Source organism: Pseudopodoces humilis, chromosome 4 (genome assembly GCF_049639895.1).
Source record: "Pseudopodoces humilis isolate 2021_Gansu_Grassland_sample_001 chromosome 4, ASM4963989v1, whole genome shotgun sequence".
Taxonomy (NCBI): Eukaryota; Metazoa; Chordata; class Aves; order Passeriformes; family Paridae; genus Pseudopodoces; species Pseudopodoces humilis.
This window is the reverse complement of record NC_142203.1, coordinates 51,527,513-51,658,676: the sequence shown is the minus strand read 5'-3', so window position 1 is coordinate 51,658,676 and position 131,164 is coordinate 51,527,513. Positions and strand designations below refer to the sequence as shown.

The 131,164-nt window shown below is 40.5% G+C and overlaps 2 protein-coding genes across 2 annotated transcripts; one reads left to right on the top strand and one right to left on the bottom strand.

Annotated features, from left to right (window-relative positions):
* The first annotated feature begins 50,578 nt into the window (after nt 1-50,578).
* TMEM252 (transmembrane protein 252) lies at nt 50,579-53,172 on the top strand. The gene is given in 3 exon segments (XM_005522709.3): nt 50,579-50,925; nt 52,751-53,138; nt 53,140-53,172. Coding segments are annotated over 3 exon segments (768 nt in total).
* Nucleotides 53,173-59,363: 6,191 nt separating this feature from the next.
* PGM5 (phosphoglucomutase 5) lies at nt 59,364-130,823 on the bottom strand. Its single transcript, XM_005522708.3, has 11 exons — nt 130,485-130,823; nt 123,791-123,953; nt 121,087-121,233; nt 116,766-116,891; nt 114,421-114,611; nt 113,372-113,526; nt 84,703-84,818; nt 75,812-75,947; nt 74,688-74,871; nt 71,122-71,256; nt 59,364-60,912 (listed from the first exon to the last, which is right to left on the bottom strand). The coding sequence occupies exons 1-11, from the start codon at nt 130,743-130,745 to the stop codon at nt 60,823-60,825; spliced, it is 1,704 nt and encodes a 567-aa protein (XP_005522765.1). The 5' UTR covers nt 130,746-130,823; the 3' UTR covers nt 59,364-60,822.
* Nucleotides 130,824-131,164: the final 341 nt, after the last annotated feature.

Genomic DNA, 131,164 nt, shown 5'->3' with positions numbered 1-131,164 from the left:
ACCCTGCATTTGCCTTTGCTGAATATCAGATGGTTCTTCTCTGCCCATCTCTCCACCCTGCTGAGGTCCTTCTGAAGGGCTGCACAGCACTCCGGGGTGTTGGCCATTCCTCCCAGCTCCGTGTTCTCAGTCAATCTGCTGAGAAGGCACATTCCCCGTTTTACAAGTCAAGTTAAACAATACTGGGCCCAGTAGTGAACCTTAGGGGACACCACCAGTGACAGGCCTCCAATCATGCCACTGATTTTTAACCCTCCAGGATTTGTTGTTCAGCCAGTTCTCAATCCACCTCTCTGTCCACTATTCCTGAGTTTGTCTTTGAGGATATTATGGGAAACATTAAAAGACTTTTCAAAGTCCAGGACATCCACCCACTACTCTGCCTTCATCCATTCATGTACCCGTTTCATCATAGGAGGCAATCAAGTTGGTTAAGCATGATTTCCTTTTGATGAACCCATGCTGACTGCTCTTCGTCACCTTCTTGTTGTCATGTTCAGTGATGGTCTCCATTCCTCCACCTTTTTAGAGATTAAGGTGAGGCTGCCTGACCAGTAATTCCCTGGGTCCTCCTTCTTCCCATTTTTGAAGACTGAGGTGCTATTTGCATTCTTTGAGTCCTCAGGCACCGCTTCTGATCTTTATGACGTTTCAATGATAACAGCTAGTGAAATAACAATGATGCCTCAGTTCTCTCAGTACTTGTGGATGCATCCCATCAGAGCAGCAAGTCCAAAATTGTGGATGTCAAATTTGACCTAACGGTCTATAATCCAATTCTTCCAGAGGAGAGGTCACCTTTCTCCAGGTCTTCTCCCTGGTCTCCTAGGTCAGGGTTTCTGCAAGGGATGGGCTTGGCAGTAAAGAATGAAGCAAAGAAGCATTTGGTATCAAAACCTTCTCTACAACCTTGATTGTGAGTGTCCCTGTTCCATTTAGTAGCAGACCCACAATTTCCCTAGCATTTCTTTTGTTACTGATATATTTGAAGCTCTTTTTCCTGTCTTTAGTCAAATTTAATTCCAGCTGTGCCTTGGCCTTCCTCACTGCAATTCTGCATACACTGACTATATACATGTATTCATCTTAGGGGTTCTGTCCCTGCTTCCACCCCATGTCTGGGTTTCCCCTGTTCCTTGTTCATCCATGCAGGTCTCCTGTCTCTTTTTCTCACTTGCTGACCCATGGGGATGGATACACTTTCCTTGAACCTGAAGGAAGGAGTCTTCAAATACTGATCAGCTTGTTGGACTCACTTTCCTGCAGGGCCATTCCCACGGCATTCTTCCATGAAGTTCCCTGAAGAGGTCAAAATTAGTTCTCCTGAAGTCTAGGGCTGCAGGATACTGAAGTCCATAATCCATGGTCCTTGCAGCCAAGGCTGCCTCCAGACTTTCTTGTTAATTAGTATAAGGTCCAACAGTACACCTTTCCATGTTGGATCCTTCACAGCCTCTACCTGGAAGGAACCTCAGGTACTGTTACCACAGTCTTGCTGTGCTCCTTCAACACATCAGAGTGGTTGAAGTTCCCCACAAGAACCAGGACTCATGACTGTGAGGCTTCTTCCAGATGTCTGCAAAAGGGCTCATCCACTTCCTCCTCCTCATCAGAGGGTCTGTAGCAAACACTCACTGCAGTGTCACCTCTGTTAGTCTGCCCTTTAATCCTAATACATAAAATGCTACCTTGCTCCTCCCCAAGGCAGAGCTCCAGCTGCTTCCCTGCAGTTCTGTTCATCAGGCTCTGGGCTAAGCCTGTGGGGAGCTGAGGTCCCCATCCCTCATCCACAGTAACTCCAATGTAGCATTCAGTGTATTATCTTGGTAAAGGTATCAGCACAGCTCCTTGTGTGTCTCACCAGTATGGATCATAAACATAGACCCAATTGTCTGTGTGCTGCTTTTCTGTAAGAATAAGTGAATATTTTCATAGGAGGGGATTTGCTGTTAGCATTTGTGGTTGGAAAAGAGGAAATGGATGAGGCTAATGCCCAAGCATGCCTAAGCACAGATTTCTCTATTCAATGCAAAACTCAAGCACACAGAAGATTTCTGAGCACATTTAATTTCTTTATGCCCTCCAGAAAATCCATGTGCCACCTGGGAGCTGGGGAGTGACCTTTCAGATCTTTGTGGATGTACACAACTCTCCCACTCTCAATACAAGCAAAATCCTAGACTGGATGCCCTTTCTCAAGCAAATGCCTTAGAAAAACGGTATTATGGTAATCGCTCCGCATTAAATGATTTTTGTGATATCCAATCTAAACCTCCTTTCAGTTTGAAACCATTCTGACTTGTTCTTTCACTACCTGCCCTTGAAAACAGACTCTCCTCAGCTTCCTTACAGGCTGTTTTCAGGCACTAGAAGGCCATAGTTAGGTCATCCTGAAGCCTTCTCTTTTCCAGGCTGGAAAAGCCTTTCTCTCAGCCTTTCCTAACAGGACAGGTGCTCCATTCCCTTAATCAACTTGATGGTCCTCCTCTGGACTTGCTCCAACAGGTCCATGTCCTCCCTGTGTGGGGGATAACCACACACATGTTCTCTTCCCTGCTTAAGACGCATGCACTGTCACCATAGCGTCTGGTGACACTTGGAATAGTGTGTCATCGCTTAATCCTCTTCTACAATCACAGAAACTGAGACATAAAAGACCCTCAGTTACAAGGGCGTATCACAGACCAAGCTTCAACTTCATACAGCATATTTAAATCCAGAGATACATTAGGTCCTTAGGTCTCTGTCTCATTGGAAGCCAGCTCTTTGGGAAATGGAAATGCCGGTACTCTTTAAAATGTCATTAGTGCCTTGCTTGCAGAGATGTAGGAAATTGGTCATGAAGCAGCTGCTTTAATCTGTAGGTCTCTAAAGGTGCAGGACACCCCTCTACTCCTGATGTCCCCTTCCTTTCTTTTCAAAATGCCTGTTTTCCAGCTGATAGCATTTGTTTAAGTCTCAGCTTCTGACTAAGGGGTTTAATGGCTGAAAAATTGCCTAAGGGTCAGAATACTCCAGCTCGGTTCATCCTTGGGTCACTGCATTGAACCAAGACTGCAGACAGGAGCCTGACCTCTCCAAAATATTTTATGCTTTATAGTGAAATGCAAGTATTGTACTTGATGTATTGTTTAGAAATGTAATTGATTTTAAAGAACTCAGAGTCTCTCGGACAAAGCCACTAATGGCACGCAAAGCTGTTATTGCAGTTCTAAAATTTGCTGAAATAAAATTAATGCTATAAAGAGCAAGACCCTACCTAGCAGTCTAACTAGGGTTTCTTTTTTGTACATCCTGTTCAGAAAACCTACATTAAAAAGTATGAAATTTATGCCCTGCTCTGATGAATCAGGTAATGTGTTGAGGATACTCTGGCAGTTAAAGGGCACATTTCCCTATTTTTCATGTCCACACAGAAGAGTGTATGTGTGTCTGAGTGGTTGTTACCGCTTACCTAAACACACTAAAGAGCACATGGGTGAAAAAAGGTAAATGCATGTATAATGCAGGTTGGAGACCAAACTTTCCATGTGCGCGTATGCAAAAGAAATCCTATTTTTCTTTATCAGTTTCAGAAGCTTTGCTCCATATATTCTTCTGCAGGAACAGCTGAAAAATATCTTATGTATAACTACGTAAGATACATGTCTACATGGGATACATGTACATGTCTGCTACAATACACAGACATATAAGAGGGAAATGGCATTAAAGAATCCCAAGCAATTGGGTTAGTAAAGCATGCTGTAGTATCCCTGGCAGTCTTTCAGAGAGCTACAGAGCTGGCTTAACTGGTCTGCCATCTGTACAAAACTTTAAAACATTTTAAAAATATTTTTTGCTATAAACCATATAATCTGTAGAGCAGTTCCTTTCTGATAGAGCACAAGCTGTGACAGTCCCATATTTTATGCATAGCAAATCTCCTGTGTTCCTGTAGATCAATCCATCTGGTATAAATTAGAGTCTCTGTGAAGAGAAGTATTGGCTCTTGGGTTTTTTTATTCATCACAAAGGAAAATGTAAATATACTCTTTCTCTTTGAAAACTGAACATGGAAAAAAAATATGGCAATGCAGCAAAGGAAAAGAAAAAGCACAGCATTAAAAACAAGCTTGAACGTATTTTTTTTATTTTGTCTCACACAACATACAACCAGAGGGCATTTAATATATTTATTTTCTCTCAACAGCACAACTATATTCTGCATATAAAACCCTGGGGAGAAATTACTATAGAGGAACTCCACAGAGTCCTACAGAGGCCTACCACATGGCTTTTTGATCCGCTAGAGGGGCTTTTCCCAACATCACACAGCACAAGCCATCAGGTGCAGATTTAATGGCCCAAGCCCCAGCTGCTGCTACTCGTGAGAACAGGATTTGGTCTCTGCACATGTTAATGTACAGGCTGAAGTGCCCAGGCAAAACATCACTCCCCTACAGCTGAGCTATACAAAGGAGACTCATATCTTGTGCCACTTAGAAGAAAAATAAGCTTTTGCTGACAAATGCAGCCATGGTTATTTTTTATTGCATAACAGAGACTAGCTTAGCTGCTTAAAGCATGGTGCTAATAGCACCAAGATTGCAGGTTCAATATGGGTCATGCCCTTAAGAGTTGTGGGTCCCTTACAAATAAGAAAATTCTGTGATCCGTGATGTGTATCAGTGAATTTCTAAATAATGTCTTAAAAACAAAGTTAAAGGATAGTTTTAAACCAACTCTTTATCCTACAGGTTTTCTAGGCCTAGAAATAGAAAAAAACTACCTGCAGTTTTATTTTACTCATAGCTTATTTTCTCAGTCCAGCAGTTCCTGAGAAACACAGTGTTGATACTGCTGGGTAAGCTGGAGCACTTGACATTCCCAGACATTTCACTGATAAACACAAACAAGAATCCCCCAATAATACTGATTTTTAATGCCAGCAACAACATCCCTATTACTAATACATGTGCCAGCATCTAAAAGATGATGATCATCTCTGACATAATTAATGCTGACAACAAATTGGTAGGATTGCCACAGATTGCTAAAAGATATAACTCAGGATCCTGGAACTGACACAAAAGGCAGAGGCATTGCTCCCCCAGAGTGGCTGCACCAAGAGCTGCCAACACTGCCACAGCATTTCACTGAGGGATTAATGTCTTTTTCCCTTACAGGAAATGTAATTGCCTGCTCTCAGAGTCTGTCACCCAAACAGAGAGAGTGAATACTACACTTTGCAGAGCAGCCCTCAGAAGGGCTGGCATGGGATCCCTGTGATCCCTGGGGAGCAAGGCTGGCTGAGAACACTGTGAAGCTGGAGTAAAGCAAGGGATTGGGCTCAAGCATTTACCATGCATCCCTTCATGAAACACATGTGGAGAAAAAGCCCTCTCCTGAACATGCAGGTTTCTCAAATTGTGAAAGATTGTCTATGCTAGAAAGCCAAATTTATCCTCAGCTGCATCCAGAGCAGCGTGGGCAGCAGGGCCAGGGAGGGGATTCTGCTCTGCTCTGGTGAGACTCCACCTGCAGTGCTGCATCAGCTCTGGGGTCCCCAGCACAAAAAGTTATGGACCTATTGGAGCAAGTCCAGAGAGGTCCATGAAGATGATCAGAGGGATGGAGCACCTCTCCTAGGAGGACAGACTGAGAGACAAGGGTTGTTCAGCCTTGAGGAGAACAGGTTCTGAGCAGACCTAACAGCCTTCCAGTACCTAAAGAGGGTTAAAAGAGAGCTGGAGAGGGACTTTTTACAGGGGCAGATAGTGAAAGAACAAAGCAGAATGGTTTCAAACTGAAAGAAGAGGAGGTTTAGATTGGACATCATGGAAAAAATTCTTTATTGTGAGAGTGGTGAGACACTGGAACAAGTCACCCAGAAAAGTTGTGGATGCTCCGTCCTTTGAAGTGTTCAAGACCAAGTTGAACGGAGGTTTGAGCAACCTGGTCTAGTGGAAGCTGTCCCTGCCCATGGTGAGGGATTGGAACAAGGTGATCTTTAAAGTCCCTGCCAATTCAAGCCCTTCTATGATTTTATGCAATTATTTTTCTGAAGATTATAAAATCAGATAGGGTCAGTGAGTACAACCAAAGTAAAAATGTACATTGAAGAATGTAATTTTATGTATGAAAAGATATATTTCTGCCTGGATATATCTCATATGATTTCCTCCCTGCTGCTTGTGGTAATTACATACACACAGCAAGTTGCAGAGCTCAAGGAAAGCTGCACTTCTTCACACTACTGTCTGTTGACTATGATTTTGCAGGGTTTTTGTGTCAGTGTCTAACAGCGTTGCAATTGCCAAGGATTCTGGTGAGAGCAGCAGAATACTTCTGCAATGTCACTCAGTGTGGCCAGGAATGGTTTTAATCTTATGGATGAGCATTTAACTTATGCAGTGCCCTTTAAATCAATGTACTAGGGACACACATTAATAATTAATATTGAAATGCAATATAAAAGTGTGACAAAGCTGCACATTTAATCCAATATAGTTACACCAAAGCTGAGTTGGCCCACTGTATTGACTGTTGAAGATAAAAACAGAGGCACAAATAATGCAGAAGCTGAGAGGGAAAAAAAAAGAACCAAGTATGTTGCTCTGGGGAAAATATACCAAAAAACAGAAAAAATAAGTGCATGAAAGAAAAGATTAAAACCTGAAATACAAAACATTTATTTCTGTGTAAACATGGCATTTGGAAAGTGCTTGTGCAATGCTATGGTAGTATTTCACTTACAGACATACATGTGTTGAAGAAGAAGAAAGGTAAAAACCAACTTGTGGTAAGGTGGGGTGAAATCTCAGCAATAACCAGGTTCACTGCACAGAAGTACATCCAGCAGTTTGGGGTGTTTTGATTTAATAAGCCCTCTGAAGCTGGAATTTTCACAAGTGCTTTTAAATTAGCTCTGCACCTTCTTTGTTGTATGAGGACAGCCTGTGTGTGCATCTATTACCCACACGATGAATGTCAAAAAAGGCAGAATGCAAATTCAAGCTGCAGCCAATTAAAACTGGACTGGAAGACGTGTCAGGGGACTGTGGAGCAGCCTCAGCTCCCTGCTAGTTACTGGCGAACCCGTGGTCTGTGTTTCAGCTGAGACACGCACACATCCCCCACCCCCAACAAGTCCCAAAGCAAACACACCAGGCATTGAGAGTTTGCCCCACCAGGCTCCACCAGGGAGCCAAGTGCTGCGCTTGGAGAGAGTGCAGACCTCAGCACAGCTCAAATGTGAGATCATTTCTGGACAAGACGGTCCCAAACAATGAGTGCTCCCCACTTGCTTGAATGCATAGGTCTAGGAGAAAAATCAAACCAGCTTGTACCCAGACAAAACAAAATCAAGCAGCTCAAACCAAAACACCTTAGAGTCAATGCGTTGTCTCTGTCTTTTTGAACCCTATAATCCTGCCATCAACTCCTTGCATCACCACGAACCTTCATTTTCATGCTTAGTACTTGCAAGCAGGATCTGTTTTGACACAGTGAATTACTGGGAGACAGAAAGCTTTGCCCCAGTCAAGAAAGTGAACAGTCATATCCCTTAGCTATAATACAATTTACTTCCCACAAAGTTAATAATACTTCTGTGTAAAATTACACATACAAGCTTCCCATATTGTCTTTCCTTACCCTGTCCCCAGGCATCACATAATATTTGCAACTCCAAAGAGATAAAACGTTCCAGCTGCTCTAAAATATTCAGAAGTGAGCTCACAAGAATCACTGTAATCATGTGAATTTTCTTCACAGGGGCTGGTATGAGGCTGTGTTTTGGTCTTGTGTTGAAAACAGGTTGATGACATAGAAATGTTTTTGTTGTTGCTGAGCAGTACTCAGCCTGCTCAACAGGCTTTTCTGCTTTTTCTACTGCCATTTTGGAAAAGAAGCTGGGAGTGCTTGGGACACTTGGAAGTGACCCCCATGGGACCAAAGGGAGATTCCAGATCATGTGGCACCAAGCTCAGTGCATAAAGTGGGGAGAAGAAGAAGAAAGGAGGGGACATTTGGAGTGAGTTTTGTCTTCCCAAGTAACCATTATGTGTGAGGGGGCCCTGCTCTCCTGGAGATGGTTGAACAACTGCCTGCTTGTAGGAAGCACTGAATTAATTCCTTGTTTTGTCTGCTTGCATATGCAGCTTTTGTTTTCCCTATTAAATCATTTTTATCTCAACCCATGAGTTTTCCAGCTTTTACCTTTCTGATCCTCTCCCCAGTCCTGCTGGTGGAGGAGTGCGCAGCTCCAGGGGCTTGGCTGCTGATATTGGGCCAACTTGAAGGCCAGATACCCACCCTCTTCCATGGACCTCCTCTGATGCCATACCCTGGACCATCAGCCCCTCATCCATTTCACTGCATTTTGGACAAGCTTCCCACTGCAGGCAGACACAGGGGTCTTCACTGATGAGTTCGTTGTATTTGGTTATTGTTTCCATTGATGCTTTCACAGATCCTAAGTTAATGTATTTTCCTCCTGTCAAGTGCAATGACCTGTATTAAGCTTTTTCATGCAAATCAATCATCTACTTACTTGCCTCTGCATGTGCTGCCTTCAACAACAGATTGATAATGAGAACACATAGGCAGAAACTATATGATTAGGCCTTCCTCTCAGAGGACATTGCGGTATCTGTCCTGATTTTCCTCCCTTTATCTTTGTCCTTAAGCAAGAATATCTCCTTTCTCAAGGATACAGAAAAAGGAACGGAGAAGCAGGGGAAAAGGCTGGCTTCCTGAAATTTGGTCCATGGTGGGGGTTTTATGCTTAAGCTCCACTATAAAAAAAATTTCTGCTACTCACATACAAGGCTACAGTCACACATAATTGCTTGTCTTGGCTACTACACCTTAACAACCTCCCAGACTGTCCTAACATGGGGCCATGGTGCCTGGCATCTCTTGGCTGGACATGTCTGAGCACTCACACTTTGGGAGCATCATGTTTTAAATATGTCCTTGTCTCCATAACAGGGAAAAAATAGTTTACTGACATGACAGTGAAGCCTTAGAAGGAAATTCTTTGAAGGAAGAAGTGGCAGAGGGAAGGTTAATGAAATGTATGAGGCAACAGAAAGAATTTTCTATTTGTCTCCAAGGCTAGTTGGGTATTTCCATTGAAGTGAATAAAGAAAATTAAAAATTAATAAAGAATTTGATACCAGACATTGAATCATAATTATGGTGCTGCAGCAATGTTGCCTGGAGAATGAAACATTACACAAGCTAAACATCTGATCACTTTTGGGGTAGAACGTGGATTTCACAGAAGATTTCTCTCTGCAGCACTGCTCCTTTTGTTCCCAGTTTGCCTTATTCAGCACTTTTATTTGTGGGAAAACAATCTCATACTCCCATTGTTGCTATTTTAGCGCACAAACTTGCACTCCTCTGACAAAGGTGTAGGGTGGTAAAGAACGCACACCTATCGCTGCATAATCAGGCATGGTGACTTCAACAGGAGTGACGCGTGGCCAAGTAACCCCTGCTGCTCATGGTTCATGTCTCCAGTAGCATCGTGGGCAGGTGCTGGACAAGGAATCACACCTGCCCTAAATGTTCAGGGATTGGCCAGTCTGTGCCAGGGTATAGGAGCTGCTGCCTCCCCTCTGTGAGTAATGCAAGACACCTCTCTCCTGCTGCTCATCACTAGAGTCCTGCCATGGACCTGTGCAAGTATAGCAGCGCCTGCAGATCAGAAACTTATTCAAAAATGTAAGGTAAGAATTTATATTTTCTGGTACTTCTGTGTTCTCTGAGGGCAAGGAAGATACTTAAAAATAAATACATAGCTCAGTAAGACAGAAGAACTGAGAAATACAAAGCCATGTTTGATGGGAATGTATAATTGTTTGGCGCCTGATACTAAAGTTTTATCCTATCAGGAGAAAAAGGAGGAAGAAGAACATGGCAGGGAACACCTTCAGTCTGGAAACACATAAATCATACAGCTGAGTGGCTCACAAATACCACCTGTCTTTAATGCTGTTGACAAGAAATCCAGGAGTCATCTAAAATACATGTTATTCAGAAATAATTCACAAACAGTTTGTAACAACTGTTGTTCAAAATTGTTTTGCTGTGTTTCACCCAGATAATGAGCCCAAATCACTGCTTTGGTCATGGCAAGGGTTAGACTCAGATTGCTGTAGCTAATTCATCCATTTAATAATGTCAAAAGCAGTTTCCTAACACTGTTGCAAATTACTGACATAATCCCTGCACATCTTCAGCATGTAGCATAACTTCCATTTTCAGAGCCAAGCAGTGCTACTCAGAACCAGAACCAAAAGCCACAGCAGCTCATCTCAAACCCCACAGCCTGGCTCTCACTGCCCCCCACCTTGGGGACCTCCACTGGATGAACCAGTGGGACAGCTGGAGCTGGACAGCAGAAAGATGGTGTTTCCAGTGCAACCTTGTGTATTGTCCAGTTGATTTCCTGGGCAGGCACCACAAAGCTTATCAGATGGTCACAGAAAGGAGGGATAAAACATACCTCTGTTCCTCATTGCCAAACAACAGGAAAGCCCAAAGTGCAGATGCTCAGCTCAGGGGACACTTGACAGATCTACAGATTGGAGCTGCAGGGAGTCTTGGAGTCCCAAAACTGAGAAACAGTGAAATACTGCTAATGTTCACCTGAGCTCAGATTACCAGAGGGCCAAATATAGAGTGGGATCATTCACAAGAGAGACCCAAATCTGCTGATAATACATGGACTCCAATACTTCTGGCAGTAATTTCATTCTCTGTGTTTTGTATAAGATCCCAATGGAAATCTTATGAAAAATAACTGAAAACAAGTGAGGGATGATAAAGAAAGAACCAAATGAAGGCTAAAGAGAAAGCAGGATGGATTTTCTGCTTCTTCCTTCCTTTGCATATATAAAGAATGGAATTCTTTAAATTGTGAAAGCATTTCTTAAGCAGTTTATCTCATAAAACTCCTTCTGCAGCTTAAGTTTAAAAAAGAGAATATTTTAATTATAGTGACCTCTTTAGAAGTTCTTTGAAAATTACTGGAAAAAGGCATTATCCAGGAGCTACATGTTCCTCCACCCCAAAGGGAAAGAGCTTCACAGGATCCAAAACAATAACTGAACTACATTGTGAAAGATGAAAACTATCCTTACGGTAAAACATTTAATTAAAAAAGCCATGGGTTTTGGCAATGTTATGAGTTTTCATCATTCAGGGCACACACCAGCTTCCCACCAAATAGGATTATAAAAAACCTTCTTTTCTGGAAAGGTTAATTTATGATTGCCCATATCAGAACCTTCTCATGTGTGTTCTCAAAGCTGCTTCATACATTGCAGAATACTGGTTTAGATCAGAAATTAATCCACTATCATAATTTTCAAGCTCCTATTCCAAACTAGTATAATAAAAAGGAATGTGAAACCATCTTAGATTCTGCTTAAAGATATATATATATATAAAGATATATATAGATTCTGATTTTTTGATATATTTAACATGCTCCAAATATACTCAGCCAATAAATTCTCCTTCTTTCTCCTGAAACTTTGCCCATCCCAGCATGGAGATCTTCAACAAGGACATTATTTTCAAGGTATTGGTCAACACTGAAGTTACTTCAGGATCTTGATGAGGTAATCAAGTGGCAACCCCTGTTACTGGCAATGTAGTTGTTACAAGCCTTGGCCTTGAGGCTGACAGGGAAGGTGTGAAGTTATTTGTTGTACATCCATCTTCAGCTTTTCAGGAATTGAAAAATGTGCATTAACAAAATCACACTTTCTTCAATACTTGAGAATTTAACACTAACAACCCTACTGGCAAAAATGGCTAATTATCAGGTTGGTTTAAAAAAACAGAATGTCATTATTAATGCATCTGATCACACAGAAATGCTCGAAGTGAATATGTGGTTCTCTCTACAAAACCTCTGTATAAAGTCTTTGTTCATATACATTTCTCAGTGCTTTATTCAATATTTCTGCCATACAAAGGATTAATTCGTATTCTCACAGTTGTAAAATATTTAGAATACTTTTTAACTTCTGCAGGATGTTATTTTTGTACAGGCATAATTATCATTAAATATTTTTGCTTACTTATTTTACTACATGCTAAACATAGCTGGTTTTGAATTTCAAAAAGTAAACCATCCCAAAAGTCCATTTGAAGACATTAGTGCTACAACCAAAATATAAAACTTCTCTCAGTTCACATTTTTCTTGGCCTCAAGTATTTAGAGCTGAGCTTCAATTGGCAAATGAGTCACCCCTTGTCTTGGATCACTGTCTCCTAATTCTTTGATTTATTTCTTAGAATGGAAAGTCTTCACTGACAAGAAACTGAGTTTTAGAGCAGAGCTAAATAACACATCTGAAATGAAAACTGTTTGAGATTTTGACTATTGAGGCATTGTACCCCTGCTTTTTCACCTGCAGTGCTCATAATGGAAAGGTGTGCAGTGGGCAAGACTTACGGGGTGGGTGCCAGGGTCCTGTGGATATGGGCTCAACTCAGTTGAAATGGCTCAGAGAGAAGGCTGGCAGGCAGGGGTAGGCAGGAGTGTCACCATTGATGCAGCCAGCTGCCTCCAGCAGGCTCACAAGCTTCCAAAGAGACTTTGCCAGAGGTTGGTGCAGCAGCCAGAGAGCAAGAGACAGCTGGAGCCACAGAGGCTCACTGCACTACATCACTGTCCTGTTACACTGCTGTCGTACTGCTGGGCTGTAAAGGCAAATTTAGAGCAGAGGGGATGGATTTGTAGATTGTGTGAAGGTCTCTGGTGACGTTTAGTAGCTGAGGACATACTTTTGTCCTTTTGACCTTTTTCTCTTTTGTATGGAAATAGCTTCAACCCCCAAAAAACCCAAAAAATAAAATAAAAAAAAACAAACCAAAACAAAAAACCAAACAAACAAACAAAACAAAACAAAACAACCTCCAAAACCCAAAACACCACCAAAAACAAACTATCCAAACCAAAAACTAAAAATATAGCACTATCTGAAAAATATTTTCCGAATACTTCCTGCCTGCCTAAAATAAATCTCTGAGAACTAACATGTATAATTCCACCTTCTGGCATCTCAGGCTTGTTATATCCCATACATTTATCCTGATTTACTTATTGCTTGCATCAAGCCAGTATTAGTCAAGTATGCTTAATGTAGAGAACAGAGAGTGAGAATGACCTAATGCTAAACAAAAGTTCTATTTATGTATTTTCAAGCGATCAAGTTAATCTGCAGGTACATCTTGAGTGTGACAGCCACTAATCTGCCACAGCAGTTCAAACCAGCCCCTTTAAAGAAGACATTCCGCATCTAGAAGGTGTAGAGAAGCGATTCTGCACAGATCCGTGAAGATAACAATAACTGCCATAAGGCTTTACAGAAATTTCTCAACCATAAGGGACCATGAAAATGGAGCAGATGATAAAAGATATGCCAGCCTAGCTTCTAGCAAAGCTTGGGTTCTTGCTAAGAAATGTGAAAATGCAGATGATGATGGCAAAACTCAAGCAGAAAGTCTGGATTATAATGCTAGTCATATTCATACCTTTGGTGATAAATTAAGTAAGTTTTATTTAAGTAAGTTTTATTTAAGATTTTCACATAGTATTTCACTGTACTATACATTTAGATCATAAAAAAAAATCACATATTGCCTCAATATAGTACTCCCTCTTTAAGCAGAGGATAAAACTGGAGACTTGTTTCAGGTGTACATAGTTACCTATATGGGCACAGTTTGTCTGAAACTCTGAAAATAACCAAATTTTTCCCAATATGGTTTTTATTGCAGAATTAAAAAGATATAGTCCCAGGATTTTGTAGGATTTTTGATAACTGCTTTGGGGGTTTTTTGAGACAGGAGAGCTCTATTATGAACTTTTTAATATGTGAAGATACAGCCAAACAGCTTGAATCTTGACAACAGATTATATTTTGCAGATAATTTTGGAACACATCATGAGAAACACTATTTAGAAATTAATAGAAAAGTAGGGTGAAATTTACTTTGAGATAATTGTTCCATTTGGATGATAAACTATGCAGAAAAATACATAGATAGTCATAATTTAATCCTAAAGATTATAACATTTTCTGAATTAAATTTATTCATCTGCCAAAAGAGTTTCATAATGATAAAAATTTCATTTTGTCAAATGTGAACATGCCTGAACACCAAAGCATTCGCTCACAAGACTGTTATGGCTTCATCCTGCTACTGAAAGCCTAAGCATATCTATCAGCTATTATCATTACTTCTGAATACCAGGTCAATTAGAAAAATCTGACTTTACATACATTAATATAAACAAACAATGCATTCCTTGAAGAAGGAATTGGGGTCCAAAGGTTGCTTCAGTACACTGATTTGTTCCAGAGTTAAGAAAGTATTAGTCTGCGAACATCTTCTCATCAAGTGGGGAATGAGAAAGTGATTTCACTCCATCATATATCCAATATCAGGCCTGACTGCATTTTATGAACAGTTAGCAATTGAAACAGGTTAATCTTGCTTTATCCTATTTTTTATTTTGTAGAAAAATATGCTGGCCTTTAGCATCTCAAGTTTGCCACGAGGCTTGATAGCACTTGCTTATATCCAATATATTGTGGACTGAGAAACACAGTAGTGTTTGTGTATGCATCTTTTAAGACTTTTATACCATTTGTATCCATTGAAATACCATTTTAAATAGTAATATGAAAATTACAATGACTGAACTTTCATTTTTGAAGATCAGAAATTATACTTTGGTAAAGATGTATTTTAGAACAGGCAGCAAGAAAGAATTAAGAATTCACATTAGAACCAGTGACATATAGAATATGTACACTCAACATGACAGACTGTCCTCTTCCCTATCCCTGTATCAACTTCTGTACTCAACATCCAGGACAGATGTAGTCTGAATTCAATCAGTTCGCAGGAGGAAAGTGAAATTCCCTCTCCATTGTAAAGGGATCAGGCTGTGATCACCTTCCTTCCCCCATAAGCATCAGGCACCCCTGTTCCATGGCAGGGGTACATGGCCTTTCCTCTACACAGCAGACTGCACAGCACAGGCTCCACTAACAGCAGATTCCCTCAGCTGTGGATGCTTTCCATTTCTCCTCTCCTAGTACACCCTGCTGCAAGGCCTGGAATTGCTGAGAGGTCTGCAAACTCTTGTCTTGGAATATTTAATTGTCTGTACGGATCTTCTCCACATTAGACAGCATGTTCCCACTTTCCTCCTAAACCCCGTGGAATAACATCTTGCTTTGAAATGGGAAATGCTTCACTGATTGTACAGACACTGCACTGGGCAATGCCAGGTTTCCAGTAACTGGTGAAAAATATTGCCCTGTGTTCACCTGAAAGAGAGCTCAACAGACTTTTAACTACAGTTGTGGATCTGGTTTGTGTTTTGGGGTGCTCAGCTGGCACCTATGTTTTTCTCCCACATGAAGAATCTGTAAAATTGTACCCTCTACAAACTTTACTCCTTGATTATTGCCACAATTTTTCCTTTAACTGTGATATTTCCAAAGGCAAAACTGTGCATTTGTCAGAAGCTTGCAAGAAGTGAACACTGCTTTACACATCTTCTGGACATAACACAAGAGAGGACACTGCTTGTTGCTACCAGACATAATTCATTAATTTGTGAATTTTAGAGACAAAGGGACATTTTCCTATGCAAATCTTATTATGACAGGCTCTTTCCTCCCATCCTTTAGGAGATTGCTTCCAATGGGCCAGCAGTGATTCTCACTGCCACAACAATCACAGCCACAGTCAGTCATATATTTTCACAGACTGAATTTTAAGAACATGTCCCTGAAGGGGATGTCTTTGAACAGCTTAGTCAGAATTGTATTTAGCAATTCTCTTTTGACCCTGGAACACGGAGGGATTGAGTCAGCAAGTCTGCAATGACTGTGTTTCTACGGACTTGTTCACTCCAAAAAAAGTCATGGATGGTGTGATGTTTGAGAGAGGTATTTAATTATGGCATTCAAACATCTCGCTTCATTTATCTCCCTTAGCAAAGACCACAGCTGATGTAGCAGTTGCCTTATTTGCTTTCTCTAAAGTTAAAGCAGAAATTTAGGCCTTCCTTTCCTGCTTTAGATATAGTAGCATTTTGGAAAAGCTGTTCTCTTCCTGGCAGAAGTACACAGTATATCAATAAATTCTTTTCTTCAGAAGTGTCTGTTACACCTAATTGATGATTGAATTTCACAGATAAAATATACTTCTGAAACAAGAGGTGGAGGGCCTTTGATGCTGGGGACTTTTCTCTGTTATTTTTCCCTACAATCCAGGAACAAGATCACTGTAACTAAATCCAACTACAGCCAAGAACAAGCTGTTCTTTTTTTATTATTATTATTTTTGGTGGTGTCTCTTGTATTTTGAGTTACATTACTGCTCAGCACTGCAGTGCATATTCCCACACAACAGCTACCAGCTCTTGCGTTCCTTGGAAATTGAAAACCAAGCTGTGACTCAGCAAAATGCCAATCAAACTGGAAAATAATATAATATGCAACACAGAGTAAACCACAAGTAACTCAAAACCCAAAGGACAATAAATGCTGAAGAAAATCACTACTTTTCTATGGAAGAACATTCTTCATTAGAATGGCATCATCCATCACCAGCTGTTAAAGTAAATACAGCTACGAACACATCAATATCTCAAATGCTACTGTATCATTCTTTCTTCCTATATGCACAACAAGCTTAAAATAGATAACTCTATTAGTGCTTGGTTTTTTACAGTACCTTGTTCCTGCCAGCCCAAGATTTCACTCTCTAAAAGCTTTTTAAAAGGCAGGCTTCATTTGAGCCTGGCTTTGGTCAACCTGACAGCTATCCTGTGAAATTCCCAAACTGGTGACTTCAGTCCTTTCCTGATTTCAGACAGTTTCTAGGTAATGAGAGAGTTTTAACCTTCTTACCTGGCCATGTTAGTGAAGCAGGAGGGACTACCAACAGAGAGGACTCGTGCAGAGTGCATGGTTTACCTTTCCTCTTACAGTATAGTTAAGAAAACTCTGAGCCTATAGTGAGCCTTGAAGGGAGCAGAGAGGAAATATTTTGATTGCACTGATTAATTTCTGAGGACCCTGGGGAAGCCAAAAGGGTTTCTGCACAAATTGGGAGGGATAGACCAGCCAGCTATTCCCAGCCATAAGCTTATTCCACAGATTTCTTTTATGAAAAACAGCACAGACCTCATCCCATGCAGCAAAACATGTGAACCTTATTCCTATGCAGTATCTCAGTGGAGAGTGAGTCACAAAATGTCAGCTCCTGCAAGTCATGCTGACCTATATCAACTGAGAATCTGACTTCTAAAGGCTCTCAAGAGGACATTAAATGGATTCCCATGTGACGTTCTCCATCATAGTTCCCTATTGAAGGAGAGCTCCAGTGTAAAGGGTGAATGGGGAAATGAGTGCAAGGCTGCAAACACTAAGTGCTTCAGTGTCTAAACATTATCTTTCAGGATATTTCTATTTCAGCAGTACCAAAGTCAGAACTGGGAGCAGGCTGTGAGACACAGTTATTTTTCACCCACATAGACAGCCATCTGCAACACTGCATACAACCCCTGCTTTTGTTCACTTGCTTTTTAGTTATTATTTTTTCCTTTGAGTTTTGGGTTATGAACTCAAAGATATGAGAAACATCCTACTCTATCCAGAAAGAGCAAAATAAAATCAAGAGCATGGGGAAAGTATTTACAAGACTCTTCCATTATTTTTTGTTATAATACTATCATAATGTTTCAGAATGAGTCTCATCTCACACCTTCTCCATGACACACTGGGCTGACACATAGCTTCCACCAGTTTCTATTTTGTACTACCAGTGGCCATAGCCAAATATCCAAGTGAACAGAAATTGCTGAAAGCCACAGCTGAGCTCCATACTACCCAGCTGAGTCTCTTTGGATAACAGCTCTTCAGAGTTTGCCAGACTGTCAGCCTTTACCACTGCCCACATGCAGAACAGACATATTCTTTTGAATCATGGTCAGAAGCTCTGAAAAAGGACTCTGCTGCTTTGATTTCCTTATAAAGCATACACTTTGTCAGGAGCTGGTAAAGGCAATGTTACATTTGCTGCAACATTTCTCACAATTCCTTAATTCCAGACAAATATCACCCAGAGTTTCTCTCTAGCTTCTCCAAAGCACAGGTAGCAGGACTGAGCTACACCTGCATCTCTCATCCACCCTGAATAATGGGATGGGGAAAAGGAAAAGAAGACCTCCCCTTCCTTCCCACCTCTGTCCTGGGTCCCTACCTGCCCCAATAACAGCCAAAAGACACTCAGCTGCTTCTTGGTGTGCCCACAGCAAAACTGCTGTTTTATATTGATGGGAGATGGAACTAAATCAAAGAGCCCAAACTGAGATCTGAATCCCTCAGGATCATGGTGTGACCTGGGGTCTGGGCCTTTCTTCCATGTGCCACCAAGGCTGAAGACACAGCTGCAAGCTAAGGCTAAAAAGATTGGTATTCTGCTTCTGAAATCAGCTAATTTCTCCTCCTTGACTAGAGAAATGAAGGAGATTACACAGTTTTTAGAAAGAGAGAGCAAAAAGGAACTTCAATGCCCCAGGCAGCAATGCTAAAGCAGATGGTAAGATGTGCTGCAGGGAGAGATAACCACAAGGACTATAACAGCAAACCATGAGACCTGACTATTATCAAATAACTACTGAAGTAGAAGGATCTGTCTGAAATCCAGTGACATACTGACTAAGGCTGAAATTTATAAAAGCAATGCTTTGTCAATGCTTCCACAAGGAACACAGACATAGCAACCACCAGAAAAAAACAAGACTTGGCTGGGTAGATTCAATAGGCTATATTTAAAAGGATTTTTGGTGTCAGGTTCCAATAGCCAGTTTAAAAACTGGAGACCTATTACCTCAACAGCTTGTGGGAAATTAGCCTGGATAATGGCCACTTATGCTAATACTTGCACAATGCCCTTGTGAAATGCAGAATGCCCACCCAAAACCACCTGGACACCCGCGTGGGGAAGCAGCAGAAGCAGATGCTTTTTTCTTTAAGACTCAAAGGCTCAGAGCATTAGCAGCTAAGCTTTGCCTGGCTTCATTTAAATAAAGAGTGAGGGTGATTTTTATGGGAATCATGCCCTCTGTTGATGCAGGTGAAACACTTTACTGAGATGGTGTTGCTGGCTGAGGTATGGCTGCCTCAATCAGACATGTTCATAGCTAGTAAATGGTTGTTTGTATAGATTTTTAATGATATTTTTCAAATAACCTCATAACAGACATCATCTGAAAACGTCTACATAAAAATGCATTAACCTGGAAAAGGTTTTCACTACTTATGAATTTTCCTCCCTGGATGAGAGTGGGAAGAGTAGGCCCATGTGACCATGTCCCTCTGGTGACTATACACCTGAGATAAGAATAACAGCATCTTGAGCAAACAGGAGCAGACAAGGCCATGCTCTGCCATGTGCTCAAGTTGTACCATTTGCAGGATTTCAGTGCCTGAGTTAAAAAACAGAGCAAGAAGGAGAAGACTAGTAACAAATTAAACTTGTATCATCAGTTAAGACTTCACAAAGTATCTGCACTTCCTTTCTTCCTTCAGTTATTCATCATCTTCAAATCATACATAACAAATACTGCCTTCCCCAAAAAGTCAGAGAAGGCAACACTGTTCAAATGTACTATGTCTTATTCAGCATACAGAATATGCTAATATAGCAATACAGAATACACATGAATTTTCCTTTAAGGGTGTTCTGTAGCAAAGCTCTCTAAGCAAGTATTTTATCTCCCTTGTGGGTAAGGCTGCATTACATTGGCTCCAGTTATATGTACAATTAAACCATTGGGGCAGCCACTCCAAGCACCCTTTTTGGCCTTTTACCCTGTAGGCTTTTCTAACAAGACCCGGGTGTTGTGTTCATTAGGGAGATTTCTAATGGCATTCACCCCAAGCCTTTTTAAGGTCTCATGCCCTGTTCTGGTTTCAGATCTCTTTATTCTACATACCTCTATATCCTTTTTTATGTTTGTCATGCTTGCTGGATCTGAAAGCCACCCTTCCCAGAAACCAGTCATATATGCATTATTTAATATCCTATGTATATTTTATATTTTCATTTTTTTAAAAAAATCATTGCAAGCAGTGATTTCAAACCTTGGTGCAATTCTTGGATGCCAGTTTCAAACAGATTGGCTGCAGGGTATGTGCATAGACACACACTTGGATAGAAGAAAATCTGAGGAGCTCTGTAAAGACTTTCTATTTCCATCTGAGAAGTGAATATGTTATCAGAGATCAAGACATAAAGCTTGGGAAACCAGCTAGTGGAGTTCAGACTTACCAACTTAAAGCCAAGAAATCTGGCATTTTCCCAACAACAATACTGGCTGATTCTCAACAGAAAGGGAAAAGTCTCATAAGGATCAAGGAAACTTTGGAAATGTTAATTAAATGTTGAAGATAAGATTTTAAGTCAATGCACTTAGCCTGACCCTCTGTTTGCATTGCTGCCTCTGCTGAGCAAGAGATGGCCATCTGTCATCCAGCTGCACTGGCTTTCCCAGGCCTCACCACTTCTCCACAGGGAGATAATATTCATCACACAGTGCCCGCATGAAGTGTTCCTGAAAGGGACAGGGGAGACAAACACCTTTCCCTCCTTCTTTACTTACCCACCTTGTCCTGGGGCGGCTGGGACAGCTGTCCCACAACCTGAGAACAAGTCCTGCTCACCCTGCTCAGGCAAGAAACATTAACATGGAGAGAGTTGCCAGGGTCAGGTCATATTACTGCAGATTTGCTATAGACCAAAGAGAAAAGGAATACCAATTCCCAACTCTTAGAGACTCCAATACATACATATGGGGAGACTTTATAGCATTTCAATACTTAAAGAGGAACTGTAAGAAAGATGAACTCAAACATTTTTGGGTCTGTTGTGACAGGACAAGGGATTGTGATTTTAAAATGAAGGAGGTTCAATTTAGATGAAATATAATAAATTTTTACAATGAAGGTGGTAAAACACTGAAACAGGTTGCCGAGATAGGTGTCCTTGGCCATGGAAGGGGGTTGGACTAGAGGATTTTTAAAAACCCATTCTGTTAGGAAAATTAACGCACAAATATCGGAGGTTTATGCCCAAAAAAGAAGACAGAGGAGTCATTTTACTTTATTTGAATAAAGGGAGAGGCCATGGGGCCTCTCAAATTCTTGGAGGAAACAGCCTCCTTTTTATTCTAATTTCCTGGCCACATGTCCCTCTCTCTGAGGGGGACTTGAGGTACTTGAGAGATACAGACTTCCCAGATTGCCTGATACCTTAGATTCCCCTCTAATGTATAACCCTTCCTCTTAATTTTTAATTCTTATGGAATTTATGTTTTTTCCCCATTGTTTCTTTCATCTTTCAATATCCAATTTAATTTATCAGCAAACCTACAGTTTTTTGTAAAGGTAAATATATTTTTTCCATTCATCAATCACTGGAAACTTTCCCATTGTTTCTTTTATCTCTTAGCACTAGTTTTATCTACAAGCAGACCCACAGCTTGTTTGTAAAGACAAATCCATCATTCCTCTCAATTCCGACCCTAATACTTCTCTGATTCTGCGATTACTAACAGATATGTACCCTGTGATTACAGCTTTGCTAGGCATAAATAATGAAATCCAAATGGAAAAGGATCCTAAAGGTTCATCATTGCAATGAGACGCTGCAGTGCCACTGAAAGCCCCATTGCAAAAGGATTATCTTGCTCAAACGTCACAGGTGTTTTTGGAGGTGGCACAGGAGCACATTAGCAAGGAGTTTGCTCATAGATGACAATAACAGATGTATAATTTCTTGCTTTTTTGCTCAGCTTTTCAAGGTTGTGTACTTTATCTAAAAATGGATATAATCAAACAGTATATTCACCACCAATTGTTATTACAGAGCCCACTTACATTTGTTTAGGATAGATAATTGTAATATACCATACTACACTGGGCTCCATTAAATATATCCAGTCATTGTCATTACCTTGCAAATACACGTACTGCTTTATTTACAAGAGTTTGACATAACAGCAATGCATAAGGGGAGACTGTACTAGAGACAAAACAGGCTTCTCTGTTAAGCCTTTGCCTGAGAGGAGTCTGATCAAACATGCTTTCCCATGTTCTGTATTACAGATTTCTTTTAACCTTGAATAGTAAGATAGTCTCTTGGAACCTAAAAATCTCATAGAATAATTTGTCACAACTTATCAATTTACCTTATCAATATATTCGTTAGTTTCATAGATTGGAAGAAAAATCTGGAGATTTCTAACCCAAATCCCTGCTTGAAACAGAATTGATACCAAAAGTACATGAGATTTTTCATGGCCCCACCCAAAAAGTTTTGTGTATCTCCAAGGACACAGACTCCAAAGCATCCCTCAACATCCTGTTTCAATGTAAAGACTGTCAAAATGAGGACCCCTTTCCTAGTACATGATCAGAATTTCCCTTGGTGCGAATTTTGTCCTTTTATCCTTGTATCTTGGAAAAGACTCTGTCTCCATGTCCTCTATAACTCTCATTAGGTACCTGGAAACAGCAGCTAGATCCCCACCACTAGATCCCCTCTTAGGCTTTTTACTCCCAGGTGAACTTGGTTCACCTCTCAAGAAAGCCAAATTCAGATGTGTTATCCCACTCCTGGCCACTTGCAGAGTGTTTACTGAGGTGAGAGGAAACACATTTTCATTCACCTATAGCATCATTTTCAAGGCAACTCCTAATTACAGCTGACTATCAGGATGATTGATTTTAAACATCAACTATTTCCCTCAAAGATCATGATTCCTATTCTGATCCCACATTAGGAGTAGCAAAACAAGCAGAGCACAAACCACAGTAATTTTTGCTGCATCCAGCTCAGCCAAGCCCAGGAAACAGTTTCTCTAGGGACAGGACCACCCTGTGAGACTGCCAGGCCAAGGAGTTGTGGCTGCAGATGGAAAAACAGGAGTCTTCCATGGTATGGGGTTTTCAGAACAGCTTGTGCTTTTTTTACATCAGTACTGATCTAGTCCTCCTTTTGTTTGCCTCATATTAGGAAGACATTGAGAAAAAAAACCATGGCACTTGATTTATAAGCTTTTTGGAGAAAGGACTGTCTTTCTTATGCTTCCAGTATACCAAGCAAGCTTACTAGATCTTAAACAGGGGATTCATAAATAGGTAGCTGTGTTACCAGGCACATAAGAAATCACTACATATATAAAAAATCATCAAACTTGTCTTGCATTCAGAGCCATCAGTGGTTCAGCACTCCTCTCAAAAGAAATTGTGTTAATTTTAACATTGGGTTATGAATATGGGCCTCTTCCCCATTTAACTTAGGACAGATGAGACATCTCTGCATCAGCTGTTCACACTGCTGCCTGTGTTATAAACGCCAGGGTGATCAGATTTCTCCTGCTTTTTTAGATATTTCCACTGTAATTTCCTAAAATAATAAAAACATTTAAAAATTACCCGTTAGTATTACGAGTGGTCATCCTTTTTAAAAGGAGCTAAAAAAGCCAACTAAACTGCTTTTGGGACAGCTCTGATCCAAGCCCTTCTGTTTGCATTGTCTGTACCATTTGCTGACCACGCAAGTGGGTGAGTGCATTGAGAATCACTGGGTGCAGGGAGCCCTGTTCTGCCTCCTGCTTGCATGGGGCTAGGCTGCATTCCTGTGCCTACGCACTCCTGGGAGGCATGAGGAATAGCCATATGCCCCTGTTGCACTTACATCAGGGGCTTCCCACCCTTACACTCCTGAATAATTAGTCATATTACTCTTTGCAAAGGAAATAATTCCTTGGAATAACAATAACATACATCTATGCCTTACTTGGCACATGACAGGAAAAATTAGGCTACAGCAGACTTTTCAAAATGGGGATTATTTCATCTCCTATCCTCTGTAGCTCTTTTACTTGAGCACAAATGAGTGTTAATGGTGCCCACCACACAACGGTACAGCACAGACAACATCGTAGGTAACCACAGAGTGTACTCATGGCCAAGAAGGCAATGGTGTCCTGGGGACATTAGGAGGAGCATTGCCAGAAGGTATGCTTGAGAGAGGTGATCCTGCCCCCCTCTTGAGCCCTGGTGAGGCCATACCTGGAGCGCTGTGTCTAGTTCTGGGCTCCTCAGGGCAATAGAGACACGGAGCTCCTGGAGCAAATCCAGTTAAGTACTACAAAGATGATTAAAGAATGGGAGCATCTGTCTTGGGAGAAAAAACTGAGGGAACTCGGCCTGTTCAGCCTCAAGAAGAGATGTTTCTGAGGGGACATCATCAAGGTCTATAAGTACCTGAAGTGCAGGAGGCAAGAGGATAGAGCCAGTCTCTTCTGAGTGGTGCTGAGCAATAGGCCAAGAGGCAACGGGCAGAAACTGATAGACAGGAAGTTCCATCTGAACATGAGAAAGAACTTCATTGTGCAAGTGACCAAACATTGGAACTGATTGCCCAGAGAGGCTGTGGAGTCTCCATCACTGAGGATACTCCAAAACTGTCTGGACACAATCCTGTGTCATGCACCCTGGGAGGCCCTTCTTGAGCAGGGAGATTGGACCAGATGACTACTGTGGCCCGTTCTGACCTGCCCTGTTCCTGGGATTCTATGATTCTATAACCGTTCAATAATGTTTGTTTTCCAACATCACCACCTACTCATGTTTTGTGGTGTAAGCACCCACTTACATAACAAATAGACATGCTCGTGTGTTAATATTTTTTCTTAAGCCATGCAGAGATCTTGAGAAAAATCAGAACAAGAACTAGACCAATTTCTAATTTCTGGTCTCTAAGTCCAGTCAGAATTTGATTTCAGTTTGCACTAGAGACTGGTCTGTATCCTAAGATCTGTAGCAACATTTCTGCTGAAATTTCTGCTTTTCCTCTAAGTGGCCCTTATTATAGCACTTTGGTCAACGCAGGGGCAGGTTACTTGATGAGGCTGTGAAATACCCATGTCCATTTGTGGAAAGGTCTGGAGAAACCCATGGATGGTCTTAAGCAAGGATTTGACCATGGAATCCTGGTGTTCTCCAATCTGAAGTCTGCTGTGGCTCCCAACACCTCCTTCTGATTCCCCCAGTTCCAGCTTGATTCCCAAGGCATCTTCTGTAGTTTCCTCTGACATGAACTGAAATGAGCATCACTTGTGCTTTGGTGTGATGTCCCATCACCATGTACCCAAACTCTGTGGCGAAGACGTATCAGCAACTTTCTGGAGATGGCAGGGCTCAGTACCTTTGTTGTCAGCTTTTTGGTCAACACAGATGGTGGTCAGCGGTAAGACAACAAGCACAACTGTTTGCTTTTGGGGTTTTTTTAAAGTGTGGGAGGAACTTTTATTTTAAAATATAATGGTGTCTTGATGACTGCATTAGACTAGATTTCAAGGAAGAAAAACACCATCTTCAAGCTACAACCCAGCACCTAAGCTTGCTCCTTGTTTTCACTGTGGTCAGAGCTCAACTTGGGGCTGAGGGCAGAGACTTCCCCTGTCTTCATGCTCTCTGGCTTTGCTTCTCCTTTTTCCCCCTTTATTCAGCTTCAGAGACTCACATACACATTACTGAAACTGTTATGGTTGCCATAATACCCCTTTCCTGCTCAACTATCTCTGCCTTTTGTCCTTTCAAGACCCCCATTAATAACCCTCTCTGTCATGACCCTACTGTAGCTTCCCTCATCAGAGGTACTGCTATAGGCTGTGTCTTACTTTGCAGAAATGAAGGAGCTCTTCTCAGGCCCACACACCACTATCTCTGGTTATTCCTGTTGGTCTTAATTTTCCACGGCCTCCACTTCCTCTACAAATTTGCCATGACAAGAAGCACAGACAACGTTTGATCTGAACCTGTGCCACTCAGTCCTGTAATGGAACTAGGGAACTTCTCAACAGTGATATTCAGGGGAAAAAACACCCCCTTATCATTTCCCCTGGACAGCTAGAACCTGTACAGCAGATGTTTCAGTGAGCTACACACGAAGATACTTAGGTCAGAAAACAGTAATTATGGTCTAGCTGTATGAAATAAACATAGTAATTCACTATGACAGCTCTTTATGGACTGAAGTAACTGGGACATATTATGGTGCTTTTTATTTGTTTTCCTAATCATCAGTCAAGTCCTGCATAAGGTGAAAAACCAGCTTTCTGTTAAACTATTCAGTTCATTTTCTATGCAGGATTTATTGAGCAACCAGCATTAAAATAGCCTTCCTTAACTATGCTTTAGATAAGATCACAAAACAAAACAAAAAATTACCCAAAACATTACATTTTGGAAAATAACTTTATTAGTTCCAAAAACACATGTTTTTACTTAATTTAGTATTTATTAGTATTTATTTAGTTTAGTATTTGTATTTTTTTAGTATTTTAGTTTAGTATTATTTATTAGTATTTATTTAGTTTAGTTTAATTTAGTTATTTGAGTAGCAGCAGAATTACCTGCAGCTCCTTATTTTCTTAATGTGTATCAACCACACATCAGCAACACTTCTATGCATTACATGCTTCTAGCAATTATTCAGTTTACAGTTACAATTCAAAAAATTGAGGTAGCCATTTATGTAGCCATACTAACAAGTAGACATTCAAACGTGGCTTAAAAGGGCATATTATTAGATATATTTCAAAATGAAGAATTAGTGTCCATGGGCCTACATGCTGCTGGTAGCCATCACTTCAGCAACAACCACCTCTAACATGCAAGCCAGCTACTTCTAAAACGGCAGCACTGCTTCCTTGGGAGTCTTCCAGCATGATGAGCTGCAGCTCCAGTGTGATTCCATACAAGCTAAGCTTAAGGTTCCCTTTGTCAGCTTCAGAGTTTGTCAGATGCAGAATTAATTCCATATTGTTTTTTACTTTAAGTCCAAGTAAGGCTTTGGAGATGCTGAATGGGACAGAACAGAATCATAGAATCATTTATGTTGGAAAAAACCTTTCAGATCAGCAAGTCCAACCATTATGTCAGCACTGCTAGGTCCACCACTGAATCATTTCCCTAAGTGCCACATCAACATGTCTTTTCAATAGCTGCAGGCATAGTGACCACTTCCCAGGCACCCTGTTCCAATGCTTAACAGCCCATTCTGTGTTGAAAATTTTCCTAATATCCAGTCTAAACCTTCCCTGGCAGATAAAGGCCATTTCTTCTAGTCCTGTCACTTGTCATTTTCCTGGGAAAAGACACCAACCCCTGCATCATACAGCCTCCTTTCAGACAGCTGTAGAGAGTGATAAGGTTCCCCTGAGCTTCCTTTTCTCTAGGTTGAACACTCCCTGAGCCTTCCTCACAGGACTGACGTTCCAGACCCTTCCCCAGCTCCATTGCCCTTCTCTGGTCTTGTTCCAGCACCTCGATGTTTTGCTTGGAGAGAAAGGCCTAGAACTGAACACAGGATTCGAGGTGCAGCCTCACCAGCTCTGAGTACAGGGGGACAACCCCTGCCCTGGTCCTGCTGGCCACACTATTGCTGGCACAGGCCAGGATGCCACTGGTGTCCTTCAGCTAGCACTGTGCTTTACAGAGAACAACAGAGACTTAAAGAGGAAGAATTCTTTGGTGCAATGAAGTAGTGTTTAACTTTTGGTGTTCTGATAGCAATCTGAGCAGAGCTATTTCAGTGATAAGCCACCTCCTCTAACGGTATTATTTAAGCTAAATGAGAAATTGGAACAGTCCAACAGTGCCAAGAGGGCACTAGTGATAACAATGGGGTACTTAGAAATTATTTAGCATAACCATACCAAGTTAGGTAGGGCTTTCTGCCACCTGGTTCAGTGGAAGGTGTCGCTACCTATGCCAGGGTATTGGAAACAGATCATCTTTAAAATTGCTTATAGCCCAAGCCATTCTATGGTTCTTTGATAACCAGAGGTGGTGAACTCTGGGTCCTCATTTTGACTCCCATAAATAAGTGCTGGAAAGACAGAGATATTTTTCTGCGCTGAGCACAAATGACCACAAAAGCACAAGTAAAGTATCAATTTATCAACCCTGTGTGCATACAGATCACAAAAAGGACTGAGGAATGCCTTTTTGTTAAGCTATAAACCACAGACCCCTAAGTCTACTGACATCCTTTTGAAACCTTAATTAAGGAATATTACCACTGCAGCTGCTGCCTCTCCAAGTATTACTCCAAAGAGAAGTCTTTGGCAAGAAACGTGTGGAGTGTGTACTAGACCACACCCTTGTACAAAGATATCATATATAATATATGATGATAATATAAGATATGATGATAACCACAAATATGAAGAAGATTAATTCTGGTCACCATAGCACAGATTGGTAAAGACACAAGTAATAGCCCTTATTTATGGAGAAAGATGTCACTTTCTGATCTAACTGTGCCTTCTCCAGGCTCATGGCATACATCTGTTGTTCCTATCATATTGAATATACAGGGTGCATACTATCATTATAGTAATAGGTTACTTCAACCTAACCACAGAACTGTAAAGACAACATTTATAAAGTTCTGGGGAAGTGTCCAGATTAGCTCAGAGCAGTGGAACATTTAAATGGTGTTACTGTGCACACTTAATTTAATGCCTGATATTTTAGTTGTTCCAGAATTATATGCACAGCCTGCTACTGCCATTCAGTGGGAGTTACTGATATAACACAGGAACAGCATTCAAAGAAGGATGCCAACACTGCCAAATAGAAAGAGCTCCTATTAGGGACTAAGAGGTCCATATCTATTTCAAGGTCTTGGAAAAAGTTTAAAATATATCAAAAAGCCACCATAGTATGTGACAAGGTGTATTGCAAACAAAGAGTATCCTATCACCAAGAGGTTTTGACTCTCCCAAGCTTTCCTTGCCAGAGTGCTGCTCACAGACCCTCACTTCTTGAAAGCCATCTTTCTGTTGGTATGGTAGCAAAGCCCTCCCCATTAACCACACGTTTTTTGTTTAAACTTTATTGATCTCAAGAAGATCCTACGGCAATGCAAAAAAACTGTGGTTTTCTTTTTATCTTACCCCCAGTAATGCTGTAGATCAGACATTGCTTACTTCCAAAACACCACAAACGTCATGGAGAAAATTATTTTTAAAAGTTGGGTTTTCCAGCATGTAGCAGAAGCCCCACAATATATCACAGTTCTTTCAAGACCCATTTGCAATGACGGGTTTCCAAATCTAAGATCCTGCAAAGCACACAGATCTGTGCAAGAAGGTTGGGGAAAAGGGTACTTCTGCATTTGGGTAAGGTACCCATGCAGCGTTGGGGGTTAGGCTTCTTCTGTTCCTTTTTACTTATAGACTTTTTCACATGGGTTGCTAGGAAACACTAACTACTGGGTTCTTAAGAAAACAAAGAGATGGCCAAGCTCAGGGGGGAGGGCATCTGGTCGCATTTTTCTTGTCTGGGTGTTTCTCTCTGAGGGGAGAGACACCGTGAGAAGTGAGCAGGTAAAGGGGCTGGGGCAGCTGCTGGCTCTCTCTCCCCTTGGAAGCCGGACGGTCGGAGCTGCTGCCTGGGAAAGGGAATTCACTGCTGCTGCCGGAGTCCAGCCCAGAGCTGCTGCTCCTGCCGTGGGGTGAGCCTCGGCTCGTGAGAGCAGCTACTCCACTTGTTAACGCCCACCTCACTAAAAAGAGAGACTTTTCACCATCTCCTCGGGTGTCCGGGATCCTGAGCCTTTGTCTCCCTGCCCTGCTGGGAGCCGGGCCGCCGCTGCCCCGTCCCCAGCGCTGCTCCGAGCTTTGGCTGCATTGGAGCCCCGCACCCCCTGCCTGCCCAGACACAGCTCCGGAGCTTCTGATACATCTTGCAACCACCCCGGGGTTTTTGTTCATTCCTGCCATCCCAGCCTGGTGCTCCTCAGAGTCCTGCAGGGGCACCGGGCTTGGCTGTTCCAGGGGTTTGTGAAGCAAAGCCTCTGTCCCGTCCCTTCCCGCCTGGGCCGAGCCGCCATCACCGCGTGTGGCCCCGGCCCGCGCCACAGCGCCCCCTGCCGGCCTGGCGGAATCCCCGCCCCGCCCCGCCCCTTCCGGCGGGAGCAGCAGCGCCCCCTGTCGGCCGTGCCCGGAGCTGCAGTGAGGGGAGAGCGCCCGCGGCCGGGAGTGGTGCCAGGCCCTGCTCTGCGCGGGGCTAATGCCACAGCTGCTGCTTGTCTGCTTTGTTTTACATACTAGTAAATAACTGCTATTCCTACTCACATATCTTTGCCTGAGAGCCCCTTAATTTCAGAATTATAATAATTCAGAGGGAGGGGGTTTGCATTTTCCATTCCATGGGAGACTCCTGCTGTCCTTAGCAGACATCTGTCTTTCAAACCAGGACATGCAGTTAATCCATATGACCACAAATGATTGTCACAAGATTGCCACACTCTTCCTAGGTTTGGCTTCAGCTGGAGCTGATGTCAGTGCACAGCTTTGTGTCAGGGACAAAAATTATCTTGCAAGAGGTGTTTTATCAAGACAGTCAAGACAATCACAGAGGAAAAAGGTGAGGAAATAAGAAATGTTTCCTAATGAGCATGTGCTTATATATATATTGCCCTGGTGATGAATGCCCCCACTCACTTACTCATTTGACTCCAGCAAGGCACTGGCCTCATTGGTGGGAGTGCCAGGGTGGTGAGAGATTGTCCTTGCCTCGTCTTGCCCTGTCTTGCCTTGCCCTTCTCTCTTTCTTAAAGGTTCTATTATACTGCCTGTAAATAAATTCCTACTAAACTCTCCAAGCACATGGCACTGGCTTTATCAAAAATATGTATTTTAGGCATTGAGATCATCCTAGTTTGAGGTCAATTTATCCTAGCTTTATCTATAGGTTTTTCATAAAAGCAGCAGCTTGCCTTCAGCAAGCCAGTAACTTTCTTAGAAATCTTGTATGTCAGCCTAAGGATTTCCACACCTCTAAGTACCAGCAAAACAAATATTTAAAAGTTTACCCTGCACATAAAGGTACATGATTAAAATCGTGCTTCAGCCCATGCTAAATGTGAGCCTCTGTTAACCTGAGGAAGTCTAGGATAGGGTGTTAGCAGTGTCTTTGCTATTTCAGCAGCACTTTTACATGGAGTAGCAATGCAGAGTATGAAACAGGTACTGTTCCCTCTCCCCATCCCACCGTTCTCTGCATCAGACAAAACCATCAGCAGGCCAAAACCAGCTTCTAGGTGGGCAGCAATGCTTCATGCTTGTCTGTTTCAACTACAAGGCATTCTGCTTTGCTCTGGTCTTGATCTTGTAAAACACATGGCTAGGTGTGTAGCTAACACATGGTTAGCTTTTGCAAAAGAAGGCAAAATCCGTAAATCACTTCGCATGGATAATTCTCCCCCAGGAGAGAGAGAAAGACTGACAAACCTTGATCTCACAAGTTAGTATGTATATCACTGCAGCAGTATCATGAACATTTTTACTGTCTCCTCAGGCAAAAGACTGAGGGAAGATACTCTTTTCTAGGAAGTTTGGCAGCTGAAACTCCTGTCCTTCAGTGTATAAAAGCCTGTGTGCAATTCTTCCTTATATCCACAGGTGTCAGTGAAAGACCGACACTTCTGACATTTATGTGGCAAAAAAGTGCTGAATTGGCTTGAAATACAGAAGTTTAACATAGCTTAACTCCATAACTGTAGGCTTGTCACCGGGAAAACAAGTTTTAAAAAGACTTAAAGAGAACATCTCCTGGTAAGTTCAGAAAAAAAACATACCTAGAATGAGGCAGGCTGAGCAATTCAGCAGAGCAGTTCTTTTCCATACTGATCTAATCCTTTCCTTTGTAGCATAAAACCCTATCTCTTTTCATTTAATTCTATAAGCCAGACTCCTCCCATTTCCCTATCCCATATCTCCACTGTGTACTAAATTCCTAGTGTGTTTTCCCTTCATTTCCCTGGACTAGGCAGGTCTGGGCTCACGTTCTCTGTCAGCACTGGATAGCTCTGCCTCATTTGTACTCTTCCACACCAACCACTTAGTGCCTCCTGCAGCCCCTCAAATTTAGGCTTCCCAAACTGTTGTTGCTACTCTGAGTGCTACTGGAGGAGTGAAGGAGAGGAGAAGCACCTTAGATGTGGCTGTTTTGCTGTCCCCACCCCCAGCTCAGGCTCATGGCATACATCTGGCTCTTGCAGTCATGAAGGCAAGATGCATCTTAAGGAGAACTGTTGTGGCAAAGAAAGGGGACTGGTCCTGGAAGCTGACTTCAGGGACATGTGATCAGCTAAACAGCTGCACTCTTCATGGGCTGTGTGCAAAATGCTGTGCTGTTTGCACCTTTGTGATCTCCATTCAGGGAGCACTCCTTCAGGAGATGCAGGATATGACATCCCCTTGCAGGAACCACCTGGCACCATTTGGGGATGCACACCACCTGCACAGGACTTAAAGATGTAAAGCACCTCTTAGCTGTGAGGGAGAAAAAGGTGCATGGTCCTTCCCCAGCAGACCACTGTTCTGTATCATCCTAGCTGTGTGAGCAAGTATTTCTGACAGGAGCACACTATGGTGTAAAATCACTCTCCTTTGTCAAAACAGAGCTACAGATCAAGCTGGAAGACAGCTACATGGCTTCTGTGGCCATTTTGTGATGCAGCTGAGAGTGACTTTGGCTTCAGATGAGAGCAGTGCTGGCACAGTCCCAGCCAAGCCAGGGCAGGAGGGAGCTCCTTGGACCAGCACATTCAGCTGCAGGATGAGGCTGAGCTGCTTTGCCTCTGACAGACAAGTCTGGAAGGGACAATTGGGTGCAGCTCTTTCTAGCCAGGAGCTAGGATTGCAGTGCTTGCCATCTGTTGCCCTTCAGAGGTTTTAGCACTGCAGTTCTAGAAAAACTAATAAAAGGCATGTAAGCATCATCACCCATTCTGTGGAAACTCTCAGTTCTTTGAGATCTTAATTTCCTTGATTTTACTTTTTTAATTTAACCTCTACAAAGAATGTAGAGAATTTGAGAATTAGGAGAGAACTGAGATGGGTGTTAACCAGTGAAACTCATGAAATAATGATTGTTGCAATTGTGATTTAGAATGTTAATTGAGAAGAATAATCACGCATGATTATTTCTGAAGTGTGAAACAGAGCTTGCAGGAGGAAGGGGTAAGGTGCAATGCTTCAATCATGTAGGTTGCATAAAGAGATGAGAAGGTCCTATGGAAAAACATGTGAAATTCTTCCCTGAATGAAGGAAGTAGTATATTAGGAAAATGTCCTGTTGTTCAATGAAAGTTAACATAAATTCTTGCTTTAAAAAAAAAACAAAACAATATAATATATGAATGTATATTATAGACATATACTGATAAAAATATTATGCCACTGAGAAAAAATAATATTTAAATCTGAAGTGTGGCAAAAGTTTCCCAATAAAAATGATTGTTCATTTTATGTCAAGTGTAAGCAGATGTAGAACTACGTTATGCTAACTACTGTATCTTTTGAAAACTCCACTTAACTTCCAACTGTTCAAAAATCCTTCGGACGTAACTGGAAGAGCAACAAAACCAACACAACAGTCTGCACAGACTTATATAAATCTGCACTATTTACTGTCAGTGAAGTAATTTCATTCCTAATGATATGCAAACAGTTCTGATTACTGAAAATCTCTCCAGCTGCCATTCTTCATCATAATCTCTGGAGCATGCACAGAGAATTCAAGGGAAAATTCATCATTATTTTATTGTATTGTCCTATTGAGCTAATTTGAGGTTTGGTGATTTTTTTCATTTGGAGGAAAATATTCCATTAGAAATAGCTTCAACTCTGTTCATCTTGCAGACTACTCCAATCATGTGTTAAAAAAGAGGAACAAATTCCTTATAACTTCTCTCTGAGATTGTTTCTGAGCCCTGCTGCTCTGGTCCTTCATAATGTTCAAGCTTGCACCTCTAAACAGGCCACCTGTGTGCAGGTGTTGAGCTGAGCATTGGAGCAAATGTCTGAATCCCTAAGATGTGCACAGCCCTGTCTCACCACTTGGCTGAGATCTTCTAGGGTTTCTACGGTTCTTTGCACTCTTTTTAAATATGCAAAGAATAAAACTGAACATTCTAATTGAAGTCATACATCACCACTGCGGTTATCTGGCAATTTGTATGATGCATATCTCTATAGTCAATCAGATGTAAGGAAACATTTCCCTTTTTAAGCTTCTCATAAATACCAAAATACAGCTCACACACCACTGCTTGGGCTGGATAGTCAACTTGGTTTGATGTTAGCTGCGCCCCAAGCTTGTTAAACACAGACAGCATTGCAGAGGAACAATGCTGTGCACCAGAATGGAGGTACCTGTCAGAGCCGCTGCTTGAACAGCCAGAATGGCAAGTCCTGCCTGACCAATCTAATAGCTTTCTATGATGGGGTGGTGGCATCAGTGGACAAGGGAAGGGCTACAGATGTCATTTATCTGGACTTCCGTAAGGAAGTCTTTTCCTCAGTCCCTTTAGTGGCTGAGAAAAATGGCGAAAGGAATAGGAAAACTCACATCATGAACAAATGGCTCAAGAGTTGGTGTAATTGGCAAAATTTTGGATTCTTTGATCATGGGGCAACTTTTACTGCACCTCCCCTGCTAGAACTGGATGGGCTCCATCTCTCTGTTAAGGGCAGAAGGTTTTAGCTCATGAACTTTCAGACCTCATTGAGAGGGCTTTAAACTAGGTTTGAAGGGGGAAGGGGATGCACCTGGATTGTCTGGAAGCAGGCCCAAGGGTGGAAAGCCTGAGATAGGGATCAAATCAGTAGCCCAGTTGAGGTGAATGTACGCCAGTGTACGCAGCATGGGTAACAAACAAGAGGAGCTGGAGGCCGTGGGACAACACCAAAGCTGTGATGTAGTTGCTGTCACAGAAACATGGTGGGATGACTCACAGAATTGGAGCACTGAACTGAATAGCTACAAGCTCTTCAGAAGAGATAGGAAAGGGAGAAGAGGTGGAGGGGTAGCCTAATATAAAGGCTGGCCCTTTATATTAGGGAGGCTTTTGATGCCATAGGTATTGAAACTAGTGACGACAAAGTTGAATGCCTATGGGTAAGTTTTAAGGGGAAGGCCAACAAGGCTGACGTCCTTATCATCCACCCAACCAGGAAGAAGAGGTGGACAGCTAATTCTGTAAGCAGCTGGAGAATGTCTCAGGATCACCAGCCCTTGTTCTTGTAGGTGACTTCAACCTGCCAGACATCTGCTGGAAACTTACAGCAGAAAAGAGGCAGTCCAGGAAATTCTTAGAATGGAGGACAATTTTTTGTTTCAGCTGATGGGCGAGCCCACCAGGGGAGGGATTATGTTAGACTTGTTGTTTGCAAATAGAGATGGACTGGTGGGCGACATGGTGGTTGGAGGCTGCTTGGGGCACAGTGATCATGAAATTATAGAATTCTCGATACTTAGTGAAATCAGGAGGATTAAATTAGACTTTTACATTGGACTTCTGGTGGGCAGGCTTTGGTCTATTTAGGAGACTTATTCAGAGTGTTCCTTGGGAAGCAGCCCTTAAAAACAAAAGAGTCCAGGAAAGGTGGATGTGCTTCAAAACAGAGATTTTGAGGGCACAGGAACAGACTATCCCTGTGTGCCGAAAGACAAGTCGACAAGGCAAATGTCCAGCCTAGATGGGCAAGGAGGTTTTGGAGGAATTTAGGAACAAAAAAAGATGTATCATCTTTGGAAGGAGGGTCAGGTCTCTCAGGAAGTATTTAAGGGGATTGGTAGGGCATGTAGGAAAAAAATTAGAGACCAAAGCTCAGTTTGAACTTAAAATGGCGACTTCCATAAAAGACAATAAAAATGTTTTTACAAATATATTAATGGTAAAAGGAAGGGTAAGACCAACTTTGTTCTTTATTGGATAAGGGAGGGAACTTAGTAACTGCAGATGAGGAGAAGGCAGAAGTGCTTAGTGCCTTCTTTGTGGGAAGGAAGTCTTTAGTGGGAAAGCAACTTGTCTTCAGGATAATTGTCCTCCTGGGTTGGTAGGTGGTGGCAGGGAGCAGAATGGTCCCCCTGTTATCCAGGAGGAGGCAGTCAGAGACCTGCTGAGCTGCTTGGATGTTCATAAATCTATGGGAACAGATGGGATCCATCCCAGGGTGATGAAGAGTGGCAGATGAGCTTGTGAAACCACTCTCCATCATTTACCAACAGTCCTGGCTCACCAGAGAGGTTCCAGATGACTGGAAGCTGGCCAGTGTGACTCCCATTCACAAAAATGGTGGGAAGGAGGATTCTGGAAATTATAGGCCAGTGAGCCTGACCTCAGTACCAGGTAAGGTAATGGAGCAGTTTATCCTGAGTGTCATCACACAGCACCTAGAGGATGGCCAGGGTATCAGACCCAGCCAGAATGGGTTCAGGAGGGGTAGGTCATGTTAGACCAACCTGATCTCCTTCTATGACCAGGTGACCCACGTGGTGGATGCAGGAAAGGCTGTGGATGTGTCTATTTGGACTTCAGCAAGGCCTTTGACGCTGTCTCCCACAGCACACTCCTGGAACAGCTGGCAGCCCATGGCTTGGACAGGAGCACTCTGTGCTGGGTTAGGAACTGTCTGGATGGCCCAGAGAGTGGTGGTGAACAGTGCTGCACCCAGCTGGCAGCCAGTCACCAGTGGTGTCCCTCAGGGGTCTGTGCTGGGGCCAGTCCTGTTCAATATTTTTATTGGTGACATGGATGAGAGTACTGAGTCCTTCATTAGTAAATTTGCAGGTGACACTAAGCTGGGAGTGTGTGTCGGTCTGTTGGAAGGGAGGAGGGCTCTGCAGAGAGACCTGGAATGGTTGGATGGATGGGCAGAGTTCAATGGGATGAAGTTAAATAAGTCCAAGTGCCGAGTCCTGCATTTTGGCCACAATAACCCCCTGCAGCACTACAGGCTGGGGATGGTGTGGCTGGACAGTGCCCAGGCAGAAAGGGAGCTGGGGATGCTGGTGACAGCCGGCTGGACATGAGCCAGCAGTGTGCCCTGGTGGCCAAGAAGGCCAATGGCTCCTGGCCTGTGTCAGGAATAGTGTGGCCAGCAGGAGCAGGGAGGTCATTCTCCCCCTGTACTGGGCACTGGTGAGGCCACACCTGGAGTGCTGTGTCCAGTTCTGGGCCCTCGGTTCAGGAAGGACATTGAGACACTTGAGCACATCCAGAGGAGGCAACAAGGCTGGTGAGGGGCTGGGAACACAAACCCTGTGAGGAATGGCTGAGGGAGCTGGGGCTGTTTAGCCTGGAGAAAAGGAGACTCAGGGGTGACCTTACCACTCTCTACAACTCCCTGAAAGGTGTTTGTAGGCAGGTGGGGGTTGGTCTCTTTCTCCAGGAAGCAGCTGACAGAATGAGAGGACACAGTTTCAAGCTGCACCAAGGGAAATACAGGTTGGATATTAGGAAAAAGTTTTTTACAGAAAGAGTGATAAAGTATTGGAATGATCTGCCCAGGGAGGTGGTGGAGTCACAATCCCTGTGTTTAAAAAAAGATTGGATGTGGCACTCAGTGTCATGGTTTAGTTGAGGTATTAGGGCATCGTTTGGACTTGATGGTCTTGAAGGTCTCTTCCAAGAGACCTAGTCATTCTGTGATTCTATCTTCAACACAGTCCCTTACAACATCCTTCTCTCTTAAACTGGAAGGAATTTGTGATCATGTTATTCTTACTTATATTCTGTATTTGGTGTGACATCTCTTCTGCAGAAAGGGTTTTGTTTTCAATTCATGTTCTGGCAGTGACTCATAATATTCTCATGAGGCCAAATTATCAGGTGAGAAACAGCATCAGATAGTAAGGTGCCAGCAATGTATGGAACTGTGAGTTGAGAAAGGAGGATTTCAGGCTAGTGGAGAAGACAAAGAGATTGATATTTATCTATAAGTTTTACTTTTCTGAAGAATATTACCATTCTTTCAGATTGTTTATTAAAAGGTGATGACTAGCAAAGTCATGCAGAACCTTAAAATAGACATTTACTTCCATGAAAAGGATGGAACTACTTAGTTATCCACTTACTTCACTCAGTGCAGAAGATAAAATACTCCCATGATCAAGTTTTTCCAGTGCCAGGGCTGAAGGCAGTGTCCTGTTGCATTCCACAGCTGCAGGATCATGTCCAGAGAAGCTACAGTTACCAGGAACCAGCATAGGGCACCAACAAGATGGGCTTCTGCTCAGGAACAAACTCAGATCTAGAGACGGAGAGCCCTGAACAGAGGCAGGGAAATGGGTTTTGAGGGTCAGAACCAGGGTGGAGTTCAGGGTCAGGGACCACTAGGAACACAGCAAGGAGGAAACCCCAGGGACTCAAACCCAATCAGAGCCCCTGGGCTGACACCCCCCGAGGGTCTGGGGTGGGGCAACTTTTCCAGGGCTCACAGGGCCCAGCCCCCGAGGCAGAAATTGAGTATTCATACTAGCCAGGCTTTACAGCCAGACCTCTCACTTTAACAATGCTTGTCTAAAATTAAATTTTTGCTTCCCTGGGTGGGGGGCACCTCACAGTGTCCTTATTTTACCTTGACCTGGAGCATCAGTTTGAATGTCCATCTTGTTATGAACAAAATCTTAATTCAAATGAGAAGTCTGGGGGGCCAGGGAGTAGGGGTGGTGTTACAAAACCATATTTTACAAAGAGAGTAGTAATTAGACTGCAGTGGGTATGGTGGTTCTCGTTTACCACTGGATGACTCCCATCCATCAGGTAAGTTTGCAAACAGAGCACAACAGAGACTTAACATTAAATTTGTCACTAGGAGTTCCAGACGTTTTGAATTACATCAAAGGAAATAGCTCCCGATGTGAGATCATAAGTTGCATGGTCCAAAGCTGTCTTTGTTATTGCACAGCTGAGGGAGAGATCATTGGAGCTACATTACAAGAAAGTAACAATGCAAAATTTAATTATTTATCTTCACTCTTCTGTAGGTATGCTTAAGACAGTAAAGATGGATGCAGATCTAGTCTTCTGCAGGGAACAGAAGCACTGACCAATGGCAGAATTTAAATCGCATAAGGACTGAAATATTATTTAAAAGCCTAAATTTTAATATACATTTTAATAATGCCCTTTCCTCCCTTTTCCTCCTAAAATCTATATAGATCTATATAGAGAAGACTCTAGTTTATGTGCAGACATTCTATGTTCAAGGATAACAAGAAATTTCAAAGAGATCTCTTTTTCCTCTTAAAAAACACATATGTTTATTTACATTTGCCGAGTATCATGAGTCTGAAGAATAGCAGCAGAGTTAAAATGCTGCTTATCAGAACTCTATTGAGGTGTTTTGTACCTGAGAATTCAAAGAGAAAAATTTCCAACAGCCAGACCTCATAAAGTTCACAGGTGTACTTTCTTGTGAGACCTTGTTCTCTGTCACGCTTCACGTAGATTGTCTTTGCTGGTCTCAGCATTTCCAGTGAAAATTATCCAGGAGTAAATCAGACACTGACATTAAATGAAGCTGAAAGCAAAGCAAATTGCAAATTAACAAGGTACTGAGGAAAAGTAGAGACTTCATCAACTTTGCACAGTTAAGGGTTAGGGATAAGGGGGAGAGGTATTCTTTTTCAGTATCCATGAACAGGACCTGTGGAGTTCAGGAGAGTGGATTGCAAGCAAATAGGATGGAGTCAGTTAGAAAAATGGAAAACTGTGAGAAGTGTTGAAACCCAACAAGTACTGGATACTTTTTGTCTCTAATATGTATCTGTCTTCATTAAGCAAATAACACGCTGTAAAGGAGGGTTAGTCTGCAAGGTTTCTGAAGTGAGTTGTCCTATAATAAACTCTCTTTCTTTTCAGTAATGTCCCTCCAGGAGATGGTAGGCTGATTTGGTTTCCTCACCTCCTCCTGCTCTCACTGGGCTGAACAGGAACTCTCTACCTAACTTTTGCTTATATTTCCTGTGGTCCAGCTACTGCTGTTTGGGTAATCCTTACCAAGAGTCATTAAACTATATTGATATCTCTTTTATAATCAGGAGTTAAAATTGGACAGTTCTGTGCTGCTCAACTTGAAATGCTGCATGTTTTAAAGAATGCAGCATCTTTGAGGAAAGAAGATGGCTTTGCAAAAAGGATTGGGTAAGGGGCAGGAAGAAACTAGGAGAAAATGGTGAAAATTAAGAGCTGGAAAGAAGAAAAAGAATGAGAAGCAGAGAGGAGAACTTCAGCCTGAGAAATAAAAAGCAGAACTCAGAGTACTGGTAGGATCTGTTTCTCCAGTGGGGGTATAATCAACAAGTACACAATTATCAAAAGGTGAAGTTGTGCCCTTTTATCTGACCCAGCTGTCCAATTCTAGCTGTTCCTTCACTTGAGTGGAGGAGCTGACCAGCTGCAAGTTGAACTGCATGAGTGAAAAAAGGAGGAAAAAAAGTTTATTTTCCCTGATTCGGACTGTGGCCATTTGAATGTAAGTGCTGGAAGGGTAGGAACGGGAAGGGTACAAAAGAGGGGCTGGGAAGGACAAAAGGCAGTGACTGTGAGCTAGGAGATAGGCACATAATCCCTTGGACAGTGGTTTATGCTGACTGAAGGGCTGCAGCATCATTCCGTAAGTTAAATTACATGTGCAACATATTCAATAGGACATGTTCCTAAATGCACAGGACTGCAATTCTGCTCGTCCTTGGTTAGATTTTTGAAGGCTTTGAAAGATACACAGCCTCAGAAAATCCAGGAGGCAAGTCTGGATAACAAATCTGTTCTGGCAATATTAGAAAATACAGACTCTGCTCAGCAGCTACATTTTTAAAGAAGAAATCTCTGAAACTGTACTTCTAATAGCTTTTGGCATGCTTCAGAGAAGCATTCTATGGGTTCAGTGTTTGGAATATGATGGTAAAGACAACAGATATGAGGAGCATGGGACATCATACTTATGAGACCTAGCGTGGTTCAGGTGGACATAAACATTGATCAGTGATGGTCATCTGGGAAGAGGAAGCTGGGAAGGCAACTCCAAGTAACTTACCTGGGGAAATGAAGCGTTAGCCATAAAGCTAGGATGAGGTTCCTGCATGTGTGTGGTTAAAGGTTCACATCTTTTCTTTCTCCAGAGAACAATCAATCAGGAATCATAAGTGAGTTAAATTGCTGACACACTGAATTGGAGACCATGTTCATCTTAGACTTTGCAGGTAAAATACCTCCAAAAAGCCTTTTATGCCTTCTTGCTCTGGAAGTAACATACAGGAAGGAAAGTTTGCCATGATTTCTCTCAAAGACTACTCTATAGTATGTTGTATGAGTTCACAAAACAGTAAAGTGATTAATCTGCTGAAATGAACTTCATAGCCCTTACAGGGGTCTACATCCTCCCTCCATCGTAGTCTATTTATGCAAGGTGTCTTGGGAGTACAGGGGAGGGAAACTTGTCACTGTGGATATGCATTCACTGGTATTTGTCTTTTTCTACTAAGTTAGTTTCATAGTTGTTACATGTTTTCAATCTTTGATTCTGAAAAGAATCAGGAATTTCCCTCTTCTAAGTCCACTCATTTTCAGGCTAAGTTTCTCCTGGCTATTTTGAATCCTTTTTTTTCTCATGCTTCCATAGTTAATAAATTTAATAGTTCTTTTCTTTCTGCCCTTGGTGTTCCCCTGTTGATGTGTTTGTGAACAATAACCATATTGCCTCTCAGCGTCCATTTTGCCCAGTAGAGCATGTCCAGCACCTTCAGTTGCTTCCTGTACAATAGGCTGTTTTTACTTAAAGCACTTGTGCTTGTGTGTCTGCTACAGGTTCAAAGGAACCTTGAGCAGGATATCATAAGTCATATATGGAATCAATGTCTTTGCATATGAACATTAACACTTCTTCATCCCTGCCGAAAAGATCTTTTTTGAGGCCTCCTGTAGTCATATCTGTCTATTATAGTTGTGTCACTGAAACTTGTCATCAGCAGTTCTGTAGATTTCTTGCCTCCCCTCTTGTGAAGCTAGAAATATTATCTGTGAAGTGTTATCTTTCTATGTGTAGTCCTGTTAGTTCCAAGGTACTTGGGAACTTGAGTCAGTCCAGTTTGACCTACATTCCCTGCTTCTTCTGCTCCTCAATAAAAATACATTTGATATAGCTTGGATTTACTCAACAGTTCCTCTTAAGTCTTAAATTCAAGGCAGAGTTGCTGTCTTACTTATCCTGTCTTTGGCTGACCCATGATCAAAAGGAAAAGTTACATTTTTTTCCAGTTTTCTGTTAGCTTGATGTTTTTTCTCCTATGCCTTTCCTTCCTTGTGTTTTCAATCATAGAATCACAGAATCATAAAATTATTTGGGTTGGAAGGCAATTTCAAAGGTCATCCAGTCCCATCCCCCTGCAGAGAGCATAGAGCTTCCTCTATATTGTCCTGATTCAAACTGACCTTGAAAGTTTCCAGGGATGGAGCATCTACCATCTCTCTGGGTAACCTATTTCAATGTTTCACCACCCTCATTGTAAAATACTTCTTTCTTATCTCTAATCTAAATTGACCCTCCTTTAGTTTAAAACCATTAACCCTTGTCCCATAATCAAACAATCAAAAATCCATCAATCAAAAGCAGTGACTTTCTTAGATTATTTTTGAATCATATTAGCCACCAGATCATTAATGATTTGTCAAGAACAAAAGTCTGTGTTACACCCCATGATCCCCCTAACACTGATTCTGCCTCCTGCATCACCACCAGCTGTGATTCTACTTGGTGTTTCTACTAAGAGCCCCATCAGCCACACTGTTTAAAACATCCCTAAATTTTACACCCCAAAGAATAATGAGGGTCTTTGCTACCTTTTTTTATCTATGAATGTAGAACTCATCAAGGGCTAACCAGTGGGGTACTGGAGCATAAGCTCTATGAACTAAACAAGACCAAACTGACAGCAACTGCAGTTCATAGAGGAGAATATCTTGTGGAGGAAAGGACCCAGAAGTATTGTCAAAGTCCAAATCCTGGCCCTGCACAGGACACCCCAAGAATCACACCATGTGCCTGAGAGTGTTGTCCAAATGCCCCTTGAACTCTGTCAGGCCTGGTGCTGTGACCCCTTCCCTGGGGAGCCTGTTCCAGTGCCCAGCCACCCTCTGGGTGAAGAACCTTTTCTCAATATCCAACCTAAACCTCCCCTGACACAACTTCATGCAATTGCCTTAGGTCCTGTCCTTGGTGACCAGAAGGAAGAGATCAGTGTCTGTCCCTCCTCTTCCTCCTGTGAGGAAGCTGTAGCCCGTGATGAGGCCTCCCTATTGATTCATTTGGACCTCCGTGATGTTGCAGACCAGGCTGTATTTTAAGTATGCATATATCAGTCTGTACCATTCCTTTTACCAGAAATAGGGTCTGCTCTGTCACTCCACTCCCATGGAAAAGGTCTTCAGTAGAGACCTCTATTTCCTGCAGAACCTTTGTGGCCACCCTAACAGATGCCTCTTCTGAGGTGCAAGGTGCCCTTTAGTCTTCTCTAAGACGAAGTCTGGTGGTCTACAAAGGAGATAGTTTCCACATGCATTGTGAGGGGCTGAAGATGTTCCTGTATCATGTATAGCAGGGCATCTCCAAATTGTGAGAAGCAATGCCAGTACAGTGTTCTGTAGCAGCCTGCAGAGAGAACAGGCCGTGACTGCCAGCCTCTGCATGCACCTATGGGTCATGCATTTCACATCCTGTAGTGGCTGGAGACATTTCTCCGTGAATCATCAGGAAGATATCAGTCTCCTGCAATCCATTTTCCTGTAAAGCTGCAACCTAAATGTGGGTCTCCTTGCTCCATGCATTAATGAGCAGTGTGGCATAGGTGTTCCCTGCCACTATCAGCAGTCTGGTTTATGAACTGAAAATTAAAGAGCCCTGGGGTTCTGCTGGTGTTTCTGGGTCCACTTATCAAAATGTAGACCTTCATCTCAAACACCCACCTCCTAAGACAGTTCTTATTCCTTTGGCCTCTTGGCCTCTTTTTTTTTTTTTTTTTGGCTGACCAGTTCTCTGTCAGTCAGATCTGTTCATTTGCACAGAAGTCTGAAAGCTTGCACAGTACAAGCTTCATACATGCCACAGGCTGTAGTTCTTGTCCATGTGCTTTCCCAGTCAATCAAATTTGTTAACTGCTCCATAGACCAATGTGCTTAACCCTCTCTTTTTTCATTATTTTGTATTCTCTTGTGATATCCATTTTTTTGGTAAATCAGGTATGCTGTGAGTGCTGAAAACCTGCTTCTTTACAAACCTGCCTGCTTGAAAAGTAGACTGTTTAGGTTTGCTTGAGCATTGATTAACTCGTTTGGTTCAAATCAGAAATGAGTAGACCTCTGCAAGTAAATTAACATATCAAAGCATGCACTGCAGTTACGGAAACAAATACAAATAACTGTAATTTATAACACCAGATTCACTCTGAAAATAATTTTGAAAAATATTTTAAGATCTCACTACATGAGACCATTTGTCAATTTTGTGTAAAATTCACAGGATATTCCTCTAACTGAGAGCAGGACTTGTGCATCTATTCCTCTTAAAATTCTTAAAAGTTATACCTATGATGATTAAACTCTACTAGTGTACAGTTTACTCTACACTATTCTAGTAGTGTAGAGTCAATATTTGATTGTAGTGTTCAGCCAGCCTACTGGAATGACGTCAAATAAGACGACTTTCAGGAGGTTCAATCTAATTGTGTTACAATATTTAACTGTATTTGAAAGCCAATAGGAATTCTTGTTTTAATATTAAACCTTTCAGCACAGCCAAAATAAAGCTCTAAGATTTTTGTGCTTTGTTAGAAAAAGAGCTACCAGAAGCTCCTTCAAAGTTCACTTTTGATCTGCTTTTGCTAAAACTGCTGAAATCTTCAAGCCAAGACAGAATACCTGACTTTGCTCCTGCTGCCACAGGCAAATAGGCATCAGTGCCAACAGAACTGTGCTTCAGTGCCTCCCATATCATAAAACTAAAGACAGATTTCTGTGCTCAGGCCAGTCCTCACCTTTCCTAGAGGAGGACAGCACTGTTTGTATGGGCACTGTTTGTATGGTCTCACGCTTTTCTGAGCCCTATTTGGAATCTATACAGGCTATGTGTCTCACTTTGACTCCTTATACAAAAACATATTTTACTCCTAGACCTCAATTTAAAAATCTTTAGGACAACCATCTTCTGGAGAAAAGAAGTATGTAGGAGTGAAAGTCAGAAAGAAAAGAGGCACTTAAATTTTGAATGGAAAGTATTGTTTGTTCACATTCTCCCTAGGTAAAATTTTTTGCCAGACATTTTACGCAGTCTTTAAACAATATAATCAGTTCATAACCCATGATAACACAATTATTTAACTGGTAATTTTTTACTAATTTTTGATTGGAGTGCTGGCAAAATTCTCACATGTGAAAAGGTGGAATACAAATCTTTATGTAAAATAAACATTTCAGCTGGCATATCATCTACAGTACTGATCCATGAACAAAAGGGAACTTGTCTCATATACAGAGGATCCTCATTGTTTGGGGGTCAAAGTTGTCCACATTTGCTAAGGAGTGCTGTAAAATTGTTTCCTGCTCAGAAGTTGTGCAGATACAACTGTGCTGGAGACACTGCAAACAGTTGGAACAGAGCAGAATGGAGAGGATGGCCTTGCACACCCTCTAATCCACACTGCTCAGCCAGGCTGTCACTCTGTTTACCTACAGCTCTCATTCTTGTGCTTAAGTAAACATACATCATTCTGTTTGGTGGACTTGGTTTTTTCTTGTTTGGTTTGGGTTCTTTGTTGGTTTTATTTCATTTTAAAAGCATTCTATTTCACTGTACACATAATATTTTTTTTTTTTAACTCTTAATTCCACAGAAAGAACCATAATGCCTGGTTCAATAGATGTTCATATGCAATGCATAACTTTCTCAGGCTCCTGGATATCATGCAGGATGTGGTATTTTTAAAGATGTGAACATGAGACAAATACAGCATGCCTGTATTTTCATTGCCAGAGCTTTCCACTCTATCTTCTTGCTAAGAGAAAAAGAAGAGCAGTGTCTACTGTATTTTTTTTTTTTCCTGACACAGATAGAATTCTGGTTTTGGCATATATAAATTAAAAGGGAAGGCCTCTGATGTCCTGATAGTTTATCATGTTCATTTCAAAGTTTTACAAAAATATACAATTCTGATAGATATATCAATAAATAGCCTGATAGACCAAAGATAATTCCATGTTCATTAGGGAACTAATGAATTTATAATTTATGTGTAATTTTTTCTGACTAGCCATTTTATATAACTTTAAACTATTTAAACTCTTAAAATTTTAATCTATTAAAGTCTGAACTATAGTTAGCTATCACAATTGTTACCACTTACTGTATGCCATTCTTTTAGTAAATAACTAAAACAATAAAATTTGGAAAGAATATCTGGGAAAAAAAGAATATCTGATTCGCCAAAAATAAAGTTTAAATATTTGTTAAAATATCATCTGTTAAACCTCAAAATTTTGTAGTGATTTTAAAACTTAGTATCTTAATTCTCTTTAAGTACTTGTTGCTTTTTTCTGTTACCCATATCTGGAGTAAACTATTCTCAACTGTTTGGAGAAATTTCTCAATAAAAATTCTGCAGTGTATTATTTTCAATTGCATTAGTTAATTTCTGCTCTTTTCAAGTATTTGTGGAATGAATTATACCCAGTTTCCTTTATGAAAGTCAATCATTCTTTCTCAAATAGGAGCCACACCTCCTAAAATCACAATACCTTCAAACACAAAGAGTAGCCCTGTCTGTGTTCATGCATCTTGTTTTGTGTAGGCAGCATCACATTCTCAGGCTGGAAACTGGTCTGTGAAATATGATTTTGATGTTCACATTGCATTGACTCTCAGCCATTCTTAAACTTTTCAGTTCTCTCAAAACTGTTACAAAATCAGGTATGATATGGAGAAGAGAGCACACCTGCAGAGCTTAAAATAATTTCCCATTACCTCAATTACATATGAATAAGGAATATTGGTATTGCTAAAGGAGCACATTGGCAAATCTGCTCAGAATTTTTGACAACATAAAAAACCCTTTGAGTGAGTTATTACAATAAATCACATCAGCTAAGGGTACTAGAAAGTTACAGAAGAAAAAAAAACTTCTGAAAATTCTGAGTTTTAATTTTATTAAAAGCAATTTATTTGTTTCAGACTAGATCAAAACATATAAACTTCAAATTTCTGGTAAAGTATCATTTTTTGGCAGCAAATGTGACCTCTAATAAGACATGATCTTGTATCATGCATGCATGGTGATATGATATGCAGCTGTCACTAACACACCCCAAAATATTTGCATTAAAAGGTTTTTTTTTTTAAATTTTCTGATTATCAAATTTTCCATTTTATTAGTAGTTAAAAAATAAGTTTGTGTTTCATAACTTTCATAAAAATATCACAAATTTCTTTCTGACTAGCATAATTTTAGAAACTGGTTTGTTGAAGCCTTACATGTTCCAACAGGATAAGCAGTGACCTTTCAAAGTGAAATGCAAATTGCCAAAAAATTGTAATCATCAAATCATCCAGTGGAACATCCATTAAGTTCATCTTCAATCAGACTTCCTAAAAAATGCCTTTTCTGCCTCTGGACTGCTACCTTTTGACCTTGGTCTGGAGCCAGTTCTGCTCAGTAACCTTTACACTATGTTAGCTATTCCCTTTTCCCACCTGATCTCATTAGCAGCAACTTTCTTCCTGTTTTGTCAGAGAAATAGGAAATCTGCTCATCCAGTCTGATGCAGTCCAAGACACTCACTGCCAATAAAACAATCAAGCTGCAAAATTGGAAAGGGAAATTGGAAAAGGCCAAGAACAACATTACAGAAAATCTGAAGTGATGGAAAATAAGAAAAATAATGGAACCCTGATAATTAAACAGCATTATGAAGCTATTGTCATAGCTTGGTTTTTTTCTTTTCCTTTATATACCCCCTGGGTGAGATACATTAATTTAGAATCAAATGCTGTTTTCAAAGATAATACACCCATAGTCTGTTGCCATAGATGAAACTGACCTCTTGGAGAAATCATCAAACTTCTGCAGGCTTCAAAAAAACCCTGCAAATCTCCAAATGCAAAGCAAGAGGCAGATATAGATCTTCCCCATGAAGGGGCTCCTATATATGTCTTCTCTCCCACAGCCCCACAAGGACTAACCCCTTGTCGTCTGTGACCCCCCAAGCTCAGCTCCTGGGCAGTGCTGAGCTAGCTGTTCCCTGGTCAGAGCACCTTGCAGCCTCTCCACAGGCCCACTCCCTCCCACGGGTGGGGTCTGCCTTTGCCATCCTCTGCAGCCAGCAGCTGCCACTGACAGGTCTTGCTTCTCTTTCACATTGTAGGGTTGTCAGGGAACTGGCTGGCATAGAAAATTAGTTTGTCCTTGGCTAAAGAATATCCTGCAATCCAGTTCTTCCCTCTGTGTGAGGTGTAGCCCAGTCACTGGCTTTTGATTCTTCTGAGAGTTATAACATTTATTTAATATTTTTAACTTCCTTATTAAGGAATTTTTCAGACTATCCCTTTTTATCTCTTTTCCTAATGTGGAAAAGGAGGGTTTTTGAACTGTTAGATTTTTTTTTTCACATAAAGAGAATACAATTTCCTGTCCAGATTTTCCCGTAACGTTTAACTAATCTTTTATCACCACAGATATGATGCTATAATGTTCCAATGTCAATGGAACATAACATAACATAAATTTCAATGACCAAACAGGTCAGTGAGTACAGATCTATACAGAAAACAAGAAGTAAAAATTATTTATATCATCATTCTTTTCTATATACCATCCTGTAGCACAAGGACAGAAGAAGTAACTTATAGAAGATGTGAGTTACATTAATTAACTGAACTTCAGTCATGAATAACTCGGTAATACTATTTAGGTGAGTTAAGATCTGAAACACCAAAATACCCAGAAGCAATAAAAAATATTTTGTAAAGTAAAGTATGTTCAACAGATACGCAGAAAGTAGAAATTATACAGAAAAAATGTTATTGTAAATTCAGATGGATCTGTTAACCTATGCGAAAACAAATTGAAGGAAGAGCATTCATTAATATTGGAAACAACAGAGCATGAAGCAAAGGTGTCCTGGAAAACAGTCTTGCAGCAGAAGGAAGAATAACTAGTGGACTTCATATTAGGCAAGACAGATATAAATTGCTTGCCTTTTGAATCAATTTATTTTAATGTGTTTCTGTCACAGTACACTTTTGCAGTTACATTTCTGGAAGAGCAGCTGTTGCTGTTGAGTGAGCATCCAGCTGCACTGACTCTTCCATTTCACTGTGCTCCACCTGCCTCTCGTGTTCTCAGCCTCCACTCACCCCTTTCCTGCACGAACTCCTACCTCCAACACATGGCTTTACCCTCCTGGTTACTGATTTCCTCTGTCACAATTGGGCCACCTCTTTTAAAGACCTGAATTTGGTGAAGCCAGTGCCTAAAATAACAGTTTTCCTTGACCTACCCCTCCCCATCCCTGAGCAACATGCACCTGCACACATGCTAAGAGGCAACTTACATTGGTGGGAAGCTGCTCCACTTTATGTCTTTTCCACTGGAGCAGTTCTTTTAAGGGAAGTAATCTGTTCGTTGTGTCACCACTTGCTTTTGCAGTTGAATTTTTTGCTGTTTTTACAACTAGAACCTTATGAAGCAGTATAGGGAGGTGTGAGCTGGCTGTTGCAGTACCCATCCAATAATAACCACACAAGTTAGGCAGCTGGAGAGAAAGCTGTGAGTGCTAGTCAGAGCCCAGCATATCTTTGGAGTAACTCCACATCTCGGAAACCTGCTCACCAAGAGATGTATTGTCTCCTACTGCTGGTTCTGGGTGCTCACAGACACCCCTCAAGCCTGCCCTGTGTCCCAGTCTGAGATGCTGGGCTCCTTTATGGGCCACATAGGTTATGCAAGTGCTTCGTGTCAGCTTCCTAGGCTCTCAGGACCACAGTACTGGATGGCAACAGCTAGTGCTTAGAAAAGTAAATCCTTTGTTGAACCTAGATTGATACCTGACAGAGACTAATATTCTTTAGTGCTACCTTATCTTGGCAAGTCAGAGAGAAAAGGTGAGATGACATACCCCCCCTCAGACAACAGCAGTTTTTGCCTGTGCCCATTCCCCTCCTATGTCAATGTTCGCATTTATATGAAGCATATTTTCCCTTCAAACTTTTAATGGGAATTTATGAACAGTATCTTTGTTGGTTGTTGGCTGTTCTTCTTTTAAAGTCAAGTCAAATTTAACAAATACAGGTCTCATTCATAAGCAGTGAAGTGTATAAACCACTGCAAATCATGCAATGAAAGTAGCAGTCCAAGTTTACACTCTAGAGATTGCAGCAGCAAAGGGATGGTTCAGGAAGTTTCTGCTTCCGTCCTGAAAGTAGGTAGAAGGTTACAAATTAATCTCAGAAGAGTTTATAAGTCTCTCAAAGAGTTAATGAGTAGGTTAAAACTGTGTGCTTCTCTTAGTTATCTAAAGGCAGTTGGTCCTGTAGCATATAAAGTAACCATACATAAAGATGAGAAGTACAGCAGAGAGAGCCAGCAAACAAACAGCAGACAGGAACAAAGTGCTGTGTCTTCTGCCAAAGATGCCAAAAGGTCTTTTTACTTTCTTTCGTCTTTTTATGCTCTTACTCAGTTTCTCCACTATTTGCCTGGGAGTACTTTGCATGTCCACGAATTCCTCCATGTGCAGATGTGGGAACAACAAGCTAGTGTTTTATTGCCTGTTAGCTTTGGGGCTCTGTCTCCTTGTTACTGGCATTTTCTGGAGCACTTTCCATGAAATCCTGAAGTACAGGGCCCTTGGCATCTTCATTCAAAATCCCAGCCACAGAGAACCACATGTCTGCACCATAGACAGGTATGTGTTGTAGATGAACTGGGAGGGAGGGATGCTATTCTTTAAACATACTGTGAGGAGAAAGAAGCAATACAAGGTTTTTACAGAATGCAAATCCTGCAGCCATTTTATTATTTTTCTGTGGAGGGAACTGTAGTCTGAAATTTTATTTGCTAAAGCAAGCAGCAATGTGCAAACAGCCATATGTGAAAACAATACCTAAGGTAAGGTATACTACATGAAACAGAGAAAGTTTCGGATTTTCCAAAGCTCCCAAAGTCATGCATGGAGGCAGCAGGTGCAGCTATTCCAACATCATGCACAAACATCCTGAGTTCCATCTCAGCAGACAATTTAAGATGCTGCTGTGGGGTAGGTGCTCATGCATTATCAGAGTTGAGGTATGTGCTCAGCTCATTCATTATATGGCTCCTGCTTAATTTTTCTTGTCTGATTGTCCCAGTTTAAAAACCTCATGAAATTCAACCAGGCCAAGTGCAAGGTCTTGCACCTGGGTTGGTGCAAATCAAAGCACAAACAGGCTGGGCAGACAATGGATTGAGAGCAGTCCTGGGGAGAAGAACTTGGGGGAGGTTGTTGATGAGTAGGTCAACGTGACCCAACATTGTACAATGTACACCTGCAGCCAGAAAGCTAAATGAGTCCTGGGCTGCATCCAAAGAAGTGTGACCAACAGGATGAGGGAGGGGATTCTTTGTGAGTCCCCACCACTCTTTGTGAGTGCCCACTACTCTTGCATCCAGATCTGGCGTCCTCGGCACAGAAAGGGCGTGGACCTGTGACTGAGTCCAGAAGGGGGCCATGAAGATGATCAGGGGAGTGAAAGTCCTCTCCTGTGATGACAGGCTGAGAGAGCTGGAGTTGTTCAGCCCAGAGAAGTGAGACTATAGCACCCTATATACATGAAGGGAACTTAGAGGAAAGATGGAGCGGCACTTTAAAAAAGAACACGTAGGGACAGGATAAGGGGGAATGCTTTCAGATGGAGATAGGTTATGTTTAGATTAGATATTGGGGAAAAAATGCTCTGCTGTGAAGGTGATGAGGCACTGGAGCAGGTTGCCCAGAGGAGTTGGGCTGCCCCTCCCTGGAAGTGTTCAAGGTGAGGTTGGATGGACAGTCTCGTCTAGTGGAAGGTGGCCCTTCCCATGGCAGGAACTGAATGATCATTAAGGTCCCTTCACAAAACATTCTGTGACCTTATGATTTTATTCTTGACAAAGTCTGTTGCTTTGAGAGAGAGAATTTCTTAAACTGATTGGCAGTAGGCCTGGCAAAACTCTTTAACATGGTCACTGGATACAAATTACTTTTCCTAGACTGTTGTGGAAACCGTACTAGAAACACTTGACAATGGGTGCTCTAAAGGCAATATAAAAGCAACATTCAGTAAATTTTGGCTAGATAAGCAGAGACATACCAAATTTATTTTAAAACTGTGGAAAACAATGGTTATTGTATTAATAAATAACTCAGAACACTGATCTCATTTTTCTTCCAAATTAAATCTTTCGCAGGCACTTGTTAAAATACAAGCATTAAAATGAGTGTTTGTATGTCATGGTTGGGAATTTTCATGGGGAAGACTTTATTAAAACATTTAAAAATGTTTTAATAAAACATTTTGTACAAAGACAAGGCAAATGATACCAGTTATGCCTACTTTTTATACTAATGTATTTCATGCTTTAAACACACTTAGGTGTGTGTTTACAGTAAGTCTCATCTCAATTTTGGAAACATAACAGACAAAGCATCTAACGAAGCAGTATGAGATAAATCACACTTCATCATGATGGGCTTCTTTTTGGTTTGCTTATTTTAGGCCTGACTTCTACCCTCCCTCTTATGAAGACAGAATAGATCCTGAAAAACTGGTCTTCCTACTGCCAGTTGCCTCCACACTGAAACAGCAAGAATTCATCAATATTCCTCCACCTCCATACAGTGAAAGTAGTGCAGAGTTTGTCAGTGAAACAAATGAGCAGGAACAGCCACCACCATATACTTTATCTGTGGAGCAGCAGCAAACAGCTGACCAAGACCCAAACCTCAGAGGGGGGTTAAATTCTCATATATCCATGCAAGAAATCAGTTGCCAACAGGATACAGACTTCCAGAGGACCTCAGGAAGAGCAACACCTGTCAAAACAAGAGAGACAGGCAGCCAGTAAAATCCTTCATCTGTGAAACAGGGCAAACTGGAAGAAGACTGTGTCAGTGATCCCTAATAGTAACACTACTTAGGGTGAAATTGCATAGGAAAAACATTAATCATTTGTGACTTTTTGTGGAGTTGGAGGGGATATGCAAAAGTGCTCAGTATTTCAAATTAGAATAAATCTCCATAGAGACAGAAATTCTCAGGCTGTGTCTAGTAGAAGTCACCATCTCTGGTAACAGGAGTTTCTTAAGCTACCAGATAAATGAAGCATCATGGTGTTATCAGTCTTGACTAGTGCTTCATAAGGAGTTTCAGATGAAAACTGTAATTTTTTTGTTTTGGGACATTAACTGACTTGGGAAGCGTATTAACTTCTGTTTGAAATTTGCAGATTATTTGATGCAACTGATTATTTTTGTATTGTATGTCTTTCAAGTTGTTTTATGTGGGGGTAAAAATAACTGCTATTTTCTGATGAATTCATGAATACATTTTGTATTTAAAACAAATGCCTTGTATTTGCTTATATGATATGAGGCGCCCATGATTCAGGAAAAGGGCACAATAAAATACACTACCTAGCTGCCAAACAGAGAGCTCTGGTTATGCTTTCATCTCCTCAGAGGGAACTATCAATTGCAGGAGGAAAAAATCATCTCTGACTCCTCTGAGCCAATTCTAAGAGCAGCTGCTTCTGTCACAGCTTACTCAAGATTGTGGGAACTGAAAAAGGGAGCCTGTACCCTGTTTCTGACACAAGTGGCTTCATAATTACACAACAAATATACCAGAAAAATTACAGGCTTGGTCTCATCCTTCTTCTGTTACATGTATCCTTCCTCTCATAAAATTACTGAGGCAAATTTGCATCCAGGCCACTGTCATCTATAATTCCAGATGACAAGAAAAATTTCACAAAGATTCACTCAGATTTGAACTTGTAACATTTACTTTAGATGGAATTTTTCTTTTTGGGTTGGAAGGTTTAGATTGGAAAAGATCATTTAGTCCAAGCCCCTGCAACGAGCAGGTACATCTTCATCTTGGTCAGAGCACTGTCCAACCTGACCTTGAAGTTTTCCAGGAATGGGGCATGTATCACCTCTCTGGGCAACCTGTTCCTGGTTTTGCTACAGACCAGTGAGATAGAAAAGCTATCACCCTTTCCAGATGTTCACGTACTGTAAAACTACAAGTTAAGCATGATGGCTATACATGCAAGTCATGGTGGTAGCCATGGCTAAGGCCAGGGAACTGACAGTTGCACCAATTTTGTCTTTCAAAGAATTTATGGGAAGAACATACAGTTCTTCAGTCACTGTAAGTTGAAAGGAAAGAATAAAATGGGGTGGAGAAGCTACAGAGGAAGAGAAATGTAGTAAAGTACCCAGAGGGAGAAACAAGAGTCCCTGAAAAAGACAGAAGATATAAATATTCTTCAAAGTGACTGAGAAGTAGCAGAGCACAGAGAACAATAAAACTCAGAGGAACACAGCACATTATTTCCAAACAGCTGAAGAGAGGATCTGCTTGAGTGACCTCATTCTGGCCTTACCTCCTAGCATTACTGTATCTATTCCCCAAAATCTCTTGCTTCTTTACTCCAGAATCCCAGATTCTGAAGGCAGCTGGCACTGCAAAAGTATTAGTGCAGGCATCAATCACAGCAGGTAAGACTGATTAATCAGGAGATATCCCACAGCAAAATGCTTGTCCTGATGCATATTTAGCTTAATTTTCTTTCTTTCTTTTTTTTTTTTTTTTTGCTTGTGGAAATCTAACTTTTCCGCTAGGTGATATTAAAAGAAGACCAAAAGAGTGGGAAATGGCTGGGACTACAGTTCTGGGTCATAGTAAGAACAAGTATTGCAGGAGTACCTGAAGTTTGCCCTTGGAGTGGCTTGCTATAGGAAATGCATTCAGAGCATTTCCACATATATTTATGAACAACCAGGAAATTCTTCCTTTCTCCCAATTCCACAAAAGGCCTGCAGTGCCCTTTTTTAGAACCAGCCCTTTGCAGATGTTGTGAGGTCATAATGAATCCAGAAATGTGAAACTGAAGATAAATGCATCTTCAACCTGCAGTATGCAATACAGAATTTGATACAAAAAAAGTTACTGAGATAGGGAGAACACTGAAGTTAATACCTAATATTTTGATAGAATCTGGTTTTAAGTTTCTCTTTTCAGCTAATGAGCTGTTTATGTTTGATTAATGCAAAATGGCATGGGCAACAAGCTCAAAAATGTAAACAATCTTAGGGCAGCAAAAGGTTATAAACATTTTGCTTTTGATCATACTTAACAGCATGAATTCATCTCTGCCAAGAGTAGCAGCTGGAAATTTTACATTAAAATAAATTTTCTTTGGGCTGAAGGATATGAACCGGTCAAACTAAAGCTTCAGAACAGAACATTGACAAACAACCTCCTGACACTGGTGATCGAGAAGCCAGTCTTGGCACTCACAGCACCAGAAGAAATGCATGAGCATGTGAAGGTTTTTGATGCAGGGATAATGAGATGGTGAATTCAGAAATTTGAGAGGAGGGAGAATAGCAAAGAATGGAACTGAAGTTTGCAGAGCAGACTTTAACATCTTTAGAGCTGGTTGGAAGAGTCACATGGGTTCTAGCCCTGGGGAAAAGATGAGTCCAGTAGAGCTGTTTAATTTTCAAAGATCACCTCCTTTAAGCTTAGGAATTGTTCAACCTGATATACAGAGTTCAAACAAAGGCAGCAAATGGCCTACATGGATGTCCAGAGAGCTCCTGACTGAACTCAGATATAAACAGGAAATGTATGATAAGAGGAAGTGGGGACAGCTGAATTAGGATGAATGCAGAGCACTGCATTACACAGGGATGAGATGAGGAAAGCCAAAGCCCACATGGAGTTGAATGAGGTGATGCTGTGGTTTAAGACCGGGTGGAAATTAAGCTCCAAACAGCCACTTCCTTTCCCCCCACCCCCTCCAGGGAGAAAGTGACTAAAAGGTAGAGATCATGGGTTGAGACAACAATTTACTGAAAAAATAGTAATAAGAAAATCTAACAGTAACAGAAACAATACTAACAATGTCTAATAAAGGGTGATAACATGCCAAAAATGCTTATGGAAATCCAACTGTCCTGTTGTTACTATGGCCATGACGTACCAGTGACAAAGGAGAAAAATGGTGGGTGTTACCACACCCCTGGTGGCCATGTGGCTTTTCCAGAGACAAAGGAGAAAAGGGTGGATATTCCCACAGCCAGTGTGGGGTTTTTTGTCCCATGCCTGAGACAATGGAAAACAATGATGGAAAAATGCCCCAAGCCAGTCTACACTGCTCCGCCCAGACCACTCCGACTGCACCATTCTGTTCGGCATTTTGCTTCCACAGGTAAGGAGGGAACAAAAATGGCAATCCTTCCACTCAGCCTTTTCTTTTACCCAAAGCCATGCCCTACTGCGATGACATGACTGGTACAGAATACATCACCTGTACACATCCACATGGCTCTAGCCTCTTTGCCCTTCCCATACCCCCATTCCAGCAAATGCAAAAGTAACACATGAAACTGGCTGAAACTAGGACAGATGAGAAATGTAAAGGGTAATGGGGAAAGTTTCTACAGCTACATGAGTTGAAAGAGGACACAGAAAAGGCTGAGGTGCTCAATGCCATCTTTGCCTTCATCTTTAGTGGCAAAAGCAGCCTTCAGGAACTGTAGGCCTTTGAGACTGAAGGAAAAATACAGAGTGAATAAGACTTATCTTGGACAGAGCAAGAAAAGGCCAGGGAATACTTGAAGAAACGGGACTTATACACACCAATGGAATCACTTAGAATGGCATGCACAGACCTGAAGAAGCTGAGTCATGCTATTGCGAGCTACCCTCTATTTGCCTTTGAAACGTTATGGGTGATCCCTGAGGTAGGAGAGCAAATATCACTCCTGTCCTTAAGGGAAGGAGTTACAGGTGGGTCAGCCTCACTTTAGTTCCTGTAGAGGTGATGAAGTAGCCAGTCCTGGAAACTCTTGCCAAAGCCAAGGACAAGAAGGTCATAGGATGAGGAAGGACTTATGAAAGGTAAATTGTGCTTAACTGACTTGATGACCTTCTGCAACATTGAAGTTCAACAAAGGGAAGTCCTGTCCTTTTGGATAAATAAACCCAGACACCAATACATGCTGGGGCCAGTGGGCTGGAAAACAGCCACACAGAGAAGGATCTGGGCGTCCCGTACTTAACAAAAAGTCTTCAGCTCACCAGCAACTCACCTGCACAGCAAAGACAGCAACTGACATCCTGGGCTGCATCAAGAAAAACAGCAGCAGCAGCTGGAGGAAGGTGATCCTTTCCCTCTGCTCAGCACTGGTAAAGATACATCTGGAGGGCTGGGTCCAGGTCTGAGCTTCCCAAGCACAAAACAGACATGGGCACTCCAGAGTACCTCCAGCAAAGGGCTACAAAGAAAAAGGTACTGGAAGATTTGTCATATGATGAGACACAGAGAGAGTTCTGAGTCTTCAGTCTGGAGAAGAGAAAGCCCTTGAAGGATCTTATTGATTTCTAGAAATACTTGGTGGGAAATAAATAAATATATGGACCTAGGATCTTCTCAGTGATGGGACAAGAGGCCTTGGGCACAAACTGAATCACATGAAATTCCATCTGAATACTCTGGGAGGTTTCACTGTTGCACTTTTGGTTTTTGGTTTGTTTGGTATCTTTACACAATGGGAACAATCAATCACTTGTACAGTTTGTCCAGAGAAGTTCTGGCATCTCAGCCCTTGAAAATAATCAAAACCAACGACACATGGTCTTGGGCAGCCTCCTCTACCTGACTCTGCTGTGAGCTGGGACACAGACTAGGTGATTTTAGTCCTGATGAACTAGATGGCCCTTCCAGCCTTGAGGATTCTGTGATCCTGTGGTTCAGGTGACTAGTATATTGCCTTCCAAACTGTCTCTGAACACAGAGAAAATATGAGGGTTTAGGAAACAGTTTAGATTTAGGAATCCAAGTAAATGTTAGTGCAATCACAGCTGAATAGTACAGGAATCTTGCCACTTCCTGACTTGAGGAAGTTGCTAATCAAACAATAGCACAAAAAGGTGTGGGTCTCTGTCATAGTGCCTGGACACTGTGGTAAGATGAACAGTATTAACAATAGTTCTCCCTCTGCTAAATGTACGGTCTTGTTTTAGGAGCTTTGCATCTTTTTGTAAGTTCACATAACTTGCTTTTTTCCATGCATTCATCTCTCATGTTAATAAGACCTCAGGAAATGCAGTGCACTCCATGAGACTGGCTAGTCCTCTTCCACACACATCAGATATACAGAGCTGTACTTGAGCTTTACAGAGTTTTGTTCATCTTCTTGCAGAGAAAAACAATTAACTGGTGCAAAACATCAGTTGCATTTTTATCATTTCACCCATCACCATAAAAAAGGGATGGTAATGGATTTGGGGTTAGGCTACTTCTGTAAGTCTGCTGTTTGACAGCTATTCAAAGCCACACACAAACAGCCCTTTTCTCCATTTCAGTACACAAGCACAACTAATGTTTCTCCAGCCCAGGACAAAGTCAATGCAGAGATTTTAAAACATGCCCTTTGTTTACGATGACTGCCTTCATGAAAGCAGATTACTACTGCAGCTCTAGTGACAGCTTTCTGATAAAAGCACATGTATGTTTCTTCGGTCTTCCTTTGTTCTTGAGTCTTCCCACTGCATCCTGAGAGACACCTGGCTTCAGTACATCTTACTTTACAAGCTGCATTTTCCCCATTCCAGAAAAGCTTGGTAAATGTGATACTCCATAGCATAAACAGTTAGTTCACTATGTGATCAAAATTCATTTTATTGTTGGAGAATGTGTAAGATATTTTAGAAATTTTAGTAGACTGACTTTCAGAATGTTCTTTCATGCAACCCAGTAATTTGAACTGTCATAATCCAAAATATGTCTATGCTTGACCGCATGTGATCTACTATTTAGGAGCTTACTATCCTGCACCTAGAGAAGTTTAATACCTAATAAGGATAAAATATTAGATAAACAAGGTTTCTGTGAAGATGAGTGCTCTTACATTATAAAGTAGATGTCCAAACTGTGTGAGAATGTCATGGTCATATAGAAGAAAAATCTATAAAAAAGAACTAAAGTCTTAAAATCTCTTTTGGTTTATGGGAACACTTAATCGTAAGGCAGGATACTAAGTGAGAACATTCATACCTCATTTGTTGAGAGTCATTTAAGTAATAATGTAACTGTAATAAAGGCAATTTTATTAGGATGCTTGAAAGTGCAGGGTGTCTTGTCCACAATTACATATTAAGACAGATATACAGCATTACTCTTTATTGTATACTAAGTGCCATAGCCATTTTTTGACAGAAGCTTTGAAAGAAATTTAAACAATTTCCTTTGCTGCAATATTATATAAATTGTACTAAAATTTGACAACCACAATGAATTGAAATACACTGCAAAGAGGCAAGCTGCACAAAGCCACCCTGACAAATGATACAAGTGACCTCACCATTTCCAAGGAGGTAAAGCTTTCAAACAAATCACATGCATAAAGTGTTTGTGTTCTTTTTCAGAGCACAGTATTGTAGCAAGAACTGCTGTATCATTTCACAAACAAAAATGCTGATGTCCATATCCCCAACAGCCTTCTCAGATCTATGCCGGGAATTCTCTTGCACTCCCCAAATTTTTATTGCATGATCCACTGTTACCAAGAGCCTAATAGAAACTGTATCCAGAGGGTGAATCAGACCAGTATTTCTGTTCAATTGATTAGGGTTTAATTCCCTCTCACTCACTTACTTCGTGGTAAGTGGAGCATGAGTATTCCAAAGACTTAAAAAACTTCTGTAACTCCTTCTTAAAGAATTGCTGAATGTGTAGAGATTATCTTCCAAACACAGTAAGCACCAGTATCATCTTCTGACAAGAGGAGTATTGTGGAAGACAGTCAGATTCCATACCCGACATATTGCTGGAAGGACAAAATCAGCTCTATAGCACAAAGGCCTCCTTTTGGAGGAAAACAACCAAAGAGTCAAAAAATAAGGAAAATCTAAAGGCACAAGTCACAATGATATGTTTTAAAAGCAGGGGTAAAAAAATATGGAATAACCCCATCTTTGGGAGCAAGTGTAGGTGTGTATACAACACTGCTGTCAGCGTGCATCTGTGAGCAACAGGAGAGGCCTGAGAGGAGGCATGGAGCCAGGGGAGGAAATACACCCTGTGCAGAGCTTAGTACATGGCCCTTTGACCCAGACATGCTCTGTACACCTCTTCAGAAACCTACCAGAAGGTGACAAGAATCCCAAACAACACACACTAAGCATGTCTTTGCTTTGCAACTCCTTCCTCTCTCCCCCTAACTGCAATTTCTCCAACTTTTATCACAGCATTCAAAACCAAACACTTGTCATTTTTGGCTACACTACTGACAACATCTGAACTTAAAGGCCTCTTTCTTTGGTTATACTGTTACCAGAAATTATGATACTGCAGGTAAAACAAGTCAATACACTATTGCATTTGGAGATCAATGCAAATGATAATGCTTAATTATATTGTTATATTGAATTTTTCTTTCCACCTAACTTTTAAAATCATACAAGGCACAAATGGCTAACAAATTATAACAAGGTTCTGTCTCTTCCTTGCTGTTCCTCTTTTGGCCCTGGTTTAACAATCTTCCGTGGTTTCAAGTGATGACAGTGGGTCCCTTTCGTCCTGTCCTCTCATGAATCTGAGATATTTTCAGTGCAATTGCTATAAGAGGACTCAGCACAGCCTAAAGATGAAGAAATACATTGAATTACATAAAGCAGAAACATCAAAAAACATCTTGCATTTATAAATCCTTCTTTTAACCGTACAATTTTACATTAATAATAGTAAATAATAATTCCAAAAACTGACAGAGCTATGGTGTATATCAGCATTACACTTGACAGAATGAAGCAGCATGCTTACCATATGTATTGTGAAGTGTTACATTGAGTATACCTAAGCTATGCAGAAAAGAGAAACCAGTAAATATACATTGTACTGATCACATCTCTGTGTAACAGGAAACATGGAGCTCCTTGAAATCTGCAATACAGAACAACCCAGAAATAACAGAGGTAGACTTGTTTCTATTCTGATGAGGGGAAGCCACATAGATGATATTTTCTTCCTAAATACATTTAATATGTGAAGCTTGGGGTCAAAAGATACTGTAACAACTAACTACTTTAAAAGAACTCATAGAAGTGTGTTTTGACTAATACCACATGCAATTGTATTGAACAGAAGAACTTTCAAGTTTCAGGCTACAGACCTTGTTAAATAGCCACTTATAGGCCTCAATGGGTGAGTAGAGATGAAAACTATAATAGTCACATGAAAATCAAGTAAAACACATTTTTAAAATTGCATCTTCTTTCAGTTAGTTAAAGTATTCACAAAGATAAAATGGCAGAACTGAGTTTTGTGTGAAAACTTTCTTTTCAGAGACTCATATATTTGGTTACCAAACTAATTCTTTGACCCCTAGAGACTTCCTATAGCTTCCTCTTTCAAATAAACTAATTCCAGCTTCACATACACTAGGTTTGAGAATCAAATGAAACAGAACAGTAATTCTGAAGAAAATCTGAAATTTACAGTTATCTTTTTTTATAAGACTGCATAATCAATATTTTGAATCTGTTTCAGCCACCTAACAGTTTCTGACAGGATGAGGTGCTTATTTATGCAAACACGGTAAAATCGAAAGAGTGAAGAGACTAACTGTGCAAGCAGAGTCATGGAATAACACCATGAATGCCACTGATGTCAAGTGAGTTTATGATTGAGCTCAGTTATGCACAAGAGTGAGCAGTCTGATAAGCTATTGTTAAAAAAGCTCCATATTTGTAGATATCTATCTACTGAATAATCACTGAAGCAGAACACAAGTCTATTAAAGTCAAACATACTTAGAGAAGATTAATATGTAGAGTACAAATTCACATCCATGAGCAAATACTGCAAATATAAAGTAAATATTAAAAGTAAATATTGAAATGTGCCAATTTATAAAGCCTGGATGAGACTAAAGTATTTGAAGTTCTCCAGCACGCCTCTAAGAAACTTCTTCCTTATTTAATCTAAAAAGTACAAGAAAAATTTAAAAAGCAGCTCTCCTGACCCACTTTACTGGACCCTGCTTTTTTAGGCAAGAAATGCACTCTGAATTTAAAAAAAAAATAATCCACAAGCAACACTTTGCACAATGGTGGAACAAAACACACAATCAAATGAGTTTATGTTACATTCATTTAGAAAAACAATTTAGCTTGCCAAATGGTTCCAATTACTGCTAAGTATTCTGTTTATTGCAATCATGTTTCTCAACAGACAAAAGTCCTTCTTTAATTTTGTCTTTCCGCACTTCAATTTAATTTTTACACTTTCTTCATCCAAAATATGCAAAAAAGGCAAAAGTGCACCATATTTGGAATGGCAAAGACAGGACAGAATAACAAGAAACTAGGACTACATAGGCCTTTTAAAAATTCCTTTACCTCTGCCATGAATAGTTTACATTTCAGTTGCAAGAGATAAATCTCAGCCAACAATCACTTATCATTAATATTCCTCTAGGAAGACTTCTATATCTCAAGGAGATCTTTTTTAAAAGTATTCTTCATTGCTTCTGTCTGCTTGAGAAATTGTAAGACTTTTCGACTCTAAGTGACAACTGAAATTACTCTGTATGTTAAATAGCCCATTTATCTCTTGGCAACTGTTTAGGACATATAGCATGTTACCCCTTAGATAAAATTTAAGAATTGAAAATTAACAGAACTGACTTAATCAGAATCTTGCTTTAGTAATCACAGATAGAAGTTAAAAAATAACTGGGAGAGATGATTAAAAGGAAATAAATCAAGCAAGCAGATATCTAACATCAGACAAATACAGATTAAAAGCCTTTTGCTTGGGAATAATCTGTACCAGAGCTGTCAGAGACATATCATCCCTGCTTGGCTCATTAGCAATTTTTCCCTTTGTGATCTTGCAAGCAAATTCCATTCAATTTCCTCTCTCCTAATCAAGGTCTCAGATAAGATTTGTCCCATAATGCATCTGGTTTATCTAAAAGTTAGGGAGGGTTGAAATGTACCTTCTTGCATGTTAATAGCTCAGCATGTGCCTGTAGATCCTGCAGGGCTTCTGCCATAAGGGCTCAACACAGAGCTCAGCATAGTGTGCCTGTTTTGGCCTTCCATTCCAAAAAACCCCAAGAGTCTTTGGAAAAGTTTATGCTATTTCCACCTGTCCTAAAAGATCCAAGTGATGTGGTTCATTGTGAAACAAACTGAACTGACTCTGTAATATCCACAGCACTGGTGAACTGGTGTTCAGCTGATTCAGTTGAGAAGAAGAACACCTTCCACTGAAAAAAAGGAAACTGACCTCTCTATTCTTGTGCATCGTCTGCCTGTTACCTCAAACAAAATTACAATGAAGGTCAAGAAGCCAGTTGTTCTGCCTCTGGCAATAGAGGAGGACAGGCAGAATTCAGTGAGGGGTGAAATAAACAGAAGGAAAATAGAAATCAAGTGGAGCATGAAGATATATATGTTTGCAAAAGATTAGTTATTTTCTAGTATATCCAAAGAGATTTGAGGGAAGATCAGGTTTGATTAACTACTTTCCTTGATTTGTGGAGTATTTTATAATTAATGTCCCATGATTTACTTCCTTTGCAGTCCCAGTTGATTTAAAATTTCTTCACTCTACAGCATGACTTTGAGAACAATCTGAAGCTGAATAGGACAGACATGCTGCATTATCTAAGAGTGTGTTCAAACAGATGTAAGTCTCCACATTCCATGTGTCCTCTAAGAAAATCTTACTAATTTTAATAGTAAAGGCAGAACTTTTATTATGGTTCAACTCCAGCCAGCAACCAAGTACCCCGCAGCTGCTTGCTCACTCCCTTGCCCCTAGCAGATTGGTAGAGAATTGCAAAAATGTAAAACCTGTGGGCTGAGATAAGCACATCTTAATACCTGGAATAACATAAAGAATAACAAAAGGAAGAAGAGTGAGGAATAAAATCCAACCAAACTCCCAAAAGTGACACATAATATAGCAGCCCACCACCCACTGACTGATGATCAGCCTGATCTGAGCAGCCATCAGCCCCTCACAGCTAAACCCCCCACACTTAATATACCAAATGTGATATTCTGTGGTATGGAATATCCTTTTGGTCAGTTCAGGTCACCCATCACAGCTGTGGTCCCTCCCAGATTCTTGTGGACCTCCTCACTGAGAGAGCTTGGGAGACTTGAAAAGTCCTTGACATGGGTTAAACTTCTACTTAGCTACAACCACAACATCAGTGTGTTATCAACATTATTCTCATACCAAATCTAAAACAGTACTGTACCACCCACTAAGAAGAAAATTAATTCTAGCCAGATGAAACCAGGACAATTTTATATGACTTGTATGGACCAAACTGTATGTTCTGATAGCTAACCAGAGCCATGCTAAAAACCCCAATACCTCAAAAGTAAACAACAAGGCAATAATTGCCTAGCAAACTGCAGTTGTGCTTAGTGTTGTGTGGGAAACGGAAAAATAGATGCTGAAAGGTCAATCTGCAGCCTTAGAAAAAGCCTGGGTTAATGTAATCATAAAAGTACACAAACATTAAGCAGAAAAATTATAAACTTACGTTCCTATAGTTGTAAGTAAGAATTTGCCTTGAGTAAAAAAGAAATTATATTAGGTAAAACAGTGAGAAGTTTAAGCTGTAATAATGTGACTTATAGGGTAGGCTAAGGATCTAGAAGCTGTAATAGAGTTGCGTGTACGAGTACATTACCTGTCAGCTTATTGGCTGAAAGACAGATGCAGTGTGACAGAATTAAGCAAGGGTGATAGGTTATTAAGTAGAAATGAGTTTTGTGCCAACTGTCTATTGGACCAAAATGTTATATATTGCTGTGTGAAGAAGAAACCCATGATTACCTTAAGCTATGGCTGACTTATTGCTTCACTCCAAATCTCACACCTTTAAGACTGATATCTTATCTGGCTTACTTGAGCAATAAATAATCTTAAATAGCACAGTGATCCCATTCCTCATTTTTCATATCAACAGTGTTGTACCAGTGTCTTGACAGAACCTTATTGATTCCTTTCACTTTGTCCCAGTTAAGTAATATAGAACCCAGGACTTCTGGGTTGTTCATTTCAGTTCCCTGCTCTTGGACCATCTCATACCATGAACAATCATTTTTTATAATAATTCATCTATACAGTCACATATAACAAGATTTTTTCATATACCAAACAGGATCCACCTGAAAATCAGGGTTTTTTTCCCTCTGCTGCTCACTGTCCAAAACCTATTTCAGAAATTCCGTGTTTGATGATTAAGACATATTTTTAACCTTTTTTTTCTTTTTTTTTCCCCTTTGTAATTGGCTTACCTTTTCCAATAAAAACACAAAGATGCAACTACTGCCCCAAAATCTGTTCTTGGATGCTGCTAATCTTACAATTCTGTAGCTAACTAGAACATTGTTTGCTAGTCTTCAGCAAAAGTAATTGCAGCATTAGAATTGATTCACTGCATCCCATTTAAAGAATACCCAATACAGAATGCACACAACCAAGGGAACTGATTGATGCAGTTGCCAAGCCACTCTTCATGATATTTGAAAAGTCATGGCAGTCAGGGCAAATCCCAGGTGACTGGAAAAAGGGAAAAACATTGTACCCACCTTTAAGAAGGTTAGAAAAGAGGAATACTGAGAAATACTGGCCTGTCAGCCTCACCTCTGCCTGGGAAGATCATGGAACAGATGCCCCTAGAGCTGTGCACACGTAGGACAGGGAGGTGATTCAGGACAGATGACACAGCTGCACCAAGGGCAGGTCCTGCCTGATCAACCCAGTGGCTTTCTATGATGTGGTGACTGTGTGCAGCAGTGGACAAGGGAAGGGTTACAGATGTCATTTATCTGTCATTTTACTGTAAAGCCTTTGGCACAATCCCCCACAACAACCTTCTCTCTTGATTGGAGAGAGATGGATTCAATGGGTGGACTGTCTGGTGGATGAGGAATTGGTTTGACATCACATCCAGAGAGTAGTGGTCAATGGTTCAGAGTCCCAATGGACTTCAGTGACAAGCGGTGTCCTTCAGGGGTCCATATTCAGACCAGTGTTATTGAATATCTTCATTAATGACATATGTGAATGATAAGCCGCATCAATGGAGTGGTCTTTAATTATAGAGCAGAATTTTGCAGATTTAGAAAAGTGTCAGGCTTTGTTTTCAAGATGGTTTTAGATCTAGATTGCATTGCCACTCTAAGTTATGCAATATTCAAATGCATAACATACTGAATTGAATTTTATTTGTTTGAATTGAAAACTGAGTTGGTTTTGGTACACTTTGTGTACCAAAGTATGAGAGTATGATGCATGTTGGTAATTTTTGTTTATTGCTGATTTTCACAGCTGATACTGGCTTACAGAAAGACCTGAACCAAAAAAAGTAGCAACCCCTTATCTCCCAAGTGTCCATGAAGCCGCTTCTGCAAATTTCTTTAAATGGATCATTCAACAGCTAGAAGTCATGGCTATTCACATTTACCCATGACCTCAATTATTGGCATATCTTACCACTTTCCCTTGAACTATTTGTTGTAGATCAGGAAGCTGTGTATGCTTTATTCTAGGTAGAAAGTATTACCAATTAATTATATGAAAGATGATACTAGAATATGATGTGGGTGACTCTTACACTCATTAACACCTATGGTTTACAACATATACTGGCCTACATATAAACTAGAACAAAGGTCAAGAAGGTCGACTTCAACTCAAAAAGTGCCATAATTAGTGTTCCAGAAAAATATGCATATCTCAACATGCACATTGGAAAATGTAGTTCAGATGTTTGCTTATCTGTGAAAGATTCACCATCAGAAGTAACACTGTCAAAGACTACAGAAGCAAACTAAAAGAACTTGAACACTACTGTGAAGTTGGATGATTAATTTGTGAAAAGGCTTTGTCTGAAAGGATGGGGGAGGGGGGAAGGATGCTGGTATGAGACAAAGTCAAGCTAATTACCATAATTATTCCACAAAATGGAACCCCCAACATGACTGAGCTGTCTGTCAAGACAGAGACATTTATTTTTTGTGACAAAAGTAAAAGATATATCAAGCTATTTTTGCCTTTCAGTTCAGGTTTTGACTGGAATTGTCATCAGGCAAAAATATGTTGCAGTGTATTATCTAAGACAAGATGCTGGAAAGAGGTGGTGCAATAAACATAACCAACTGAATATTTACTTAAGCAGCCAACCATCAAATAATCTTGTCTTGGTTTATGATATAAAAGGTATGGAAGGGAGCTTTTCCTGATCAACTATTTCAGAAAGAGTGCAATAATACAGAAACCACACATAGTTGTGTCCTCAATTACAGAAAAATATGCATTTATCATTCAAAATGTAACAATTTTCTTAAATACCATAAGGTAATAAGCAAGGTATATACTTAACATACTTCTTCATGTTAGTGCTTTTTCCATAACTGACCACTTACATACATGCTGTGTTCCTATCATTGACAGAAATAGACAACAAAGTTCTTGAAACTTCAAATCTGTCACAGCTCTTTTAGATGTGTGGATCTCAGTATGAACTTCAAAGCAAACCAAATAAAGGAATTACAGTATCAGGAAAACTATGGCACCCCTTCCTAGCAATGCTGTTTTCTGAAGAAGGAGTTTCTTACTGATTCTCTTTTACATACTTCACTGAAGACTATCAAATGTTCTCCTGGGAAATGTTTAGTTATTTTTGTACATGAGGATCTTCTACAATTTATGCACTACTTTGAAGTCCACCATCTGTCTGTCAGATACAATCTATGACCTTGTTGTTTCTGATGCACTCACGTTGTTGGCAAAGCATGCAGCCAGGGCAAGGCAAGAGAAGCAGTGGAACCGTGCAATACTATGCAATGAGAAACCAAATAACAAATTTATTGTATTAATTGAGATGAAACTTCTATTTATCCCAGATTTTATGCACATGGCAGGAGATGAGGAGGGTATTTACAGTACCATGTATTTCCTGAGGCAGTCTAGTTATTAAAATGCTTGTCTGCACTGTGTACATGCAGGAAAGTCCCTCTAGCAAGTTTCAAGGCAATGACGCTTCTACCCCTGGGATTATTTGTTCACTAGTAAATACCCTGATTAAACAACCAAAAGTGCTGTGATCTGACAGGCTCCACTACGAGCACAAAAATAAAATCCCTTCCAGCCTTTTTTCTGTCCTTGGGAATAACAGATGCTTTTGTTGTGCTGACTAAAAGACTAAACTCTGAAATCCTTGAGTGCAGTCATAAGCCCTACTGGCCTGCTTAGGATCCCCTAAGGGCCTTCCCCTGCACCCTGCCCAAGGTCCATTATGGCCTGCCCCATGGGTGCTGGTCCCTGCCTGAGCTAAGCTGTAGGAGTGCTTGTCTCCAGCCTTATCTCTGGCTCTGCTGCCTGAGTGGACCTCAGGCCCATGCTGTAGCTAGCTTCTTTCCCTGAAAGACTGTTTGGATATATGCTGTATCTTGTCTCCAGATGACTTTGACCCTGTCTCCTGAGTAGGTTTACCTTGTCTCCAGCTTTGTCTCTGCTACCATCTCTTGCTGCCCCAGATGAATCCTGACTCGATCCAGCACTTGTTGAGGGAGCTTATTACCAGAGAGCTGCCCTGTCCTCCTCACTTTCCTGCTGTAGGACTGTCCCTTGGACAAGGAGGGCACTGCCTGAGGTACAGCAGGTCTGGATGCGTGGCTCCTACTGCCTTGTGCAGCAGACCCATTCCTGATGCTCCCTGGATATGGTCTATGCTGCTGGTGAGCCTTCATATGCACCTCTCAAGAAGATGCAAGCAGAACAAAGAAGAAATGTAACAGTAGGGCAGTACATTCCTCATATTTCTGAGAACAACCACTGTTCCCTCAATCTAGTCTCTTCAGAAGCAGAAAATTCACTGAGAGCATTTGCTGTTTTCCACTCATTTAAAAGAACCAATATCAAATACTGAACACTGACTGTAGGTCACCTTAGGAGGCACACAAGCCTAAATTCTGCCAGAGTATTACTTCTCTCATAGAAAATAAAACAATCTGTTAATGCAGTAACAATTACACTTTAAAATGCTCATGCTCCTTTGCAATGAAATACTAAAAAGTTTAGCCAGATAATGCTGCCAGTATACCCTCCATTGCTTTCTAGTATTTTTTGCTGGGATTTGCCAGACAAGAAACACGTTCAGATCACATATTTTGGTTACACAAGGTTACTGTAAATCCACTTCAAACCTCTAAAATCAACTCATAGTCTCTTATCATGACTTATTTTCATTTCATCTGTGCCTTACCTGCACAGCATGAAGAACTGTATTCAAAACGGTCAGTGCAATCACAACTGATAAACAATATGTGCTGCTAAAAATTTGATGTAACTGGTGCATTGACCTTGGATGGTTGTCAGGTGCCTACCAGGCCACCCTATGACTCTCCCTCCATTTTGCACTGCCCATGGTGCCCACAGAGTTGTTTCTCACAAATACCCCATTCCTCCTTTCCTTCTGCTGTTGCACAGAGGGCTTACTACCCTGCTCACGGATGTTATCACAGAGGGCTACTGCTTTGGCCTGTGGTGGGTCCATCTACGAGCCAGCTGGAACTGGCTCTTTTTAACGCAGAAGCAGCTTCTAGCAACTTCTCACAGAAGCCACCCTGCAGCCCCCCAGACACCAAAACTTTACCATGTAAACCAAATATAGCAGCAAGTGCAAATAGGGTTGTAGCAGTGTTCCTCCCCAAGCAAAATATATCAACAATCCTGCTAGCTGGGCAAACCTAGATACACAGAAAAACAATAAAATTGCTAAAAATATGATCCTTTACTCTGTTGGAGTACACCTTCTTTAACATTCTAAATATTCTAAGAAGTTACTAAGGGTGTAAACTGTTACTTTTTAAAAAAGCAAATAAATTTAATAGATCATATCTGCAGGCATGGGATCTGCAACATTTCTGTGACAACTGAACCATTTTTCATGACTGACACATGACTGTTTAATAGCATAAGAAGAAACTCACTAAGTTTATGGTCAGAGTCTGGTGAAACACCATACACTTATCTAGGGCTCAAATTCATTTGACTGCATATATGTTTTGGTAGATTTGTATTTGCATACCAGTCATGAACACACAACTGCATGAGACTTAAAACTACAGTGGTTTGATTTACTACAAGCAAAGTGCTTCTTTTCCATTAAATATCCTTAGTCCTCTCTTATAAATTACAGCATAAAGAATATTGACTGAGAAGAACTGGAGGGTGTGAAGTGTGATTTATTTTATTAATTTGTAAGGCATCTGCTGGACAATCCAGCAACTTTCTCTCAACCTTCACTCTTCTTAGGAAAAGTTCCGTTATGATATGAGGCAATTCTTAGACAGCTGAAAGTCTTTCCCTTAAAAGGAATGCCTACACTGTTTAGACTCAGGCATCCATATTTCCTAACTGTACTCTGATGGTAAGGAATCCTTGGGATGCCCTAACTGAATGGCTCTCAGTTAATCTCCTTGAAAAATGGTTATCTTATTTTTAAAGTATTGTTCCATAAATCAAATCACAACTCTAAAAATTCTGAAAAAAATTCAAACTAAAATGACTTTTCTTAATAGACTTGAAGTCATTGCTCAACATTTAACATGAGGCATCTCATCCCTTGACATTCCTGGTGGGTTAGATATTACACCAATATATATTAAAACTGCTGGTCCTTCCTCAAAAGGTCTACATTTACAAGACTAGGGAAATCATCTACAAAGACAGTACATGGGTGAAAGCATTGAGTGAAGATGAAAACCTGTGGCCACTGCTATTACTATTTGCTATAATGCTATTGCATTACCTGGGGTTCCTTATTGTGTTGGCTAGGATCCTTTTCATAACTCTCTGCATAGATCCGCAGAGTAGCTCTCACGTGACTGGAAGCACTCATTCTGAAGATGAGTCTGGAAGCATCTGAAAAAATAATCCGCAGCCCCTAAGAAAGGAGAAGGAACAGCATATATCTAAGGTGACAGCACCTTTACAAATTACCATTCATTGCTACAAAATAAAAGTGAAAGGAAGAGTAATTTTGATGCTATTCTTCTTTCCACACAATTTTGGACAACTCACTTATTACCTGTTTTTCTCCTTCTGTAGACTAGAAATGATGTTGTGCATTCCCTCCCACTCACTGATGTTTTTATTTCTTTTACTTGATTTGCTCTTATTCTGTGTGGCAGAGCACAAAACCAATGGCCTGAGAAACAGGTATAAGACATTAAAGGTGGTGGCCTAAGAAACAGCTATAGAATCCCTGGATCAAAAAACAGTTGTCATTAGTGAATACAAAAGACAGGACAGTTGCTACCCCTCAAATACTATGCATCAGTATATGACTGCAAGAATTTCAGTAAGTCTGCAGTACAATTTGGAAAACTTAAGGTGTTAATTAATTTAAAGTACATTAATTAATGCACATTTGCTATGTGCATAATAAAGAGGATTGATTAATTCATTAATTAACTAAAAACTTGCTCTTTGCTGCCATCTTCACATCTTTTTTTCTTTTCTCCCCCCCACTTTTGTACTGCATATATGAATATGTTTTTTTACAGACAGCAGGCAGTATTCTTGGATCCACAGTTTCTGTACAGGAAGCCCATTAAGGCCAGAGGACTAAATTGCACAGATAAATATTGTAGTGTTGCAATATTCTACCAGCTGTCCACTAATACAAATTTTAGTTCCCTTTATGTAAATGGTACCCTTACATTAAGTACAACCTCTGACAAGTCACTGAACTTTTCTTCCCCTTTGTCCTTCTGTTGTCAAAGGTCTAGTGCATAAACTGAGATCCTCGTTACTTCTTTTTAAAGGGCAGTAAACCATTAAAAATGAGAGAAGAGAATTCAAAAAAATGCATTTTATTTTTTCAGTTTTATCAGCAAGATACTGATCAACAAGACATTGATGTTGGAAATGCAGTGTGCCATTGTTCTAAAATATAAGTAAAACCTTTGTTCCCTCAGATATATGCCAAAACATCTTTAGGACCATATAAAGCATTGTTTGACAATCACAAAATGGTTTGGGTTGAAAGGACTTCTAAAGTTCATCCAGTCCTGATGTCATCAGCTCATCATGTTCACCGCAGTGGGCAGGGACATCTTCAATCAGATCTGGTTGCTCAGAGCACCATCCAACTTGACCTTGAATGATTCCAAGGATGGGGCATCCACCATCTCTCTGGACAACCTGTTCCAGTGTCTCACCACTCGCATTGTAAAAAAAAAGTCTTTCTTACATCTAGTCTAAACTTACTCTTTTAGTTTGAAACCATTACCACTTGTCCTACTGCAACAAAATCTGCTAAAATAATTGTCCTTATCTTTCTTGTAAGCCCCCTTGAAGTACTAAAAGGTCACAATAAGGTCTCCCTGGAGCACTTTGTCTCTTAGTATAATGGCCAACTTGTACCTCTCATCCTTGTAATTCGAATTTTACATTAAAATACTACTGGGTCCCATTCCTGGCTTGCTGGACCCTCAGGAGCAGCATTGTTATGTGCTGATGTGTGCAAAAACACACTACAGCTTGAAAATTTTTTAAAATATTTTTAAAAAAATTTTAAATATTTAAAAATTAGAACAGTATTCAAGAACAACAGAATCTTTCATTTGATTTTAAGTCTTTTTATTGCAGTGTGATAAACAATACTCAAAGATTTCAAGAAACAGAATTAATTAGAACCAACAGTCTGTGTGTATTGTTTGCTGCCTATTTTCTTAGTGCTGTGTTTGTTTTCTGAATATGTTGTTTATTAACACTGAATAATTACCATGTAGCCAGCTTCTCATTCATGAGACATTGCAGTTACACTGAATATAAATCTCTCTCCCATACACACTGGGGAACAAAACTTGGAACATTCTCCCGGATACTTATCTGAAAAATCTGCACAAAACCTATGATGGTCTGAAAGAGACATCTGCATTTATGATGAGCAAGCTACCTGAGGAAAATGGCAGCAGTGAACTGTTGTTTCATTGGCATAGATCAATATCCTCTCCAATTTAGCGTGCTTGGAGAATCCTACTGAGGCTGCAGACATATGAAGCCAGGAACATGTCCTTGCCAAAGGACAAACTAGTTGAACTGTAGTGTAAATAAATAGGAGCTTCTCCCTATGAAAAGACATGCTTTCTGGTTTTACAGGCTCCCTTTCAGAGTCTGTCTGAAAACAAGCCAAGTCATGTTTCTCTGTTTGTGTTACATGGTGATATGATTAGCAATTATATTCCCATATAGAGTAAGTGCTTTGGATGAAAAAATTAAGGGAAAGAAAAGTGCAATGAAAATTCACAAGCTGCTTTTTAAAACTACAAAGGTCACGAGTCTTCCATGCCTGTAATTTTCCACTAGACTTGGATATGACAATATCCTCATATCATGTTTCAGTAGTAATTTACAAAAGAGAAAGTTGCTCAATGGCAGATAGGCTTTTTATATTTTCTGGATGCAATGATGAATAGAAACTACAAAGACCCTGAGCAGAAAGGCATCACAGTAGTTTTAATGGCCTGTAATATCATTTCCTAGGGTCTGTTTAGGTCAAACAATAAAACCAGAGAAACCAGGACCACAAAAATATAAACAGCATAAACTTTGGACTTTAATAGGAGTCACAGCTCATATTCAATATGATACTTAATTATAAATTTACATTATACTTAAATATACTTAAATACTTAAATATAAATTTACACCTGGTAAAAGTACATGGTTACTTTTGAGCATATCATGAGTTTTCTAAACACTGAAGGCTCAGTTTGAACAGCAGTTCTTGATAACCAATGGATCTCAGTATAGACAGAGTCCAGAAGGAACTGGAAACTTGGGCTAGGGAAGTCAAATATGCCTGCATAGGCTACAACCTTCTAAAGTCTCCTGCATGGTACTGGCTATAACAGGTATTGCATCTCAGTTATGTAAATCCTGTGGGTCACCAAGAACAATAAATTTTTTGTTTGTTTGATTTTTGTTTTTGTAATGTATAGCCAGTGGAGATTTCAGATAGAAAACAGAAGAAGGAAAGACCTTCTTTCTATATGATATTTCCACGGTCCTGGAAAAGGAACCCTCCCTATGAATGCATTGCTCTCAACAGGGACTTCATCCCATCCTATGTTCACTGTGACACTACTGTCTCCAGTTATGTACAGCAAGTGTGACATTAACTAAAGGTGGGTTATCTTATCCAGACTGAACTAATCTTAAGTAGGAAATGCAGTGTCTATGACAGCAAAGGAAACACCATTCCATAAATAAATGGACAGTCTTGCCAGCTGAACTTTAGAAACAACACTGTTGGAGACAATATGGCTAAAGCTGCAAAACTTTGCTAATCCATCACTACAGCCATACCTGTCTTTTGGTCACAGTGCCATCCACAGGATCTATGTACTCAAAGCTGTCTGTTCTTTCCACACTGTAGATATTGTTACCCACAGCAAACTGCTGATGGCTGAACGATTTGTCAGTGATCAAAGCTTCCAGGTCTCTCATTATGAAATATGCTGTTCTGGGTTCCAGTGCTTCATAATCAAACCTTGCACATATATTAAAAAAAAGTAGAACCAGAAAGTAAGTCCCCAGAGCTGAGAAGGCAGTTCTTTCAGAGAACTCTATATACTTACCATTAGCAATTTACTGCTTACTTCAAAAATCAAAAGTGTACCAGTGAAAAACTGATTGCAAATGAAACCAGCGTGCACATACAAGTCCTGTGCCATCTAACCATTACAAATGTGCAACCACAGTTCTACACTGGCCACCTGACTCTAAATCAACAGAAAGTGTCTAGAAAATGCAATTTCTAAAGTAGCATAGAAAATATCCCAAATACCCAGCTAGCTTTCAAAACTTAATGACACAATCAGTGCAGTGCTCAACAGACAAGTGAAATAGAGAAAACTTTGCTACAAGTTTTGAGGAACAGCTGTTTGCAAAAGACTTTACAAACTGCAAACTCCTCTGCATTAAGTCTGGATTAAGAGCGAGGCAGAAGCAAAGATGAAAATAACAGCTAGAGCTCACTATATTGAGACCTTAATAAAAATAAGTAAATGTTTGTATCTTTGGAGGAGTTATCCTGAATTGGAAGCAGGCATAGGTTTCAGTTCTCACTAAAACACTGTCACATGGAGGCAGTTATAGAAAAAAATGCAGGAGCAAATCTTGCGGGGATTATGTCTCTTTTTCAACAACATGTAACAAGCTGCATTTATATATTCCAAAAGTAAATAAGTCAAAGCTTTCTTCCATTCAGTATTTAAAAATTTAGTTACTCATATGCTAGCAGTGACATATACACATTACTCCTGTGGAAAAACCTGTCTACAAAACAGTGATAATCTGTGGCAGATTTTCATTCTGTAAGCACAGCAAATGCACACACCTAAATGCAGCTGAGCACATCTAAACAAGCAATGATTGTAGAAGAATTCTCCTATCAGCTGAGGAAGTACCTTTTCTTCATTTTTTCTCACCTGCAGTAGTAGTGCCGGCCAAATTTTGCCCAGTGATCCCTGACAATCTCCTCCACACTTTGCTTTCGAGCTGCTAGGATTGAAAGCCAAACTAGCACAGCCCACAGTCCATCTTTCTCTCGAAGGTGGTCAGATCCTAAAGAGACAGACATTAAGCACATTATATGGTATCACTGCTAATCAGAAAACAAAGTAAGCAAGCTGGGAAAATGTCTCATTTAACTGTGTATGTCACATAACAGTAATCAATAGTACCAGCCCCAGCACCTCTGAGATGCTCCAGACAGAAAACCAGAACTAATGTTTAAAACGTGATGACACGTTTAAAATGTCATGACAAAGCCCATAATGGTAAAGTAAATAAAAATATGTACAAGTACTTGAATAGAAACAGTAGCAGTATGAAAACACTGTAGTCATTATTCCTGCTCACTGATACTCAGCGTTTTCACACCTCTGCTGTGTTTTCTCACCTTTTCCCAAAACTGGACTAGATATGCGAACCCCAGCCATGAGCCAGATGTTTTCGCATCTCTCCTTTTTGAGAGTCAAGTTCAACAGCATCTTCTTATCTCTGCAGATGTTCATCTGCAGATGTCAAGCTGCAGAAAAAGAATCTCCCCATTCCATAAAAATTGTGAATTTTCAGAATGTTCATGGTCTTCTGTCAAGACAACAACCAAGAGCTTGAAAAGATTTTTCTGGAGGGAAAAAATACCCAAAAACCTAGCAAACCAGAGAGTAGGACTGTTCCTTTTTTTATACTTCTTTCTACCTCTCAGTGGTAAAGATACTTGAATGCTCCAGTCTAGATCCCTTCATAGGTTTGTACTTATGAAGAGAGAAATTGTTCCAACAATGAAGACTAGAAACAGTTTTGGAATACCTCACATGATTTAACACATAGTCTCAGATCCAAGTAAGATCCAAGAACCCTGGCACTTAGTACTGATGACAATTATAAAAGCTAACAGACTCAGGAAACTTGAAGAGATATCGAACATGTAGTATTGCTCTGGCATAATACTAAATCTGGTATAAATTTGTTGGCTGCAACCTTATGGTTTTTCTGTCTAGTCACACATTATTGAAACCATGAGTACAAAGCAAGTGCAGTAATTCGGAAGTTTTGTTTACTCCATGAAGTACCTGCTGATTATGGAGGCAACCAACTAAATTAGCTGTCTTTAGAAGATACTTAAGGAAATCCATCAGAGAGGAATCTAAAAACTCTTAGGCTGAAAACTTGTTTTCTGAAATATTCTCTTTTCTCAAGCACAAAAATCCTGTTGCAGCAAGACTGCTTTGTAAGGCTTCGCATTACATAACAACCTGCAAAGTCCACACAGTCAGTCATCTGTCAAAACAGCTGTGTTTTGCTACTGGCAGAAGACAGACCCCATAATATAAACTGATGCACTGAAGCTGTTAATCCTGTGAAAAACTGTCAACATATTAAATGCATATAAGGAAAATAACAAAATGTGCAGAGAGACACCATAATTCCTACGGTCAATCACTACTGTTACCTTGAACTTGCAGTCCCTCTTCTTGGGAGAGAGCAACAATCAGGTTAGCAGCCTCTGCTCATATGGATTTTCTAAGAGCCCATTGTCCTTGGTCTGCCACAGATCTGCCTGCTACTTTCTTGTGTTACACTCAACCTCAACACTCTTTATCTAACATTAATCTTAAATTAACTACCACAGGGTTAAATAAATGCAAATTACAACATTCAACAAGTTGTATAGGAATCATTGCTGAACATTTGATGAGGATAAAGATTTGTACAAAGATTATATCTATGTGTTAGGTATTAAAGAAAACAAGTAAACTGTAGATAGACTGAAGAGCTGAGACAGTAACATGACTTAACATTTGCAAAGTAGCTGTCACAATAGTAAGAATATCTCTCTTTTGCTACTTGTTATCTGCCTTGATCTGTGAGCTCTCTGTAACAATAGTGTCCTATCACAACAGCCCGAGTTTAGGCCTGGTGCTTGGGAAGCTGCTGCAAGAGGAGCCACAGCTCACTCTGTTCCCTGTTCCAGTACTACGAAAGCACGGAGTGCCAGCCAGTCAGGAGAAAAAGGGCAGGGTTATTTATGAGCTCTCAAAGCTTTGCAAATAGCTTCAGATAAGAAAGGAAAACACATGTCCCTCTACAGTAAGTCAGTCCTTCACTCAGACATAGAATCAAGCAATTGTTTGGGCTGGAAGGGATCTTAAGGTCATCATTGTTGCAGTAGTATACTAGATCAGCTTAAGTGTATCTTCTACAGGAACACCAGCAATATGTCTTATGGTTAATAAAGTCAGTAAGTTAATAAATTACTTGCAGGCAAAGCAGACAGCAGAGCCACAGTCATTGTCACCAAAGCCAAGAGTCTGCTCCCAGATAGTGGTGCAGGCTTCTGCCCCTGCCACCAAAAGAGAAACCTAGAATAGAGCTTTCATTTCCCCCTGAACATATATTGTTCCTCTGGTAACAGCACAGAAAGTCATCACATCACCACAGGGGCTAGGGATGCTCAGAGGTCTGGGAACAGAAGGCCACAAGCAGCCAGGACCTATCTAGTCCCAACACCCCCACAGCAGGGCAAATGGGGGCATCACCGCAGTCCCAGCTCCGGGCACCAGGCACTTCCTGGGAAGGGGGATAGGGCAATGCCTATGCTTTGTGGGAGCATGGGCAGGCCTGGCTTTGGGGGACCCATGGCCAGGGCTGTGGAGAACTGGACACTGGCCCTGCCCTGCTGCAGCATTGCTGGGGCAGGAGCTGACAGCACTGGTGCCACTCCTGTGCAGAATGGGGGAGCCCCAGGGGGGCCAGGCACGGCCCTGGTGGCAGCAGACTCACCCCACCATGGGTGTTCCTCTCCTTCTTAACCTGCATGCCTCTGCATGTCCCTCCTTGCAGCCATCCATCCTTAGCACAGAAAAAATTCCATTTTGCTCAAAATGTCATCTGTATTGCCCACTATCACCAGCCACTAAAACGGCTTAAGTGTCTCAACAGACACCAGCAAGAAGTGGAGACATGGAACTGAGCTTAACCACCCAGCAATTTGTTCCAATATGAAAGACCATTTATTCCCCTGCTACGTAACACTGCAGACTGCAGGCCAGCAAATCATACAGTGTAGAGCACTTCAGCCATTCAGCAAAATGGTCTGTATCATCATAATGGAGCAACAGGTTAAGCTGAACATTAAAGAGATGAATTCTGATCTAGCAAACACTTTAAGTACCTTTCAATGAACCAAAATGTTCTAGTGAAACGTGGACAGAAGCATTTCTGAAAGATTCTTCGCTGCATTCTCAACTTTGTTCTTGCTATGTTATGGCTTAAGCACATAAATCTGTATGAGGAGGGCTGAATGTATTATTCTTCATATACATTTAGCAGATTTGGCATGTTCTCTGTCCTTGAATGTCCCTCAGAGGACATAAATTGTTGCTTCTCTGGAGAGAGAAAGTAATAGGAGAAGGTAATCCAGAGACAAAAGTCTGGATATCTAGAAGCAACTGTTTCAGAATCAAAAATCACCAATTAAAAATACTAGCCTGATATGAGTACAAGGACAATAATCTTGTGTGCCTTTCCTGTGAATGAACTGTTTCAGTTTGCTACTTTTAATGGAAGTGAAACTGAGCACATCCATCAGTGTGGTTACTGCATACACATATGTTATATTTATTGCCCTTCCTTCTTTCAGCAAATTAAAATCTATTACTTCAATTTTGTTACTCTGATTTTCACCTACCAACAGTCATCTGCAGGTGTCTTTGCTTGTTCAATTTAGTCCTACTGCACAGCTCACATTGCAGAAAGTCTAGGGAGGGAGTTTACTCTGCTGTCTCAGTTCAGCTAACACCATTCTTTGCTCCGTAAGATCCAACAAATTTGCAGAGGCAGATCTGTCCTGTGCAAAGGGAAGAAGGAAAAGGTGCCTCACAGCTCTGTAATCCTGAAGTTGCAATACTAACAACTCCCCCAGCTTGCCTGGGGCTCTGAGTAACCTCAGGATGATTCTCAGTGCTACTTTTAATGGAAACATCCCAGAATTAAGGAATTCCTGATTCTTTTCAATGAGCTGAAGCAGAAAGAGACAACAGAACAGAGGAGTCCACAAATATTTTTTCTGATTAGCCCCTTGTATTTAATTTGCCATTGGTAAAGAAAATTATAGTAACTGCAAGTGTTTCAACAACTTATTTTTAAGTTAATTTGTTACTTCTCTATATAACAGTAGCTAAAGTTATTTTTTACTACAGTAAATTGCTATGTCCAGACTCAGAGTAAACCTGGGCAAAACTCTCAGAGCATGTTCCCATTCATAGAGAAGTAATCATCTTACACAGTCTTAAACTGAAGAAAAATCTTCGGAGTCAGTATATTGAGAAACAAAGCAAAATCATGCAAATATGTTCATATTTTGATTTTTCTACTATCCGAAAGCTGTCTAACTTTGTCTGTATCTGAGATACTAAATTCTGATAGGGAAAGCAAGCCTTGTGGGTCATATGCATAAACAACAGGTAATGGCTTTTCCCTAATTTAGTAATCCCAGTCTATCAAATTGCCTCCTGTAAATGTGGTATTAAAATAAGAAAATCACAGGAGTTCAAAAACTCACAATAAATCATTTTGTATGCACATATTTGAGTCTTGCAAATTTATCATCCAGCAGTCTGAAACAGCAATATTTTAGGAAAATGCAGATTAAGGGGCATTCTGATCTGATAATTTTTTCAAGTTAATAAGACTATTTTAGATTTGTATTACTGCAACAGACACCACCTCCTTTGTGGCTTTCATTCATTTCAGTGACAGCACATTTTTATATTTTTCACTAATTCTTCTTCCACATAATCTTTCAGGAGAAGGGAGTTGATGTTAATAGAATCTGGGAATTTGGAGATGAAGCAAGCAAATTTTAAAAAGTTGCAGCAATTACTGAAGTGGCTAAACTGCAGAGAGATTAATCAGCCACACGGTTCTCCTAATCCTGATTAATAGCTTGCTGATGAAATTCAGAAACTAATTGCTGCTGCTGAGGCCCTCCTTTGAACTGTTTGCTGGGCATTCGTCATAAAACCAGAGAGCTACTAATCTCATCTGACAAGCTCCCCACACTGCTACAAAAATGGAAGAAGTTTTTAAAGCATTGGTTTAGCTCCAAGATCAGCTGCCAAAAAACAAGTGTGGGAAATACAGCTGTATGGGATGTTTTCAAAATCTTTTCTCCTTTTATAGCAGAAAATTTGCTTTTATGTACTTGCCAGACCAAACTCCCTTATGTTATAAAACCAGGGCTCTGTATTACTTGGAAATTTCAGCTCGGCTTGACTACCTGGGTACACAAGCAATTGATTTCCAAGGCAGTTTGATGACAGCAGGTGGATTTTTAAAACTTATTTCTCTTACACTTTGCACTCTGATCACTATATTGTACACTTATATAAATATTCCATGCTGAAAGCTAAAGAAGTGCCAAATTTCAGTTCTCTAAATAGATATGATTGGGCAAAAGCTGTAAAATTGATTCAAATGCCCAATACTGGCAGAAACATGTGAGGGTCACATAGTTTAGGACATTACTAAAAGATTCGCAATAAGGTAAATATTTGCTGCTAAAAACAGTTCACATTGCTAAAGTACTGGTCATCTACAAACCAGAACACATTTTACAAATAAACCTCCTGGCATATGAGGATACTTTCCACACAGCTGCACGGAATTGGAAGATGATAAGGAAACTGAGGCAGTGAGAAAAACAAACTTTAGATATTACAGTCATTTCATAATTTGCCCCAAAAGTATCACAGGATCACAGAATGGGTCGGGCTGGAAGGGACCAAAACAGAGCTTCTGGTTCAATCTCCCTGGTCAAGAAGGCTTTTTCCTGAGCACATGGCAAAGGATTGCATCCAGAAGGTTCTTTCGTGTCTCCAGTGAAGGAGACCCCACAACATCCTTAGGAAATCTCCTTCTGTCACATACTTTTTTACACAGCAAATGTGTAAAAGTTTTTTACACATGGACTGAGGAATTCAAACCCCATGCTCAAGTTCTCTGGATGCCCATGGGATCGAATCTCAAATTTCCAGATTTGCCTTTAGATGGAATTGGATGAAACTGGAGGTCAAGAGGCTTTCTGCATTGAAGTGCTGCAGGTACAACGAAGTTAATCTGATCAGAACATACTGGGATGCTGAGATATTGCTGTAGACCATCTTTCCATGCTGGCCAGCTATATGTTGTTGAAGCACTCATTTACAAGAGTCAGGATTTATCAGGGATCTGAAGAATTGATGATAGGATAGGAGAACCAGATTAATATAAGGAACACGGAGTGGGTAAGGAATGTAGAGACGAGCCTGAGGTCAGGTCCTGCAAATTTGGAAAAGAGGCTATAGTACGGAAGGCAATTGTTTTAGGGTCTCACAGAAAGATACAAGCAAAGAAAAAAGTCAATGACAAGCAAAGAGAGAAGTCAGGGTAATTTTCTTGCCTATGTAGAACAGTCAAACCCTAGAGGCACTTCCTTGACCTCCATGAGTGTTTCTGTTCCCAAATTCAACCACTATTGGATACCCAGGATAATAAAATTAGACCTACAGAGATTGCAATTTCCTCATTGTTACAGTAGATCAGAACACTTTATTGTCATTTCTATATGACTGATATCCAGGGCAAAAGTCCACCAGTACTTGGGACAGCCTGCTTAGCAAGACCTGAACATGCTTTTGCAATGTGAAAGGGAAATCTGATATTTGTCTTTTTTTATAACAGCACCATGAAATTTAAATGGCAAGTTTTATCGAAGAAGACATGGCTTCTCCTAAGCACAACCAATGATTCCTCTCTTCTCCCTCAGACAGAAAGCATTTGAAAAAGTCCTACTCAACACTATCAGATGAAGATGGTCTAGGATAATAACTCCCCAAGCAGAGACGGATCTGTGGAAGTGGTTTGTCATGGCATATGGCACAGAGAGGCCACTCCTGTTTGTTTTACATACCTCTACACGTAAGCCTGCATGCGGCAGGAGGTGCTGTACTCTGTGGGCTAATGTATCTAGATATACTTCAACATCTGGTAACAAACATCAAAACTTTTACAAGCTCTTCCCAGTTAAAATTCACACTTAACTTTCTTTAGGATGATGATGAAGCCAAGATTTTTCCAAATAATTTGTGTGCTACTGAGGTCATACTGATGTCTTTAGACCCACCCAAATTTCATGTAAGTATCTGGTTTTGCATGGGCAAGAGAAACTTGTGTTATTTAGAGGGAAGAGGTACAGAATTGGTCCAGTAAAAAGTGTTAAAAAGCAGTGAGAGTTGAAAACTCCCCAGTTCACACCTCTGGTTAATGGAGATGCAGTTCAACAGCACACCACAACAAAAAAGTACATTCTGAAAGGTACAGACTTTCCTGCCCTTCTCTCCCCAAATTACTTCTCTCTCAATGATCTCACAGAACACACTGTAGACGAAGTTTCTATACAAAAGATATAGTAAAGGCGATACAGAACTGTGCCACTCAGAGCAGATAGTGAAGGCATACAGTTTGCTAATCATGGGACATTGGCTCCCATTGACAACAAAAAGAAAATTAACATTCATTATAAATTTAACTTCTCTTCCTTTTTACATCTCAGACCCAAAGAAATATAACACATTTTTGTTCTTGCATCATAGTCCGTTCAGATCCATACAGCAAACAAGAATACATGAAGTACCACGCCTGTGGATGCTTAAAGGTGTAATTATTTTCAAAATAGCAGCATTCTGCTCTAATTTTCCCTAGCTAACAAACTTAATACTTGACATAAGTCAATTAAAGCAAAATGAAATTTATCATCAAGTCTCACTACATGGTAAGCAATTTTCTACAAAGAGCTGCAGCCAAGGTATTGCACATTCAAAATAGAGATCCCTATACAACTCATATCAAAATATAGATTAATTTATTATATATAGTTATTATTTATTTTTATTTATATATATATATCTCAATATATAGAATAAACTAAAGCCAGATGAATTATTAAGTTATTCTGGTCTGTGCTTTTTCAAAAAGACTTGTAATTATAATTACAATAACTACTAATAAACAAAAAGGAAGCATTTCTGTGTCAGAATCCAGAAGAGAAAAAATGAAACACTCCAAAATTTATTCCGTTAGTCTCATAAATTAAAACCACATTTGTGTATATTTACAGACTATATAGTTCAATTATTTGCTCTAGTGCTTACTGTCAATACTATATTTCTGATGGCTTGAATTTTTTATTCATTCTGCATTCTGTTGTTTGATTGGTTCTTGGGACCAATAAGGGAGAAACCTAGGGAAAACACAAATGCTGACACATAAATTAATTTCTTCTAATGGCAGTTTTATCTGATGCTTGAGCAACTGTGATGTTCCAAAAAGGAAAGTCTACAACAGTTTTGTTTAGATATACCATCAGATATACCAGTCCTCATACTTTGTACACCTAATCACATTAGGGAAAAACATGTGGTTTCCATATAGGCAAAATCCCTCCAAATCTGTTGCAGTCTGTGAAAAGACTTGCAGTGGAACCAGTGAGGATTTTCTGCATTATGTTGAAGTCAGAAGAGAATGCCAAGCACCTCCAGAAGCTGTCTGGACAGTAGTAAGATTGCTTGCCACTGCAGAACATCCATTTTCTACATTCTTCATGCCTCAAGGTTCAAGGACACCACACTTAAAATAAGAAGCTCAAGATGTGAACAACAGAAAGTTCTCTGTTTCAGCACAAGACAGAGCTAATTTTCTGATTCTTTTGGGTTTGACTTGAGGCATCCAGGAAAGATTAAAAGCTTGTGGTAATTTTTGATTATGTATTACTTACCAGTGCCAAAACTCTCCTCACCACAAAGGGAACAACGTCCGGAGTCCATAAGATTGGAAAAATATCTCCATCCTGCTGGTGTCTCATACACAGGAACCTTCATTACTTTTGCCACTCTGGAGAACATACAATAGAACATCACATGATTAATAGAGTGCTTTTTTTACATATGGTCTGAGATCAGTTGAGAAATACTCAACATCTCTCATTACATCTCCTGACAGCAGGGCGGGAAGTAAAAAAAAAAAAAACAAAAACCAAAAAAAACCCACCCAAGAACAGATCAACACTACCATTCAAAACTGATCCTTGTCTCAGCACCTAACTTCAACCAGAACCCAAGCATGTTTACACATTAAGTGTATTATTTGGGAAAACGTAGGAACTCAGTTCAATAGGCTTTACCAGTATCTTTCTATTCTTACTGACCAAGAAACAGCTAATCAAAGAATAGACAGTTTTGCTATACTAATATTTTAATGGAAGTTAAAGTATCATGTTGAAGCACCCTTGTTTACCAAGTACAGGTAGTCAAATATCAAAATTCTTGAAAGATACTTTTACTTCTTGTAATGTTTTCAAAGACAAGATAATACAGAAATGCTTCCATTAAGCAGTATGTTCTTAAAAATCTTTCCCAGTCTCAACCTGAATCTCAATTTATTTTCCCCATCTCCTGTTATGTAATACAAGAAACCCTCTCACTATCTGGGTGATGTGACACTGTTTTTAAGAACCAAAATGAACCACCTCATAAACTTAATATGCATTCTTTTTCCTAGCTTGATAACTGGTAAATATTCCTGTTATAAATGATAATGAAAAAAATCCTTTCTTGGACTGAAAAACAAGAAAGAAAGAAAACCCACACAACAACTCTAAAGAACTCTAAATCCCAAGATGGGATTTACACAGAATGGGTATTACCAGTCTTCTTTCTAATTATGTTTGCTGGTATTCATTGTGTGGTTTTCAGAACCAACTGTTTTGTAATATGGAAGATAAGAACTGAGATACAGTGACACAAACTGACAAACTACCAAGGACCTTACAATTGCTTCAACTATCATACATTCCTTGAAGCAAGACAGTTTACTTAATTTTAATGCTAGTCAAGCTAAAGCAAAGCAGATCAACCAAAGGTGGATCCAACACACTTAACACAATCTGTCTTAAAGTATCAAGGTGAAAACAATGACCCTTCTGATCGACAAAACATCTGTTTTCTGATGGCACATTTCTGTCATAAATTAAGTGCAAAAAGTAGATGGGATAAACTGTCAAAATATGCCACTGACCCCTTAAAAACCTAGTACACAAATATATCTAAATGACAGACTCACAGAATCGTTAAGGTCCTAAGAGACCTTCAAGATCTTCTAGTCTAAACATCAACCTAGCACTACCATGACCACCCCAAGTGCCACATCCAGACACCTCTTGAATACTTTTGAGAGAGTTACTCCTCCATCTCCATGGGCAATTTATTCCAATGTCTAACCACTCTTTCAGAGAAAAATCTTTCTAATATTGAATCTGAATCTCCCCTTGCATAACTTAAGGCCACTTCCTCTTGTCCTTCCACTTCATACGTGGCAGAAGAGAATGACCCCCACCTGGTTACAAGCTCCTTGCAGGCAGTGGTAGAGGGCCCCCCTGAGCCTCCTCTTCTCCAGGCTAAACAACTCAAACTCCCTCAGTTGCTCCTCACAGTACTCGAGCTCCAGACTCACCAGCTTCACTGCTGTTTTCTGAACATGCTCCAGCACCTCAGTATCATTCCCCAAATACACAGAGACAACTCCTGCCCTGCTTCTGTTGGCCACACTATTGCTGGCACAGGCCAGGATGCCATTGGCCTCCTTGGCCACCTGGGCACTGCTGGCTCCTGTTCAGCTGCTGTCACCAGCACCCCCAGGGCCTTTTCCTCTGGGCAGCTTTCCAGCCACTCTGCCCCAGCCTGTGGCACTGCCTGGGGCTGTTGTGACCCAAGGGCAGGACCCAGCTCTGGGCCTTGTTGAACCTCACAGCACGGCCTTGGCCCATGATCCAGCCTGTCCAGATCCCTCTGCAGAGCCTGCCTGCCCTCCAGCAGATCAACACTGCTGCCTGATGGTGTTGTCTGTGAACTGACTGAACTGAATTCTATCCCTTCATCCAAATGATTGATAAAGATATTAAACAGGACCAGCACCAGTACTGAGTCCTGGGGAAGACTACTAGTGACCAGACACCAACGGAGCTCCATTCATCACCGTAAGTCGTGGCATAACAGTTCAGCCCTTAAGTATTCTCTCTGCAATTTTTACACTGTTAGCCTGCACTGTAATGTAGTCTCCAAATCAACCTTTAAGTTCCCTCCTATTCAGCTTAGGTATCATTTTTTTTTACTTATATATTACATCTAAAATGAGTGATTTTTAAATGAGATAGAGTAAGAATTGCTGATATTTATTTGAAAAGAGCCAAGAAGGTACATAAAAAAAGGGTATTATCAGAATTTTTAATCCTAAACTTGTATTTCATACCTCTAGTTTAAAGGCGGGGGTTGGTACATACCTCCTGATGTTTATACAGCACTACATACATTACTAACCCTTAGAAATACTGTCCCATAAAGAAGGTTTCACAGGGCACAGCTGAACAGGTTTCTGTCTGGCTCTTCAAGAAAGTCAAGAACATAATTTAATCTCTGTGTGGCAATAACTTCAGGCTGAAAACAGGACTATACTGCCAAAGAAAGAGAAAACAATAAACCAGAAGGCAATACCTAATATGCTGGAAGAGGAAAACAAATTATCTTAAGTCTAACGATACAGCTGGAGTATGTTTGCTTGCAGAAATGTTCCCATATCCTGGTCCAATTTTTGGAGAAAGAAATCCTTTCCCATTTACTTTTCTGTATTCCTCTAGCTGAGGAACAAATAGCCTAGGATGGACTTATCCTGACCAGCACTAGAAGCTTCCAAAGGCTGTATCTGTCTTCAAAGAGTTCTATGCACTAGGCTAGCAATGAAAATACAAATGTTGTTTCTGTTAGCATGTGGGGTCACTTTGTAAGAGTTTACAGTATGAATAGTTTATAGTATTAATATAACAGATTGTTCCATGCAACTTATTTTTTTGTTGTTGATTCTTGCTCTATTTCAACAGAGTAAGTAAGTAGAAGCACACTAAAAATTAAGGATACTCCTTTTTTACTGACATTTTTCTGAAATAAAGAATCATCACTGGAAGTCTCAAGAAATGCAGAATGTGCCTTTATGCATCTATAGACATTCACAGTGAAAAATCACCCCAGAAAACATGAGGGGGGTTCCCATGGGAAGCTGCAAAAATTCTCAAAGCTGTGGACTCTGAGAAATAATATGCTGCTTTAGATCAAACACATAATCACACAAAATACAGGAAAACACCCTCAGAGGAAGGAAACTAATACATGACGGTGAATACTAGATCTTCAAAGCCAGGGAAAATAGAGATTAGATGCAGGAAAGGGGTGGGATTTTTAATGTTCCTACATCTACATCTTTCTAAACTAAAATATGACTGGGTATTACTTCAGTCAAGAAAAAGTAAAAAAAAAATAATTCTACATTCTACCCAAAACATTCTTTTTTTTTACTTTATGTTTACCAATCTGCTTTTTTTATAGGCAAAATTCTTAAATCAGAACTTTCAATCACTGCTACAGCAAGAACTCAGATTTTGTTATTGAAGAGGTTCCAGTTGAGACAGGTAGAATCCCTGTGGACCAAAATTTGGAAACTAGTTTCTGAGTACCACTGGACTGAACATTGCCAGCACTACTTAACAGAGCATATGGCTTCCTAATAGGCTTGATAGATGCTAAGCAAGTAAATGCTTAGGATAAGGATTTCAGGAACTTGCAACTCTGCAACAACTGCTGATGAGTCAAAGCAAGGATTTTTATCACTTGTCACAGGTCTATTAATTACATTTTACAATGTTTTTAGAAATATACCTTCACAGGACAGTTCAACCAAGACTATGTACAGCTTTTTAAGTTTCTCTTCTTTCTGTATTCTTTCTGTATACAGTATAATCCCCAAATCTGGGGAGTTAGAAATGTAAAGTCAATTAACATAATGAGTTTTGTCTGTATGAGATCTCTTGATGAGAGAGGATATTACTTCTCTCAGGAAGTGAGTCTTGGAACTAGTATTGCAAGTGGTTTATTTCCTGCAGAGGTCTCAGATAGCAGTAAATTTTATATATCCTTTGATATGTATAATGCATTATCAGCAAGATACTGATGCAGCAGTGCACCTGTAAGGGCAATACCTCAGGCTCTGAGCTTTCATGTTTAGGTAGTGGCTGTTAAAAGACCTGACTTAATGGATGGAATATTCTTCCAGAGCAATTCAAAATAAAAACTGGGAAAAAATATGCCCTATAAATAGGTTCATTTCCCTAGTCTATTTGAAGTAAAGGCATTCTATTTATGTCTAACCACACAGTTAATATACCTGTGTTTATATGTTCCATGAGTTCAACTATGTTGAAGAAAGACAATAAACCACGGACATTCTGGTTCTTCTCATCTTGGACATTTAAAGGGACTGACTTCAAACACTACTCTTGCTTGCCCTTCTTTTAGTGTAAGTGTTCACTACATCAATGAGATTACACAGTAAAGTTCATTCCATCTGTGTGTAGCAGTAATTACCCCTTGCTAGACTAGGAAACAGAGTATTTAAATTTGGAACCCAACTGAAAGGTAACCTCAGTTAGAACCTTAGAATAATCTCAGTTAGTCTGCCCATAGCAGAACTAATGGCATTTATGTCCCCAGGATGCTGAAATACTAATTAAGGAAAAAAAGTTAAATCAAAGAAGAGTGGACTGTACTTTTTGCAATGACATGTTATTAAAAAACACACTTTGTGAATTTAAAAAAAAGCAAGAGCAGATGCTTTTCAATGTGGAGATAACAAAATGAGTGAAAATAGGAATATAAATTCTTGTACAGTTCCACAGTTAAATTTACCCTCGTACTGTTTCACAGTTCCACTGTCATTTTTATTTAGAAGAGCCAGTCCCACACTACCTATACTGACTGCCCACTTTTTGTTCAAACATAAGGAGAATGTATACAATGCAAACCTGAAAAGCAGTTTGAGTTATTTCATCTCTGGAAAACAGAATTATTGGAGAATTTAGTACCAACACAGAAATGTGAAGCCAATTCTTGAACTCTACAATAAGTCTCACTTAAGCATGAGCTGGTCAGCTCACAATAAAGGTAATAGTGAACATAATTATAGCCTCCTAATAAAGATTAGAATTTTTTTTAATTTCCTGGCAGAAAAAAATTATAACAGGTAGTTCTAATAACACTCCTGAAAGACCTAACAGACTAATGTGGAAAACTTTACCAGGCAACTGAACTATTTATTGTACAATTTTCACATAATTTTCACTTATTCACAATTTCACAATTTCATCTGAATATCCCAGGTCTTCTTCCTCATACTTCATAGCCATCTACATGTCACCTAACTAGAAAAAGGAGGGTACAGGACTCCTTGATAGTCCAGATTATTTTCCTTGGAATTCTAAAAATATTAGCCTGCTGAACCATGTAAAAACGTAACTTTTCATTTTAAATAAACATGTTCTTTTATTTTAAAGTGTTAAAGATCCTTGTGATAACTTTCTTTCAGTTTTTAGTAGATACAAAAGACTATTTTTCACAGATAGATGAATAAAACAAAATGGTCCTTGATGGTATCTTCCAGACACGGTGGTTTTGCACTAGCACCTCTGACACCAGCAGAATTACCCAGACTCACATTAACGAGAGTCAGAGGGAAGTTTTCTCCAACCTGATCTCTACAATGCCACAAAAACATCCTGATGAATATAAATCATTCCAATACAACAGCCTGCAGCAAGCTGACTTTCTTGTGCCAGTGAAACTCTTGCAACTTCCAAGAATAGATCAGTCAATCAGCCAGAATCATCCTGCCAAAGTTGTGATGCCTGTTCACCACAAAGATAAAGTTCACAACACTGGGGGATGGGCTTTCTTTGCCAAGTCTCATGAACTTGTAAAGATGTGACTGGTTAGAGTTTTGTATTGTTGGTGAAATGCTGTCTAGAGTAAACTGCAGCATCACTTTCATTCTGGAGTCTTAACGTGGAGGAAGAAATAGGTATTAATGAAAGAAACACTAGAGAAGCAGCTATAGCATTTCCTTGTCTCTCATCTTCCACCACCTGTAGGTATCTGCTGACGTGTGAAAGCTGCTTATAGGCACCTGGGTGAACAGGCTTCAAAATACTGACTGATGTCCCATGGATACACTTATTTTCAATCCTGTTCCTCTCTGTGGCGCCAGCACTGAGGTAAAAAAGGTGCTGTAATTCAGAAAATAGCATGTCTTACTCTGCAGAAGGGTAAGCACTGACAGGCACTAACAATCAGGAATTGAATGAATTTGTGGGACAGACATGGGCCACTGCAAGATAGTGTGTTGTAGCAACACTCCAAAAGAGAACAAACCTCTGTAATGGTTTCTTTCAGAGTTACTATGGCTGTAGAATAAAAAGGTTTCTCACTAGGTCTTCTAAATCTCTACTTAGCCACTGAAGTAGTCTGTGTTATCTAATCTCCAGCTGATAAAAGCCTCATTTGATTTTAGGTCTGAAGCACATTTTATTTCAAAGACAAGACTATTATTTGATTGAAACTAAGACAAAACTATTTTTCTTTCCACTTCTGTAGTTTTGCTTCATGCAAAGAATTAAAATATCTCAATGAGGGACCTGCATCTGATTTATCAAGAAGACAATTTCTCTAGCTAAAAATAAGTCTTCACACAGTCTAATCTTAGCCTACAAACATTTGTATTTGATATTTTACTGCCCGAGTTGCTTGGATTTTTTTTCTAACACCCAGGACACTTCTGAGCTCAACACAAGTGATTTATGTTTGCCTACATCAATTTTGCTATCCCTTTATTAAAGATACTGGATTGGTTGTTTTCTAATAATATACAGAATTTGTCTTAAGTGTACTTGCAACCAGACCCAAAATTTAATGGTTTCATTCCTTTAAAGCACTCTCTTCAACATCCAAATTTCTTCTGCAAAAACCACAAAACTAGTTTTTAACTTTCTTAACACCATATTTATTGTCTGATTAGTCACCAAATTCCTATCCCCATTCTCACTGAATTGTATTCCCACTTGTTCTCTCTTTGGTCTCCTTCCTGATATTGGAGAGCTCTTTACTACTTCATTTTTCATCTTCTGAAGTCTAATGAATCTCACCTTTGGTCAGTTCTCGCAAGAGTCATTAATCAAATGGTTTTAACTTTTTTTCAGTCCCATTTCTAAGTCTTTACTTTTTATCTATGCAACTGCAATAGACTGTTAAGAAATTCACAGTAGTAGCAATGGCAGCAGGAGCACTGGCACCAACTATAACATGAAATAGATGTGCTGCTTCTGGATGTTTTCACTTTGTCTGCACCACCTTCCCTTAAAAGGCTTCAACTGTATATTGTGCAAGGAGCAGAGCTAAAACAGTCACCTCCCTTATATGGTCAAGTATTACAGTGTTACTCCTTCCCAGTCTTTAATTTATTAAGCAAAAAGCAATGGAATGCTAAGCCCTCACACACAACACTGATAACCAGGACACATCAAAAAGATAAGACATAAGCTGTCACGTCTGGTAGAGAGGCTGTCAGGACCATAAGGCAGAGAAAAAAACAGGTAGTAGACAAGTTCCACTACTTCTTGCTTTCTAGTATGCTACACCTCACAGAGAACAATCATAGTAGAAGAAATCAATTTTTAAAAAGCATCTGGAGACACTTTAGTTATGAAGCATTTAAAAAAGTTAGGGTTTTTTTTTTGTTTTCCTTCCTCCCAACCCCTGCAATGTTTTAATTAAAATACTTATACAGGTGTTATAAAGGTATGCTGAATCACACTCTTGTGTTCAGGGATAGTTTCTGTCTTGAAAACTGGCAACTTCAGGTGGATTTTTTTTTGCTGACAATAGTCCTGACTAATGGATTACTAATAATTGTAGGAACCATCAATAAATTCTAATCAGGACTATGTGAATTAGTCTTCTATCAACGAAGCCTCCAGGCTCATGTAACACAACTCGTGCCAATAAACCGCCTCAGTATTTTCTCCTGCCTTTCAGTCTCATATTGGCCTTCCTTTGCTTTTGAAATCTTTCAACAGCAAAAACTGCCCTAGCAGAAAGGCAAAGTCAAAGAATCACAGTCACAGAATCATAGCATAAGTTGGATTGCAAGTGACCTTGAAGATCATCTAGTTCCATGGTAAGGATGGAACTAGATGCCATGGGTAAGTATGCAGCACACTAGATCACACTGCTCATAGCCCCATCCAACATGGCCTTGGACACTGCCAGGGTGGACTGCCCACAACTTCTCTAGGCAAGCTGTTTCAGTGCCTCACTGCCCTCCAGTGAAGAACATTTCCTAATATACAATCTAAATCTCTCACGGTCTAGCTTGAAAACATTCCCCCTCGTCCCATCATTATGTGCATATGTGGAAAGCTGTTCTCCATCTTTTCATAACCCTTCTTTAGGTAAAGTAAGGCTTCCCTCAAGTCTCCCCAGAACCTTCTCTTCTCCAGCCTGAACAACCCCAGGTCTCTCAGACTGTCTTCACAGGACAGGTTCTTCAGACTTATAATCATCTTCATGGTCCTCTTTTGGACCTGCTACAACAGGTCCACACCTTTCTTGTGCTGAGGACACCAGAACAGGATGCAGCACTGCAGGTGAGGTCTCACAACAGCAGAATCCTCTCCCTGACCCTGCTGGCCACCCTTCTTTGTGATGCCATGTGGGACCATGTCAGAGGCATAACACAAACCTAGGTATATGACATTTGTCAGTCTTCCCTTGTCAGCCACTGTAGTCACTGCATCGTATAAGGCCACCAGGTTGGTCAGGCACAATTTGTCCTCAGTAAATCTGAGCTGGCTGCCTTGTATCACCTCCTTGTCTTGCACGAGCCTTAACACTGCTTCCATGAAGATCTGCCCCATGATCTTCCTAGACACAGAGGTGAGGCTCACCAGCCTGTAGTTCCCAGTTTTCCTTTCTCTCCTTTTTAAAAATAGGCATGATGCTTCCCTTTTTCTAGTCTCCAGGGACTTTGCCTGACCACCAGGACTTTTCAAATATGATGGAGAATGGCATGGCAAAAATATCATCCAATTCCCTCAGGACCCTGGAATGCATCTCATCAGGCCTTATAGACTCGGGCCTATTTAGTTTCATCATGTAGTCTCACACCTGCTCTTCACTGCCAATGATAAGAACTTTACTCCCCTAGTCCCCACCTGGAGGTTCAGGGACTTGAGAGATGTGGAAAGCCTGACTGCCAGTGAAGACTGAGGTGAGGAACTCATTGAGTACCTCAGACTTTTCCAGTTCTGTTTTCACCATTCTTCCTTCGCATTTATCACAGCCTTTATTTTCTGGCCTTCATTTTCTGAGTTATATACTGATAGAATTCTTGTTATTCTTCACATCCCCTACCAAGTCCTATTTCATCTGTGCCTTAGCTTTCCTGACCTATCCTTACACATCCAATTGGCATCTCCGTACTCTTCCCAGGTCACCTGTCCTGCTTCCACTGGCTATGCACTTCCTTCTTATTCCTCAGTTTGAGAAGCAGATCTTTGCTCAGCCACACCAGTTTCTGTCTTGCACTCTTTGATTTTCTAAACACTGGGATGGAAAGCACTTGCGCTCAAAGAAAAGTGATCTTAAAGAGTTGCCAGCTACAGTCTGCTCTTTGGTCCTTTAGGACAATTTCCCAGGGGATCATATTCACTAATTCTTTAAACAACTGGAAGGTTTTTTTCTAAAGCTCAGTATCCAGACTATGTTCCTTGCCAGGCCCATGTTCCTTGGGATCATAAACTCAACCATGCCTGCATGGCTACTACATTCCAGTCAGTCTCAAATCTTAACCTCTCTAATGAGCTCATCCACACTAGTCCAGGTCCAATAATGCTTCTCCTTTGCTCAGTTTACCTAATAAATCCATGAATACAATCTACCTGGCTCGTGTCTTGCAATACTACAGATTCATAGAAGAGAGCTACATGGAACTTGTTTTCAGCACAATCACCACCATACCCAAGGAATATTGTGTGGAAAGTCAGACACTTGGCTCTAAACCAAACAAATGTAAAACTTAGTATCTCCCTTTGGCCTCTTGAAGTTCATTGAACTTCATCTGTCTTCCTTAGTAGCAGACTTGCACCATCACAAGGAAGATTAAAACACTCACCACAGAACTCAGGCTCCCCAATATCCACAGTGAGGCCTCACAGTCAATCATATTCCTTGTTGCCACCTGTATGTCATGGTGTGAACGTGCAGCTCTGTATTTCATACCAACAAGTTTTCCTGGCTCTGCAGGACCTCAGTCAAATGCTACAAGCACCTTGTGCATACAAAAAAGACAGCACTCTTAAAAGTACTTGAGACACTTTACAAAATAATGGAAACCTAATTTGTGTCCCATTCCCCACAGGTAACTTTCTGATTCTGTCCCAGAGGGTAAAAGTAAATTCATGCCTAACTACATAGCCATATACAGGGGAGCACTGCAGAACTGAAATGCATTTGTAAGTAGGCCAACAGCTGCAGCACAGCTCTACTTCGAATTTCTGAGAACGGACTGCAGAAAGCCACTGCCTCTTCCTTACTCCTCAGGGAGCAGTCAAAGTAACAATAGCCAGCACAGCTCCTTGCTGAGTCTGCCTTCGCCTTCAAAACTAATGTGATAATCCTGCCCACTATGGGCAGAAGGTGCAAGAATCCTTTTGATGGACACTGTACTCTAGTCTCACTAATCTGTGATGGAGTGAACTGCCACTGATGCAGAACCCAGGTGAACAGGGATGGCAAATACACTATTAAAAAATGTATGAATTTTTTCATGCAAATGACATGCAAAGCCGGGATTTATCACTCCACATTTGCACGTGTTACAAATAGGTCATTGCTGTAGTGATCAAGGTATGAAATTACTGCCAGTGTTAAAACTGTCAAGGGCAAGGAAGTTACATATATGTTACACTGAGATTGTTATCATCCCAAATTTGTGAGCACTAAAGAATATCTGCCTTCCGGAAGGTTAAATCACTTTTAGGAAGTTACACTGGCGGAGTCCTCATACACAGGCCTAGGTTTTAAGGCCTTAAGTATAACTTCGGCTTGTAAGTTCCCCTCTGAAATCTGGACAATAATACAGAGTTCTAGCAATGAGATTCCATGGGAAAAAACAGTTTTCTGAAGAGCTGAGTGTTTAATTCAATTTAACTGAAGTTTGTACATAGAGAAACTGAGAGCTATCCCTCCTTTTGAAAAAATTTACCCTTAAAAAAATCCCTCCATGGATTTTATGAGAAGCCCCTTATTTCAGACACGAAACTGGCCAGTAAGTCTATGGCATCTGCTTCTGCTCAGTCAGACTATTATGGTATGGATTCTGCTGTCAGCATGAAAGCACAGTAGGTCAGACTACAAAACACACACTTCCTTGCAGTTTCTAGAAAATAAAAAAATCACAACCTAAACCTCTTCTGTCAGCTTTTTTAAAAAAATCACAGATTTTAGCATGGAGCGGATCTTCCAAAAGGAATCAAAAATGGATGTAACTCATAGACAACAGCCTTTGGTACAATAATAATAAATTTTGATTGAATAAATACTGACACAGGTGGTGTTCACTAAAAAGTACTGTCTTGTTCATCTGTATTAAATACACTGCTAGGTAAAGCAAAAACCCAATATTCCTATAGTTGTTTTTTTAAAAAATAAAAGTTGATTTATTCATAATGCAAAACCCTTAATTTCAGATGAAATATTTGTGCTCTCATTATAAACAATGAAATCCAATCTTAAGTGAATTCACTTTTAGCTGCAAGAAATGACTCTTAGTTACCTTTTACTAGGAATAAGTTGATTGTAAAATTCTTTTTCCAAACTATTAATAATTTCACCCTTTTGAACTAATCACACTACCAACACTTATCTCTTCTTTCCCTTCCCTTGAATGATAAATTCAGATAATTCAGAACAAATCCACTGTGTTTAGAATAACCCAGACTGTCAAACTGAATACCTGTATCCAGACTGAGTTTGCTAAGAGCAAGGGTTTATTTTAAGTACGATATTTATAATAATGTTCTTTTCTGCTGTGTGTGCAGGAAAACACAGACATGACAAGATGAGAATAAACAAGAAAGGAGACAAGAAAAAAGCATGCAGCATTTCTCAGGGGCAAGCCTACAAAATTAATAAAATTTTTGTGGAGACACTAGTGATTTAAGTGCTGCTGGGTACTCACCCACCTTAGGCACCTCTGAAGGTGAATAATAAATGCTACACTGAACAACACAGCATGGTGCAGGTACTTGTAAGCTCAGGGTGAAGGAGCTACCTATTAAGCAGGAAGCAGTCTGACCTCATCAGTGCGGCACAGAGCTCCTGCTGGCTGGTCTCCTTCACAGGCCATGTTTGGTGCTTTGCTGGCACAAACACAGGCAGTGGGACTCTACAGAGTATCTCTGCACTGCCCTGCATAGATACCATGTGGACATATGGGCTTCCACAAAACACACTGCACTGCCAGGAGAAGGTGTAAACTCAGGCTTGGCTGAATCAGTATCTTCCTTAACTGCAGCAGCGCTCAGAATGTTCACAAGCTTTACATGATTTCACACTACAGTACTGTCTGTGGATATGCAGCCCTGTCTTCTGAGTTGCGTTCTTCAGCACTCTTCCCCTTCCACGTCTTACGTCCTTCTGGCCCAGCTTCAGCATGCCTCCCATACTGAGATTTATGAAGAGACCTATGAAGCAACCTAAGAGGTTTGTGCTGGGAGATGCTTACTCAGACACAGCACAGCTTCAATTTCTCCTTTATAGGACAACAAGTGTTTTATACAAGGGTTCAGTGCCAGCAAGAAATGAGTACATAATAAAATGGATGAAAATAAAAAAACAAAGAAGTAATAGAAAAACCAGTACTTTTGTGCAGATCTTATTTTTTTCTATATTCTCCATCCATTTATTTTTTAAATAAACTTTTACAAAATACTTTCTTATTTCCCTTCAAATCTCTAGGGGTTCTCATGAGCCAAGAAGTAAAATGTGCTTAATTATGTTGCTGAACTGGTACCAAGAGGAAAATGTCAACTATTTTGCTTTATTGAGTATTAAACACCCATTATAAAGCAAGATTAGTTATGTGGACTGTAAGAGTTGTTTCCAAGAAATCTGCGAACAAATTCAGTACCTTACAGACAGAAATACCACTCCCTGAGAAGAGGGAAAAAAAAAATTATGCCAAGGTGAATAGGTCTGTGTAAATAAAAATAAGTTTGAAGGTTTATTGTTTAAAAAGGAGGGAAGAAGCAATTTCAAAGTACAAAATGGATGTCTTCATCCTCTTGCTTCTGATTTCTCATGATTGTTTTTAATCTATACAGAAAAACAGGATGCTGTCTGCACACTGTGTAAAGAAGCCAAATGATTCTGTAGTATAACTACGCCTAGCTGAGAGGTTTATCTCTGCTGAGACTACAGATTGCATGAGTTCCTCATGTCTAGCCCCTGAAGACTCTCCTTTGTCTTTAAGCAGAACTACCAATAGGAAAATTCTATTTTCTAGAGGAAAAATTCTAACATTGCACTTAAAGTCCATTAAACCAATTAGCCTGACCATGTATCAGTCATCACTACTAATTGCAGCCAAATGTGGAATTCAAAGCTTACAGGAGAAATGCTAATTAGCCAGATTCACACAAGGAAAGAAAATCTTCTAGAATAAACAGCTACTGAATGTTAAGAAATTAATTCCCCTTATTGAGACTCTGCCCATATAGATTCCACGAACTTGGGATGACCTTCCAGCACTCTCCCAAACCATGGGGTAACGTTTAAAAGATTTAAAGGTAAGTAATTAAATAAGGAGCAGGTAAAACAGCTCTGCAGCATGGGCAACAGACACAAGAGAAAATACCGTAGACTCCTTGCCTGTTTTGCCTCAGGTATGGAAATTCTCCTAGATATGCTAAAACATTGCCAACACTCTCATCCATTCATTAGTAACAAATTTTAATGTTCTGAATGATTCATTTGAAGAATTTCTAGTAAAGTTACCACTAGGCTTTCCACAACTCTTCCCAGTGAAAGAAAGAATTGACTGATCTGATAAAAGTAACGAAGTTCTCAGAAAAATATAACTTGTGGGCCTTGATACATCCTAGTTTTATTGGTGGCTGTAAGGATAGAAGTGGAAGGGTCTGATGGGTTAGTTCAGTAAGCTGCAGTTCAGTATCATTACAGTGAATTCAGCAAGTCTACTAATACATCATTTCAGGGAGTTACACAAACCTTAATGAGCTCTCTAATTAAGCTGGGCGAGTGATACCCACTACAAAGAAAATTTCTGCAAAGGAGCAAAGTCAAATTGAAACTGGACAAAGAGCATACAACTCACAGACTGGTAAAAATGTCAGTAAAATCCTCTAATTGGCAAAAGCAAGAATGAATCAATCATCTTAAGCATTTCTAAATGATGGAGAAAAACAAACCTTATTTGTGCAGAGATCTGACAAAAAGAAGCAAACAGAACTTGAGTTGTACCTGATAGGGAATTCATTCATTTGAACAAGAGAAAGTACTCATAGAGATCTATAAGATCACAGCAATGTTCCTGCAACCACATTAATTTTATTTTAGACAACAATTTCTTGTGTTTCTGAAGAACAACCTACTCAAGATTCTGTTAACTAGGAGGGACGTAGAATTAGCTCTTGATTCTGGAAGCCTCAAGGCCTCAGACCTGGTGTGGACCACTGCCCAAGGGCTGACAACCAATGCTGACTGGCCCACAAAGGAGCTATCCTTATGTATAGTCCCATCATGTTTCATATTTAAGAAACCAATCTGCACTTGGGAGAAAAGATACTGAGAAAAACATGACACTGGATGACTGAAGAGATAAAATTACTGATCACTGAGTGATCAGCCAGTCAGGAGCATTTCCTAAAGAAATTAATTCTACAATTAACAAATAGAGCTATGACCAAGCTAATTTCCTAACACAACTCAGCAGTGACTGTATGCAGACATTTGCTATATCTATATTATTCCTCTCTGGAATCACAGAAAGATTCTGCAAGCCAGTCAAACCATCCATAACTACATATACCGTACCTCAGATCCATAGTGCCAAAAGAAATAAACAAAAGAGAGCAATCTTTTAAGGAAATTTACAGACTATGGCTTAGTTCACTCTAATATTCTGGCAATCTTATGATGTTGCTTTAGTGGTAATAAATGCTACTTGGACAGCAAAACCATAGTGATTTTCATCAACAACAAAATCCATACTTCCTCTCATAAACTCAAACAAATTATATAATTGATAAAAGTGATGTAAACATGAAAATTCTCACTGGGTTCCCAGTCAAACCAGTTAGGATAAAAAACTATATATGCATTACAGTCACAAACTATATATATGTGTAACGTATCTTTGCTTTAACATAAGTAACACACCCCTCCATGTATAATACACAAGTTTGTGAAAATTATGTAATTGCCTTTGAAATGTACTTTTCCACAAACCCAAACTTACAAAGTATGATAACTTCAAACAAAATGTATTGCAGCAACTAATATTGTTTCCAACTGTTTCTCCTCATTGCAGATGTATTGGAAAGCTTAGCACAAGATGCAGTCTGTGTAACTTTTTCTTATTAGGGGGTTGCTTTCCTCAGTGTGTGGGATGTTAACAGGTGTATCAATTATGATGTTCCATTCCAAATGCTGTCTCATGTTGCTTTAGTCATCAGTTTGAGATTCAGATCCAAAACACATAACTTCGCACCCTCTTTTACAAATGTTTCAAGAGTCAACTCCCAAAGCAAGTATAACCTTCAGGACAGTGTGCCTGTGACTCCATGCCTTATGAAAACCTCATTGTCCTTTTCACACAAACTCTAATAGAATGATTAGAAACAGCTGTTGACATGTACAGTATTCAGCTCTGGCTGGGCTAGAAGCAAGGATAAAGCAAGAGACAAAAGCTGTTTTCCTACAGACATCTAGCAAACACACACATTTCTGTGAGTATAATGAGAGAGAGATGTGTTTTGGCAGCAACATACCCCAATTGAATTTTGTCTTTCACATAATAAAACCAGCTGGCATAGTGCTCAGAGTCCCTGTGAGGTAAAATTAGAATTGTAAAATATCTAAGTTGGAAAGGACACATAAGGATCACCAAGTCCAACTCCCTGCTTCTCACACTATGACCTAACAATTAACCATATGACTGAGATCATTCTGCAGATGCTCCTTGAACTCTGACAGACTTGGTGCTGCAAACACTTCCCTGGAAAGCCTGTTCCAGTGACAAATTGCACACATATGTGTGCATATCCACAGAGAATGAGGTTTGATTGCAGAGTTCACAGTAGTAATGAAGAAAAGTCCAACCAGCTGGAAAGCATGTGGCCATGCTCTCCAGATGTATTGCAGTAATCCCTAGGGTTATTCATGCCCTTCCTGGCTGAGATACAAGAACCACTTTTCATTATTATTTCAGCATTCAATGTGCCATAGAGTAAGTTAACTTCTCATCAGTAGGATGAAGAGAATGTACAGTGATCAGATATGGTGACTTCTAGCATTCTGTGAACTTTTACACAACAAATGAAATTCCTTTAAAAATTACAAGTTTATATTAGCCTCCAAATCCTGCCATGGCTCAGCAGCAGCAAGATCATGCCTTGTTCTAGAAAAGACACTGTACACAGACAACAACTGACTTAGTATTAGACAGCCTGTCTCTGCCCCATTCCCAACAGCATGGCCTGTGACGAACTACGCCCTGCAAGCAAAGGCAGGGTTTTACAAATATACATACAGAAAACCAGCTGTCATTGCTATGCTGTAATATACTGTGTTAACAGTCTGACTTGTTGATGGTTTCCTGAGTAAGACAGGAGACCAATCTTCTTAATGCATGGAAATAACAGAAACAAACAAAAAGCAATTAAAGCAAGCTGGCCCCTGGAAAATGAAACTTGCCTAAGAATATAAGACACACCCGAACATCAAATGACACAAATGCATTTTAGTAGTGGACCATGTCTCATTAAGGAAAAACTTCATGTTTAGTCCGACAATGAAATATCAGCCAGGTCTGTAATGAATGCAAACTACAGAAAAACAAAAAAATCCCAAAGTATGAGCAAGGGAAAAACAATACTTAAAGCCTTCTCACCTCCCTGCTCTTAAACAGGGCCCTTTTCTGCTCTAGTCTCAAGTCCTGCACAGTCACTGCTGCATACAGAACCCATGGATTTTTCAGCAATACAAAGGTCTATGAAGGCAAGGAGGAAATGCTTTGTAAGATTTCTAATTCTACAGAAACTGTCAGGAAGATTTTAGAAAAAAGAAGAAAAATGGCATGATAAATTATAAGGTGTAATAAGGAGGTATTCTCTTTATGTTCTTCTGCATACTCAGTGAGGTGCACCTCAATAATGTCATAACTAAAGACTGGCAAGACTCATGGTCTCTTTCCAGAAATACAATAATCCTATGAACTAAGCACAGGGAAAATACCCTCCATTAACTCAGGGGTACATGTCTCATATTCATTAGCTTTTCCTTACTTACTAGTGAGGTCAGCTGGTTCACAGTGCCTATGCTCATTGACAAAGATGCAGACCAGATCTGAATATATCCACTACATGTGTTACAAAACTCTGTACTGACTGCAATTCAAATTGGGTTACCAGTACTCTGAATTATCTGAGTAATACAGAAAGAATGGCTTTAGGTACATATCAAAAGTTACTGATTGCCTCCCTAGCTGCTTCTTCACCTCCTGAGTACTATAATACTACTTCCATCCTCTGATGCAGAGTCAGCAGGATAGCTCAGAAAATTATCAGGATAGAAACAATGCAGTTTCTCCAGATGGGCAACTCCTTAGTTTTGAAGAAAATAAAAAAATAAGTAATACAAGGCAACATAATTTTTTCTTATAAAACTGCTACATGGCAATTACAAGAGTGCAAAGGTGCAGGCAGGCTCAACAATCTTGGTGGTGTAAGGGCTTTCCAGCAAAGGTCTCTTTATAAGGACACAGTACTATAATTTAGATTGGAAGTGACCATGGAAGGTCTCTAGTGCAATATCCTGCACACAGGACTTGCTTCTTTCAAATTTCTTTGTCTCTTGTCCTTCCACCATGCACAGCTGGGAAGTGCCTGGCTCTCAACAGCCACTCCATGTATGGGCAGGACACATGCGCAACCACATCCCAGGTATGGGCAGCTGTTGTTAGGTCCCACCAGAGAATCCATCCTTCTCCAGGCTGAACAAACCCAGTTCCCCAGCCTCTCTTCTTAAGGCCTGTGCTCCAACCCCCATCTGTGTTGATCATCCTATTCTTTACTGATGTTTTTCCTATAGTGGGGACCCCAAACCAAACACAAGTATCTGGGAGTGGTTTCACACATGATAGCAGAGAATAATCACTTCCCCCACTCTCTGCACCACATTCTTATTCAAACAGCCCAGGGTGTCACTGGCCTCTTCTGATTCCAGAGCACGCAACTTCAGACAGCTGTCCTCCAGGACGCTGGCCTGTCTCTGCAGAGCTGCTCCTCGGTTCCTCTGCTGCAGTCTGCATGACTGTAGGGTTCTGCCTTTCTGAGGGCAGGATTCACAGTTTGTCATTGCTGAATTTCATTAGGTCTTCGCCATCCATTCCTGCCAGTTGTCCAGGTTCCCCTGACTGTATCGAAACCAGTGTGGCCAGCAGGACCAGCGCAGAGATCATCCTCCTGCATGCCTCACTAGTGACCCTGCACCTTGAATACTACGTCAATTTTTGGGCCACTCACTTCAAAAAGGACTTTGAGATTCTGGAACACGTCCAGAGAAGGGCAACAAGGCTCATGAAGGATCTAGTAAACATGTCATATAAGGAATGTCTGAGGGATCTGAGTTTGTTTAGTCTATAAAAGAGGAGGCTCAGGGGAGGCCTAATCACTCTTTAAAATTTCTCTGCAAAGAGGTTGTTATTTGGAGGGGGCTGGTCTCTTGAGCAGACAAAGGAAATGGCCTTAAACTAAGATATGGAATATTCAGATTAGATACTAGAAAAATAATATCTTCACTGTTGTAGTAGTCAGGCACTGAAATAGGCGCCCATGGAGGTGGTAGAGTCACTATCCCTGGATATGTTCAAGAGGTATCTGGATCTGGTTTAGTGATTTAGGGGCAACAGCAGCAGTGCCAGATGAGCAATTGAACTGGATGATCTTGTAAGTCTTTTCCAACCTTGATGATTCTATGTCTGCTGGCTCTGCTCTCCAGCACATCAACAGGCACCACACACACAACTTAGTATCATCTACAAACTGGTCTTCAGTGTCCTCCATTTTCCCCTAAGGACCACTCACAAAGATGTTAAACAGGATAGGTCACAGAACCCTGCAGTACCCCACTTTTTACCAGTACATTAGTTAATTGTCCATGAGTCCGAGCATCAAACCAGACTTTTAACTACCTAGGTCTCCACCTGTTCAAACCATAAAAATCCTGAGTTGGATACAAGAATAACACTGGACAGTTTCAAAAGCCTTGTTAAAACGACAGTAAATGACATCTACTATCTTAACCCCATCATTTTATGAGCCAGGCAATTAGGCTGATTAGACATGATTTATTCTAGCAGCTCCCTAAGGATGCCATTTAGATTTGGATTACCTGGCTTACACTAGTTTTCCTTTCTCTCTCCTGCAAAGTGCTCTGTACATTTCAGAGACTGAAAATTAGCAAGTGCTCTTTTTGGTTGTAGGACTTGTTTGGGAAGGGAAAGGAAGAAAGCAGTTTCACAAGTATATGATATTGTTCATAGAAAAAATACAAAAATAAGAAGGACGTATAATATGCCATAGGTATAGTCTGTTACTACATGTGAGAAACAAGACATTAATAACACTACAGAATCAAAGAATTGTTGATGTTGGAAAGATTTTAGGTCCCTTTCATTTCCCCACAAAAGGAAACATGAGACAATGTTTCTTCTCCCTCAAAATTAATATAACAATTCAAGAGACTATTACTTAAAGTACAATCTAGTCTAACAGGACTCTCAAACTTCTTCAAATAATTTCAAGTACTCTGGCTCTCCCAGTCTTATTGTGATCTTCTTCAAAAAACACAGAATGTAAAGAACAATTTACTGTCCTCTGAATTTCTAAACAACCTAAAGAAGACAACACTTTAATACACCCTAGAAACAAAACACATTGTTTTGAAACTCTGTGCCAGAAAAGTTTTCTTTTAAATCAGCAGGAAGCATTCTCTATGAAGGTCACCCATTGACAAAAAATCCTTTGATGGGAGAGGTTGCTCTTGGGTTAATACCAGCTGTGCTTTCCAGCCTGAGCAAAACATGTTCAGACATGCTGATATACCAGGGAGCCTTTCTAAGTTGAACCACACAGTAAGACTGCATAAGACCATGAAAGAAAAGGAGCCTTTAACCTTTAAGTAGTCACAAAGTCATCTGTAACTGATGTGATGCAAAATTCCTCAGATTGTTTTAATTAAAACACTTTTGGACTTTTTCTAAGGACATTTGTTGGAATTCCTGCTGTTTATTTGTACCTGTATACTTTTTGAGATATAAGACATGCAATACTAAGACATCTTTAACTTTCTGTTATGCACCATCAATCCTGCACACTGCAAGGCCTGCTCCAGGCATTTTGCAGTGTTTCTTTTCCTCAGGTAGTTTTTCAGATATGGCCCACTAAGTCTAGACAAAAGTCTGTTTGTTTGTGAGAAGTACAAATACACATACTTTTAAACAGGAGTTAATCAAGGTTACAAAACATTTATTTCAAGCACCAAATCTTCTATCTCTCTAACTCTGGTTGATAAACTGACTTCATTATCAGCCAAAGATTAAGCTGGAAACAGAGCAGAGTTTTCAACTCATCTTTTCTTCCTACATTAATAAAGCTTTCAGTATACCTTTATGTGCTCAGTCCTGCACGCTTCACACTGCACAACCAAAGAACCTGCTCATTTTAAGCCAAGCAGCTATAGCAGTCCATTCCATACACAGGCCAGAATCTAAGTACCTTTGTGTAAGAGCTAGAGCTGTGTGTTGTGTAAGGCTGCTCTGCAGCCTGCCATTCCCAACAGGGAACACCTGCCTTCAGGCCCAGACCTGGCCAGGGAATCCCTCTCAATCCCTAAAGCTACATTGTGTGCCAAGTAAAAGAAAAAAGCCATGGGATTGCTTAGCCTCTCTTGCCATTAATCCATAAAGGACAACACTGATACTCAAATATTATTAAAATAGCAATATTCTACTGATATTTCACAGGACATGATACCAACATGTTTTCTGTTCTTTTCTTCATGAGCAGCCACTGAAGAGCACAAGATTAATTCTCTCCTGTAAATAGCAACAGCATGCAATAGATTGATGTATGCCCATTCTTATCTATCACTGAAAAAGCACTTGAGTATCCAAAGGCTGTTGTCCTGTAAAGTGTTGAGAATAATCATTTACCCCATATACATTTAAAATGTAGCCTGTCATGACTATAGTGTGGCATATTTGACTGTTGCAAACCCACATGCTTGACTATCCAGTGTTTCATTATCCTAGCCTGCACTGGTGAAAACATGCTATAGTCATGACAAATCCAGCATCAAAGAAAACATGAAGACCAAGACAATTCCCTAAGGATATCTTTGAAAATATTTGCAATGATAAATCACCTCCACTGCTTAAAAAACATTCAGGGACAAAAGGATAGTATCTAGATTACAAGCACATTGTAGAAATAAAACTAAGAGGCACAGCTAAAGAAAGAACATTAGTGCCTTGTAATGATAGTTGGTTTTTCTTCCACAAGTCTTCTCAAATGTGTCATACCTGTGTAAATAAAACATTTACCTGTAGAACATATTTGAAAGATGATATAGAAAAAAATATTTTGTTTTACTGTATATACAAATATACAGAGGATTTATATGAATACTTTCAATATTGCAATGTTACTTTAGAAGTTATAAATCCTTAACACCTTTCCCATCACAGTGGTCCCCAACTTTACATTATATTTCAAACATGTTAAATTACATTCATAAAGGTTTTATACAGCTGTCCTTCTGCAGCATTCCATAACACAAATTGTCCTTCTGCTCTAATTTAAAAACTGCATATATGTGACATGGACTCAGTTTGACAGAGTTGTCTTAAAAATTCACAGTGAGCCTATTTCAGATAAGAGCGAGTGAGACTGAATTATCCTGCTGAAGAAAGATAAAAAGAGTAAGGTCATGGCTGGCATAACATGAACAAAGCAAAGTCACAAAGTGAATGCAGTATGAACTATGAAGAAAGACACATTTATGATTTGGAGAAGCCTTTATGTTGAAAAAATCCCTTAAACTCAATAGTAGAAGGTGTTCAGGTAGAGAAAAAGAAACACAATGCCTATCCTGCCTCTGGCACATACTTTTTCAGATGACCAACAAGACAGAAAAAACGTACAAGTAAAGAAAAGATACAAATCCCTCACGGATTTTTTGTCTAAGAATTCAAGTAAATAAAGACAAAGACAAGTGTAATGTGGTGTGTTGTTCTCAATGGCCTGAGGTATATATTTGAATAAGAAGCGCGGCACTGAATGGGAAGGATAAGAGGAAGAGGGGAAAAACATTGGAATGTGGAAGGTAAGAAAGAGAACAAACATAGATGAAAATGAAAGGGCAGGGGAAGGCAGGAGGGAAGGCAGGAAGGAAGGAAGTGGGGGAAGGAAGTGGCAGAAGGAAGGAAGTGGCGGAAGGAAGTGGCGGAAGGAAGTGGCGGAAGGAAGTGGCGGAAGGAAGGAAGGAAGTGGCGGAAGGAAGTGGCGGAAGGAAGGAAGGAAGTGGCGGAAGGAAGTGGCGGAAGGAAGTGGCGGAAGGAAGGAAGTGGCGGAAGGAAGGAAGGAAGGAAGGAAGTGGCGGAAGGAAGGAAGTGGCGGAAGGAAGGAAGGAAGTGGCGGAAGGAAGTGGCGGAAGGAAGGAAGGAAGTGGCGGAAGGAAGGAAGGAAGTGGCGGAAGGAAGGAAGTGGCGGAAGGAAGTGGCGGAAGGAAGTGGCGGAAGGAAGTGGCGGAAGGAAGGAAGGAAGTGGCGGAAGGAAGTGGCGGAAGGAAGTGGCGGAAGGAAGGAAGTGGCGGAAGGAAGTGGCGGAAGGAAGTGGCGGAAGGAAGTGGCGGAAGGAAGTGGCGGAAGGAAGGAAGGAAGGAAGTGGCGGAAGGAAGTGGCGGAAGGAAGTGGCGGAAGGAAGGAAGTGGCGGAAGGAAGTGGCGGAAGGAAGGAAGTGGCGGAAGGAAGTGGCGGAAGGAAGGAAGTGGCGGAAGGAAGTGGCGGAAGGAAGTGGCGGAAGGAAGTGGCGGAAGGAAGGAAGGAAGGAAGTGGCGGAAGGAAGTGGCGGAAGGAAGGAAGGAAGTGGCGGAAGGAAGTGGCGGAAGGAAGTGGCGGAAGGAAGGAAGGAAGTGGCGGAAGGAAGGAAGTGGCGGAAGGAAGGAAGTGGCGGAAGGAAGGAAGTGGCGGAAGGAAGGAAGTGGCGGAAGGAAGTGGCGGAAGGAAGTGGCGGAAGGAAGTGGTGGAAGGAAGTGGCGGAAGGAAGGAAGTGGCGGAAGGAAGGAAGTGGCGGAAGGAAGGAAGTGGCGGAAGGAAGGAAGGAAGTGGGGGAAGGAAGGAAGTGGCGGAAGGAAGGAAGTGGCGGAAGGAAGGAAGTGGCGGAAGGAAGGAAGTGGCGGAAGGAAGTGGCGGAAGGAAGGAAGTGGCGGAAGGAAGGAAGTGGCGGAAGTGGCGGAAGGAAGTGGCGGAAGGAAGGAAGGAAGTGGCGGAAGGAAGTGGCGGAAGGAAGTGGCGGAAGGAAGTGGCGAAAGGAAGTGGCGGAAGTAAGTGGCGGAAGGAAGGAAGTGGCGGAAGGAAGGAAGTAAGGAAGGAAGGAAGTGGCGGAAGGAAGGAAGTGGCGGAAGGAAGTGGCGGAAGGAAGTGGCGGAAGGAAGTGGCGGAAGGAAGTGGCGGAAGGAAGTGGCGGAAGGAAGTGGCGGAAGGAAGTGGCGGAAGGAAGGAAGGAAGTGGCGGAAGGAAGTGGCGGAAGGAAGTGGCGGAAGGAAGTGGCGGAAGGAAGTGGCGGAAGGAAGTGGCGGAAGGAAGTGGCGGAAGGAAGGAAGGAAGTGGCGGAAGGAAGTGGCGGAAGGAAGTGGCGGAAGGAAGGAAGGAAGTGGCGGAAGGAAGTGGCGGAAGGAAGGAAGGAAGTGGCGGAAGGAAGTGGCGGAAGGAAGTGGCGGAAGGAAGTGGCGGAAGGAAGTGGCGGAAGGAAGTGGCGGAAGGAAGTGGCGGAAGGAAGTGGCGGAAGGAAGTGGCGGAAGGAAGTGGCGGAAGGAAGTGGCGGAAGGAAGGAAGGAAGGAAGTGGCGGAAGGAAGTGGCGGAAGGAAGTGGCGGAAGGAAGTGGCGGAAGGAAGTGGCGGAAGGAAGTGGCGGAAGGAAGTGGCGGAAGGAAGTGGCGGAAGGAAGTGGCGGAAGGAAGTGGCGGAAGGAAGTGGCGGAAGGAAGTGGCGGAAGGAAGGAAGGAAGTGGCGGAAGGAAGGAAGGAAGGAAGGAAGGAAGGAAGGAAGGAAGGAAGGAAGGAAGGAAGGAAGGAAGGAAGGAAGGAAGGAAGGAAGGAAGGAAGGAAGGAAGGAAGGAAGGAAGGAAGGAAGGAAGGAAGGAAGGAAGGAAGGATTTGACTTTATGATCTTATTGGTATTTTCCAACCGAAATGTTTGTATGACATAAGCAAAGCTTCTTGATGTCCTTCAGACAAAATGGACCACACTCTAAACCACAACGTTTGTTGCTGCCAGAGGAAGCTTCCTTCCTGCAACCGAGGCAGACTGGTTAGAGCTCATAGTATCTCTGCCTTTCACGACAGCAGGACATTTCTTTAAACAAGCCAGAACCCTCAATGTCACTGCAGCCCCCCTTAAAAGCATCTCTAGATGACCAGACAATAAACAGACAATTAGCAGACAGAACACTAATACGTCAAAGTTGCATTAAGAGATAGACTCCCAGATGTAAAGTGGCAGGGTACAGCACAATATCGTGCTTAGCTTTGCCCAGGCTAACTATAAATACAGCACCTCCATGCTGTTGAAAGAACCTGGCTTTCACATGATGCGAGTAACAGTAGTATCCTCTCAGTAGCCCTTTTCTTCAGTGCCATCTTGACTTCTATTTTATACACACACCCAACTTTGTATTTTCTACAGAAACAGTTTTTATTCACCCTTGTGATTCTCATTTTGTGCACTGTTAGCTAACATCTCAGTATTTAATTTCCTTTCCTGTTATGCAGGCATCAGATAAATCAGAATACAAGGATATGAAACAAGAATAGATTTTTGAACAGGGAACACAGGTTCACATTCCCCAAAACAAAAGGAACACCAGCCTAAAGGTACATATTGCCAGAGAATTGAAGTCTGGAGACGTACTGCCACAATCCTGTTGATGTTGGAGCATATTAAACCAGATGTTTCCTGTGAAGTGTTATCCTCTCCCTACAGTACGTACTAGTGTATTTCAGCAGTCACTTCAAGCAAACACATGTAACACTTGTTTAATATTTTGAGTGAATTCTCTTGTAATTCACTGCTCCATTTGCTAATACCATATTCCTAAGCAACACTTAGGGTCCTTTGGATTATTGCTTCCTTCTTTTTTAAGTTTAACAATGCCCTTTGAAAAAGTCTTAAGCAACACACAATGCACACAAGTGAAAAAGGAACAGATTTTCTAAATCCTTAAGTTGTTGTCATATTTGTTTTTCTTCAACAGAGCTAAGGAAAAGCTCCAGTTTAATTATTTAGGCTAAACTGTGGCCACGCAATATGGACACACCATAAAAAGAGGTGGTTTTTATTCACTGTCTAGCACAGACTTCAGGAAAGACTTCTGTGACCTCAGAAGACAGAGGACAGGAATTGATCCAGTTCTCCCAGAGGAAGCCACTGTTATTACTGAGGTTCAGAAGCAGGCCAAAGCTCAGTGAACTTCCAAGGAAGGTGTCTATGATACTTCTTAACAGCATTCTAATCCATGCAGTCAGCCCACACACACCAGTCAGGGACACATAAAGAGCTACACAGAGTTTATGGGCCAGGATTAAAAGGAGAGCAGTGACAGGAGGCATTACAGTGATGGTCTGCCACACGCCACCTGACCATGAAGACCAAATGTATAAAGCCCTCTACAAACAGACAGGAGCAGCCTCACATTCATAAGCCCTGGTGCTCATGGGGGCTTTCAATCACCCTGGTATCTGTTGAAGGGACAATACAGTGGGGCACTTGCAACCAAGGAAGTTCCTGGAGAGCATGGATGAAATTCTTTTTCTACAAGTGACAGAGGAGCTAAGAAGAAGACATCCTAAGTAGAACCTTGATCTCACCACAGTGAGGGGCTGGTGTGGAATGTGATGTGCAGTAACCATGAAATGTCAAAATGCAAGATCCTCAGGGCTGTGAGGAGAGCACACAGCAAGCTCACTACCCTGGACTTCAGGAGAGCAGGCTTTGGTCTCTTCAAGGATCTGCTCAATAGAGTGCCATGGGACAAAGCCCAGGAGGAAAGACGGGCCCAAGAAAGCTGGGTAACATTCAAGCATCACGTCCTACAAGCTTGACAGAGAGGCATCCCAACAAAGAAGAAGGAATGTAAAAATACCAGGGAGCCTATGAATGAACAAGTTGTTTCTAGACAAACTTAAACACAAGAAGAAAGTCCAGAGAGGGTAGAACTGGTACTGGTGAGGTTGCCTGTGAGGAATACAGATGAATTGTCCAAGCAGCTGGGGATAAGGCTAGGAAAGCTAAAGCCCTGATAGAATTAAATCTGGCCAGGCATGACAAAAGCAGCAAGAATAGTTTTTGTAAGTACATTGGTGATAAAAGGAAGACTAGGAAAATTGTGGACTCCCCAGAAAGAAACAAGAGACCGGTTAGAGAGGACAAGAAGAAGGCTGAGGAACTCAGTGGCAGTTTTACCTCAATCCTTACCAGCCACAGTACTCCAGCCTCATTACCCAAGTTGCACAACTAGTGGAAGATATCCCTGCCCATGGCAGGGTGTTCGGAAACACACAATCTGTGTGCAAACTGCATGATCTACACTGAATTACATGACAACATGTAACTCATAAGTCTTGAAGAAAACAAGGAGAACTACAAAACAAAATAAAAAAGAAATAAATCAAGTGTCCTGGATACAGACCGAAAACATCATAACAATAAATGTCTGTAAGAATGGAAGGGAAAATACCTATACCCTTCCATCATTATCAGTTGCTCAGTTTTATTTAATAATCAGGCTCAGCTCCACAAAACTAAATAAGGCAGTAACCAGCATGAGATGATCTTTGCGCCAGAAGGTCAAGTAAACATCGCAAAGAATATAATTCAAACAGTCACAGTGTTATTGAAGGGGACTTGAGCTCATGCTTTCCGACACACTTATCAAACTTTATGAAAAGAAGAGAGAAAAACATATTTAAATGCTATTGTTTCTTCAGTACTTATAGAAATGCAGATATGGTGTTTATATACAAAATTAACTCTACTCATTTTATATCGTATTTCAGTATAAAAATAATGAGATTTTTGGACTGCTGAACAGAATAAACAAAACACATCAAACAAGACCTAACAGTATTTTTTAAACTAAACTATCTACCCACAAGTAAGGAATATATTTCCAAAGACACTGTCAATCATTAGAGGGAGCTGCAATCTCTGAATTTAGTAACGTTTCAAAACTTCCCGAATAGGCCAACTGTAAATACAGCAACCAACCTTTCCACACAACCTACATTTCACTTTATAATTACTGTTTCCTGATGATACACATTTAAGGGGAGCAGCAGATCACTCTTGTCATAGTAAAGCTATGCAGCCAGAAGAACATTGAGACACAACTGATTTAGCCAACGAACAGAATATATTAATGCAATAATATGTAATCACCTTGTCTTGATATTTACAGAAAATTTAGGCCTGGATGAAATTTGTTAAAAATTCAGCTGCTAACACAAAATGCTCACATTTCATCAGTTTGGGAAGGGTTCTGATCTTTTGAATACTTGTTTAGTACTGAATTATTACTTTATCTTTTTAAAACTTCCATGACTTTCATTAAAAGGGCTGCCAGATTAGGCTGTAAACCATTATTTACTAATAAAAAGAATAAAGGTTTTGGAAAAATATGGTCAAATATCTGTACATGAGATTTACCAATTTACTTTTTTCCAGACTGAAATAAATTCTTTTAATGCAAATAAAAATGAGAAAAATTAGTCGATGTAAAACCAAAATCTTGTCAAAAACAGTTTGAAAAATAAAGCACATAAAGATTGGGAAATCAGAAGCAGTTATCAAAAGACTTCAATTTTGGAATTGCCATGTAATAAAAAGTAGAGCTAATTAATATAATGACCAAGGTGATACAAATAAATATTCCATCTTACTTGTCCAGAGCTGTGCTGGTAGGCATGCTTCTGCCAAATCCTCGGACACCCATCTGACAGAAGTATGGAATGCAAGATAGATTGGCAGCAATTATAGCCAGTGAATCTGATGCATTAACAAAGAAACCATTTTGGCCAAGGATCATGTAGCGGTCCTGGAGAAGAAAAGAAATTTAAAATAGCATCCTAAATTCCATGTATTGAGGACACCTAATTTCTTTTCGTAGATCAAGTGGAGGTAGAGAGAAAAAGGACAGGTTTTGGGTTACTCACATCCCTTTGTGGGCAGAAAAATTTACTGGCATCAAACCCTGGAAGGTTTATAATTTCACTATCACACCATCACTCCCTCCTGCCTTGCAAATCAAAGCTCCAGATCAGATTATAGCTTCTGCCTCCTACATGTCACTTCAGTAGCTCTGCCAAGAGAATGCTTGTGTAGGAGAATCTTTTTTGCCAATGACACGCACTGTGATGGGAGTAGGAGTGTGTTTTGTGTTTACTGAGAATAGAAAACAGCTTTTGTTCTTCAGAACCTTTTAATCTTTCTCCCACCTTGCCAGGGGAGAAAGTTCTTTTGTAATACATAGTTTTTTATTATGCTGATAATATGACATTAAAACTTTAAAATAAACAGAGATTATGATTCAGGGCTTTATTTAGCTAAAAATCCCTTAATTCATGATGCTAACCAAAAAAGGACTTAATGTTGTTATTGTTTACTGTGACAAGTCTGTATTATATATACGCTGTCCTCCGCTGTCAGGGAAAAAAGTGTTACACCAGCACAAGACATAACCAGCCCCATATTTAAGTAATTCTCATCCTGACTTCAAATTCTGCTTGATTTGCAGTCATCTGCAGAGAAAAGTTACAACATATGTGTCTGATTTATGGGTTGCAAATGTTACCATCTGTATCTGAAAGTAATACCACTTTCAGCTTCAATGGGTTACTGAAAAGCAGATAAATTATATTACACGTCACATATCTGACCCCAGACAAAACAACAATTAATGTGGAACCTCAAGACAGATATAAATACTTACTCCATCAGCATCAAAAGCAGCTCCAAATCCATACTCGCCACCTTTCATAGCCTCCAGCAAGGCAGTTGCATATGTTAAATTTGGATCAGGAGGCTGTCCACCAAAATCCTCCAGAGGAATACAGTTGATGGCAGAATTTGCAGGAGCTCCCAATTCATCACACAAGATTCTTCTCACATAGGGTCCCATAACTGTGAAAACAGAAATCTGCCATGCAATCACAAAAGCGTATGCTTGACATTCAAATTTTTCACAGCACTGTGGACATTGCATACAAAACATACTTTCAGCAATTCTATACATCTGTCCTTGCAACAACCCCCAAAACTATTATTTCACAGAGGAGTATGCGACTGTCCTCAAAGTAAATAATTAATCAGTATGAAAATAATCAATTCAACATGAAAATGACAATGGTGAAAGATTTCTGAGGTTTTTTTTACCATTATTAAGTAAAGAAATTATCATACACATAAAGGAGTTTTTCTCACTAGAATATAAATAAAATGCTATTCTATGTGTCTAAATAACATGTAGTAGCAAGGAAAGTAAACAGTAGGTGAATACATACAAGAAATACACCTACCTTTAGATTCCAATTCATATGAAAATTGCAATAGATTTGTCCACCCAAGGATTTTACTACATTTTAGTTGCTACCATGCAGAGAATAAATTAAAATTTTCTCAAAACTAACTCCAAAATACTTCTTTATTTTGTTAAAGATATGACCAACTAAAACCCTATGCTGTTATATACCGTAATTATTACATGTATTTGGTGACTGAACGGTCACTACCTGAGCACTCTGCATCCCTCATGCAGGTGTGAACAGGTCACTCAGAGGTAAAACATGCATGAGTAACTGCTATCTCCTTCCCTTTCTTACTTCCAAATCTTGCTAATTGGAGCAGCTGAGACCTGAGGTAAAACTGTGTGAGAGAAACTTCCTGAAAATGTAGGTGCTAATACTGTAAAATATACCATGATTCAGGTTCTTATCTAAATTGGACTCCTGTCAAATTACTCTTTCTTCTGCCAGTGTTACCAGCACCAGTGTGTACAGCCATAAAAATACATTCCATTTGTATACACTTAATCTACATGTGCTTTAAATTATAGATATCCATCTTTCCACCAAAATGCATGGTCATGAAGCCAATTCTGCCACCTTGCAAATAAAGTAAACAAACTAAGTCCTTTAAAATGTTTGTGATGCATCAGTTTTTTTAACCCTACGACAGACTATGCACGTTTTTGACAACATGTAAAAAATTCTTAACGGTCAGTAACAGACCTGAACATAAGAGCTCCTAAGTATTTCAGTAATATTCTCTCCAGTACAGTAGATGGCAAAAGGCAGTGCCTTCCTCACTGCTCCCTCTGCACTGCTCAAGGACACCATCTGCCCTTTTGACACAGCCTAGCAAAACTGGGCTGGATGAAGAGCCCTGCTTGGATACAGACTATAATCCTTGGCCACAGTGAACTGTATGTTCACACTGACTGTGAACTCACCATGGTACTTCAAACAGCAATTATCACACTGTACGAGGTAAAATGCTTTACAGAAGTTTTCTAAGTCTATCTAGCTCCTTTTATGGGTCTGTTTTTGTAATCCCATTAAAGAATGAAACCTGGTTTGCTGGATTTAATCTGTTTTCTGTAAGATAATGTTGAACAGTCTTACTTGCACTCCAACCCTTCCACTCATCTGCAAAAATCCTTATTTATATATTCATAATGTAGCCTAAAATAGATCTTATCCTGGTCTATGTTTCTCCAAGTGATACAGCTTATATTTTTTTTAGTATCAGCACACCACTGATCCCCTTGCAGTCTTCCATGACACTTTCAGCTTGTCCACAGTACTATGAAATCTGTTCACTTTTAACATTAGTGAGACAGAGGTCTCAGCTAACTCTTTAATTTATATATTCAGACTTAACTAGTTTTATACCATTTATCATTTCCTCTTAGTAGAGACTGCCTTGTAACATTCTTGGTCACTGGACACTGTAATATACCTCATCACCCTGTCATGGCAAGATTACCTCATCCTGCTTGCTTCCAAATGCAGAAAGAAAACTTTTATTGGAAACCTATGTATTTACTTATTTATCAAGTAAGATAAAACCTCTTTGCCTAGTAAGAAATCTAACCCATCGTTAAAATTGCCTTTGTTGGTAGTATAAGGTTCAAATCCTTTCTTACTAGCCTTAACTTCTACTACATAAAAGTCCAACATTTATATATTGTTATTTGGAAACCATTGCAGTGTACAACATTTTTTGGGAAGCTATTTCAGTGTACCTAGTTTTCTCCCAATACACTCAAGTTCCTACCTCCATTCATGGCATCAATCCTTATTTTAATCTGATTGGGTCCAGTCAGCAAATTTCTGATGGCATTGAAGTCAAAAATACTTCGAAGGAGATTGAGGTAGATTTCCACAGAATCCACAATTTCCACTAGAAAAATCACACAGAAAAAAAAAAGTGACTACAGTTCACCCAAGCAAAGTTATTTCTTCCAGCTCTCTTCCACACAGCTGAACTGAAGTCAGAGCACACAATGCCTATATGGCATGGCTTTGCTTAGAAGTACACAGCAGAAAAGTCTAAGGCTCCCTCTGCCTTCAGTGTGGCTACTATCAAGCTTTAAGCCTTGAAAAGATCAGCAGTTTTGCCTGCCAAAAGACTGCAGAGATAATGTAAGTTGACAGCTTCTGTTTCATTGAAGGCATTAATGATTGTATGTTACATCAAAGTAAACTATAGATCATTCACTAAACCACTGAAAAACTTTGCAAGCTAAATAGGTTTATTCTCAGAGGAAAAAGATATTCACAACAATTCTGACACCAGAGATTCTATTCTTTTATCTGACAACATTGTCTATCTGCATCATTCCTTCAGGAGAGACATACAACCTATTCTAAATTTTGGCACCAGGAGGACCTGTATTCAGGTTGCTGTAGATGGACAATAAACTATACTTTTGAATTGTAGAGCTCATTGATTTACGAAAGTTGGGCTCAGATATACATCTCTTTTTTGCTAAGGTCTTGATAACTTGAAATTTAAATTCACAAAAGCAGAGCACTACAATTTTTCCAGTTCTTTTGGATGTAAAACATTAAACAAAAATGAATTAATGAAAATAAGTCTGTCATAATGAAAGCAGTAACCAAACAACTGTCAGAAGCCATGCTTCTCAGTCATCTTGCAATGAATTACTTTTTCTGATTAAATTAAAAAGCATATGTTATACAAATGTCTTTTCATCTAGTTAAGTAAGTATCTTGAAATATCTTACTTATAAGGTAAATTGTAAATATTTTAACCTATATTGTATTAGATTGTATCTATATTGTAAATATAAGTAAATCACACTTAGACTCTCATCCAATTTTGCTCAGAAACACTGATCTCACACTAATGCTCTTCTTTAGAGTAACATGAAAATGATACAGACTTTTTTGAGCCTGAGAAGAACACGGAGAATAGATTGTGACAATATGTTTGAAGAAACAAAAAAGGGTTCTCAAGACTGAAAAACAACCCATAAAACCTACTTAAGAAAGAGTCAATTCTATGGTATATGCTGAAAGTTTTAAACACTAACCAAGATTATATTATTTCATATTCTCTATGCTCTGCTCCTAACAGCATTTTAGTAGGCCCTGAGCTTTACACATATGAACAAATGCAGCAACTCTGGTGGAGCCGCTCACACATGTGAAGATAAAGCACATGAAGGATTAAAGCTTAAAAATTATTTTAAGTCCTGAAAATACAACCTCAGTTGTTCCAACACCTCTGTAGCTCTGGTTCACAGGAGCTAGTTCATACAACCGAAGAAAAAATAGAAGTTTCAAAAACATTGGATAGTATCTTAAATTACTTTTTATATTATTTTCATTCTTTCTGCACCTTCAATCTGCACTCAAATCTGTGTAAACTGTATTTATTCATGCATTTATAAGCCAACTGCATTGCTTCAGTAGGGTAGCTCTACTGTCTCAGGTTGATGTATTCTTGGAAGATGTGATTGGAAATTATTTTTTGTTGTAGTTTTTTTAAAATACAGAAAAACTGCAGCTACTTGTATGCACTTTTATACATATCTGGGGGGAGGAGTACCTAATTTTCATTTAAAAAATACTATTTGGAGGGTTTAAACTGTTTGAAGATGAGAATTTAATACTGTACCAATTCTCTGATTCCAGAGTGGTCCTGGAGTTGAATTCTCTTTGCTTTTTGTTTGCCTAAAAAAGCCAAACATCTTATTTGCAGTAAAATAAAACACTCCAGTGAAATAAAAATTTAAGAACATTTTTAAAAGAAAAATTTTATTTCTCAAAATTTAAATTATGTCAAAATGTGAAGTTTGGGTGGAAAACAAAATCACTTTAATTCTAGGACATTAGGAATGCGGAAAAGTTCTTGAGGCCACAGAGTTTTAGAGTATTTGAAATATATGAAATATACATAAAGTTTGAAATACATGTCAGGACTCCTTAATTTGTTTTTGACTTCTTCCAGAAAACAGCTGTGTAAGATAATTTTAAATCAATTGTAAGCATAAAAGTATTCACTATGCCTAAAATTAAACATGTGCTTAAGCAATCCCTTTACATTTGGAGTCACTGGATGTACAAATCCCACAACTTTTCAGAAAGTGTGAGCAAAAATTAATAAACTGAGAGTCTCACTTAATCTTTTGTCAATTAGACTTCAATAAGCAAGCCATTCCTACACCAAAAAGTTTTGTGTTTGATGTTTAACTACTAGCAAGCATAAATTTGGCAAAGATACTTGGCTGAAAGATGAGGTCTGATGCACTTAAAAGTCTGTAACCCAGACTCCTAAAGTGCAAAACAAATATAACACTTATCTATAAATGGACACAGCACTGGACAGATGCAAAAGTAGTTAGAAACCATGGTGCAGTTAGAAAACTATGACCTAACTGCTGTCACAGAAACATGGTGGGATGAGTTACATGACTGGAGCACTGTAGCTGGGGGCTTTTCAGAAGAGACAGGCTGTTTTTTTCAGACAGATAGGAGGGGTGGGGGTGCTGTGCTTAATATTAAGGAAAAGTCAGATTGTGAAGAGCTTGATAACAGCCATGAACAGACTGAGACCCTGTTGTGAAAATCAAGAAGCAGATCAACATTTGTGGTTGGGGGTCTACTACAGGGCACCTGACATGGAGAGTCTCTTGATGAGACCTATTGCTTTATTTCAAAAAAACCAAACCCCACCTCCACTGGAAACCTCAAACTTCACTGCAGTCTCTCCTCCAGGTTTTCTGGGATGGTGTCTAGCTGTTAGAATCATTCCAGCAGCTGCTTTGATTTTTCAGATGATATATGACAGACCAGTGCCATTCACCTAGCCTTACCTAATGTCTTTGACACTGTATGCATGACATGTTATCTGATTGGAGAGACACGGATCTGATGGATGGACTACTCAGCGGAAAAGGACTTTGCTGGATGTACACAGAAAGAGTGTTGCGGTCAATGATTCTGTGCTCAGGTGGAGGCCAGTGAGGAGTGGGTTCCCCCAGGGGTCTGTCTTGGGACCTTCTTGGGACTGTCTTCAGACCAGTCAGTGCCCGTTAGTATCTTTATGAATGACATCAACAGTGACATTGAGTGCTCCCTCAGGAGGTCTGCAGATAACAAAGCTGAGCAGCGCAACTGACACAACAGAAGGAAGGGATGCCATCCAGAGGGACCTGGACAAGCTTGAGCAGTGGATCTATAAGAATCTCATGAAGTTCAACAACTCCAAGCACAAAGTGCTGCACCTGGGTTAGGGCAGTTCCAGACCCAGGTACAAAGTGGGTAAAGAACTCATTGAGAGCAGTCCTGCAGAGAAGGACTTGGGGGTTATTGGGAATGAAAAGGCATGACCCACAGACCAGAGAGACAAACGTGTCCTGGGATGCATCTAGAGCAGCGTAGGCAGCGGGGCAAGGGAGGGGATTCTGCCCCTCTGCTCTGCTCTGCTGAGACCCCACTGCAGGGCTGCATCAGCTCTCATGTTCTCAGTACCAAAAAGACATGGACCTGTTGGAGCAGGCCCAAGGTAGTGCCACAAAGATGACCAGAAGGATGGAAAACCTCTCCTGTGAGGACAGGCTGAGAGATCTGGCATAGTTCAGCATGGAGAAGGCTCAAAAGAGCCTTATAGCTATCTTTCAGTATAAGGAAATTCTTATAAAAAGAATTTCAAAACAGGCAAATAGGGTTATGATAAGGAGGAAGGGTTTTAAACTGAACGAAGAGATTTAGATTAGATTTTAGGAAAAAAATTCTTTATGGTTAGGGTGCTGAGGTACTTGAACAGGTTGCCCAGAAAAGCTGGGGATATCCCATCCATGGAAGTGTTCAAGGCCAGGCTGGATGGGGCTCTGAGCAACCTCGTCTAATGAAAGGTCTCCCTGACCATGACAGCAGGGTTGGAACAAGATGATCCTGAAGGTACTTTCCACCACAAAACATTCTGATTCTATAACACCTTGTATTTTGATAACTTTTGGTAAAGCATCTTGAAGAACTGAAGTCCTGCTTATATAATTACTTGTTATAATTCTTCTGCAATACAAATATTTAGACTTAATGGATTTAGCGTAAGTACACACTGATACCTCGGAAAGGTTTGAACTTGTTCTCCAGATCGAATTCTTGTCTTCCTAGGCGTGATAAATCAACTCTGAGATCAGGACAAATGGCATATTCCTCCAAGGTTTTGCTGATTTGATAGATTTTTTCTGAAACTATGTCTGGAGCAGGTCCTGTAACAGAAAATAATTTGGTGGGTCATTTCTTTTAAACAAAGACTTCCTATTTTAAAAATGAGTGCTACATTTTTCTGAATATATCTGAGTTACTATGGAATAAATAAAAACAAAGTACTGTGGTAAATAAGGTCTGTTCTTTCATTACAACACAGGTTTAAAACATTCTTCAAAAAAATAAAATATGGAAATACACTGCATTACTCACAACATTTTGATTCACATAGAGTATTTTAATCAATTATTATCCAGGAGCAGGACAGATGAGGTAATCACAGTCATATTTGTTTGGGCTTTTTGCTCAAAGACTACCTTTTTTCAATTTGCATGGAATCTCAACACAGCTATTAAAGGAAAGCCTGTTCTTCAGCAGCAGGTTCTGGTGTTTCACAGGGCTTTCTGCAAATGTACACCTGTGAAGATCAGATAGCTTGGTGCTTCACATTATTTCATTAGAAAAAAATACCATTTTCAGAAATCTTACCACATTGACAGTGGTGCTACATTACAGCTTCCCTCCGCTACCTGAATGAAATTTATCTTTCTTAGAATTCAGAACACCTTAATTGCTCAACAATTAGCAATTACAATCTTGATTGTTTATGTCATTCAGAAACAGAAAACACATCTTACTTGTGAGCTAGTTTCATTGCTAAAGCCTGAAAAATGGGCTTAGTTTTCAAAGATTTACTCTCAATTAAATAAAAGTTGCAGGCCTGATGCGAAAATTACTAGATTAACTACACCATATGTGGTGCAAAGGTTGAGCCTGAGTTGCAATTGAGTGTGAATTGCAGCAAGTCCTTTCTGGCTTATCTGACTCTGCGCAGCTGATATTAAAGCTACACTTCTACTCTAAAAATTATTTTTTTAATTCCCTTTGTTGTTCTCTCTCCTCATCCAAAATGTCTTTGAAGGCTTTTTCAGTGTGAACTTTCCATTCCTCTACCAATTCTGCTATATGCAATGCATTGCCATGTAAGTTGGTGTCTTCCATCTCAGATGCAGTGTACCAGATGGTCCAAATCAATACAATAAAAAACAGCTACTTAACTCATCATTTAGCCTACAAAATTACCTCTTACTCATCTAATCCAAACCCATCCAAAGCGTGAGGACACCATTAGCTATAGATCTTTCTTGATACATGGATATGCTGTCTACTGACATTTCCAGCTAAGGAGATCTCACAGAGCCACTCTACAATCTCTTCTACAGCTACAGAAACAAGCCACTTCAGCTTGATCTGGATCTGCAAAATAGACTGAGCAAGCATGTAGAGTAACAATAACCTTCCCTAGGAAGGTTGGGGTGCCTAAACACTGTATTAGCTCAAGCACCTTGCCTAATACTTGACCCACATTTTCTCAGCTGGAACTTAAACCAGCTACTTTTCTTCATTGCCCTGCTGACTAACATAAATAATTAAACCTTGTGACCTGTGTTTGAGTAGTATTTCATATATAAAGCTTAATGCCTTTCTGAATTCTCGTTAAAAGGGCAAAGCATCCTAGACAGGCTGCACCACACCAACTGTTACCCATTTATCAAGCAGATTTTAGATGCATGTGGTGTTTTAAAGTTTATAGAGTGCTAATGTATCTAACAGTTTGGCTCTGGTATATGTGTGCTATGACCCTGGCTTTCTTACTGGCTGACCTTACACAGTCCCTTTATTCTCTCTGGGATTCAAGTCTATTCTGTTTATAAAATCACTCATTTAACCATGCCCATTTTTCAATTACACAAGAGAGAAGGGAGAAAGCACCCCATCTCAAGTTCTCCCACCTTCAAAATGGGGAAGGAAACATTTTATAACACTTTCACTTCATTTTTTTCAGATGGAAAGCACTCTACATGTGTGAGGTATACAAGGTGTCAGCAACCATCACATAATGTTCTGTGTACACAGATCTATAATGTAAAATATATAGAACCTATAACATACCTACATGTGTTAGCTGTCAATTTTGGAAAACAAGACTTAAGCTATATACAAAAATTCCCTTATTCAATGGTGGAATTGCAGTGGTAAAATGGTAAAACTCTCTACCTGGATAAGACCAGTTAATTCCTGGGTAAACATAGGAAGTGTTTTTTTCCATGCAAGACAATAAGTCTTTTTATTTTATTATTTATTACTTTATTTTAAAGCTATAAGTATACTGCTTACAGCTTTAAAATAAATGCCAAGACAAGCAACACAGGAGTATGAGAAAAACACAGCTCCCTCATAGGCATCTTTATAAAAGGATCAGAACTGTTACGGTAATCTGGATGGCTACATAAAGGACTATAAAAATCAGATGGCAAGTCTGTTGTTTATAGAAATCTTACAGCTACCCCAAGGGCCTCAATGAACATTTAAAGCTTATTTTTCAGACCCATGTACACAAATACACTTATATTATTGAAAGAAAAAGAGATGTCTATGTTCTTCACAGTTTTAGCAAAGCAAATGAAAAACACATAGTTACAGACAGCTAATTATCCTCATAAACCATTTCCAGCATACCAAGATGCAATGTTGTAGTGTCTTTAAAAAAAAAAATACCTCCATTGGCAACTTCAAACTTGACTCCAAATTCTCCTCCAGGTCCCCCAGGACTGTGGCTAGCTGTTAGAATAATTCCACCAGCAGCTTTGATCTTTCGGATGATACACGAAACAGCAGGTGTGGATAAGATCCCATTCTGTCCAATAACCAATCTGCCAATCTACATGGAAACAACAAGCCAAAGCACTCTGTATAGTACTAATTTTTGAAAATTTGTATATAAACACACACACATTAGGCATATATGTACAGGACAGAAATGGTGAAATCTTGGTATGAAACATACTCTCTTGCAGAGAGCACTGACAAAAAACACCATAACCTGGCATTTAGCCCCAGTGGCTTGGGTATGACAGTAAAGCAAGAGCACAGCAATGACAAGGATTTTCAAAGCTCCCAAGCATAACACTAGGGTATCATCCTGCTACCAAAATTTGGCAGGTAACCCCACAAAACAGCAAATCCTCTCAGGTATTAGTATAGTTTAGGGTTGACTCTGGATGTATTTGCAGGGCTGGGACTTTAACAGAAAGAGAGTAGAAAGAGAATTGACTTTCACAGAGCAGCCTTTCAGTGTAACCACGAGTATCACTCCACATTAGGTCTGCAGTCTCTTGTAGTTACACTTCCATTGCCGAGACAGCCTTGGATGTCCTGCCCCATAGAAAGCACTGCTCCTCCTTCAGCTATCAGTGACTCCTTGGCTATTCCAAACTACAGGGTGTGTTTCTCAGGACACAGCTGAGAAGGGGAAGTTCCCACCATTCTTAAAATAAAAAAAACCCTTTCAGGCGGTGTTATTAAACACTGACTCAATGTGCTTGGTATTATGTGCAGTTCCACTGCAAGGTTCCAATTTCAAAACCATGCCTTCATCCCCTACGCAGATACTACAGTTTCATCTTAATATAAATAATTTAGGAGCCAACAAGAAATGCATTTACAAAGAAATACAAGAGAGTTCCAGTTTCTGGGGAACACAAAAGGAAGACGCAGAAAACCAAGGGGAGAAAAGGAGGTTATGTGTCACAGATGAGAACTGAGGCAGCTGCATATGGAGCTTAGAAAGATATCGTCAAAGCCTGGAAATTCTTAAAACCATCTATATTAAAAAAATAAAATTAAAAAAAAAATCAAATAAACCCCCATCAGCACCACCACTACTGAGCAGTAGGGGAGGGGCAGGTCAGTTAGGGGAGGCAGAACACCAAATCCCTCTCACTTCTTATCTGAAAACAGACTGGGAACTGAACTTCAGATTTCATTCTCTAGTTTGAAGGAGATTTGATAGCTCCACAGTCTGTGTGGCAAAGCAATAGCACAGGAGGTGTCACTACCTGGCTCCTGTCCACAAAGAGTTGCTCCTTCATATATGTATGACCTTCTTCTGGGCTCTCACAAGAAGACCCTAATGGTTACTTAGAAGTGTGGGTCCAAATAATTTCAGAAGAGCAAAGGATTAGGAGATTATTTAATTAACCTGTTTTTGAACTACTGTGAACTATTTGAATTTTAAAAATTAAGATTACAAAGGAATTATCAACTTCTACCACAAGTTACTTTTTTGGTAATTCTCACCAATCACAAACTATGTCTAGCCATTTCTCTTTCACTAAGAATCACAGGATCTGCTTTTGAATTTTAAAAAATGTGAAGAAAATGCACTCTTCAATCTGAGATTCTACCTGAAGCTCTGAAGAAAGAATGATTGTTTGTCTATCTGCTTCTCTTTTCAGAGTTTTTGAAGATAATTCGGAAGCCTATGATATGTTGCTAGTAAACAGGAGAGCTACAAACAAAAGATTATCATGGAAGAAACAAACAAAAAATTACCATGGAAAGAAAAATATGATTTTAAAAAACCTTGTAATTATTTGTTTTGAATATTGTCCCTCCCTTTTTTTAAACTATGAAGCATGCAAAAAGCTAGAACAATGACTCAATCTTCCAAATACAGCTGTCAGAAATGGGTGCCAGCTCGTAAAACAGTATTGTGTATGGGTAAACAAAAGAAGTATGACAGCGATAACATTTTACAAAATACTCGAGAACAACCACTCTGAATCCATATGGAGATGCTCAAGTACAAATGTATTTACACTTGCATGCAGGCTTTCAGTATTTTCAGTATTCCTAAACCTAAAGTAGTGAGTTTTAAGTTTTTGTCTTCATGCACAACACTGTATTTTTTAAAGTTAGTAGAATACTTAAATTATTCAGAATTTACAAATTACTTAGGACTGTCTCTTCACCATATTTAATTTCTTCCCATTCAGCAGACGTTGCACAAACCAGTTTTCCCATTTTTCTGGATGCCAAGTATTAATACAAATATGAGTAATTTGATTTACCTTAAGCACTTGTCACGAGGCTAGTATTTCTATACTACTTTATAAATATAAATAATATTATTTATTATACTAATTTCTGTACTATAGAAATATTGCAATATTTAGTATTCTAAATTAAGGTCCCTACAAATCAAATTACATAAGTAATACATTGGTATTTTATTTGCAGTGACTACTGAAAAGTTTCACCTCATATTAAGGTCATCAGTGCTTCTACAAAACTCCCTGAAGAAAGTGCCTACCTTAGAGTTGTAACTGTGCTATCCATCTTCCTTTGCTTTTTTCATTTTGGTGGCAGGAATGCACAAGGATTGTCTTCTCTTGATGCAGAATCTCTTCATTTTGAATCAAACACTAAACTAGCATTTAATTATTTTTTAAATTAATTTAATTAATATCTGTTTTTACTGACTTCTCACAATCCGCACTAAAACAGTAAACAAACTGTACCCATGTGCTGACTCACAATTAAAGTTTCAGTAATATCCTTCTGAAAATCTTGGGACAATTTCATAGCATGGAAAGATTATCCCTGGAATTCAAGAACTTGCATGGCTACAAGATCACAAGTACGTAACATCTCTTATAACACTGTGTCTCTATGCCATGTTCTATTTTGTCACTGTACTTTTAGTAACAACAGCAGAAACAAAGATCCTCAGCAAACAGCCACAGCTGAAAGAATAAAGTACCCTGAAAAGTACTTTACAAGAACACTTTTATGCAGTATTACTGCTTGCAGCTGTGCTTTTTCAGGCTATTCAGCTGATTACCATGGAGTCACTTAATGCTTTTTAAAATTATTTTTCCCAGTAATCTCTCACATGCCTCAGTCAATTATACTTGAAAGAACATGAAGCAACCAGATTACATCCCTAACAACTTGGGGCTGTGTCTTCCTATGTTTTACTATAGTACCCTAAAGATGATTGAACACACACACAGTGTAGAAGCAAATAAATATCACACAGACCCAGGGAAGAAGGGAAGATTTGCATGAAAGGCCATGGAAAATAAAACCAGTATGGTATTACATAGGAGACAACCAGAAGACTCAACTCTCTGCCATCTCAAACTTCTACAGCATTACTAGAAATACTCTGCAGTCACTCTAGCATGTTGTCATAACTTTCCATATTCAGTGTAAGATGAATCAGTGCCTTCTGATCTACCACCGAGACCCACAAATAACAGCTTCTCATTTAAACATATCCTAAACTTTCCATCAAAAATGAGGCACCCCATCCAGTTGGTGAGTCTAATGGAATATTTGCATCTAATTCCTAGAGGAACTTTCTGTGAATCTGTGAATTCTGTGAATCAGACATTAAGGTTCACAGACACTACAACTGGCATGGCACAGGTGATACTACCACTCCATTTTGTAAAACTGCTTATTGCAACCCAGAATGGTATGGGACCTCTTTCTGGCCTTCCTCTCGCTCCCCCACCTTCCAATGACATGCAGCCCCTTACCCAAACGTGTTTGCTACCATCCCAGCTGTGTGCCCCACTGAAGGGTAGCCCTGGTCAGCCACCTCAGCTCTCAACAGAAGGAGCTGGTGGAGCATATGCTGCTTGCAGCTGCAGAGCATGGGCCAGCCTGTAGCTGCTGCCACCACGGGAAGGCTGTGCAGGCTGCAGCTGTGGTGTGTGTACCTGCAGCCCCGAGCTGGAGGACATGAGCCAGCAGCACCGAGGATGAGTAGAAGGCAGGCCAAGCACTGGCAGCTGACTTGAGCAGGGGACCTCATCTCATTCCTTGTACTGGAGCCTATGCCAACCGTGCTAGGCTGTTAGCACAGGGGGAATGTGGGATGAGTCACCAAGTTAGAACAAGAGGAACCTAGCAACTCTAAAGGGCAATCCATTTACAGATGATAATAGAAAATCCCTTTTATTTTTGTACTCAGCCAGCACAACTAGCCATGACTCTCGGTATGTGTCTTCCAGGAAGGAGATTAAAGTTCAGTTTATCAGCACTGCTGGCACTCAGGGCAGCTGAACATTTTCAAGGCAACTTTCAAGCCTTCCCCACGTTTCATCTGACGCAGCCTACATCAGTTCACTTCTTTCCCTGTGATACTAGCTACATGCTTTCTCATTATATTAACCTCATCCAAAGGGACAGATCCTTGCTCTCGTGAGTCTTCTCCTCCTCTCCCCCTACTTACATATCACATCCCTAAACAATGCTATCAAGTTGATTTAGATATTTTCCCAGAAGGTGTATTTTAATAGCCAAAAAAACATACAAATAGTACTAACTAAGTAAATGTGAAACTTATGCATTTATGTCGTGCTTGAGAGAAACAGAGGTGAGGGTGAGCATGGTGAAGATCTTAAGAGAAGAAACAGAGCATTCTGTTTCCATGAAAATGGAAATGGGACACCCTCTCAATAGGTCCCTACTAGCTGGGCTGCTGAATTTCTGAGGACTGTGTGATTAGCAAGATTATCATACATGAATTCAGGTATTTCTGAAAATTTTGAGCAGAAAACTTTGGGGATTAGCTTCAGAAAGCACTAGGGAGAAACTGTGTTTCTAAGAAACTTGCAGTAACTTAAGAAAGGGGAAAGCAATATTACAGCAAGGAATCATCTCAAACTGGAAATCTCCTGAGGTCAGAAAGCTATTCCATCGAGATGCGGAATGTGACAGAAGCAGTAGGAAGGAGGCAGGCTGACAGGAAAAATTAGTCAGCATAACCTGTCTGAGAAGCCCCTGATCTTCTAAATCCCAAATTTATTCAGCCCCTCAGTTCTCGTGGTCACCGTGCACTGTAACCCTTTCTTGTAGCTCCTAAGAGCATGCAAGGACCTCGGCCTCTGTAGGGCAGCTCTTGCTGCTGGTCTCTTGCTTTAGCTGTTGCTGCACTTTATCCCACCTGGTAAACAGGTACAATTCCATCAGTGAGACTATCTCCACTGAGCTACAAGAGCAATGTGGCTAGGGAGCAGCACTCCTCCGTGTTCTGTCCCATCTTCCTTTAAACTCCCCACACACCAGCCCACTTCCTCTGCCCTACACTCACTCCCTGCACACTCCCTTCCCTGCCACTGCAGATGGAACCACTTTGCTAGTCTTGCCACTGCCCCCACTTTCACCAGTGTCCCCCACAGAGCCCTCCCACACCCTGGGCCACATAAACTCTGGCCTCTACCAAGTCCCTACATGAACAGTGATTTTGCACTAGGTAGACAGTATGTAACACGGTCTCTGAAATCTCAGGCATCGCTCAGCATCTGCTTGATATTATCAGCATGTTGAGAACATGTTTCAGAAGTGAGTTTTAAATACTCATTATTCATACAAGACTGACTGATCTTGTATATGACAACAAACCAGGAGGAAAAATTGGAACACATATAGAGATTCATTTCAAAATTGAAAGATCTCTCGAAAGGACTGCCTTTAAAGTACTGAGCTTTTGAAAAAAATTCCCTACAGGAAAAAACCCTATGAAATTTTATCACTCCTTTTGCCAAATCAAGAGGAACAGTCTAGGCATCATAACGGAGATAGCAGTTTCAACTCTGGTTCGAAGCAGGAACTTCAAGCCTGCATTATCTGGTGTTTCCAGCCTCCTGTACATACACATGAATGTGCATGAATCTAGAAAAAGAATTACTTTTTCTTCCTGAGTTCCTTCCTACTTTCAAAACTGCACAAGAAAAATTTGTATCCCATCTGACCAGCGGTTGTTGCCACTGCTGTCTTCCTGCATTTTGCAATTTGTTTGCAAGTGACCCACAGAAAATAACTATTATTTCCCCTAAGGTGTGGGTAAGATTCTGAACTCCTCCTCCTTCAACAGCACCATTTTCGTTGAATTATTTTAAAAATTATTTTTATTTTATTTTATTTAATAGAATTATTTATCTGAGCAGCAGATGCTTGTCTGATGCTTTGTTTCCTGCGTACTTATTTTTAACTCTGCTACATCTTCTCCTGCAGAGTGAGCGCTCCCATGCCTTCCTCCTCCTAAAACAAGGCGTAAAAACAGCAGGCACGGCTGGCAGTCTGCAGGGGTTACCACCATCCCCGCCGTCACAGCCCGACGGAGCCAGCACCTCGCCAAGGCGCGGCGGCGCAGCCCAGGGGACGCAGGCGGGGGCACGTGCGGGGCTGGCTCGGGCACCTGGTGCGGACAGCGCCGAAACACAGCCGCACCCGGGTCCCTCCGGGCTCCGTCTGTGGCTTGAGCGCCGTCCGGGTGACGACTTTAGAAGGTTCTGCCCCGTGCTTCCCGCTGGAGCGGGCAGAGCGCGGGCGCTGCTGCCAGGGAGGGGAGCGGGGGCGGCCGAGGGAGGGCGGGAAGCCTGAGGGGACAGCTTACCCCGTTGGCCGCGGCCATCTGAACGACGATCTCGATGGCCGTCTTGCTGAAGTACCTGCCGTCGCTGCCCACCACCATGGTGCAGCCCTGCCGGTCGCGGAGGTCGACGGACGAGAGGAGGCTCTGCACGAAGTTGGGCAGGTAGTTGCGCTGGCTCTCGAAGAGCGCCGTGGGCCGCCGCAGGCCCCCTCCGCCCGTCGGGCGCTGGTCCTCGTAGGGCGCCGTCTGCACGGTGAGCACGGGGATGGGGGTCCGCTCCATGGCGGCTGCCGCCTGCCCGATGTGGCCCCGCTGGGGAGCGGCGGCCCTGGCGCAGGCTGCAGAGCCGGCCGTGGGGAGCCCAGAGGCGTTCCCCGGGCGGGGCCGGGCTGGCTCGGCCCCCGGCGGCCCCCGGCAGGCGCCCGGCGTCGCGGGGGAGCCGGGGCGGGCGCGGGGTGTGCGCCGCCCCTTCCCCGCCCGCCCCACCGGGGGCCCCGCCGGCGCCTCGCCGCCTCGCTGCCATCCGCATGCGGCGGCCCCGGCCAAAAATAACCCTGGAAAGCGAAGCCGAGAGCCGCGGGCTCCTGCCAGGGATGTAACTGGAGGCAGCGAGGAGCGGGCGAGCCAGCGCTGCACACTTGCTCGGGGGGATCACGGTCTGTCAGCGCCGGGGCCGCCCCGCCGACCCTCGCCGGGAGCCG

Coding starts and splice junctions, on each gene's coding strand:
- PGM5 (XM_005522708.3), bottom strand. CDS start 130,745: ATGGAGCGGACCCCCATCCCCGTGCTCACCGTGCAGACGGCGCCCTAC. Junction 121,234..123,790: donor GTTTGAAGTTGCCAATGGAG/GTATTTTTTTTT, acceptor TTTCTGTTACAG/GACCTGCTCCAGACATAGTT. Junction 71,257..74,687: donor GCACTGTGACCAAAAGACAG/GTATGGCTGTAG, acceptor CTCCTTTCTTAG/GGGCTGCGGATTATTTTTTC.